The sequence below is a fragment of the Suncus etruscus genome, chromosome 12 (genome assembly GCF_024139225.1).
Source record: "Suncus etruscus isolate mSunEtr1 chromosome 12, mSunEtr1.pri.cur, whole genome shotgun sequence".
NCBI classification, from domain to species: Eukaryota; Metazoa; Chordata; class Mammalia; order Eulipotyphla; family Soricidae; genus Suncus; species Suncus etruscus.
In genome coordinates this window covers 69,956,763-70,100,941 of record NC_064859.1, presented here as the reverse complement: position 1 = coordinate 70,100,941, position 144,179 = coordinate 69,956,763, and the positions used below count along the sequence as shown (strand labels likewise).

The 144,179-nt window shown below is 33.9% G+C and overlaps 1 pseudogene; it reads right to left on the bottom strand.

Annotated features, from left to right (window-relative positions):
* Positions 1-51,712: 51,712 nt before the first annotated feature.
* Positions 51,713-134,796, bottom strand: LOC126024255 (40S ribosomal protein S7-like; annotated as a pseudogene).
* Positions 134,797-144,179: the final 9,383 nt, after the last annotated feature.

Here is a 144,179-nt window from a genome sequence, read left to right as displayed (position 1 = left end):
TGATCATTGTCTGAAGTGTAATGAGGAGACAGGTTTCTGGTCTATTTTCTTCTCCAAAAAGAGAACTTTGTCAGTCTCAGTGGCCTTTGCTGCAAAATGAGGGCTTGGGGCTGAGAGATAGTACTGGTGCTAGGGTGCTTGCTATGCATGTATATGGTTTGGGGTTAATTCCCTGCATTCCATAGGGTCCCCGAATCTATCAGTGTGATCCTTGAGCACAGAATCAAGAATAAGTCCTGAGTATTAACAGCAGTGACCTTCCTTTTACCACAACAAAATAATGAAGTCTGGATGGTCTATGAAGCTATTAGCCGTCATTCAGCCCCTGAAACCATGTGCATATCCCAAGGGAAATTTTGAGATCAGGAGCAACCCAATACCTTCGATAGCCTTTGCACTGCTGTAGTGGTAAAGAGATGCTGGAAATCTTTAGTTCCATGCTAGAGATAGAATCCTTGTGACTCAAAACGAATGCGTAGGATTGCCTAACACGATGCCTTAATAAGATTATGCTTATTTAAATGTTAACCAACTATTTCACAAATGCAGGCACCATGTCTCCCCAGGGCAAAGACCCTGCCCTGCTGAATCCACACTAGTTGTACCCAATGGCCCAGCTTCACCAAGCATCCACCGCTCTCTGCAAAGACACCAATCTGACCAAAACTTCAGGTACTTGAGTATCTGGGCTAACACCAGGAGAATATTTTTGAAGTGCACACATCCCTAACTTTCTCATTCATACAGAAGCCCTGATAGCTGAAAACTCTCCCCACAAAAACCACCATATAGTAGGAGTGATTGGATTTCCTTGACTATGTAGCTGAATATTTTAAAATACTGTCATTCCAGTAGAAACACACAAATTTAGACACTAATTTGTATCTGAAACCACCTAATTCTCAGAAACAAAATAAACAACTAATAGCAAGAGATTAATAAACTTTTTGACAAGAACTTAATGACATCATTGCTGGATGTAATAATTTTCACAAATTTTCTTCTTACTATACTCTTTACTTTTCCCTTTTATATTTATTAATTTATTTTATGTTTTTTCCCCCTTTGGTTAAAATTTTGTTTCCTTGTACCTGGAAATAATATATTATAATCAACTATCTAACCTATGTGATACATGGTCTTAAAATAAAGTAAAAAAGTTAAACTCATCTAAAATCATCTTTATAAACAGTGTAGATTAAAATTCAATCAAATATCTGTGGATTGAGAAACAGACTGATCATAAAATTATCCATGGTTTTGCTTTAGTTTATATTTAAGTAACAACCTCTGCTCTTCCATTTTCAAAATCTATAAACTCTATTGTTTTTCTAATTCATTTTCTTAACTTGTGAAGTATCATAAAAACAGACCAATTGCTTTACAGATAAAATAGTATTTATATTAATTGCATTCATTCTTTGTTTTATGGTGCCACAACCAGCTGTACTAAGAAATCACTCCTGGGGCCGGTGAGATGGCTCTAGAGGTAAGGTGTCTGCCTTGCAAGCGCTAGCCAAGGAAGGACCACGGTTCGTTCCCCCAGCCTCCCATATGGTCTTCCCAAGCCAGGGGCAATTTCTGAGCCCTTAGCCAGGAGTAACCTCTGAGCATCAAAAGAGTGTGGCCCGAAAAAAAAAAAAGAAATCACTCCTGACATAAGTGATTATAGTTCATTCCTGATCATAGTTTAAAGAACCATAGGAGAGGCTAACAATTAAATTAGATTTGGTCACAGGCAAAGCAAGCCTCTTACAGGTATCTTATCTTTTTAGTTCAAGACTTCTTATTAAAATGCTTATCTCTTGATAAAATGCAAAGTGATTCATAAATTATCATTTTATTCTTTTTTGGAAAGAAAAATATGTAATGAAAGTAAAAATTATAATTTAAATTAGTATATCATAAAATATGTGTTTAAAATGTCAGTAAATCAAATGTTTGATGCCTCAGAGAACCTCATTTTAAACCATCTACTATAGATTTTTGTGGCACATAAATTTAAGAATAAGCTTATTATTTCAACAGATGCTGTTTTTGCAAATAAAAAAGTTGATGTTATTTTTACTTGAAAAGTGTGGTTATTTTTACATGATATCTTGATAGAATCCCTAATAGCACATGGCTGTGACTTGTCTGGAGGTGATATGTTTCTCCAGCTGCATTAGAATAATAACTTATCATAGTGTCCAGCTCATTTCTGTCTTTTAGCCTTTCCCTAATCCAGAAAGCTCTCTTACTTTATTATTCTCTAGGTAATTTGTCATCCAAAAAAAGTAATCATATCCAAGAAACAAAAAGGTGAGTGACCCAATGACAGGTGACTACAAAAACAAATTCAAAAGGTAAAACCTACTTTACCTTTTTATCTATCTCTTTTATGAAAAAGTAATGGGCTACTTTTGAGAAGGTCCTTTTCCAGAAAGTTTTTGCTCATATCTCACTGTAATCATCCCTGAGGTGGTTATATTGCTGCATAACAGGATGCTCCTTCACTGCTGAGTGAGCATGTTGACACTTTTAAGTTTTCAATGGTGCCTTTTCTGCATTTTGAAGTGATACTTATTGTATTTTACTAACTTATAGTTATAGACTCATATAATATACAGGTATAATACAGATACATCAAGATCAATGATAGTTAAAGGACAGTTACAATACCATATTTGATACATTGCCTAAAACCGGGGGTAAAATCAAGGGGAAAAATAAATAAAAGACGTAAGAGTACAGCATTCTGTGGCTTGTATCTGTTCTTTATCCTCTTATATATTTCAGGATAGTTTACTCTATCCAATTCAAGGAGAGGAATCCTTTAAAACTAAACCATATTTGCTGCCTAGTTCTCTCTGACATTATTTTAGAACACATCTTTAATTTTCACCTCCCAACATGCCCATATGTTAGATGTTTCTTTTTTCCTACCATACTGTCTATCTTAGTAGCTCAGGCTGCTATAACAGAATACCACATACTGGGTGACTTAAATAAGAGAAATTTATTTCTCAAAGTTTTCGAGTCTAAAAGTTAATAATCAAAATGCTTACAATTATATGCCTAGAGAGCTCTTTTTTACTGACTTCCACTGGCCATTTTCTCCAGATGTTTTAAGCCTTTTAATATATTGGAAGGAGAAAGGAAGCAAGTTCTCTCCTATTATCATGTATGTTGTTATATAGACTGTGATGCTATCATATAAATACCACTAGAACCAAATTAAAGGCCCAACCTCTAAATATTATCATATGAGTAATTAAAACTTCCACAGATCAATTTGGGTGAATAAGACACAATAATTTAATAAGAAAAAAAGCCTACAAATTTTAGTAAAAGTAAAAGCATACAGGAATATGAATGTTTTATATTTATACTTCCTGTTCCCATGAAACAAAGCTTAGTAACATAAAAAAAACTCAAATTGGAGGCTGGAGAGGTGATGCAATAGGACAGTTCGTGATTCGATCCCAGAATCTTATATTGTCCCCCAAGCCAGGAGTGATTTCTGAGCTTATAGCCAGGAGTAACCTCTGAGCGTCACTGGGTGTGTTTCAAAAACCAAAAATACAAAAAAAGTTGTCATAGCATCTAGATTTATATTTAATCAATTTTGCCTTGTATATTTCCAACCGATCACCATGTTAACTTCTACATAAGAATTTCAGCTAACACTTGAGTGTTTATAATAATCCAGCCATTTACTATGTATTTATATGTACTGTACCTTATTCTTTCTATAAAATTTAATGCAGTAATTCAAAACTGCTTTTCCTTAGCATTATAACTCTTATAAAAACTAAAATAAGAACTCAATTTCTACTCTTTATGTAAAAATAGTTAACATTATCTAAGGGCAGTGCCCTTTAAGTTTTCTCCATAATACTTAGTAATGTAATGCCATTTGCAGAGGACTATTTTAAAAGGTCATCTGTTGTTTAAAAAAACTTGAAATATCATATAGTGTACTGATAAAATCTAAGTTTGTATAATAGGTCCAAGGTTGCTAACTTCATTTGGAAGTTATTAAATAAAAAATTAAAATCACGGTCTGGAGCGATAGCTGTAGGGCTGTAGGGCGTTTGCTTTGCATGTGGCTGATTTAGAACGGACCTGGATTCGATCCTCCATGTCCCATATTTTCCCCTGAGCCAGGAGTGATTTCTGAGCACATAGCCAGGAGTAAACTCTGAGTGTCACCAAGTGTGGTCCTCAAACCAAATCAAAACAAATTTAAAATCATATTATGATGTTCTATATATAAGATTTTGAAAACATTAAACATTTGTTTAAATTTGCTAAAATGATGATACACATAAGACACTTTATATTATGAAGAACTGGTGATGTTAGTAAAATCAGTATTGAAAAATGAAAAGCTTTTCCCTAATATTAGGCATAAGATAAGGGTATTTATCAACACCATTATTATACATTATAGTAATAACAGTACTAGTTAAATCAACTAGGCAGGAAAAATAAACAATAATGACATAATATAATAAACAAAAATCCTTTATAAAACTATAAATATTGAACATGTCAATGCAGTAAAGAATAAGACCATAAAATAAATATAAAAATTGTGTTGCATTGTTGTACACAAGCAATGGACTAGAGAATCGGGGAATTGTGAAAATATTGTACTTACAATCATGTAATAATTATTCTTATAAATTAAATTTAAGAAAGGAGGTAATAAGCATGTTTATAAAACTGTAAGTCATTATATAAACAGTAGAAGAAATTAGGTTAGAGATGACAGGTAATGCATACACCTAGACAGGATAAATTAATATTTTTACATGACCATCCTAACTAAAACAAACAAGTCAACATTCTTTTTTGGTTAGTTGGATGGTTGGTTTTGGGCACATCAGGTGGTGCCCGGGGTTTCTCTTGACTCTGAGCTTAGAAATCTCTCCTGACAGGCTTTGGGACCATATGGCATGCCAGGAATTGAACCTGTTCAGCCTCATGTAAGGCAAATGCCCTACCCTCTGCTCTATCTCTCCAGCTCCCAGATGGTAAGACTTGCAATCTGCCATGAACTTTTGGTTGCTACTGGATTTGATTTTTGAGAGATCGTTGACTTGAAGACATTTCCTGATCTGTGACTTCTGCTTGACTTTTTTCAAACTTCACAAGATCATGCCACTGGCTGAAGTTGTGCTCCAGATTTTACTTCACTCCCAAAATTATTTTAAAAGATTTTTAGGGGATATGTATATTTTTCTATATTTCCATAGGTGTATTTCCTCACTAGATAAAATTTTTTATTGTGTAAACTTAAAATGGACCTGTTATACTGGCAGTCCAGGGCGCAAAGCATGGTGGTATAGTATGCTCTCTGGGAACATTGGTGGAAGGAGATTGACACTGGTGGTGGGGTTGACCCTGATTCATTGTATGTCTCAAATCCAACTATAAAGGATTTTGTAATTTACAATTGTTTCTATCAATTTAAGTTAAATAAATAAAAACATATAGGTTTTATATATGTTTATGGTTTAACCAGAAAGCTTGCTTTGCACAAGGATACCTGTGTTCTTTGTCCAGAAGGATAGGTGGTCCCCAAAATCCTAACATAAATCATGTATTCTTAAAACAGAGCTTGGTATAAGCTTTGAGTCCAGTGCTATATGACACCAAGTCCCCTTTCCCCTCCAAAAGTAAACTAAACCCCTTAGTTACAGCCACTATTTTAGAATTTAGTGACATGTGAAAATTTCTCCTATAGTAAAAAGTTCAAAGTAAACAATTATTTTCTACTGAAAATTTAACCATTTTGACTTCTATTTCTTATTGAGTATGCAACCAAATTTTTATAATGTTATATTTAACAGAGCTAAACAATCAATTTTAAAAAGCTAGTCCACTTGTAGGTACTTACCCTAGGAACAACAACAACAACAACAAAACCCACAAGACAAAAATGCCCTCTGCACTGCTATGTTTATCACAGTAGCACTATTTACAATAGTCAGAATCTGGAAACAACCCCAATAGATGATTGGCTAAAGAAAATGTGGTATATCTACACAATGTAATACTCTGTAGCCATATGAAGTCACAAAATTTGCTTATACATGGATGGATATGGAGATTATTATACTGAGTGAAATGAGCCAGAGGGATATATAATAATCTCACTCATTTGTGATATATAAGAAAAACAAAAGGCAGTATGTTAATAATATCCAGAGACAATAGAGATGAGGGCCAGGAGGATCAGTCCATGGAGGACCAGTCCAAACTCACCACAAAGAGTTGTGAGTCCTGGGGCTGGAGTTGTGGCGCAAAGGGGGTAAGGAATCTGCCTTGCCTGCGCTAGCCTAGGACTGACCACGGTTCCATCCCCCGGTGTCCCAAATGATCCCCCCAAGCCAGGAGCGATTTATGAGTGCATAGCCAGGAGTTACCCCTGAGCATCACCTAATGTGCTCCCCCTCCAAAAAAAAAAAAGAGTTATGAGTGTAGTTAGAGTAGAGAATGACAATAATGGAACAATCACTCTGGACATGAAGTGGGTGCTAAAAGGAGATCAATGACATGCGTGGCATCATTTCATTAATAATAGTGCAAACCACATTGTTAAAAAGGGGAGAAAGAGAGAGAGAGAAAGAACGAGAGAGAAAGAGAAAAATGCTTTCCCCAGAGAAAGGCAGGTAGTGGTAGAGTTGTGGGAGAGAAATGGGGAACATTGGTGATGAGAAAAGTGTACTGGTGAAGAGTGGTTTACATTCTATGACGGAAACACAACTACAAACAAGTTTGTAATTACAATGCTTTTATAAGGCAATAAAAAAAGCTAATCAGTTGGGGTTTAGAGAAACAATATGTACAAGAAGGTACTTGCCATTGTACGCTTTTGATAAACTTCCATCACATATTTTTCTCCCAGTTCACTGGAGTTATTTCCAAGAGCATAGACATAGAGGGAAATATATTCTAAGCACTGATGGGTGTTTCCCCTACACTCAACAAATGAATACATAATTAATTATTTTAAAAACCTCAGCATTTTAATTTAACATATTCATAACTCATCAACCAAGAAGAGTTGCAGATGTTCCAGTGTTTGAATGTGCTTTTCTGTTGTAAACTAGTGGAAATTCACAATCACCCAAATGTGCTGTTTTGGAAAAAATAAGCTACTAAGGAACTTCATAGTGATAACTGTTGATCAACCTTTAGCTGGTTCAAGAGCAGAAAAATATAGTACAATGGTTACAAAGAGGGACAGTGAACAATAATGGCACTGGAACACTTAAAGCCAAAGTGAATACCTTACAGTCAACTAGACCTAAAACATTTCCAAATCGTGACAGTAAAGCATTCTTTTGATTTACAGGCTTGCCCTTTTTCATTGATCTGTAATCTAAATGATCTTTAATCCAATATCTAGGAGTGAAGACAATTGGTTTTTGCGTAAAAAAACATTGTTTTTCTGTCTTATCAGTTAAATGGCAGTGGAAGAAGGCAGCAATGATATTTAAAAGTAATAAACAGCCTATGCAGAGAAAATGACTTAGTTCCCTGTGGAGTACTCAGTGAATTATATAGTAAACTTTCATTTTCAGAAAACATAATATCTTTTACACCAAATGCTGATATCACAAGCAGTAGTTATAAGACATTATTTTATATGGTTTCACTTTGTCATCTCTTGGTTCAACTTAGAGGGTTAGTTTATCAGTAGCATATCTAGAGAAATTAATAGGCACAGATAAAACCTTCCATAAATATTCATTACATCTCATTATTGCAAATTAATGAGATATTTAAAAATAAGCTTAGGCACATTTCTTGCTGAAGATCTGATTTTAATATATGATGCCCGAGATAAACTATGGTCATGAAAATAAGTAAGCTTATTGGAAGGCATTTTTACATAGAATATTTTAGTAGTCAATTTTATATAAGACTGAAAATCACTATACCTGATTGAAGAAATGATGAGAAATATTTTACACTTTTATAATAAGTAATATTTAAATGAATATTTCACTGGTCTCATATAACCTCATATAATATACCAAAGCAGATATTTTTATATATGAATGAATAATTCCCTTTTACAATTCAGAAAATTTGTCTCAACTTAGAATGACATGCTGTAATAAATTAGCTTTTAAAACTTAATATGATATATTTTTTCTACAGAAAGTCTCAATTTGATTCATTTATATTACAGACCTGAGAAAATATTTGGGAATGTCTTCAAGGAAATAAATGCATATGCTTTGGATAAATTCTATAAAACCTGTTATCACTTGCTTTACCTTTGTTGTGGATTGCACTGTTATGCAAATAACCATTGTTAGCACATATATATCTCTAGTGCATGGAGTTTGACTTCAGCAGGCTCAGACAGGTGCTGTCATAATCTGCTCAAATATGTGTATACATTACAGATTCCACTGGAATGAGATCATTTTATGCATTTTCACTTTCACACTCCTCATGAAGGTTAAAACCATAACTTCATTATTTTTATTGTTCCAGAGGTTATGACACCCACCCTTATTTTCTGGATTTTTTAGTTCAAGATAAAGCATAGGTCTTTTATCAGGTCTTTAGATGCACTTTGACATTACTTTCTAAGTAGGCACAGAATGGACACAAGATCTTCACATGGGAATAGGAGGAACCAGTTTAAGTTAGCTGATAAAGAAATAAAATTCTGGGGCCGGAGAGGTGGCACTAGAGGTAATGTGTCTGCCTTGCAAGCGCTAGCCAAGGAAGGACCGAGGTTCGATTCCCCGGCATCCCATATGGTCCCTCCAAGCCAGGGGCAATTTCTGAGCGCTTAGCCAGGAGTAACCCCTGAGCATCAAACAGATGTGACCCCCCAAACCAAAAAAGAAATAAAATTCTTTACTAATTTCTGAGGAAGATCCTTGTTTCTGTCAGAATGATTGTTTAGTTCACCTCTATTCCACTAAAATCACTAAGTCTAAGTGGACAAAAGTTCAGGGTAAAATAAAGGTTCAAATGTAAGCGATTTTTAATTTGAAATATTGCTATCCTCTGTCCTTTTCATCTATTGAATAAAGGAAGTAATAAGTAACTTAAGTATAGAATCCAAGTATGAATATATCAACACCAAATTTACAGAATGAGGCAGATTGAACAGTGTGACTCCTCAATAGCTCAATACTAAGGTTAGATTTGATTTTGTTGCCTGTTTTACTTTGATTTGAAAGTACAAGGAGGAGGATGGTTTCTATGAGTGCCCATTAAACTGTGGCCTTTAGGCTTAATTGTATATTCCCTCATATAATTTTAATAAAATTTTGTTGAAAAATGGGTAAATAAATAAATATAAGCAATTTTTCTTCATTTTATTTTCTTCTACACTACCTGAAAATCAGAAATACTTTATAAGATAACATACAAGTTATATTTTAGCTATATATTTTAAGGATACAACCATATTAATATATATAGAAAATTATTTTTCAGGTATTATTAAGTGTTTAAATAAGAGACAAAATAATAGTACAGTGGACAGAAATCTGCCTTTTATCCTGCAGACCCAGGGTCAATCCATGGCATCCCAAATGATTTCTTGGAAACTGAAAGGAATGATTGCTGAATGCAGAATTAGAAATAACCCTTGAGTACTGCAGCTGGATCCAGAAAACAAATATATATGTATTTTTATGTAATATGTTTTAGAATAAAATAATATTCATTATTGGAAATTAAGTAACTATAACCCTTAGGTCTTCAATTTCTGAGTTTTTGAAGTTTTCATGGTAGTGGTCTTCTACCTCTCTTGTTAGGTTGATTCTAGGTACTTGATATTTTTGAAACTATTTTAAATGGGATACACTCTTTGATCCCTTTCTCCTCTAAGTTATTATTTGTATAATGCAGCTGTCTTTTGTGTGTTGACTTTGTAGCCCACCATTTTGCTATATTGGTTTACTGTTTCTAGGAGCTTATTTGTAGACTCTTTAGGTTCTTAGATGTATATTGTCTTCCTTCTGCAAAATAGAGATAGTTTGGCTTCCTCTTTTTCAAATTGTATTTCTTTAATTTCCTTCTCTTGATTGATTTCTATGCCAGGACATCTAATACTATGTTCAATAAGAATGGAGACAGTAAACATCCATGTCTAGTGCCTGACCTTAGTGTAAATACTTTAAGTTTTCACCTTAAGAATAATGCTAGCTGTGGGCTTTATATAGATCACTGTTACTATCATGAGGAACATTCCTCCCACACCTATTTTTCTGAGAGTTTTGATCATTAAAGGGTATTGGATTTTGTTGATAATTTCAATGCATTGATTGATATGATCATGTGGCTTTTATCCTTCCTTCTATTGATGCGGTGTATGATGTTGTGTGATTTGTGTATATAGAATCATCTTTGCATCCCAGGGATGAAACCGACTTGATCATGATGTATGATCTTTTTTTCATGTTTTGTTAGATTCGGTTTGCTAAGGTTTTGTTAAAGATTTTTGCAACAATGTTTATCACAGTGAAATTAGTTCGGAGTTTTCTTTCTTTGTAGTATCTCTGTTAACTTTGGGAATAGTGTGCTGTTAGCTTTCTGGAAGGTATTAGGGAGAATTACTCTCTTTTGGATATTTTGGAAAAGTCTAAGGATCAATGATAGTAACTCTTTTTGAATGTTTGTAAACTCATGAGTAAACCTGCCTGATCATTTTCTTATATCCTTGTGGGGATTCTGCCTTACAGTTTCTATTTTCTTATTTGTGATTGGCCTATTTAGACTTTCTACTTTCTTCTTATTCAGTTTTGGGAGGACATAAGCTTTCAGAAATCTGTCCATTTCTTTTCGGTCTCTAACTTAAAAGAGTACAGTTATTCATAATAAGATCTCATGATGTCTTTGATTTCTTAGAGTTCTGTTATAATCTCTCTCATTTCATTTCTGATTTGATATATTTAAGCATTTCTTCCCTTTTTTATTTTTATTCTTGACAATGGTTTGTCTATCATGTTTATTCTTTCAAAAAACAGCTCCTGTTTCATCAATTTTGTATTCTTTTACATTGCTGATTTCTGCTATTTCTTATTTTCCATTTATCTGTTCATTTCTTATTCATATATTTGAAGATATATTTCATATACTTTTAACATTATTTTCTAAGAATTATTTTCTTAACATATAATTCATATAAAACCAGCTATTTTGGGTTATAAAATGCAATGAAATGGTAGACAATAGAAGAATCAATTTAAGAATCTTTAAAGTTTAATTTGGAAAATACCATCTATTAGTAACACCATCTTACTAAACTTTTGTAGTCTAGAATTAACTGTGCAGAGCCATGAATACAAGTATGCTTCTTATCTAGAAATACCTTATACTTTTAAAGGTTTTCCAATCATTTTTGATAGTTTTTCTTCACGAAAATTAAGTGATTAAATTTGTTTTTAAATATATTTTTATAATTTGTGTATTCAAATTAATTTTATTCAATACAATTTATTTGTAGGCAGGATTTATATTAAAATCCACAGATGAATTTAAAATGTTTGCAAAATTCACTGTGGATCAAAATTGTCTGCTGTTTTGTAAAATGTCTCTTGCTTGCAGCACTGGAAATGCTTTTCAGAGACTTAGAGTCTACCACTTTTATCTGAGTTGAAATATTTTTTATCCTAAGAAAAATAATAATGGAAAAAATTTCAAAATTAGAAGAAAGAATGACTGACAGGGGAATAAAGAATCAGATAATATTTGTCCAAGCATTCTTGTTTGGTATAATAAAACAATTTATCAGATTGATGGTAAGGAGCATCCATGATGAATAGTTGTAAAATGTAGAATATGTCACAATCCATACATAATTTTAAAAGTAGCTGTTCAAATCCTTCTCAGTTTCAACTTGGCTAAATAAATTTGTATCTGGTATAAATCGATTTGCTAATGTCAACTTTTATATAGTTGAAACTATTTGTATTAATATATGAATATAAAATATAAAGTTTTTATGGCATATATATTGCTTCTTGTGTACTATTCCATTGAAGTTTAAATTATAATATACATGACTTATACCTAAGTCATCAATTTCAGAATTTGGTATGTCTGCGAAAATATATAACATTCTTATCTTATTCTTTTTTTTGGGGGGGTGTCACACTGGCAGCAGTCAGGGTTACTCCTGGCTCTCCATTCAGAAATTGCTCCTGGCATACTCAGGGAACCACATGGGATGCCGGGATTCGAACCACCATTCTTCTGCATGAAAGGTAAATGCCCTCACCTCCATGCCATCTCTCGGGCCCCTTATCTTATTCTTAAAGGCAGTAAAAAATAATTAAAAATAAAAACAGTAGGGGCAGAGTGGTGACACAAGCAGTAGAGCATTTGCCTTGCATGCGTTAACCTAGGACGGAGTGCGGTTCATCCCCCAGCTTCCCATATGTTCCTCCAAGCCAGGAGCAATTTCTGAGTGCACAGCCAGGAGTAACCCCTGAGCATCACAGCCAGGAGTAACCCTTGAGGGTCACTGGGTGTGGCCCCAAAACCAAAAACTAAAAAATATAATAATGATAATAAATAAAAACAGTAATAACATAAAATAAAAAACACTATTATAAGCATTTACTACCAAACAATGTTTAATACTTTAAATATGAACCAATTCAAAACACCAAATTTCCTTGATACTTTTTTAGTTAAGAAATCAGAAGTTTTTCAAAATGATTGAAGGATTTTGTCAAACCAAGAAATACTTAAAAGCTATTTTCAGCACTTTCTAAATAGTTACTTTTCCTTGATTCAGTGATAATAAACTCTAACATTATTTTGACAACCCTTTTTTTGTGAAGAAAGAAACTAGAAAGCAAGCAAAAAAAGGGGGGCAAGAGTAAGGAATAAATAATTCAAATTTAAAATAGACCTTTGATATATTTTATAAAAACAAATCATTAAATTTTATTTCATTTATTAAAACTGGCTATCAAAGCTCCAATGAACTGCTCAGTAAAAAATTACCTTGAAACTATACCTTATTCTCTTCATGATTTCTGCCTAATCATGGCACTTAATTTCCAATCTCATTGTCATGTCCTGATCTAATGTAGTTAAACTAGCAGCACACATCATTTTTGTCATAGTTAATCAGCATTCTCTGAGATAAAATTTAAATAGTACATTCTGATTGTGAAGATTTGGAAAACTAAAAGGAATAAAACCATACCATAGCTATTTCATTTCTCCTGATACATATGTTTTTAAAAAATTTGAGGAAATGAAATAAAACTTAGACATTTAAAATGATACAAGACATTTTTGGAAATGGCTCCAAAATATTTGATTTTATTAATGTATGATTTTATAAAGCAATTCATTATCTTATTTTCAATGTGCTATCTTTGCCTTAGGCTCTGCAGCAGCTCAGAGCATTAAGATGTTTTGTTTCTGGCATGTTGTTATGTATACTATTATTTACTTTGAATTCCAGGCATGGTAAGTTGTAGGAGAAATCTTTTTGGACATCTTGTGGAATGTATGTTTATTGATCATAAAGCATGATTGATATTTTTTTTTTTTTTGGTTTTTGGGCCACACCCAGTAACGCTCAGGGGTTACTCCTGGCTATGTGCTCAGAAGTTGCTCCTGGCTTGGGGGACCATATGGGACACCGGGGGATCGAACCGCGGTCCGTCCAAGGTTAGCGCAGGCAAGGCAGGCACCTTACCTTTAGCGCCACCGCCCGGCCCCACATGATTGATATTTTCAACAAGTCTTCAAAAGATATGCTTATGTATTATTTTAAGCTGGAATTTTAATTTAACTTCTTTCTATGTTTTGTTTGCTTGTGGACACTCATAAGTGCTCAAATCTTATTCTTGAATCTGTATTCAGGGATCTCTTGAAGAGATACATAGGGGAATAATTTCTTTTATTTCCATTATGATTCAGTTGTTATCTACTAGCATTTTGCTTAGTTTCCAAGTACTGGAACTTTTATTAATCTATTTATGGTTATTTCATAATGCTAAAGATTTATATGAAACCAACATTACACTAATACTTGAAACTGACAGAAAGACTGCTAAAAGATCATTTAAGATCAATTTCAGATGAACATTGAGGCAAAAAATCCTCAACAGAATCTTCAACAAATGTTAATAGGAAAATTAATGACTCACATGAAAAAAGAAACAACTCAAACCTTTCTAATACACAAAATTTAAAAAATAAATTAAAATTAATATCAAATAATTTTTTAAAAACATACTTAGATTACTTAATAAAATTGGATACATAGGTAACATCAATGATTCATTGCCATTTCCACAGAAATGGAACAAAGATAAATTTGACTACATCAAATTAAGAAGCTTCTGCACTACAAAAGAAACAATACCAGAAATAAAATAGGGGTTGGAGCAGTGGCACAAGCCTTGCACTCACTAGCCTAGGATGGAGAGCAATTCGATCCCCAGGCATTCTATATGGTCCCCCAAGCCAGGAACGATTTCTGAGGGCATAACCAAGTAACCCCTGAGTGTCACAGGATGTGGCCCAAAAACCAGAAAAAGAAAAAAAGAAACTACATAGACTAAAAAATTATTTCCCATCATTCATCTGAATAATGGTTATTATATATATTCTCCTTATATAGGGGCTATGCCAGTTGTGGCCCAAAATAAAATATATTTTCATATATAAATATTAAAACAACAACTTCATAAACGATGTTCTGCATCATGTGTAATCAGGACAATGTATACATCTAATCAGTGAGCTATTATGTCAAAGCAAGACTGATACATATCAAATAAACAAGAACTGCAAGCATTGTCATGGTTGTAGGAGAAAAGGGACCCTCATTCTCTGCCATTGAGCATATTTACTATTACAACCATTCTAGAAAACAGTATGCACACTTCTCATAAAAACAGGAAATGAGTGTCTATATGACATAACATTTCTGTTTCTTGGAATATACATCCCAAGGACCCATAAACTCTAGTCAGAGAAAACATATGCACTTATATATTGTTGCAACTATTCATAATAGTCCAAACCTGAAAATAACCCAAATGCCAAATAATAGAAGAGTCGATTATGTAAAGGCCACATATACCCAATGGGGTACGATTTGGCTATAAAATAGGAGGAAAAATGCATTTTGCTCCTATATGGATGGTTCTGGAGTATATCATGCTGAGTGATGTTAATCAAAAGAAAATATACAGAATTATCTCCTTAATTTAAGATATAAAGAAATATAATAGGGAAATAACAGATGTCTAAAAGAACAGAAACTGAGAACTGGTATTTAGTAGATGCATACCACAGGTAAGATGACACCAGGGGGTGTTAAGCATTGGGAGTGGGGAGAGTTGTGTGTGAGCATTTGGACAATGTTAGTATGAAGAGGACACACTAATAGAGAAGTCTTTCTGGAAGATTTCTTTATAAATGTATGAGAGTAGCAATTTTGTAAACCACAGTCTACACAAAGCCCCTCCTATTTGTTCTCATTTAGCCCAGAAGAAATATTTACATCTTAATAATCTGTCTACACAGTCTACAATAGCATTTCAATCTGGAATCAAAACCATAGATTCATAAAATTGATAACTATGTAATATATGCCACAGATGATGTGTTTTATGATGTCTTTTATGAATATTCTGGAAAAGTGATATATTTTATTAAAACATAATTGATATATAGTATTATAGTATATAGTGATTAAAATAAAATTAAAAAAGTTATTCTATATGAAGACCATTGTATATAAAAAGGACAAAGGTGTTTTGACTTAGACACATACTCTTCCATTTAAAAATATAAATGAAAATGGGAAGGAAATATACAAACATTACTTATCTATAGGACTTTTAAAACCAGCAGTGTGAGATTTACCATCTCTTTAATGATGACTTTGCATATTTGGTTTGGGAGTCCAAATGTCTTTTTGCACTATGTAACATTTTTAACATATTAACAGCATTCGTGATTCTGCTAGTATATTTATTTAAAAAGTCGGTCTGAACTTAATACTGATATTCTATTGACATAAAAATTTGACCTTCATTGGATAAATTCCTTTATCTGGAACTTCCTGTAAAAATATTGTATGACTTACAGTTCTTGTTGCAGAAATAGCCAAGGCACATTGAAAAGATAATGGAGATGAGAAACAGTTTTACATTATATATGAAAATTAGGATTATTTCATGATAAACAGTGCCGTCTTTTGCTTATTTTTTTTCTTTTGGCATTGTGTTATAGGCAACAATGTGAAGTTATGAAGACCTGTTTAAATTGTTTCTGTATATCATCTAAATATTATGAAGTTCATATTATTTATTTCCTATATTTCATAAAAACACATGTGACAGTGTTGCTGTAATTCACACATATAGAATAATCTACCTCTTAATAATCAATAAATACAAGTTTTTCTTTTTTTTCTTTTTTCATTTTTTTTGGTTTTTGGGCCACACCGGGGATGCTCAGGGGTTACTCTGGCTGTCTGTTCAGAAATGGCTCCTGGCAGGCACGGGGGACCATATGGGACACCGGGATTCGAACCACCACCTTTGGTCCTTCCTGGATCAGCTGCTTGCAAGGCAAACGCCGCTGTGCTATCTCTCCGGGTCCAAGTTTTTCTTTTTTTTAAACCATGGACAATTGCCTTGTTCTAAACTTGTATGAATAATGTCAGTGCTCTAGCAGTCTACACAAAACCCCTCCTATTTGTTCTTATTTAGCCCAAAAGAAATAGTTACATCTTAATAATCTGTCTACACTGTCTACAGCAGCATTCCAATCTGGAATTAAAACCATAGATTCATAAAATTGTTAACTCTATGTAATATATGCTACAGATGATGTGTTTTATGATGTCTTTTATGACTATTCTGGAAAAGTGATATATTTTATTAAAACATAATTGACATATAGTATTATATTTATTTTGGATGTATGATAATGATTTAGCATTTATAGATTGCTAAATCATCACAATAAAGCTAATTCACATATGCTATTGCATATCATATTTCTTATTATGAAATATTAACTATCCAGTTAACAAAATTCCAACATGAACATATTATTAATTATAATGACAAAGATGTGCATTGTATTCTCATGATATATATTTCATATCTGAAATATTTTGCTTTTTGGGGCCGGGCGGTGGCGCTAAAGGTAAGGTGCCTGCCTTGCCTGCGCTAACCTTGGACGGACCGCGGTTCAATCCCCCGGTGTCCCATATGGTCCCCCAAGCCAGGAGCAACTTCTGAGCACATAGCCAGGAGTAACCCCTGAGCGTTACTGGGTGTGGCCCAAAAACCAAAAAAAAAAAAAAAAAAAAAAAGAAATATTTTGCTTTTTATTTACTTCAACATGTGATCCTCCCCTTACCTCCCATACCTCAGGCTTCTCTATATCTATGCATCAGCCTTTTAATTACTGTATTTTTTTCGGCATATAAGATGCCTGGGCGTATAAAACGACCCCCTACTTTTCCTGTTAAAATATAGGGTTTAGGCTATAGTCATCGTATAAGACTACCTCTCCTTTTTTTTTTTTTTTTGAGGGGGGCCTCACCCTGTGATGCTCAGGGGTTACTCCTGGCTATGAGCTCAAGAAATCCTGGCTTGGGGGACCATATTGAACGCAAGGGGATCTAACTGCGGTCTGTCCTAGGCTAACCCTGGCAAGGCAGACGCCTTACCACTTCGAGCCACTGCTCTGGTCCCTGACTACCTCTCTTTTAATGCACACCAAATAGAAATTAAAAACGTAAAGAGAAAATGAGTAGAACCCACAAAGGTTAACAGTATATTTTTAATAAAGCTAGACTTTGGAGTGCCAACAATCATTTCACATTTGTCATTTGTAGCGAGTGGCTGTGATTTTTTTTTTAACTGTAATCTATATTGAGTGAGGAGAGGGGAGGCTCCTCCAAGAGCAGCTGGCTGGGGTGCAGTGATTAATAGGATAGGACTAATTAATAGGAGACAGAGCTCCTCCTCTGTGTCTCATAAAAGCTGAACAGAGGACTGAGCACCAGGGTGCTGAATGAGATGAGGCGCTAGGTAACTCAGCTCCTCCTTGTGCCCTGAAAGATGAATCAGGACAAGGAAAATCCTGAGTGATGATGCCTGGAAGCTGGATGGGATGCTGTGCTAAGAGGGGGGCGGATCACTTATCCCTGAAGTCAGAGTAAATTTCAGCATGCCTAATACTGGCGTTTAAGATGAACCCCTTGACTTTAAAGAAGTTTTTCATGGGTTAAAAAATCGTCTTATCAACGAGGAAATGGGAACAACTTGATCTAAGAACAAGTTGTCCTACCTCACCATCTAACGATCAGACAAAATCAGAAGACTTGTCACCCTTGGATCTGTGAGAAAGCCAAGATCGCTATCTACAGATGACTGACTGTGACAACCATGACTGAGCAACAAAAAAGCCCTACTCTAGGTTTTGATCTACGATCGATACAACATCCAAGATCTCTAAATTCAAAGGTCTGACTGAGACAATTGCAAGAGAACGGGTCTTCTGGAAACATAACGAAAGACTATCCCAGGCTCCATACTGGATCAGCACAATGACCAAGACCACCAATTAAAGAAGACGGATTAAAACGACAGTGAAGGAACAGGACTTCTAGAATGACAAATAAAGTCTTCATCATAAGCTCCGTTCCTGGACCCGTGCAGATACCAAGATATCTAGATATAGAGGTCTGATTTTATCACTTATGACAGCTGAAGCCTTCCATACACCACAAAGGCCCCAAGGGGAGAGAGTAAATGAACATGCAAGGAGTCTATAGCTATTCCCATGACAGTATACTTCAAAGGTGGAGAAACCCTGTAGCTTTTAGGCCAAATGAATTCCCTCTCTAATGTCCCCACTATTTAATATGTCTATGCAGGAAAAAAAAAAAGCACAAAATAATCTTTTGTTATTTTTCTATTTATTTTGATTTTGATTTCTTTGTTTGGGTTTGGATATTGAAGTTGTTGTCTCCATTTTTTTTCCTTTTTCCTTTTTGTGCTCTGTTATGTGTTTATTTCAGGACCATGGTTATTATGTGGTGCTTGTCTTTAATGCTGTAGTGCTCACTGGATTTTTTTTTTATGTGAGATCTCCTTTTGTATGGTTGTGGTGTTTCACTTCCTTTTACCCTTTTCTCTCTCAAATTGAGGTTGAGAGCCTCTAAAAGCACTCGCCCATTTTCAGCTTATTTGATTTTTACCCCATTTTATTGTTCTTCTTTTCTTCAATCAAAACCACATAACTTGAACTATCTAGTCTTGCCTCTCAAATAGAAGGGGAAAGAGTGGAGGTATCAAGACCAAACAGTTGTATGATCACTAAGTAGTAAGCTAGACACAGAGGGGACCACTTACACTAGCAGCCCGGGGGTGAGGGTGGGGGATATGGGATGTAAGATGGGAATGGGGGTTGAGGGAGGACAACTTTGGTGATGGGAATTCCTCTGACACATTGTTAATATGTACCTAAAATATTACTGTGAAAGATATGTAAGCCACTTTGGTCAAAATAAAAATTATATAAAAAAGTCATCTTATATGCAGGAAAATACCATATTTTGTCTTCTGTGCATTGGCCTTTTATTTATTTTGAGATATTAGTGAGTTAATATAATACATGCATTTTCCTAGTATTTTCCTTATAAAAATGCCTTGTACATACATCGCTTATGCAAAGGCAATGTTTCATTCCTTTTCTGTTTTGTTTTTGGTATTGGGCTACACCAAGTCGTGATCAGGACTTACTCTGGCTTAGATATCGGAGATGTCTTCTGGCTATCAAGGGAACTGTGTGTGGTGTCTAAGATAAAACCCTGGTTGATTACATGTAAGATAAGCATACTATATATAAGCTGTACTATTACTGTAGGCTGTAAAAAATTCATTTTATATACATGATATTGCATTATATATATTATAAAGATATGTGCTAAAATCATTTACATATGTATTTATATTAAATAAAAATAAACTATGTAAGCATCAGAGATGCATGAATAGGCTATGAATAATTTGGGATGTTTATATTATTATGTAAATTGCCTGTGAAATAATTTGTATTTTCAAGAATATAGAAATGTTTTTATAACCTGAATTATCTTCATAGAAAAAATAAATATTGTTTTGTCACTTACATAAGAACATAGTAGAAGGAAGATGTTTGCTTTTTTCTATACCTCTACCTTAAACAAGTAAAGGATGATACAAATAGTCTTCAGCTTTGAATTATAATTGTGCTTTTAGCTAAATATATCCTTTAAGACCTCAAAATACTACTTGAAGCTTTATTTGGGGCTCACAGACTAATTATATGTGAATTGCACAGGATGTGAAACACTAATTAAAATAATTTGTTTATTTCCTCTTTTTTACTAACTTGTGTATAGCATCTAAACAGTATTAGGTAATTTTACCAAAAGTAGAACATCTAAATAGAGAGAACATTATTTATAAATTCTCATTTTTGTTGTCTTCCATTATTTCTTTCTTTCTTTTATTTTATTTTATTTTATTTTTGGTTTTTGGGCCACACCCGGCAATGCTCAGGGGTTACTCCTGGCTGTCTGCTCAGAAATAGCTCCTGACAGGCATGGGGGACCATATGGGACACCGAGATTCAAACCAACCACCTTTGGTCCTGGATCGGCTGCTTGCAAGGCAAACACCACTGTGCTATCTCTCCAGGCCCCTCTTCTTCCATTATTTCTTAAAAGTTTATACTGTTGTCATTTTTATTAAGCAAAAATACATTATGTAATTGATTATCTCTTAATAATATGATGAAATAATATATAAAGAGGTAAGACAAGATTCAAATTTTAAATATTATAAAAATATTAAAAACATTTTCAAGTACTTTAAATTTTATGTTTCATGCATATATCAAAATGTGCCTTTCATAACATAGAAATATATGAAGTGGAAAATTGTAGGCCTCGCATGTGTGGGAACTTGGCTTTGAACCTTAAGAATCACAATGTTACTCCAGAACTACTATGCTCTGAAACACTACATATGACAGTAACAATTTGTATTACAAAAAAAGGCAAACACTTGTGTGGAATTATTCCCCTCAAAAATGAACACAACTTCACATCTGTAGTATTACATTTGGCTTTGGGTTATGGAAATCGCATTAATATATTTCAAAGTCATAAAAATTATTAGCTTCCAACTTTATTCACTCTCTTTTTTTTGGTTATACATGTTTAATTAAACATTATGTTTTTGATAGTTTACTTTCAGGACTACTCTTTCATGTTTGTCTATCTTCTTAAATTTTTTTCATGAATTTGAGTGACAGTTTTGAAAAACAGGAGACTAGCCTTGCATACTGCCATCCTAAGCTCAGTCTCCAGCATCCCATATAGATCCTAGAGTCATTTCATGAGATATATCTAAACACAGAGCCATGAGTATTCGTTGAACACTGCAAAATATAGCCTAAAGTCCTAAAAAAATTATAAAATATTTCTGTTGCTTAAAATGTATACTTATATACCTAATTATACACTGTATGTTAGCTGTTTTCTAATCACAAAAGTCTGCAAATAAAATAAACAGTAAGTAGCACATTATTTATACTTTATTTTACATACATAATACATATAAAGTAAAAATTTTAATGAAGAATAGTAGAAACTAAATTAAGACAAGTAAGAAGTAGACTTTAGATTAATCTGAAGTCAATTTTAACTCATATATTTTATTTTTAGCCTAGAGATCAATTTGTCCAACTGTTCTGATTTCACAAACATCATGATAATGTGAATTAGTTTACTAAGAGGACTTGATCTCACAGGCACACTATGTCATCTATATACAAATTAGTATTGTATGAAATCAATCAGAAAGATGAAACTTTGAATGGGACTATCAGATAGATTTAAATGAATCTGAGTAACTTTAATATCTATACAATTACCTACTGTATGCCAATAAAAATGCACCTTTATTGTCTCCCAAGATACTTACTTTTTTAAACAGAGACTTTAAAATGACCTAAAATGGAAGAGGTAAGTAAAGGATTGCAAATTCACTTTTTACAATAATATTTTTCTCCTTCTTTGTTAGAGTGTAAGTATAATGAGATTTCAGTATGACCTAAGGCAAAATGACATATCACCCAATAAAGTAGAAAGATAACAAATATCATTGAATTGTCTAACCTGAAAAAAGGACACACACTATTATGTGTACATGTATGAGTAATTATGTGTGTGAGTGTATGTTGCTTCACAAATACAGAAACTTGGTCAGCATTGCACATACATTATAAATATTCTAAATCAGTAAAGACAGAGAATACTTTAAAAGTTATTGTATTATATTTTTAAACTATCTTTAAACATTATGGTTTACAAGTTGTTCATAATACATTTTTCCAGTTACAAAATTGTTCATGATAAAATTTTTGTCCTACAATGTACATAACCTTACACTCATGTAGTTTTTCTTCCACTAATGTCCCCACTTTCCCCCTCACCCTTTCCTGCCTCCCTCAGGGAAAGACATTTCTTTTACTCACTCGTTCTCTTTCTCTCTTCCTTTTCTTTCTCTCTCTCTTCCTTTTCTTTCTCTCCCTTCCTTCCTTTCTTCCTTCCTTCCTTCCTTCCTTCCTTCCTTTCTTTTCTTTCTTTCTTTCTTTCTTTCTTTCTTTCTTTCTTTCTTTCTTTCTTTCTTTCTTTCTTTCTTTCTTTCTTTCTTTCTTTCTTTCTTTCTTTCTTTCTTTCTTTCTTTCTTTCTTTCTTTCTTTCTTTCTTTCTTTCTTTCTTTCTTTCTTTCTCTCTTTCTTTCTCTTTTTTTAGAAACTGTAGCTTGTGATATTGTTACTAAAGGAGTATCATGCAGATCACTTTATCTCTTTTCAACACTCAATTCCTGTTCAAAGTGATCACTACAACTATTAATGTCATAGTGATCTCTTCTTTGCCCTAATTGCACTACCACACGATTTCTGGCAAACTTTCTACCATGGACTGGTTCTTCTGGCCCTCATCATTGGATAGTATTACCATACTATCTTAATTTTTAATATCCCACAATGAGTGAGCTCATTCTATTTCCATCCCTCTCCCTCTGACTTATTTCCCTCAGCATAATACTCTTTATATTCATGCAGGTATAAGCAAATTTTATTTAATAACCTAATTTTTTCCTAACAGATGTATACTGTATAGCTTGTTCCACAGTTTCTTTACTGACTTTTCTGTTCTTGAGCACTGAGTTAATTCAGATCTGGCTATTGTGAAGAGTGCTGCAATGAACATAGGAATGCAGAGGGGTTTTATATATTGTTTTGGGACTCCTATGGTATATTCCTTAGAGTGGTATTACTGGGTTATAGGGAAATTCAGTTTCTAGTTTTATGAGGAATACCCCTATTGTTTTCCAAAAGGACTGGGACAGTCAGCAATTTAATAATTATTTTACTAAATATTAAAGGTTCAGTGTTTTATGCTCAGGTCTCTTATCTTGCTCTGTATACAGTAGTAGATCTTGGAAAGCGTGGGTGATGGGCTATATATGGAACCAGAGATGGAGCCCAGGTAAGATATAGTTTCAATATATGGACTAAATATTTATCTTAGTTGTTGCAACATGCCACTTGAATATCAACTTTCTTTGTTCTTAGTTGCTGGATGAAACCTACAGTAGGACGAAAATAACATGTTTTAAGGTTAAGTGCCAGATATTATTACTTTGTAGTAGGATAATGACACTGAGCATCTAGGGAAAGCTAGTATTAACCTAATCATCCAGTAACATTAATCTTAAGAAAATACCATTATTTTTATGATAAGGAGAAAAAGTACTTATTGATGAATGGGGAATCACTTTTCTGAGATGTACAATAGCGTTTGTTCCCTATAGATTAAAGAGAAAGTGACAATATTTTCATAGGAAACTCTCCCTGATTTCAAGATGACAATAATCAGAAATCTTGGGGGTGACAGGATGAAATTCTTTTATGATATCCTTTAAAAATGATAAAACCATTATTTAAGGAGTTATTTGATAGTTAAGTTGTAGACATAATGTTTTATTACCAACCCAACAAGAGTTCAACTTCCTCTATAAGGGTTCTCAACTTCCCTACCAATTCCCACCTGCCATATTGACAGGGACAATTTAAAATCTGGTTGTACTTTGTCTCTGATATTTTCAGTGTTGTTAACTGCACTTTGTATATAAACTTATAACAAGTCACTCTATTACTGATGGGCCTTAATACTTGATTCCCAACCTCATCAAAATTAATGGGATGTCTGATCTCATCAAAATTAATGAAATGTTCATTACAATGCATCACCTAAATACATATGGTCATTTGATGTTCAAATTCATTTGAATCAAGTTAATCTAGTTGGTAGCCAATTAGATTTAAAGACAGAAATGAAAAATCAGAACTTTTTGTGTAACCATACTTTGCGAATTTTCAGTGATTTAGGGCTATCATGTTCTTTATAACAAGAGATCACCAATATATCTATTTGCATAGTAATTCATAATAGATCTTCAGGTTTTTAGTATTTCTACCTCTACCTCATGCCACTAGTCCCGCCACTACTGACTAACCCCAGAATCCCATAACCCTACCCCTATTTTAAATATTTAAAGATACATATTTAAATTTAATTGCTATAATTTAAGTCTCATGCTTATAATAATGTGGTCCCAGTGGCTTAAGTACATATAGATACTTAGTTTGTCAAACACAGAAGGCCCCAAGGACATTGCCTCTTGCCTCAATGCCCAAATATAAATAAGCAAAATAAAATAAAGGCTAATATTTAGGGTGGAATTAATATAGATTTAATGAGTTAAGGAAGCACAATGTAACATAAGATACTAAGACCTTTTTTAAAATTATCTAGAAAACCGAGATCTTAGGAGGTATAAACTTGTTTAATCTTATATTAAGAAATATGTGACAGAGAAGCTTAGTTACTTTTAATAGCAATGATAAATGAAAATGGTATTTGAAGTATATAATCACCACACAGGATATAGTAACAATTATTTAATGTACATTTATAAGCTAAACTGATGGCAGCCATCATTGAGAATGGGTGGCTTTAATAGAATCTGGGATTTTGGTGACATGAAGTGTTTAAAATGTGGTCAGAAGAGGGTTATGAGACACTCCCTATTTCTAGCACAAGGGTTTTCCAATTTCTCTTCCTGAGCATTTGTGCCCACTTTACTTCTATGGAGAGTCAGTCTTCTCAGAAATCATGATAAAACTAATTAGAAATTCAAATAATTATTCTTGCAGGATTTAAATTATTTTTTTAGCTAAATAAAGAACGGATTCAGTGTAATGTAACCACGGAGTAAGCACCATTTGATAAAGAAAAAGGAGTTTATTTGGCAAGAATATCAGGTTCATAAAATTACTGAGTTTGTCTATTACTCTGTGGAGAGAAATTACATGGAATGAAAAAGAAAAGAAGCTACCAGCACTTAGATAATGGTTGTTCAGTTTAGGTTCCACTGGTACTGCTAACAGTGTGGAAAGTTCCCCAAGTGTCATCTAGTTATGACAGTGTGTTTCCTACAGGAACTAGTTGGAGAGTTGCAGAGTAAGTCCACGCAGATAAGACGGCTTGGGGAATTAATGAGTTTAATAACATATTTGCTCTATATCTATTTCCAAGAAAATCAGTAAAGTTTTAACTTTTAATGAGATATGTTCCTATTTGACAGTGTACACATAAAATTCCTTAATATACATTAATACTGTTACTCTGGCAGTGATGTTTCCAATTTACATTTATTCAAGCTTATGATTATAGTTACATCAAAAATTCATATTTTTGTGCCAAGGATTGGTCCTCCAGTATAAATGGAGTTTAGGCATATTAGAGTTCATTTATCTGTCTTCTTACATTTTTTCTTTATGACTGGTAGAATCAACATGGGAAAATAATAGAAGAAAAAAGAACTATAATTTCTATGACAACTGAACTTTCAGATACAAGGATTGATGATGTGTTTATTACCAAAAAAGCATCCCATGCTTAAATTGATTTATAATTTTATGTGAGAAAATACATGTGGATTTATTTTCAAACATTCCAGCACACATATCATTATATAAAATGTAGTATCATGTTTCATACTCAATTCATTTATTTCATACTCAATAAAATGTGTTCTTATTCAAAACACACTCAGCTCTCTGGAAAAAACTGTAGATTAAAATAAAGTATATTTACACTTTATTTTACATAAAACAAAGATCATCCCTTGTTTCTTTCTATCTGTTTATTTACAACTTGATTTCACACAAAATAAAATTTGTTTTTATGCAAGCCTGAGCAGGACAGGCTCAGAATAGCCTGAGCTATTTGCCCTTACTATGTCTTTACTACCCCACAATGGGGTGGTCTCTACACTGAATAAAACTAATTCTGGCAGGCAACTTGTTGGATATATGAGGTAGAAGATTTACATGTGTTTCACTTTCAGCCTGGTTTGAATTATTTCATGCATGACCCTGATTCAGACTCATTCACCTGAGGTTGGAGATAGGACACGTGGGATGATTTTACATTCTTTTTTATAAATCATTATTAAATAGAAACTATATATGTTCAGTGATGGCTAGTGAGGGAAAATAGGATTTGGAAATCTTGATATTTCTCCCATCTTTCTTTTTTTGTCTCTTTTATCTTTTATTATCTCTCTTTCACTTAGATATCTATTTAAATTTAATGAAGTTTATAATACTATTGAAGCATAAATTCTTCATTTTTGACTTTTTTATAATTCTATACTTTCTTTTGTGTATTTATTAAAAACTTTAGGCCTTTGGATATAGTACTAGTACTGATATTCTACAAGTCATTTATACTTACATTTTGTTTTTGATAATTTTTATTTTCAGCCACATTTGTTATTTTTAGGTTGGCTTATTTAACATATTTTCCAGTTAACCAATTCTTTCTTCAATGATGTCTATCAGGAATTTAAAATGAATAATACTGAGATTAAAACTTTAAAATAAATGTATAAAAGGCAAAAATTGCTTCCAATTTTGTCTCAGATACAATCTAAAAATTCAAGACTTAATTTATAGCAACTGTCATATTTGTGCACATTGATATCACAGTATCTTTTATTTCTATATTTTGTTCAATTGATTAATTTTTCTTTCAAATAAGGTTTATTATTTTACTGAAATATTTGTTGTGTTGTTTTGCAAAGTATAATTTTTTAAATACTCTTTATTAACCCACACATTTAGATTTTTTATTTTGTTTTGTTTTTTTGTTTGTTTTGACCACACCCTGTGATGCTTAGGAGTTATTCCTGGTTACTCCTATGTGCTCAGAAATCGCTCTTGACTTGGGGGAACCATACGGGATGTTCAGAGATCTAACCACGCGGTCTGTCCTAAGCTAGCTCTGGCAAGGCAGATGCCTTACCGCTCTGTGCCACCGCTCCAGCCCCACATTTACTTTTTTTTTTTTTTACTAATTTATTAAAACAATATGTTAGAAAATATTTTCCACAATAATATCTGGAAAGTAGTTAAACAAAATAATTTTGGCACAATATTTATCTAGAGAGCATTACTGGTATGGAAACTGATTTTTCCATTTCATCCACCAGTGGTCCTCAAACTATGGCCCGCGGGCCACATATTGTATTTGTATCTGTTTTGTTTCTTCATTGCAAAATAAGATATATGCAGTGTGCATAAGAATTCGTTCATATGTTTTGTTTTTACTATAGTCAGACCCTCCAATGGTCTGAGGGACAGTGAACTGGCCCCCTGTTTAAAAAGTTTGAGGACCCCTGAAACAGTCAGTTTACTCATTTATCTCTAATGGTTAGTACTTTGGGGAATATTGCAAATATTCTTTTTCTTAACATGATGATAAAATCTTAACAAATAAAAAGAAGTAGACTACTTTTAGATGTATAATCAGGCAAATTATATCCATCTTCAAGTTATTTTGAATAAAGGTCAGTCTTATCATAGGGAAGAAATAGATTTTATACTGGGTATTTTATCCAGAATAAAAATAACAAATATATACATATTTATTATTAAAAATAATAAGTAAATATTTATTCATCCTGCATATACTTTACATACATATTGAGATCTGATTGTTTAAATGTGAGAATAATATTCTCCCGCATAAGTATGTTGACAGAAATCTGCATTTTGGTGGGGTTCCTCTGAAGTTGGGAATCAGAAAGGAAGTGCACTACACGGATCCAAGGTGTTGACTGGCATTCCTCAATATTTTACATTTTATTGTATTATTTAATAAAAAGGATTGATTACTTTGACGTTATTATATTTTAAAATTAAGTTTAAGCTACTATAAATTTATCTTAATAATTTCAGTTTTGTTCGTAATTCCCTCCTCGTGTCCATTCAACATGTGTATTTCTGGTAGTGTTAGTTTATTTTATTTATATAGATGGAACTATAGAATAAGCATCTTTGAGAATCCTATACAGTATATACAGAATATATATGAATATATAATATATATAGAATAATTTCTTTACATATCTGTTTTCTGATAAATGGGATTTTTCAGAGAATTTATATTTTCCAGACTTGTTTATTTAATTATATAGCATTAATGAGGCAATACAACTTGGGTTTCTAATTTCATTTATTATTATACAAAAATTCCCTCCAGGAAGAATGCTGAGTTAATTATTGGAACCATATTCATAATTTTCCTGTCAGTTATTGTTATGTTTATAAGTATCATATTTTAGTTATTAGTTTTTATTTTCTTGTTTATCTGATATGGTCATCATTTCCCTAATATATTAAATATGAATACACTACTGCATAATTTACACTTAGCTTTCAGATGTTTAGCTAAAATTAATTTTCAGTGACATTCCTAAAATCCTAATATACTTTGTTAGATATTGGAATTTGTCTTTGCCCTTCTCCAAACTAATTTAAACCTTCACCTTTTTTAAAGATAAAAATAAAAGCAACCTAACTGGCCATAACTATATTCATAACAAGTTTTGTTCAGATACAATGATTCAAACCACTGTCATTACCAAAATTATTTAGTATATTTTTAATTTAATTGATACTGGGTTTAATAGATGAATTGCTATAGAAAACCACTGTAGGAGTTTAAATCCTTGCTTCTCAAAGTGTTGTCAGCACACCAGCAGCAATAACATCGGCTAAGAATTTGTGAGGAATGTAAACTCTCATGCCACATGCCAGTACTACTGAATTAGAATATTCATTTTAACAAGAACCCCAGGTGTTCTGCATGCACATTAAACTCCAAGAATCCCTGCTGCACAGTCCTTGTGAATTTTCCCAATCTGTCTCAACTGACAGGCATATACCTATATTCTGCATTAATAATGACACCGGGCATAGAACAATCTGCTTCATGCAGATGTGTGTACATTCTTTGGTTAGCTCTGTGTTACTATACTTTACTGTAGAATCCAGAAGGACTCCTCTGTTTTAGGCCTGTCTGTTCTAATTAAAAACTCTAATGGAAAGGCCTGTACCTTTATTGCTTTAAATTTTATAAGTCAGCTACTGGATATATTTATCAATTTTATTTAAAATTAGCATAATTAATATCATTTGATAGTGCATTTAAAATATTCAACAATATCTGCCATCTAACAGAGGAAATTGTATAATTCAAATATTTATTTTTCTCTACTCTTAGCTTGTAAAAGCAGACTTTATTTGGAGAGGTCATTCTTTGTGTAAATTGTCATAAATATTAAAAAAAAAAGAGGCAAAACTATGTAGAAAAAAAAGGAATTTTATTGTCAAGTTTATTCTTTTGCATCTTTTTATGACTAACTCCTGGGTACATAGTCCTTTTCTGTTTTTGGTACCATAGCAATGCCTCTTAAATAAAGACTGTGGAACATTTTATGCTTATGTGCAGATATTTGGTATAGAGAAAAAACACAATATGGGAAGAAATGATCACAGGTTATGTTAACTCAGTGTTTGATCTAATTTTTCAGAGTTTCTAATTCACAATTTACATCTTTCTCTTAAGTAATTAGCTACGTGGTCTGCATTTATGCACAAAACATTAAAGGAAGTTAAGAAACAAAGAGCATACAGAAAACTTTTGATATACTAACAACAGGTCTGCTTTGTAGCATTGAAAGTTTGTCTATACTAAATATAGTAGTTTGTTTAATAGCAAAGAGAAAAGAATAAATATCATATAAATAGTAATTTTGAATTTAGACATAATTATATTCTGAGAATTTTATATTCAATTTTATACAATCCAGATTTGTTTTTAATTATATATAACAATAATGAATAAAGAGGATTCAAATAAGAAGTTAGCAAACAGCAGTGAGTGCATTAGAATACAGACAGGTCCAATATACAATGATAGCTGGAACTCTGGACAAGAACTGGTGCTGAAAAGGAAAAAAGTGAGTAAATTATCCCCTTCACTAACAAAAGAAGAGAGAGAGAGAGAGAGAGAGAGAGAGAGAGAGAGAGAGAGAGAGAGAGAGAGAGAATGTCATCACAAGGCAGGTAGGGGCAGGAGTGGGAGAAAAATAGAGATATTGGTGTCAGAAAAAGTTCACTGGTGAAAGGTAGTTTAAACTCTATGACAGAAATTTAATCAAAACAATTTTGGGCCGGAGAGATAGCATGGAGGTAAGGCGTTTGCCTTTCATGCAGGAGGTCATCGGTTCAAATCCCGGCACCCCATATGGTCCCCTGTGCCTGCCAGGAGCAATTTCCGAGCCTGGAGCCAGAAATAACCCCTGAGCACTGCCGGGTGTGACCCAAAAAACCACAAAAAAAAAAAAAAAAAAACAATTTTGTAACCATGGTGGTTAAATAAAGTAATTATATATAAGTAAATTGGCAAATATCTGATAATTTTTATCTCTTTTCATTTTGATTTATATGATTAACTTATGCCTACTATGTTTTTATATTTTCTTTATATTTTATAAATATATACCATATATTTATACAAATAAATATATTAAAATACATTTTATATTTTTATTTTATTAATTAGTTTAATCTTAACTTATATTTTATTGAACTTTATTGATTACACCCTGACAAAATTACATTGAAGAATAAGAAACATACATCTTCAAGGCATATACGGTATATAATTTTTCCAGTAGTCACTCTGGTGGATGAATAAATACTACATTACTTAAAAACTGTTCATGGGGGCAGGAACGGTGGCACAGCAGTAGGGCGTTTGCCTTGCATGTGCTAACCCAGGACGGCATCCCGTATGTCCCCCAAGCCAGGAGCGATTTCTGAGTGCATAGCTAGGAGTAACCCCTGAGCATCACTGGGTGTGGCCCCCAAAACCAAAAACAAACAAGCAAGCAAACAACACACACAAAAAAACCTGTTCTTGGTTTTGAAGAATTAATTTGTAATGTGGAGAGAATTCCATGAAACAAAGAAAAATTATAAGAAAAATTACTACATGCACCAAACCCAAGGAGATGGGGATATATCAAATGTTAGAAATAAATATGTAAGCCTTATGAACAAAGTTCATAGGCAATTATAAAGGATGGTTTATAGAGAAGAATAAGGGGGGCTCAATTCTCAAACTCATAAAAAATTCATAGGTTACAATCTGAATAGAGAGTATAATGTCTTTGGTCTTACAGCCAGTTAGAGACATTTACTTTTGCTTTGAGGAGTGCAAGAAAGACAACAAGCTTTCTTCTAGCCCACTGATCAGGTACCATACCTGGTTGTCCTCTGCAGGTCATAAAAAGTGTTGGGATAGAACCTGAGTCAACCCTCAGCAAAGTAAATACCCTATCCATTGTGCAATTTCTCTAAATAGACCTTATATTAAAAGAGGCTTCTTACAGAGTTAGTCAAGTAAAAGAAACATCTAAATAATGAGCCCTATTACAAAATACTAATTGTTATACAAACTAATGATTATATAAAAAGAAGAAATTTGCATCCATATCCATAAGTGTGACAAGTCCATGAAGAAAACTCTAAAACCAGAATGTTATTTTAATTTAACATAGTCTTCAGAACTGTAAGAAAATAAGAACCTATTGTTTTAATTTCTTGTTTGGTGGTAATCTGCAATGACAGCCAAGAAAACTATTACCCATATAATTTTTATATGTAAGTTTATTTCACAGAATAATTTTTATAAACTAAAATTCATAGTTTAAGAGAATATAAAATAAAAATTCAGAAGACTTAATGAATGAAGTTTCTAAATGAAAACTTTTCATTTTCCAAATGAAACCTGAAATGAAAATTTCACATGAAATTAGGATGAACATCATTAGTCATCAGAAAATAAAAAAGAAATAATTTGTGTGCACCATGTGACTATAAAAAAAGACAGATAAATCCACAAATTAACAAAAAGAAACTGCAATCCTCAAAAATATCTCATGGAATATAAATAAAAAGCATGTATCAAGAAGTATTAGAAATATAACAAGAAAATTATATAAATTCAATGCATTTTATGGAAAATATGCATCAATATGCTTCTGGTGTCCATACTTAAACTTAAATTGTTAAAGTATTAGAAACTCTCAAATGTATATCAATTAGTAAAAGAATAAATAAAATGAATAAATAGAATACATGCACTCATACAATGGATATATTCACATTTTAAAGAAATGAATTACTGATATACTAAATTATTATGAATAACAAAAAACCATGGGGCCAGAGCGGTGGCACAAGCAGTGAGGCATCTGCCTTGCCTGCACTTGCTCTAGGGCAGACCTCAGTTCGATCCCCTGGCATCCCATATGGCCCCAAAGCCAGCAGAGAATTCTGAGAGTATAAGCCAGGAGTAACCTTTCAGTGTCACCAGGTTTGGCCCCAAAACAGAAAACAAAACAACAAAAAAACAAGAAACCAAACTAGATAATCATAAACTATAGAATCTCATTGCTATAAAATACCTCAATTAAAAAAAAATTAAGTTACATTCAGAAAATTAAAGTGATTTAAAAAATTTAATTAAAAGTTATGAAAATTATTCCACTGTAATCTTACCTTGTCCTCTTTATTTGCATCTTTGTTCTCATAAATAAAATTTAAAAAATGAAAAATGAAAAATATGAAAATTGTATTATGAACAACCTTGTAACTACAGAGTTTAAATTAAAAAATAAGTAAAGAAAACTCACTGCAAAAAATCATGAAAAATAAGTTGATTGGAAAGAATGTCTATAGGTTAAGTATAAAATGGCTTGGAGACATAAAAGTACAAAGATGTTTTTCTCCTTTAAAAGAAGTATGGCATTGGCATAATATCTGATAATAAAGATGAGAGTAGAACTAAGCTGTTTGAAGTGGAAAGATTAGAGGAAAATGCAAGTTCGTGCAATGTGGTAGAAAATATCATCTCATAGAAGTAAAGAGTCTTCCTACTTCAAAATCTGATCTCTGAAATGGGATTTGAATGAACTCAACATGAAAAAAATATGTTTGATTGGTGAAGATTTATGCACCTCTGATTATGTCTTTGTGTCATGTCATTAGACTTTGTGTCATGGCTTCCCATTCTTTTGTTTGTTTGTTTGTAGGTTTGCCTTCAGATGGTCATCCCCTTGCTTTACCTGTTATGTATGTGTTCTCGGGGCTTGTGGCTATCCTATTTATACACTCCAAGGTTCATTTTAAATATAGACTCTTGTTCTACTGATGGCTCATACCAACAGTTCTGATTTTGGTTCATTATATCTTTGAATAATTCTCACTTATTTAGAGAATGGAGGAAACAACCTTGGTCTGTTTGGTCAATAGAGCAGGCTCTATTGACAACTTTATTCTCATAATCAAACATTTATCAAGCTTCACTATTGGTAAGAGATATAAGATTTTAATTGACACAATGATATTACATATCATTATATATTATAAACATCATATATTATATATTATAAACATCATATATGTTTATATCAGAGCAGCTGACATTTTAGAGTTGTGTGTTCCTCAGAATAGCTTTACAATAATCTCTACCAATAAATATGGGAAAGGACAACACGCAATCATCAAGTTTTTTTCAAAAAAGACTGTCATTAATAATATGGAAGTATACTTAAATTAATGACCCGATAAATATGCAGCCAGTGTTTATGTGTTATAGCTATCTGCTACACAATTATATTACCATATGATCATAGTCTGATGCAACATGACAGTAAACTACTTTAGTAATGAGGTTTTCACTTTGTGTTTTTATTTATTGAAGCAGATATATGGCCAAATTGACTGTGCTTATAAAGTAAATAAAGATGGAAAACTATTTCTTTGTATTATTCTATTCCAGTTTATTTTATATGCATTAAATCTCTTAGTAAATATTATTTCAATGACAAGAATTATTTTAGGTTCTCGAGTGTTAATAAGGCACATACAATGCATGCAGTGACCCAAACTTAATCCTTCGCATCAGACATGGCTTCCTAAGTGCCTCCAAACAACCCCTGAGCACAGAGAAAGGATCGATCCTTAGGCACTGCATTGCTGTGTCCCTCAAACAAACAAACAAAAAACATATTTTATCAGTGCAAGAGAGAAAATACATGGTTTAAGATGCATGTGTTGTAGATCAATCCTAGTAAGATAACTGCTAACATATAGTCTCTTAAGTATTATCTTATATCATCACTGGGGTGATCATGGTAATTCCCAACACTGAAGGGTCCAAATGGATCTGCCTCCTAGTAAGTAGCAATTAACCACTACCAATTAATTGAATATTTATGACTGTGACCCTCTGGATGCTTCAGCGCCACTTGGAACTCTTTGCCCAAAATATACATTAGATCTAATAATAAAAGGCAAATGTTTAATCAAATCTGAATACAGATTCTATAGCATAGTACAGATATTTGATTTAAAAATAAGCAAAAAAAAGCAACTTATTAATAAATAAACAAATGTCTCTGGCTGTAAGACTAGGTGACCAAAGACATTATACTCTCTATTCAGATTGTAACCTTTGAATATTTTTTTATGATTTTGAGAATTGTTCTTCCCTCATTCTTCTCTAGAAACCACCCTTTCTAATTGTTTATGAACTCTAGTTATAATGCTGACAAATTTGTTTCTAAAATTTGACTTATCCTACCTTCTTGGATTTGGTGCATGTGGTAATTTTTTCTTTATTATATTTTAAATGGTAAATGTATTCTAATAGTTATGTGATTTGTTGTTCATGAAAAGTGATTGACTAGGAGATTCTATTTATGAGTGATTTTTATACCAGGACCCATTCTAAGAGCTGTATTCTTGGTGCTAAACAAACAGAGCTCAGCTTTGTAGCTGGTATCAGGTTTAGAAATAAAATTCCTTTTCTATAGATAGAGATGGTAAGTTTAAACTTTACTCTCAGAATTTTTGAAAGTAATAGTTCTAGGTCTCATGTCTATGAGGTTAGTGTCTCCCTTCTAGAGTACAAGTTCAACAGGAGGATGAAAAAGTTAAATTCACAGTGAAAAGTTGACAAACTTCAGCCAGTATTCAAGGTACCCAGCAATAGGGTTAAGTCATAGGTAGAGAAAACACCTGGATCTGTTGTAATGAAGATGGCATAACATCTTTGTGGGTTTCCTCACTCCAAAAGTCATAATCACAGTCCAAACAAGTAAATTTTTACAGGACATTCTACAAAAGGCTCAACTAAAAATTTTAATTATGAGCATTCTATAAAAGGTTGAAATGAATCAAAAACATCAAGGTCATGGGGCTCGAGCGGTGGTTCAAGCCGTAAGGCATTTGCCTTGCACACTCTAACCTAGGACAGATCTCGGTTCTATCTCCTGGTGTCCCGTATGATCCCCCAAGCCAGGAGCGATTTCTAAGTGTATAGCTAGGAGTAACCCTTGTGTGGTCAAAAACAAAAGCAAAACAAACAAACAAATAATAAAAAAAAGAAGTCAAGGTCAACAAAATCAGGAATGCCTGAGAAGCAGACTTAGGAATTTAATGAGACATGGCAAATGCAATGTGACATTGTAAAACAGGTAAGGGACATTAGGTCAAAACAAGGGAAATGTGAATTAAAAAAATGGGCTTTATTAATATAGTGCTAATATTGACTTATTGTTGCAATAAATATTCCTAAAATACTAATTTAAGGAGTTCATTATAGCCAAATAGGGGAAATCTCTGTACTATCTCCATTTTTTTCCTAGGAATCTAAAGTGTGATAAGACAAGGTTGACTCAGCAATTCTTTGGCAAAAATAACAGGATAGTGTGTTAAATCTTTCCACTGTTGTCTTCTCGGTGACTGGCACAAAAACTGGCATCTCACAGATGATTAAAAAGATAAAAATAATGGATGAAACATTAATAAACACCAATTCAACTGAGTGATTAAAATGAAATGAAGCAACAACAATGTGAGAATAATAAAAACCAATGAAACGAATCAAACAAAGGAAAAATTATCAATCTAGTGAAAAGAAATCAATGTTGTTTAACATAATGTTAAGAAAAACACCAAGCAGATTTATTATTTCCCGCAGTTCCATATTTGGACAATTTGTTGGTATGGAATATTATTCTCTAAAGCTCTAACACTCATTTCCTTAATGATCTCTGATACAATAATGCATTTATATTTACAATGCAAATGTGTTTATCCTTTCAGGACTAGTATAAAGTAAATTTCCTTTCAAAATAGACTGAAATAGCAGAAACTTTTCCTTTGGAATAGTATAGAATAAAAAGATAAAAAAAATGCCTTTTGAAATAAAGAGGATACCTAGAGAAGATTAAATGGCTTGAGATATGAACACTATTTACAGGTAAGTGGACAGAAAAGCACTCTTGTTATGCAATTCTCTTTTGGTACATTTTTCTTCTGCTCAGAGTTGGTTGTCTATTACATATAAGAAAACAAAAGTGTCTACAATATGCCAGAGCTATTTCCTGCTGAACAAAAGAGTGTTCATTTCTTATAGAAATGTTGGACTTCATTTTAATGCTCTTAAATTATAGGGTACTGCAAAATTGCACACCAAGATATTTTTTGTGTGTAAAGAAGACCTAGAAAAGCGCACAAAGCCATAAAGCAATAAACACCAAATCTTCAATAATTCAGTGACTTGCACAGATTTTGAATAAAAATTATGGACACTAATAGGGAAATAAAATATCATTGATAGTTTGAAACAAATAATAGAATAAAGCTATGTTCTTTGACATGTTATTTTATAAAGAATTTGCAATTTTCTTTTATTTAAAATACAGACATATCTAAGCATATAGTTTATAAAATTTTCTTCCTGATCTCTGAATCAAATTTGATCCTCTGACTCATATTTGTGAAGGTGGTTCTCCACCAGTCAGATAAGATAAAGGAAAATAAAAACATTTGTTTCTTTTAAACTCAATTTTCACTCTGTGCAGACAAGGCAGAATATTCATTGTATTGAGTTCTCATATCACAAACCAGCTTCAAATATTTAAAAAGGTTTTAATTATTTTTAATAAATCATCAAAATAAATACATTCTAAATTTCTGCCAATGTGTACATATCATAATAAGGAATGAGTCTCTTTTTTATATTATGTTCTATGCTTTTTGGGAGCATACCCAGTAGTGCTTAGAACTTATTCCTGACTATATACTCAGAGGTCACCCCCTGACAGTGCATGAGGGATGAGAAGTTATGCCAGGATTAAAATGGGGTCCAGTATATACGAGACAGGTGCCACAACCATTGTAGTATATCCATAACCCCTATATACAACACTTAACAATATTGTTGTTGAATTATAAATTAATGAATTAATAGTATAACTATATTTATGAACATTCTACATTCCTACATAAATGTCAGATTGCATTATTTATTTCCTATGACTTTCATAAACAACATAACACTATCTGGATAACTTAAAAGAATAAACACATTTTATTAGAAGTTCTAATTGAAGGTATCAGATGAACCACACCTTTTCCAGAGACTGATAAAATGTCTGTTATTGACTCTTTTTTATCTACCTCTTCGTTGAATTCTCTCTATTTATCTATCTATTAACCTATATTTCTATCATACTATCTATCTATTGTGAGTTCATCACTAATTCTTTCCCTTACTACACATGAAAATTTTCTTTTACAAACATATTAGTCACTGGATTTAGGTTCTACCCTAATGCCACTATAGTAAAAATAATGCCAATATAACCTAAAAACAAAAATATTTAATAAGTGGCAACTATAAGGACTCTATTTTTACAAACAAAATTACATTCAGATTCAGTGAGTTAGAATATCGCCTTGTATTGGAGGACCATTAATTATAATGCCAGATATATGTATATACATAGAGATATATTTATGTAATTTGAATATTTAGGTAGTGACTAAATGAAACCTTCAAGTTAAGGTATATTTTAAGAATACAATAATATATCTTCAAACTTCCTTTTTGGGGGTGAGAACACACAGCAGCATACAAGGGCTACTCCTGGATCTGTGCTCAAAAATCACTTCTGGCTTGGGGACTTATATGGGATGCCAGGGATCCAACCAGTGTCCATCTGGGTCAGCCACCTGCAAGGCAAATTCCCTACCACTGTTCTACCACTCTGGCCCCTGAAAACTCTTGTGGTGATATAAGAAAATCAGATATATATCATCTCTCTATCACCTAGGATAAAAGACAGGCTGTGGTACAAGAAGTATTAAAGATAGGTACTTTGTGTTGCTTGACAAGTGTAGTGGATCCTTCAGTACATAGAACTGTGATAAGAGGGGCTATTCCTGGATCTGAGCTCAGAAGTCACTCTTGGCAGCTCAGGGGACCATATGAGATGCCAATAATCGAACAGGACTCTGTCTTGGTCCTCCACGTGCAAAGCAAATTTCCTACTGCTATGTTATATCTCTGGCCCAGGAAAGAAGAGTTACTCTGCATAGGCAATATATTGACAATTTTTTGACTCTAATTTTTTATGAATAGGTTATTTTACAAATACATTTTATACATTTGGGATGGTGTTGGGCCACACTCAGTGATGCTCAGGGATTACTCCTGGCTATGTACTCAGAAATCGTTCCTGGCTTGAGGGACCATATGGAACTCCAGGGATGAAACTGAGGTCTACCCTGGATCAGTTTCATAATAGATAAATGCCCTGTTGCTGTACTATAGCTCCAGCCTCATTTTATATATTTCTTTTTTATATTGTATATCTTTTTGTTTATTAATAATATTGTTGACCAAAGTAGATTACAAATCTTTCACAATAATATTTTAGTGACCTTGAATCAGGGGCATTCCCACCACCAATGTTGTCCACTCTCCACCCCTATTCCCAGGATGCATCCCATATCCCTTTCTTGCCCCTCCAGGTTGCTAGTATAAATGGTCCCCTCTATGTCTAGCTTGTTGTAGATTAGGTATCTATTCTGTTGCTGTTGGCCTTGAATTTGGTGTTTAAGTTTGATCATTTTTTATTTCCACTCAGTATTCATATGACTGTTTGGCCTTGGTAACTTCCAATATTTCCCCCTCAATATGTGAGGCAGGACAAAATGGTTCAAGTTATGTGGTTCTGTATGAAGTAAAGAAAAAAAGAAAAAAGGGAGGGCAAAAAATTAAAACAAGCAAAAATGGGAGGAGTCCTTCTAGAGGCTATAAATATAAATTTAAGAAAAGAAAGGGAACAAGGAAGAAAAACATAACAATACAAAAAATCAAACAAAAAACCCAAAAGAGCATCACAGCAATAAAGACAACAACCAAACCATAACCAAGGAACCAAAATAAAAACAAAACAAAGCAAACCCCCCCAAAACCAAACCAAAACAAGAAAACAAGCAACAACAATAATAACAACAACAAAATTTGTGCTACTTCTTTTTTTATTTTGCATAGGTACATTAAATATTGGGGAGATTAGAAAGGGAATTATTTTGGCCAAAGAGATGCAGGGCTTCTCTGCCCTTAAAGTATGCTGTCATAGGTATAACTATAGGCTCTGTACATGCTCTTTTACTTTCCCCTAGGTTCTTTTGTGCTGTCTGGAAACTTTCTGCTCAGTCGTGGATGATAAAATCAGGCCTCTGTAACTAGAGATTTGTTTTTGCACAGGTCATTGGATGGAGCCTAGGATGGAGTCTTTCTTTACAATTCTAGAAATTCTGTTCCATCACTGTTTGTTTGTTTGTTTGTTTGTTTTGGTTTTTGCGCCATACCCAGCGGTGCTCAGGGGTTACTCCTGGCTGTCTGCTCAGAAATAGCTCCTGGCAGGTACGGGAGACCATATGGGACACCGGGATTTGAACCAACCACCTTTGGTCCTGGATCAGCTGCTTGCAAGACAAATGCCGCTGTGCTATCTCTCCAGGCCCCTCCATCACTGTTTTGATGCTCGGGTTACTCCTGGCTAAGCACTCAGAAATTGACCCCTGGCTTGGTGGAACCATATGAGACACCGGGGGATCAAACTGTGGTCCTTCCTTGGCTATCGCTTGCAAGGCAGACACCTTACCTCTAGCGCCACCTCACCGGCCCCTCCATCACTGTTTTAATGAGTCTTCTGTATTGGTGGTCTTGGCTTTTGCACCAATTCTAGGATGAAGCCTGGGATAGAGTCTTTCATTATGTTTCCAGAAGTTCTGTTCAGTTGCAGTTGTCTCATTCAGACCTCTGGATTGCTGTACAGATTGTAGGCCAAAGCCTAGACTAGAGTTTTTTTAATTGGTCCCAGGATAAGTTCTGCCCAGTCATGGTTGTCACAGTCAATCTTCTATACACAGATCAAAAGATGACATGTCTTCTGATTTTATCTTATCATTGGGTGATGAGTAAAGACAACCTGTTCTTAGACCAAGTTGTTGCCATTTCCTCATTGTCATACATTTCTTATGTAGAAACAAGAATTTAGTTATTTCAAGTCAACTAACAGTGTTTTTCATTGGTTTTCAATAAATTACTTTTAAGTTAAATTACATTTAATTTTTTAACTTTAGTTATTGATTAATTATTGTTGGGTCACACCCAGCGGTGTTCAAGGGTTATTTTTGACTCTGTACTCAGATATTGCCCCTGGCAGGCTGGAAGATTATATGGGATGCCGGGAATAGAACTCCTGGGTCAGCTGCATACAAGACAAACACCCTAACGCTGTGCTATCTCTCCAGCCCCCAAAGAATTTAATTTTTTTTGTTTTGTTTTGTTTTGTTTTGTTTTTTCTTTTGGTCACACCAGGCTTTACTCAGGGTTACTCCTGGCTCTATGCTCAAAAATCACTCCTGGAGGATCCGGGGACTATATGGGATGCCGAGATTTGAACCACTCACTGTCCTTCTGCATGCAAGGCAAAGCCTTGCCTCCATGCTAACTCTCTGACCCCTTAATTTTTAATTTGAGTTTTGCTAAGAGACATTTAAGCTATTTTTATGTTTCCACTTAAAAAAACTTCATGCATATTATTATTAATACAAATGAATAGTTAACAAAAATAAATTATAAGATTTCAACTTCAAGGTAAAACATGAATAAATATGTTATAATTAACTTACTTAACATATTATATATATGAAACAACTATATATAAAACCATTTCAAAATGACTTTTCCAAATTGTTTAAAGATAAACACCCAATTTTAGTTTCAGAAACTACTTTCTCTGATCTATGAATGACTCAGTGGTAGAGTGCCCACACTGCTCTCAACCAGGATGTAATGGCAGCATAAGATTGTGATTTTCAATGTTGCAACAAAGCATAGAATCTTTGTGAGCTCAACTAAAATTGTGTGAGCACATCAACCAATATGTGAACACTACAATTTGTGTTTAACTCTAATTACAGAAATACAAGAGAATTAAAAATTGAATGATGGGTAAAATAACATATTTGACAGAAGTAGTAAGTATTCTTTTCTCTCTTATACATCATCTGGCCACTAATTTAACAGATGTTATAACAAATTTAGTTTCTGAAAAATCACTTCATATTATGAAACTTAACTTATATGAGGATTTTAGAGCTTAGGTTCACCCTTGTACTGGATCAATGCTAAACTTTTCTGAATCTCTCTATTTTTAGTAAATGTGCTAATGAAGAGAGCACATAAAGCTTAGGTGCAGAAGCAAGCCTTATATGTGGCCATGGTTAGTCATTTTTGTCCTGCTAAACTTCCATATCATTTAAACATAGTTCTAGGAAGTATAAAATCTGCTCCATCTGACCAGAAAATTGGAAAAAATATATTATGTGTAGAATAATGTAAAATTATACTCTATAATCAAACTCTCTACTCTTAAAATTTATGACATCAGTGTATTTAATTTTTTTCTTAATAAAATCTGGAATAAAATCTTTAAATGACTTAAGATAATTGATAATTGCATGTGGAAAAAATATTTATATCTGAGCAAAAAATTCTATACTTAAAATAAGTTAATTTTTACAGAATATGGTTTTATTTAAATATTATGCATTATATATGGCATATTACATATATTAAAATAGAAATATTACATGTTTCTTATTATCAGGAGTGAAATTTTCCATTTCAACAAAGTAATGTACTTAGAAGAGAACTTTTGAATTATAGTTACCATATCTGCAAAATGGGTTAATCAAAATTATATGTATCTCAAGTCAACATGACTATTATCATACTTGAATGCTTCATTAGAAACACACATATATGGCTGAGTAGATAGTAGACAAAGTTAAGTTTTTGCTTTGCAGAAGGCTGACCCAGGTTTGATCTCCCGCATTCCTTATGGTCTCTCAGCACTGTGAGAAATAATTGCTGAGTGTAGATCCAGATGTAAGGCCTGAGCACCAACAGATTAGGACTAAGAAAAGAAAAGGAAAGAAAAGAAAAGAAACACAAGTATAATTTAGAAGTATTTTCCTTTCCCAGTCTTAAACAAACCAGCAATTGAATTTGAATGTCATAGCAGTTAGACAGAAGGAAGATGTCAAGTGAAGATTCTACTAGAATCTGAAGTTCAAAGGACTACAGATAATCACATCATTTAGTTCATTTTTTATGTTTATATTGGGGTCTAGAATTGTATTCATCCAGTTATTATTTCATATAAGTTCATAATGTTCAGGTTATGGTTTGGTAATTAGTGAGGATAGCTCATTTTCTCAAAAGGCTCAAGTATGAAACATCAGAATAGGAAAGTATTATTTCCCCTTAGCTTCTGTTATTCTGCTGCTTTAGTATTCCATTGAGCTTACAATTTCACTTACCAAACATTTTAGTTCTGACTATAGTTTTCTCATTTCCATTTTCATACTTGTGCTTTATTTGCACAAGATACTCATTTGAGCTCAATTAAACATCTCAATTGGTGTACTTAAAGTCATTTTCTGTGGAAGGTTGGCCTTTAATCCAGGACCTGGGATATGGGTAGTATCTCAAAAAAGCAAGGTAGGACAGAATAAAGCTATGCATTTGAAAATATTTACACAGAGGCCCTGATACAGTCTTGAAAAAGGTCTAACTAGAAGAGTAGACTTCCCCATAGTCTCAAGGCCATTGATTATCCATAACTTTACTAACAACAGCAGTAACAGTATTTCTTTGCTCTTCCTTTAATTTCCTTACTCAATTCTTTAGTATGAAGTGAGAAGAGAGATGAGGAAAAAATGGAGATATATCCAATGAAAAGGCTAAGTAGTCCTTTGTTAAGTGCTATGGAAGCTAGCTTGCTGTCTGAATACTTGATTCTTTACAATAACTCTGGGACAGAATCTAAGGTGCCAAAAGATTAGCTTTTGGAGTGGTAAATTTCCGCAATTTTATGAGATTATAGAATTGGTTTGTACTGGTTGAGCAAAGTAAATGGGTCTATAACTGACCAGTGTATCAGTTGTTTCCCACCTATTTTCCCCCATAAGAGAGTTCTCTTAGTGATTCAGATAAATGTTCTTCGTCTTCTTTCCTGGACCTATCCCAGTACATTTTTGCTCACTTTGATTTGTTGTTCTGAATTGCTGGTATAGATTAGGGTTCTACTTTATATTTCACTGACCCTGCTTCTCCTTTTTTATAATTGAAGCTTTACAATTTTTTTACTATCATCATAATTTTGCAAAGATTTTTGCTGTAGGATAGTTGATGGAACTACAATATAGTTAAAAATATCATGAATGCCATCACCCTAGCCTTATTAAAAGGCCTAGGTGTTATTGGTGTAAGCACAAATATTTATTCATTGGTTCATACTCTAGAATCTGCTAATGCCTTATAACTGTTGCTAAAAATGTTTACAAACTTAAAGAAGTTTACACTGTTGATTTCCTAGCAAAGAGTGCAGAATAACCGTCGTGGTTCAAAATTAACATTTTTTTTGAGGGAGGGGGGAATTTGTGTCATCTTTAGAGTAAAATGTTGCTTTTTAAAATAAATTCGGCTTAGCTAGAGATAGCATTCAACACATAGAGGATAATTTAGTAAATAGACAAAAAGATATAGAGCAGAGTGAGAGCTGGTACAAAAATTGGTTTTCTACCACTCCATGGATAACAACAGTGCTCCCAGCCTTTTTGGGGCCCTTCATTGGCTTTATGTTGCTAGTTTCCTTTGGTCCTTGGGCTTTTCGCAAACTCACCACCTTCGTAAAGAATCAAGTGGATGAAGCAACCAGAAAGGACTCAAAGGTTCTGTACCAACAACTATGCACCTCAGAAGACCAGCTGACACCTGACATCTCCCCTCCTGCCAACTCTCCGCCACTTAAGTTTGAAGTTATCGAGGATCTGGCGCATAGACCTCAATCTGTGTGCTCGAGCCTTGTCAAGCTTTGGAAACGATTGACTCAAGGGTAGCAGATGCGGTGACTGGAAGCCCCACACCTCTTCACCCAGTGTGGCCAGTCCACCGAGGCACGTCTGTCCCTTCCATATTGTATACTAAACAGGGGGAGATGTGGGAGACCAGGCACCCCACATATCAAAGGAACTCTGAATGAATTTTTCACCGCCTGCCTGATTCAAGCCACAAAAGTTTGCATAGCCCCGAACCAACAGAAAACTCTGCAAATAAATTTAGCTCAGCACAAAGAATCTGGCTTAACCAGATTCCTTAACCTTTCCATGGAACCTGTTTTTGTAACTGCTCTCAAGCATGTAGTTATAGATATGTTTTTGTAAAGTTTAAATTATGATCCTTATTGCTTGCACAAAAGATAGATCTAAATGGAAAATAGGCTAAACAAATAATTGTATTTGCGTAAATATCAATTAGCTATTTGTTTAAGAATTTGCTTTTCCTCCCCCCATCCTGCCAGGTTCCTCTTTATCCTTCCCGCCATCAAAATGTGTTTATGCTCCCATTGGTTAAAATTGTTGTACTTGTATAAATAATGTTTTATTGAAAAAAAATAAATAAAGAGAGAACAAAATGCAAAAAAAAAATCATGAATATTGAGGGTGCAGCCAGAGTTATCTATCTCTAACTCTGTAAGTTTATTGCAGGTGGTATAAATATGATCTAGGTGTGGTGTGAAGCAAATAACCATGACAAAACAATAGCCATCTAATTTTGGCGTTTCTATGAAACTATTTGTCATCTTGCCAATACACACATGTAGGTTCTCTATTACCCAGAATCTGAGGGCCCAACTATGGCGAGATGCAGTGAAATGGAGCAGGACTCAGTGTGCGAAGGTGCTAAAATGTGTGGGGTTGAGGAACTTCTATAATGCAGACAAAGATGCATGACTCAGAAATTTTATGTCTTCCTGTAGGGATACAATTTTCTAGACAGTGATCAAATTTTGTTAATAATAAAAGTACCAGGGAAGTGTGATCTTTCAAATTCCCCAAGCACACTTTTCGTACCCACCTCCTTTTCTTTCACATGTGCTTCATCCTTTCCCACAGGTTACTTTGGAACTAATACTGATTGACAAAAACAGCACATTTCAACACAACTCAACTTTTAGTGGTGTTCATATTCTACACAAACCATATCCATGACGCTTACAAAATTGCTAATGTGAAAGAGATAGCTAATGGAGGTCCTATTGCTTTTAGGATCTGAGAAATACACTCTCCCAACTTTTCTGATTTCTTTATCAATTGTCACTTTTTATGATTAAATAGGGGCTACTCAGTACAAATCTTTACTTGAGGTTTTATTTTTGAACTATTGTCTTACTGTGATGTAGCCACAGTTACTAACAACTGTTCTGAATTGATCGTATCGTGATAGTAGAAGAGGCAAATACAAGATATGAATAAATCAGAGGTAAAAAAAAAAAGATCAGTTTTCCACAGAAACATGTTTCTCAATTAATTAGAACCTCATTTAACTGCTTATAAATTATTTGGCATGCTTTATTGTACAAAGAATACAAAAGGCACATTTTGAAATGAGAAACAATCTATTGGTTTAGTAAGTTCTGGGATATTTTTGGCAATGACCTAGAGGAAAAACTGCCCATTTGAAATATTATCACATCTGGGGCCGGGCGGTGGCGCTGGAGGTAAGGTGCCTGCCTTACCTGCGCTAGCCTAGGAGACGGACCGTGGTTCGATCCCCCGGCGTCCCATATGGTCCCCCAAGCCAGGAGCGACTTCTGAGCGCATAGCCAGGAGTAACCCCTGAGCATTACCGGGTGTGGCCCAAAAACCAAAAAAAAAAAAAAAAAAGAAATATTATCACATCTATTATAAAGTCTAAAGAGTAAGTCCTCCTTCTGTAAAATGAAATAAATTCACTTGGTGTAGGAAATTTGTTCTCATTAAGTCTCTGTAAAGACTATCGGTCTATATCATGTCTCTGATTACTATTAGGGACATGGTTCCAAGTACTATGTGGAATTAACAATGGTTTTGTTTTAAGTGTCAGAAAGCAAAGTAAAAGATGAGGATTTTAAGACATGAAATTGGGTAACATTTTAAATATTTAGATGCTGGTAAGATTTATAGTCTTTGTAACGTGTGCTATGCTGGATATCATGCTCAGTCTCTTACATGCAAGGCATGTACTCTATACAAAGTCAGTTCCAACTATACTCTTATTTTTCTTTTTTATTAATTTTTTAATATTTAATTATGAGAACAAAGATGCAAAGAAAGAGGACAAGGTAAAGTTACACTAGAAGGACAATAACCCATAAACAGAATTCTCAGAAGTCCCCTTGCTGATATCTTAACTTTGAACTTTCGGCCAAAGAACATTAAGAAAAATAAAACAGAACCCATGTACAATTACTTTGTCCCTCAAGTCCCCAGATTGTAATACATAATATTTCTTAGCAGCACACCAAGCAATCTAAAGCCATAAAACTTATGTAACTTCTTAAACATTGAAGGCATAGTATTTTTTTTACACTTTCATGCACATGCATATTAGTTTAAGTTGACCTCAAAAGTGGGTTTTTCTTTTTAAGAATAAGAGTCAAAGGAGCACAGTAAAAACGGTGTTAGAGTGGCAATAATTGTTTGCATAGGCCCACCAAAATATGGGGGACATGGAAAGGAAAAGTCTTGGCCTAAATACAAGGAGACCCTACCCCTGAAGTTTCCTGGCATAAGACCAACTCTAGGCTCCAGGCAAACTAGTTTGCCCAATCCAAGTCATTGTCTGTAGTGCCAACACACTTTTATTTTTCACACAGTCTTTGTTGTTGGTATCATGTTTATGTATTAAAGATCCTGGAATCTGCATATCCTACATTGAAGTCAGGATGTGGAGTGTCCTCTAGTTTCACCTCACAATTAAAGGGCAATTCAGAAAGCCCTGTCCAGTATGCAGGTCGTTGAAGTTCTTAAGTCTTCTCAGTGTTAAGGGAAGTCTCTTTTGAGTAGATAGATGTCAGAGCAGCAGTAGGGTCTTCCCTGGTAGAGGATTGCTTCCAGATGTTGTTATAAAAAAACCTTGGATGTTTCATAGATAGTAGATAGCTTCCCTGGTTTGGGGGTGAATGAAGAATGCCCATTCTTAGGAGGCCTGTGCCAGGTCATTATGTCAATGTTCAGGGTGTAAGGTCCCATTGCACTACAAGATTTGTGTGTTCCAATCTCTATTAGATAAGAACTTATTTATGTGTATAGTATTTTCCCATTTTAATGTGCCTATGCAACCAAGGAACAATGCCACATGGCGTTATAGGCCCATATGGGGGCTGCAAGAACAAGTCCAAAACTCCCCATGACAAGGTTAAACATCAGCATTAAACTGAGGAATTCTTTCACCGAATATTTCTTATTGAACAGCTCACAGAGAGAAGAAAAGATAAAAAGTGGGGAAAATCTTCACTGTATAAGAGAATATTTAGTAAGAGTTAGCTGTCAAAGAAAATAGATATAAAATATTCAAAGCCATACCTGTCCATTTTATGTCTTTTGAAATAGTTGGGGGTTGTTAAATCCAGTGCACCATTTTGGTGTGTGATTAGGACTGTGCAGTACTGAAGTTAAAAAGGGTAAATGGGGGGTACTGATGGTTGGGGGTAATAGAGTTAAAAAGTGAAAATGAACTTAACAGGGGTGTGCGAAAGAGCAGAATACCAGATGGACATTCTACATACACAAAACATAACTTAGGGATAGGATATAATATTAATATATATTGTGCTAGCCCCCGCGCGGTTTTGAACATGTAGACTGGTAAGAAATTGCTATCATCATTACTCCTCATTTACCCTTTCTAACTTAAGTACTGTAGAGTCCTAAGTCACAGACCAAAGTGGTGCCCTGGAGTTAACACCCACCCAACTATTTTAAAAGGCATAAAAAGGACACTTATGTCTTTTCAACATTTTATGGGTGTTTTCTTTGACGGCTATAACTTTTGCTGAATATTTTCTTATACAGTGACGATCCCCCCCCCTATGTTTTTTATCTTCTCTTTGTGATCTGCTCAATATGGAATTTGGTGTGAAAGAATCCCTCAGTTTAATGCTTATGTTTGAACCAAGTCATGGGTATTGTTGGAAATGTTATTATGCCCCCATATATCTGATAGCACCACCTGGCTTTATTTCTTGTTTGCTTAGGCACACTAAAATGGGAAAATACTATACATACCAATAAGTTCTTATCTAATAGAGATGGGAACACACAAATCTTGTAGTACAATGAGACCTTACACCCTGAACATTGACATAAAGACCTGGCACAGGCCTCAGAAGAATGGGCATTCTCCATTCACCCCTGATCTAGAGAAGACATCTACTAAACATCCAAGGTTGTATATAACATCACCTGGAGGCATTCCTCTACCAGGGAAGACCCTACAGCTGCTCTGACATTGATCTACTCAAAAGAGACTTCCCTTAACACTGAGAAGACTTAACAAGAACAATGACCTGCTTACTGGACAGGGCTTCCTGCATTGCCCTTTCATGGTGAGGTGAAAGGAGAAGAAACTCCACATCATGAATTTAATGTAGGATATGCAGATTCCAGAATCTTTAATACAGAAACATGATACCAACAACAGAGACTGTGTGAAAAGTGTGTTGGCACTACGGACAATGTCGTGGATCAGACGATAACTTGCCTGAAGCCTAGAGTTGGTCTTATGCCAAGAAACTTCAGGGGTAGGATCTCTTTGTATTTAGGCCAAGGTTATTCCTTTCCATGCCTCTCATAATTTGGTGGGCCTACGCAAACAACAATTGCCACTCTAACACCGTTTTTACTGTGCTCCTTTGACTCTAATCCTTAAAATGCACCCACTTAAAATTTGAGGTTAACTTAAGCTAATATGCATGTACATGGAAATGTAAAAAATACTATGCCTCTAAAGTTTAAGGAGTTACGTAAGTTTTATGGCTTTAGATTGCCTTGTGTGCTGTTAAGAAATATTATAATGTGTTACAATCTGGGGACTTGAGGGACAAAGTAATTGTACATGGATTCTGTTTTATTTATCTTAACTTTCTTTGGCTGAAAGTTCAAAGTTAAGATATCAGCAAGGGGACTTCTTCTGAGAATTATGATATGGGTGATTGTCCTTCCACTGTAACTTTACCTTGTCCTCTTTCTTTGCATCTTTTGTTCTCATAATTCAAAATAAAAAAAATTTAAAAAAAAAGGAATTGCCAGAGACTGTCTTGGTAAAAATGAGCAGCTCTCAGCACACACAAATATGGACCCACCATTTTGGGCTGCCTGGGCTGGGTTCCAGGGAAGACCTGGAGGCCGGGGGGCAGGAGAGTGGACCGCTGAGGGTTTTCCAAGGCTCCCAGCATGCCCAAGCTAGGGAGAAAGCCTTCGACATTGTGGTCTCCCCAGACCCCATGCTGGCTAGAGCTAGCCTCCAGCTCAAGAAAAGATTCAGAGAACCGGAAGCCAGGATCTACCTGCTCTCCCACCCCTCTCTTCACTGGGGGAAGGGCGGGGAAAGCTTGGGATCCCCTCCAGGAGGTACCACCCGATGACATCCTGGGCTGCCACCCCAGGAAGGCCTGGAGGCCGGGGGGAAGGAGAGGGGACGGCTGAGGGCCTACCAAGGCTCCCAGCACGCCCAAGCTAGGGAGAAAGCCTTTGACATTGGGGTCTCCCAAGACCCCATGCCGGCTAGAGCTAGCCTCCAGCTCAAGAAAGGATTTGGTAGAGCTATATTCTTATTTTTCTACATGTTTGATTGACTAGAAAGTTCTCTTGGTTAGATGGCCAGAAAGTTCTCAAAAATTGAATACATTTTCTGGGTTTATGGACATGAACCTCTCTGGAATAGTTCATGTCTGTTACTGAACTTGTAAATTATTCATCTTATGATTTATACACTAATTATGGATTTGCTGTTTAAAGTATAAATATCCTTCATTGCCTAAGTAATTAGAATAAGTAATTACTTAAGCATTATAATTCTGATGTTAAATAATTATTACTAGAGCAAATGGAAGGAGATACAAAAATATGCTTGATATCATTTCAAAACTGTTGAACTAAATGACAATATTTTATGTTGTTTATATAAATATGTACATATGTTTGGAAGACTCAAATATTTGTTTCCTTTAATATAAGTCATCATAGTGTTAGTGAAATCAGTGTTGATTTCACTGACAATCAATTACTACAAAAGTAGTAATTTTATTATCCTTAAGTCTTTAAAATATATATAATATTCTAAATGTAAGTTTCTATTTTGAAATTATTTTAATTATTAATAAAAATTATTAGTGAAATATCATTGGATTAGTGAAAATTGAGTGTAAATTTCTAGTGATGTCAAGTTGAATAAAGTTTAGTGATCTGTTGCATTTTAAATGATTATGAGTATAATCAAAATGACTAGAATACATACTCTTGTATGAACTATTGACAGTTTCCATCTCACTTTATATTATATAATTTTATTTGTCTTAAAAATAGTTTATACCCTTTAGTAATGGGACCACTGCTTTTAAAATTATTTCATTTATGATTACCCATCACTGTGAATATGGGTTACTTTTGACTCAGTGCTTGTAGGTCACTTTAAACATTGTTCAGTGGAGCATTTGGTGTCAGAATTTTAGTTTTTAGGAGGAGAGAAGGCATACCTGCTGATGGCTGTGAATTTAGTAATTAACACTTGGTGAGGATCCAAAGAATACATTGCATACATGAGAACTGGTCTGTCTTGTGCAAGCCATACCTTCTGTATGGCTCTACCTATCATCAGACTCTTAATTTTCTTCATTATTAATTTTTTTACTATGAGTTATATTTCATTTAGTCTTTTTGTTTACAACTGAAACTCTGGATATGCAAAATTAACATGCTTTCCTGTGAAAGGACTTTCCTATAGTCACAGAAAAGGTTTCAACTTTATACTCCACATTTTTCAGCTGTGTATCCAAATGAACATTTATGAGCAGGCTACTGTCCAATTTCAGGCAGTTTCCCTTGCCCACAATTTCACTAGAAAAGAGCAAGCCCTCCAGGATTACATTGATGTATGGCTGTCAGGACAGTTTTGCTTATTCTTTTTAATGATTTTTTGTGTTGGCTTTGGCAAAATTCTCTGAGCATTAAAGACTACATGCTTTCCACTGAAATTTTTCTCCAGTTCAATATTAGCCAGACTTGGATTTTCTGCAAAGATTTTAGTTGAGGAACGGGCATGAAGATTATAATAGCATTTCGACCACCTCCAACTTCAATTTCCTTGGCTGCTATGATATTCAGTTCCCTCGGCTGCACCTTCAGTTTTGAATTCATCGCCAAAATAGGAAGAGTCTGGGAAATGCTCTACTGGAATGTTTCTGATTTCTCTCCATTGAGCTTCACGAATCTTCTCACTCTCACTGGACATGGCTCTCTCCTTAGTGAAAGCTGGACTAGGAAGAGCTCCCTAATTTTTACTTACATAGTTACAAAGGAAAATTTCAAAAGCTTTTACTCAGTATTTATTTATTTATTTATTTATTTATTTATTTATTTATTTATTTATTTATTTATTTATTTTGGTTCTTGAGTCACACCCGGCAGTGCTCAGGGGTTACTCCTGCTCCAGGCTCAGAAATCACTCCTGGCAGGCTTGGGGGACCATATGGGATGCCAGAATTCGAACCAATGACCTGCATGAAAAGCATATGCCTTACCTCCATGCTATCCGGCCCCTTATTCAGTATTTTCAACTAATGGATCTTAATAGCTTAAGGTCTTCCTAATTTATTTATCTAGTCACCAATATGTTATAAATATTTAATTATAGGCTAAATAAATGTTAGCACTTAGCAAGACTTAGTATTGGTATAAAAGGAATGAATATTAGTTCATAAGTAGAGGTTATGCTTAGCTTTGGTTTAAGGTTTCTCTTGTCTAAAATGCATACAGTTCCTAAAGATCTGACTGCATGTCTATATATTTTTGAGTTCTGACTATATTTTTTGAGTTCTTACTGAAAGTTTGATCATATAACTTTTAATTCACAATTTTTTGTCAGAGTCTCCAATACAATTGTGCATTTATTTGTATGCTGTTTAATTAAATATAATTTATATGATCTGTTAATACTATGACTTAGGTATTCCTTAATGTATGCCAATACACTGACAGAAAAATAAGCTGATGAATGTTATTCTTCCATATTATACAACTTAATCCTACCAAGAATCTCAAGCACCAAATAATAGTTGACTCTGAATGAAAGTATAAATCTTGGGGCCAGACTAGTGGGACAGTGGAAGGGCATTTGCCTTGCACACAGCTGACCTATGATGGACCCCCAAACCAGGAGAGATTTCTGAACACATAGCCAGGAGTAACCCTGAGCATCACTGGGTGTAGCCCCAAAACCAATATATATATAATATATACATATATGTATATATATACATATATATATATAAATCTTGACGGCAAATAAGCCATTCATAAAAAGTTTTGTATATTGTGTATACAGTTCAAGAATTTCAGTTAATATTTTCTTCTTATAAATACTAGGTCACCTGCAGGTCTCATAAGTGGAGACATAGTAGGTATTAACGAACACAGCTTATTAGTGAATTATGCCAATTTATTTATTCTAAAATAACATGGTTTGATTTCTTAAATTATTATTTATCTTTTACTTATTGATGGTTTGAGGAGATCACATTAGCAGTGCTCAGGGCAGGGCTTACTTCTGAGTTTCTGCTCAGAAATTACTATGAGTGGTGTTGAGGGACCAATGTGATGCTGGGGATTTATATTTTAATATTATGTATTTCAGTATTTTTTGAAAAATAAAAACATTATCCTGACAATAGTTATGGCAAATTGAAATTTTAACTAATGAAAATCTTATTAATTTTGCTGCATTTTCAAAAAATTTAAAACTAGAAATGTTTTGCCAAGATGAATGAATTATATAAAAATGTTAAATTCTGTTTTTCTTTAGAGATTGTAATACTGTATGACGTGCAATGTGCATTCAACTATTAATCATTATTAAATGCTTCATTAAAAATGACTACATTTTATGTGTTTATTCTCAGTATCTATGCAGTCATACAATTTTGCCTTCTTATCACATCACCAGCTGGGGAGAAAGTGTTATGTGAGTCAAAAACTTATTATTGAATGTCTACTGTGTATTCAATATAGATTTGTAAACAAGTAAACATCAATAAATGGTGATAAATGTGGCACACACACAAACACATTTATGAGGTAGTAAAGTAACACAGGTGGTGTGGTTTTTTTTATATTTTGGAAAAGAGTTGAGAAATTCTTCCTGAATAATGAAACTAAGTTTGGTTTTAAACAGTCTGAGCAAAATTATGAGTATGGGAAAACATTAACAGTAAAGTAAATCACATCTCAATCAATACAAATTAAAATAATAAAGAGAGTGAGTGGTCATAGGAAATGTGTTGAATGCATTCCAGATACTGGAAAAGATATGCATGTATATTTGTAGTTATATATTGCTTGTCTTTCATTATGTTAATAAACAATGGTAGATATTTTTAAAAATAAAATATTAGGGGCCTATCTTATCGCAAGTTCTGGGGAGATGACACTATGAACCCAATATTTTATTTATCCTAATCCATTTTATGTTTCTGAAATACTGTGTTTATTTTCTCTACAAATAACTGACTCTTACAAGAAATACAGAAAAACTTCCATGAACGCACACTCCTCTTTAAGCTGGATAACTTGATTTGATAATAAACTGTTCTGTTAGCAGTTTTCTTTTGTCCTTTATGTAATTGTAATGATACTTTGGTTTAGGGACACTGTCTAGCAAGCTTTCATTTAAAAATAAAATTTTAATTACTAGATTGATGGCGACCAATTTGGTTAGAAGATATAGTTTTAAGCAAAAATAAGGTGCTCAAAATCAGTAAGATATATGCCTATTTTCTCTTGTTAGAAAATGAAATCAGGGGGCCCGGAGAGATAGCATAGCGGTGTTTGCCTTGCAAGCAGCCAATCCAGGACCAAAGGTGGTTGGTTCGAATTCCGGTGTCCCATATGGTCCCTCGTGCCTGCCAGGAGCTATTTCTGAGCAGACAGCCAGGAGTAACCCCTGAGCACCGCCGGGTGTGGCCCAAAATCCAAAAAAAAAAAAAAAAAAAAAAAAAAAGAAAGAAATCAGGGACCAGAGAGATAGCATGGCAGTAAGACATTTGCCTTGCAGGTGCAAGGATGGTGGTTCGAATCCCGGCATCCCATATTGTCCCCCGAGCCTGCCAGGAGCGATTTCTGAGCCTAGAGCCAGGAATAATCCCTGAGCGCTGCCGGGTGTGACCCCCCCAAAAAAAAATACAAACAAAAAAAGAAAATAAAATCAAACAACTACAAAGTAATTTAAAACAAAAAAGTAATTAACGGAGATGATATGTAGAAAATGGAGCACTTCTATACTGTTAATAGAATTTAAATTGTTGCAGCCAGTAGGAAAAAGCAGTTTGCAATTACTTTAAAAATAAAAATTAGGAATTTAATTCAATATAGTTGTTACTTGTATTTGAAAATAATAGAAAGATAACATTAATTTTAAATCATGTGTGTATCTCTATATTTACTGTAACTTTATTTACAATAGTCATGAATTGTAACAACTTATATGTACATTAATAGATGAATAAATAAAAAATACGTCTTAACTGCCAATTTTATACTACTGGCTATAAAATCAGAAGTAAATCCACAGTTTGTAACAATGTGACTGAAATAAACTGTATGTTCTTTGTAAAAAAAAATTTAATTAAAGAATAAAATGTTTCTATTTTACTTATGGTATGTATTTTAAAAATACATATGAGTTGAATAAAACTAAAATAATTGGATTATGCAATTATACTTGTAGTTACTTAGAAGGAAAAAAGAGGGATGATAAATAGATTAGGTGGTCAATTTTTGGAACAAGGTAAAATTAGACATTAAGTGGTGAATTTCATGTAATATATGTGCTTGTTTTTAATGATCTGCACAAAGGTCTTCATGTGATATAATAAAATGCTTCTAAATTAAAAATATTCTTACAATTTTTAATAATAAAGTTCTCAATAGTGTTCAGTACAGGGGGCTTGTCGGCTAGCTTTCCCACTCAGTGACCTCTACATACCAGTTGTAAAACTGATATAGTTCCCTGCAACAGCACCAGGAACCAAACTCCTCTGGGAAATTTCTAACGCCACTCTGGCACCAACTTGTGCCAGTTCTAATATGACATCCCAACAACAAGGAAATGACAACTTGATCTAAGAGCAAGTTGTCCTATCACATCACCTAACTGTAAGAGGAAATCAGGAAGACCTTTGATCTGTGCAAAAACCAAAAGCGCTAACTACAGAAGACTGACTTTGACAACCATGACTGGGCAAAACTTATCCTGGGACCATAAGAAAAGGCCTACCCTAGACTGTAGCCGAGGACTTGTACAAATATCAAGATCTTTAATTACAGAGGCTTTATTTTGACAATGGAGACTGAGCAGAACTTTTGGAACCATAATGAAGACTATATCCTAGGCTTTGGCCTAGGATTTGAGCAAAAACCAAGACCACATATTACAGAAGACTGATTACAACAACAATGATGGAACAGAACTTCTAGAACCATAAAGAAAAACTGTATCCCAGACTTAGTCCTATGACCTGTACAAATACCAACATCTCTAGCTACAAAGGCCTTATTTTGTCATCTACAACTGAGTGGAAAGTTTCCTGGCACTATACAAAAGACCTTGGGGTATGGTAATGAGCATGTATAGAGCCAGTAGTTGTTCCCATGAAAGTATGCTTCAAGGGTGGAGAAACCCTGAATCTCTTTAAAGGATTACTTATTTCCCCAATACTTACTGTGCCTATGCAAAAAAAGGGGGTGGGAGCTAAAAACCTTGCCACACCCGCACTCCTTTTATTTTCACTTCTTTATTTTTCTTCACTTTTCCTCTTTTTTCTTTCTTTTCTTTCTTTTTCACTCTTGTGGTTATTATTTGGTGATTTTTTTTTTTTTTTTTTTTTTTTTGCTGCTGGGTGCTTTTTATTTTTTTGGTAGTTGCTATCTTTCTTATCGTTTTTTGTAAAAACTGTTGGGTTTTTTTTTGTTGTTGTTGCTATGTTTTTCTTCATTTTTTTTCTTTGTCTTCTTCCAGAAGAATCACACAACTTGAATAATCTTTTAATGCCTCATGAATTGAAGGGGAAAATAAAAATGAACATTACCAGGACCAAACAGCCATATGAACATTGAGTGGAATTAAAAAATGATCCGACTTAAACATCAAACCTAAAGTTAACAACAGAATCAATACCCTATCTACAACAAGCTATAAACAGAGGGGAACAGTTTCACTAGCACTCGGGGGACAAAAGGGAGATATGGACACATGCTGGGAAAAAAGGTGGAGGAAAGATAACCCTGGTGTTGGAATGGTTTTGATTCACTGTCACTATGAATACTACTGTGAAAGATTTGTTATTCACTCTTTGGTCACAATAAATATCATTATAAATAGAAAAAAAATCTCAAAAACTGAATACAACCAACTACTGAATCATGATATTCCAAAGTTTTAGTGTTGATTGGCACCTCTTGCATTAATAACTAAAAACAATTATCTAAGAATTACTACTATTTTATTTGTTCCAGATTATAAGCAGTCATTTTTATTTTAATTCTTATAATATCTGAAGTACGTGTCATTTTACTTATCTTAATGAGGACCATAAGGATCATGGAGATTGCTTAATTTTCAAAATGTAAAACAACTGTGATTAAAATCAGCTTATTTCAAAGATGACAGACAGGTTTTGCTCTCTGACCATACTCACACTGAGTGGATATTCTGTCTACACCAGTTTAAAACACAAATGAACATCTTTACTGGCTCAATTCATTGACCTTTCTTATTGTTACAGGTTGTTATTTAATGTCTGGTGTCACCTCACTACACTACATTGAAATTCAATTTTCCTGTTTAAAAAAGGATACTAATTATTCTTGCACTGGTCTTGCTTGTTGAAGTTTGACTTGTAGAAGTCAAAATAAAATTTCTTCTTTCTTCTGTGATATTTCTCTTATGTGAAGAGATGTGTTGCTTGTATTTGTTGTTGACATTCTCTCTTATATTGCTGTGGTGCCTATGATTATTGAGGGCATCATATAAGGTGTTGGCTAGATGAAGACAAATCTAGAGCAACTTGTGACAGGTGCTCATAAATTGAATAAATAGCTCATAGAAAGTGCTCAGTGCTTTAGAGTGTGATATATCAAAAAGATCATACCCAAAAGAATTTATTCCTATCTTCAATTCCCCTTAATATTGCCTTAGTTATAATAGATTTAAGGTACAGTACTAATGAATGTTGTTGGCCAGAAGCTGTTTTGGGGCATTATAGTTAACAGAAAGATTCTCCTGATTTATAAAATACACAAAGATAACAAGAGTTATATCTACTATTTAAGTAAAAAAAAAAAACTAAATGTAATTTTGCCATAAATTGTTGACTTTATTTTTTTTTTGCTTCTGCCAGTTTGTGGAAATATGGTTTTCAAAACCTTTTTAAAAATGTGGCTGAGGTCTATAATGCTTTTATTTCAGAACCAATTTTATTATGTGGTGCTTGTCTTTATTGCTGTAATGCTAACTGGATTCTTTATTTGATATCTCCTTTTGTACTGTTGTGATGTTTCACTTCCTTTTTTTCTTCCCTCCCTCAAACTGAGGTTGAGGACCTCTAGAAGGACTCCACCCATTTTCGACTTATTTGATTTTTTTTGGGGGGGGGCCACACCCGGCGGTGCACAGGGGTTACTCCTGGCTGTCTGCTCAGAAATAGCTCCTGGCAGGCAAGGGGGACCATATGGGACACCGGGATTCGAACCAACCACCTTTGGTCCTGGATCAGCTGCTTGCAAGGCAAACACCGCTGTGCTATCTCTCCGGGCCCCGAATTATTTGATTTTTACCCCATTTAATTGCTTCTCTTTTCTTCAAACAAAACCACATAACTTGAACTATCTAGTTCCGCCTCTCAAATAGAGGGGGAAATAGTGGAAGGTACCAAGACCAAACAGTTGCATGATCACTAAGTAGTAAGCTAGACACAGAGGGGACCACTTATACTAGCAGTCCAGGGTGAGGGTGGGGGATATGGGATGCAAGATGGGAACAGGGGTGAAGAGAGGACAACTTTGGTAATGGGAATTCCCCTGATTCATTGTTAATATGTACCTAATATATTACTATGAAAGATATATAAGCCACTTTGGTCACAATAAAAATTATAAAAAATACTAAGATATGCAAAAAATGAGGCTGAGGGCCGAAGTGATAGTACAGTGGTAGGGCATTTGCCTTTCACACAGCTGACCCAGAACTAAGGGTAGTTCGAATCCCGGCATCCCATATGATCCCCCAAGCCTGCCAGAAGCAAATTCTGAGTGCAGAGTCAAGAGTAATCCCTGAGAGCCACTGGCTGTGACCCCTCCAAAAATGAGTCTGAATTGTAGAGAATTGCTGAGTTATTGGACAAAGGAGAGATCTTTCAAATGTTACCTTTATTCCCCTCATAAATTACTGCAATGTTGTTTCTTGTGCAATATCAGTGTTGAAGTTTTAATATTCAACACTTGAAATAAAAAATGTGCAATATCTTTAGTCCACTAAGCTTCCCAAGGTTGACAAACAGGTCTTAGTAGAGTAAGGGTCAGAAATTGGTCTCCATAACAATCCAATATGCACTGACCTCCAGCTGTTACTCATTTTGAGGCTGAGCAGGTTTGTAGCAGTTATCTATCTACCCCTGAGAGAAAGATATCAGGAAAGGAGATAACAGAGTTGATTTTGTCAGAGTAAAAGCTTTCTAAAGTAAACACACTAAGGCATTGTATATATGCAGCTATTTTTCTTTAAACTAAGATTGAAAACAAGCAAACATTTATTTAAGAACCTGATTGTAAAAGTGTGCTCTATTGAGTAGAGATTTTTCATATTGCCATGAGAATGCTAGAGTATGAAGATTTATGTATCCTTATGTATCCTTTCTGTCCCTTCTGTTCCTGTAGCTCTTATAATAAGTGCAAAATGTAAGGGTTTTTATTTTATATGGGGCCATTTATTTATTTTTACTAAAAAAAATGTATGTACTGCCTTATATCCTTCCTTTACAATTTTACCAAAGGCAGTATCTTTGCAGAAGTAGGAACAAAAGCTTTATTTTATATAAAATGGACTTGGATTGGATTCCAGCTGTGTCTCTGACCCACATATTCACAAAGACTCATCCTTGATTTTGTGAAGCAAAGAAGCAAATGGTATGGAAATAGATCTGCATTTAAATCCTAAGGCCTCTTCATGAGAAGCTCAACTTTGGCTCCCTTGCAAATAAAATTTTATCAAGAGCACAGTACACAGAATAAATATTAAATTAAATTAATAAATTAAATTCTTCTCATTTAATATAAGCTTCAGCACATGTCATATCTACTTTATCTTTGAGTTAAATTGATTTAGTCATCTAGAGACAAAATGTAAACATATCCTTTAGTTATGGATTGGAAAGCTTAATATTAAATTTTCTTTCTCAACCAGTTCTTATAGGTCCCATAAATTTTCCATAAAATATTCAGAAAGGTGAACCAAATACTGCCAAAATGTATAAGGCAGTATATGGCTTTTGAGAGAAAAAAAATGGTGACTTTTCTCACCTTAATTGTAAGTTATACCACAAAATTGTAATAATCAAATGTAATTCTGCAATAAAAATAATAAAATCATTTTTCCAACAGTAATTCACTGAAACTTAGATGGAGAAACCATGGAAAGTAAAGTAGAGGAGCTGGAGCTATAGCACAGCAATACGGCTTTTGCTTTCACTCAGCCAACACAGAATTGACACCGGTTTGAATCCCAGTATCCTATGTGGTCTCCCGAACCTCCCAGGAGCGACTCTGAGTGCAGAGCCAGAAATAACCCCTTTGCACCACCAGGTGTGACCTCCTCAATAAAAGTGGAGTAGAGGTGAGAGTATGAATAAATATAATCTGGAGATTCAGCACTTCTGTAAACATGGGACCATTTTACAATAAATTTTAAAAAGTAATATTTGCGGGGCAGGAGAGAGAGAGATATCACAGCGGCGTTTGCCTTGCAATCAGCCGATCCAGGACCTAAAGTGGTTGGTTCAAATCCCGACGTCCCATATGGTCCCCCGTGCCTGCCAGGAGCTATTTCTGAGCAGATAGCCAGGAGTAACCCCTGAGCACTGCTGGGTGTGGCCCCAAACCCCCCCCCCCCAAAAGTAATATTTGGGCAGATAAATGGTGCTGTGGCTAAGTTGGTTGCCTTGCATGGTGTCCCCGTTGATTCTCTCCTCAGCAATAATGTGATCCCCTAAGCACCATAGAGAGTGATCCATGAACGTTGAGCCAGGGGTATGAACTGAACACAGCCAGGTGTAGCCCAAAATTAAACAAATAAATGTACCTATTAAGGAGGAAGACTGAAAGTATGAAGAAAACTGGGATATTATTGGAGGCATACTAATAAAGTTCGGGAGATCGAGTTTGAATCCTGTATACCTGAAATTATTCTATTATTCCCAATATTTAAAACCATGGAGCTAAAATAAAAGAAAATTTTAAAAAGAAAAAATAGAACAGCACAATTTTTTATTACCATATTAAAGACAGAACTTCAGGCCAGTGAACTAAAAATCAGAAATAAACTTCTAGAAATATGAAAAGCCAATTTTTGACAAAGGAGCTAGGCACATTGAAAAAAAAAGAGAACCTCTTCAACAAATGGTGTTGAAAAACTGGTTATCCACATGCACATTTTAAAAAATTTATATATTAAAGCAAACATATAAATAACTAAAGTTGATTAAAGTTTTCAATATTTGACAAGAAACCATAAAATATGCTGAAGGAAATATATGTACAACTTTCTTTTTTTAATATAATTTTTATTTTAATCATAGTGGCCTACATATCATTGACAATAATATCTTAGGTACATATTAACATAAAATTAGGGAAATTCCTATCACCTAATTGTCCTCCCTCCACCTCCGTTCCTGTCCTATTTCCCATATCCTCCTCCCTCACCCCCGGGGCTGCCAGAATAAGTGGTCCCCTCTGTGCCTAGCTAACTACTTAGTGGTCCTACACCTGTTTGGTCTCGGTACCGCCCTTATTTCCCGCTCGAGTTGGGAGGTGGGACTAGATAGTTCAAGTTATGTGGTTTTGTTTGAAGAAGAGAAAAGTAATAAACTGGGGAAAAATCAAATACGCCGAAAATGGGCGGAGTCCTTCTGGAAGCTCTCATCCTAGTTTTGAGAGACGAAGGGAAAAAAGGAGGTGGAACATCACAACAGTACAAAAAGAAGTGTCAAATAAAACATCCAGTGAACACTCCAACAGTAAAACTTCCTACAATAATGCCAGAAGCATCTTTAATTATTTAATGCCATTAGATAAAGAAAGCATAAGTTAAACTAAACAAATAGGATTACATCAAACTAATAGGCTCCTATGCATCAAAGAAGAGAATAACTGGAAAAAATAGACATACCATTAAGTAGAAAAAAATAATCAGCACATGTCTGTCAAATAGCTAATATATAAGTATCACAAACTATTTACTAACCTTAACAACAAAAAGCAAAATGTATGGATAAATATGAGTATGAAATTCTTCATATGAATATGAAAAGATTAACAACTAATTCATTTATTTAAAAGTTCTTTTCCTCACTTATCAGAAAAATTTAAATCAAAACAATGTGATATCACCTCACTAGAATGAGAATGACAAACACAAAAATATAAATATATATAAACGTATAAGATAGTATGTAACTTACGCCAGTAGGGATGCAATAAAAAAGGAACAGTCATCCATTATTGTGGGAATATCTATTTTAGTCTGTATGAAAAACAGTATAAAGACTATTAAGACATTTAAGAATTATATTCATATATGACTCAAATATTCAAATACTTGACATATGACAAAAAGTACAACAGATTTTTTTAAAGGTATTTAAAACACCTGTGCTCAATGTTGCCAGGATCTGGAAACAATACTAGTACCTAGCAACAAACTAGTGTCTAAAAATGCTGTGGCATATATAAACAACAGAATAATGCAGTATGAGGAATTACAAATAAGCTCTTTCATATGCAATTTATATAAATATATATAATAAAGGAATAAGTAATTGTTCAAAGTAACATTCCCTGAGCATTGGATTGGGGGAATTGTGTAGACAGTATAGGATAAACTAAACAGGGGAAATTTGATAGACAGTGATGGAGGGAAGCTGCCCCTCAGGTAATAGTTGTGGTTAGAAATATGGCAAACAAAAAATATTACAATCATTGTAAGTTACCATGCCTAAATTAAAAGGATTGTTTTATAAGACAATGTGCAACGAAAACGAGTAAAATAATCAGGGAACATATTCAGGGAACTTAGGAAGTGTCAGTAAAAATTTTTCCTGTCTTGGTATAACACAATTATGTGTCTTTGTCTTTTGACTATTTTTCTGGACCCCCAATATGACAATTTTAAGTCTTTGAAATATTACAGCTCAAATAGTTATGGAATATATTGCTTATTTCATTTTCCTTTTTCAAGACCAATAGTTAAACTTGTATTTATGTGAGTAAAATTATTAATGCTAACACATTGTTCACACAAGAGATAACATCAAAAGATATTTTAATAAATTTGCCCTTTCTCTTGAGCTGTATGTAGTTAAGCCAAATGAATTAATTCTCCAAATTTCATACTAAATGAAAATGTAGCTACAGACTCTGAACCTTTTCTATTTTAATATTTAGCCAAAGCTAATTTTCCAGTTCTTTCAACTAAAGGAGACATGAATAAATGTCTGATTTATATATTTAATATTTTTATAAATTCTTAACTCATATAGGTTCATTTCTAAAAAAATTATTCTACATCTATACTAATTATGGGACATGACCAATACGTAAAGAGATTTCTAGAAATATGTTCTACAGCACAAGAATTACAGATGAGTAGACAATAATATTTTTGTTATTAACATCATTATATATTATAAGTAGCATAATTAACTGACATTAGCTTTTGTTTTTTAGTGGTTCTTGAGAGTCATACATTTAATTTTCTTTGTGCTTTCTAAATATAATTGGAGGAGGTATGAATCTAAATCACCACTAACTAGATGTCTCAAGGCAAAGTATACTGACTTATAATAATAGGAAATAAAGAATAAATGTAATGAAAGTCATCGAAGGCCAACTTTCTATAAATTATATCAGAATAAAAGTCAAAGTGTAATTTTGTTTTATTTTGGAAAATAAATGGCAAAAGATTGTTATAATAGTTACATATAACTTAATCCTCAATTGATTTATATAAAAGTGGTTTTGGCTTCATGAGATAATTTATATATAGTTTCAAGATTTTTTTATTGGATAAAAATGAGATAGAGTGATATATTGAAATAAGGATGGGGGCCGGGCGGTGGCGCTAAAGGTAAGGTGCCTGCCTTACCTGCGCTACCCTAGGACGGACCACGGTTCGATCCCCCGGCGTCCCATATGGTCCCCCAAGCCAGGAGCGACTTCTGAGCGCATAGCCAGGGGTAACCCCTGAGCGTCACCGGGTGTGGCCCAAAAACCAAAAAAAAAAAAAAAAAAAAAAAAGAAACAAGGATGGAAAAGTTTAAAATATTTATCTTCAAATGAACCAAAATTTGCTTTGAAGTATGAAGTAAACTTGCTATCTGAACACTTTGCAAATCAGACTTTATTTTTAGTCTTTATCAGACTTTATTTTAATTGTTTCAGGCACCTATTTTTCAACAACAATATTCAGAAGATGAAGCATCACTTATATTGAGAAACTGGAGTGTTATTATGCCAGTGTCATGAAAGGTACTGAGATAAAAATTTAATATTAGTATGAACTTTTTGTTAGTAAAATAATATGAACTTTCACTTCTACTAAAGAGTGTGCATTCAAAAAGAGAAAATTCCTTCTGCCTTGTATTTCTGATGGAATCAGCCAGTTAACTTTCTCCTGCTGTTTTAAACATCAAGGTCACTTTGATATTTCAGCAAGACAATTCAGTTAGGAGCAATGTTAGAATGAAGAGGAAAGGACTGGGGCTGTTAACAATTCTGAAAATTAGATACTCATCTATTCCTTCTTTCCTTCCTTTCCTTCCTCCCTTCTTTCCTTTCTTCCTTCCTTCTTTGTTTCCTTCCTTCCTTGTTGACTTCTTTCTCCCCTTCTTTCCTTCCTTGTTCCTTCCTTCCTTGTTTCCTTCCTTCCTTGTTTTCCTCCTTCCTTGTTGACTTCCTTCTCTCCTTCCTTCCTTGTTGTCTTCTCTCCTTCCTTCCTTGTTGACTTCTTTCTCTCCTTCCTTCTTGCTTTTCTTCCTTCCTTCCTTCCTTCCTTATTTCCTTCATTCCTTGTTTTTTTTCCTCCTTCCTTCCTTATATCCTTCATTCCTTGTTTCCTTCCCTCCTTTTTTTCTTCTTTCCCTCTTTCTTTACTTCCTTTTCTCCTTTCCACCAGAATGCTGGTAGTTAGAAACACATTCTTACATCACCATAGTCACTCACTGTAACTATTTTTGAAAGATGTTCCTCTGTGTAAATAACTGTGTGACATTGCTTATTCAAAGCCCACCAGAAAACGAACAAAGAAAGAGACAGGTTACTTGCAACGCCTATAAAGCAATTACAGGAAAATCAATTTTAAGTAAAGCATAATAAATAATTCTATGACTAACTCTTCAGAAAAAACTTCCAGATTTTTTTTAAAAGTAACCAACAGGGGCTAAAAAGATAATATAGTGGGTAGGGCACTTACCTTGCATGCTTTCAACCTTGATTCTGTTCCTGGAAATCAAGTCTAACCAGGATTATCTCTGAGAACAGAGTGGAGAGTAATCCATGAACACTGCTGGGTGTCTAACCTCACTCATACCCAAAAAGCTAGCAAATATCAAAGGTTTAGGATCTGATCCTAGATACAACTAGCAAATGAGGAAGTGTTCATTCAACTAAATCTATAAATAATCCAGTAAGAGGAAAAATATTCACTATATGATCATGAGTTTCTTCTTTCCCATTTTAGTTATAAATCAGAGGTATTCTACTCCAGATTAGCATGGCCAAGCACAAAATGACAGCTGCCTATCTTCCCAAAACAGATAGAAACCTTTCTGCCTTTGAGGATAAAAACGTGATTTTTTTTTCATTCTGCACTCAAATATTTTTGTAGTGCATTTAATTGGCAGAGATTACCTTCCTTTGCTCGGCCCTTATTTTTAAGTCAGTGGATCCACCTTGGCTGTGGCAATTTGAGAATAGAAGAGCCTTAATAGTCTCTTTTCTCATTCCTGAAGTGGATGTGTATGGGCTTATGTTTGTAGGAAAAGTTTGAAAACAATGACACCATTTATCTTCCTCTCGCCACATTTTCAGCATTTATAGCAGAATGTTACTAGAGAGATTATTTCTTATTTTTCTATTTTGACCTTTAAAACACTTTGTGAAAGGTGCTTTATAGAGAAAAGTAAATATGGAATATAAATTAGTTCACCAATAAAGAAACTGTGGTACATTTACACAATGAAATACTATGCAGTAGTTAGGAAAAATGAAGTCATAAACTTTGTCTATACTTTGATGATCATGGAGAGTATTATACTAGGTGAAATTAGCCAGAGAAAGAGGGATAGACATAGAATAATCTCAATCATTTACGGGATATAAAAAAAAAGTAAAATAGTATGGCAATAATATCTACAGACAATAAAGCTGAATGCCGAGAGCTCAACACATTAAGCTTGCCACAGGAGTGGTAATTGCAGCTAGAGACTAAACACAATGACAACTACCATAACAATGTTAGTGAAGGAGAGAGGCAGAGAGATAGTCAGGGAAATGGGTGAGGAGATATGTGTGTGTGGGGGGACATTAATGGTGGGAAGATAGCACTGGTGAAGGTTCGTGTAAAAAATTATATATATGCAACAGAAAAGGCAAGCATTTTCTATATAGACTACAGTCTAATCAATTGGTGAGAATTGGCTGATACTTGGACTCTTCTAACCAATATTATGAGTCTCAGTTAGACAAAGGATGTCATTAAAAAGTTCAATAATAACAGAATTCTAATAAGCAGCAAAAGTTGTTCATCTTTTAATTTGAAGTTTAGGAAACAAATCCTAATTTTTGTATGAGAATATGTTTTAACTTTTTGGTCCATACACAAAAGTATTCTGGGCTTCCTTCTGGCTCTGTACTCAAAATCATTCATGCCAAGCTGGAGGGCCATATGGAATGCCAGAGTTTAAACCAGGATTGACTGCATGCAAGGCAAATTACTAACTTGCTAAACTATTGCTGTGGCCCTGATAATTTTAAATATGGCTCAAAGGCTCTCAAATAAATTACTGAAATATGTTCATTTAAAATTCTTTGGAGGAGTGTTCTTCGCTAAAGTTTAAATTCAAAATTTTTCAGGTGATTCAGGTATGCCCTTGAGATATTAGATAGAAAATAAGCATCTAGAAAGTTTAGCCAATGTGTGCACCTGGAACTGAGGTAACTGAGGCTCTGTTCAAGCAGAAATATTATTGCTAAATCCATCCGGGTCCTATGTATTACTTAATTTCTTTCTTCTGATTCAGATTATGCCTCAATCTAATTATGTTATTTCTGAATATACTTTATTAGTAATGTCATCTCAACCACAATTTTCTTTTCTTTTCTTTTTTTTTTGTTTTGGGGGCCACACCCATTTGATGCTCAGGGGTTACTCCTGGCTAAGCATTCAGAAATTGTGCCTTGCTTGGGGGGACCATATGGGATGCCAGGGGATCGAACCACTGTCCTTCCTTGGCTAGCGCTTGCAAGGCAGACACCTTACCTCTAGCGCCACCTCGCCGGCCCCTCAACCACAATTTTCTTAAGTAAAATTTTTTACCTACTAAATCCAGGTGGTCTCCTTTCCATAAAGCCTGAATGCATCATACGGCAGGCCTTTTTCTGATCACTTACCCTTGTATATGTCATTTTTTTAATAATAGCTGTTCTCTAGGTGCCTTTCAGATGAATGTGATGAGAAGATATACAGAAAGGTATTTATTCAATACCATCTTTGTGAACAGTCACATAAAATGAATGGGGATTCATTCTAGATGACTATTTTCTAAACCCCTAAGGTCTGAGATCTAATAATCTTTAACAAAATGAATACATTAACCTTAAAGTAGAACTATTTTTCCTTTGTGTCCCTTAACATCAGTTATCCAACCACAAAGACACACAAAGAGAAATGCATTGATTCATTATCAGATAGCTTTTACATATATTCGCAGCTGAATTCCTTTGATTCTTCAGTTTCAACACATGAAATGGTAGATGAGACATATTCTACAGTTTCAGTCTTTCTCGTTTTTGAAACTAATGTTTTAAAACATTTTAATAATATTCATAATACATATAAAATTAAATCAAACATATAAATAAATAATAGATAATGGTGTTTTTGGTGATGTGTATGAAAATGTCAAAATGAAGAAGCAAAATAAAACAAAAATTTTGAACTGTTAATATATGCTAAATGCCATTTATTATTAACATTTATAATTAACTTTAAATACTTTGGTTAAGAGTACCATAGGGATAGTAAAGCAGGTATGGCACTTGTGTTTTGAGTGGTTGACTGATATTCAATCTCCAGAACACCAGATGACCTCCTGAGCCCCACCAAATAGCATTTGTGACCTAATAGCCTAAATATAAAACACTGAAGGATGTGTTTCTTTTTTTATACCCACCTACATATTTTACATATATATTTTTTTCTTATTCTTTAAAATCCTTAATTCTCAAGGGAAACAAAGTCAAGCAAGATTTTATAAGTGGATATACTTTAAAATGATTGTTCCATGTTCCAACATCAAGTCATTGCTGGAGTACAATCAAACCTGCCATAGTCAATGACAGTCCTCTTGAGGCTGTAAAGAAAACTTAGTTATGAAGGAACTGCAGATACAGGGATTTTATTGCATTATTTTCAACCAAACTTTAGTTTTATAAAATTTTTTATCAGTATGCAACTGAGATAGTTGTAATAGTTTCATAATATATTTCTTTTTTTTAAATTATCTTTATTTAAACACCGTGATTACAAATATAACTGTAGTTGTATGATTACAGTCATGTAAAGAACATCCCCCTTCACCAGTTCTTAAGGTTTTTTTTTTTTTAACAATCCAGGGGTCCTCAAACTTTTTAAACAGGGGGCCAGTTCACAGTCCCTCAGACCATTGGAGGGTCTGACTATAGTAAAAACAAAACTGATGAACAAATTCTTATGCACACTGCATATATCTTATTTTGCAATGAAGAAACAAAACAGATACAAATATAATATGTGGCCTGTGGGCCATAGTTTGAGGACCACTGATTTAGACAAAGCAAGGCAAAGTTTCAGTTTATTCATTTCAAAGATCAAATCTCCTTGCCTTTCCCAACATTTGGTTTTAGAATTTTCATCCCATGTAAAAATTATCTATTTTAATTTGATATAGAATTTTCTCAATTAAATATTTTTATTTTAAATATTTTTGTTTGTTTTTGTTTCTGAGCCAAATCTGATGTGGCTTAGAAGTTACTCCTGGTAGGCTTGGAGAACCATGTGGAATGTCTGGATCAAACCCATGTCAGCCTCATGTAAGGCAAATGCCTTGCCTGCTGTACTATATGGGTCTGACTCCAACCTTTATTTTATATCTTTCCATACAGATATACATATATATTTTCTTTTAAATTCAGTTATTCTTATTTCAATTAATTTTAATGACATAAACTTTTAGGTTGTTCATCATGAAAACCTGAATTTCCTGACATTAAAATAAAGCTATTGAAAAATAAAATAAAGGGGCTGGGAAGGTGGCGCTAGAGGTAAGGTGTCTGCCTTGCAAGCGCTAGCGTAGGATGGACCACGGTTCGATTCCCCGGCGTCCATTATGGTCCCCCCACAAGCCAGGGGTGATTTCTGAGGGCATAGCCAGGAGTAACTCCTGAGCGTCAAATGGATGTGCCCCCCCCAAACAAAAACCCAAAAAAATAAAATAAAAGTCATCAGCATTTTTTAAGATAACAAGGACTGCAATTGTTTTATAATTTTCTGAATATTTGTTTAGATATAGTAAAATTTTCTAGAAGTGATAGATACTGTTACCCTACAGATCTAAAAATGCCACTTTTTCCACTAGACAATAAGCATTAATTTCTCACCAATACAAACAGTATAATCAGAGCATCACTACAAAATATATTACCTTAAGAGCAAGGATATTTTCAATCTAATCATTAAATTTTAAACTTTGTTTCATTTGTCCTCTTATGAGTGAGAATATTAAATAGTTAAATCTATTAGGTACTAAACTGCATTAATTATAATTATACCATCTGGAAGTCAAATTTTTTTAGATTAAAGGGAAGAGATAGACAAAATAAACTAAGCTGCCTTACTTCAGAATAAAACAATAATAAGAGAAACAACAGAAACACATATCTATGCATAAGTGATAATTTCTATTATCACAGTGATTTTGGCCCCAAATATTTTTTGAACTAATTTAACAATTTAACAATAGCTTTTCTGTCAGTTGATGAAAATAGAGTGCTTTCCTTATCTTTTCTATCTTCTAGAAGCTCATTACAGGTATATCATATGTAAGCACTTCACTTTTGAATGAGATCATCAGTTAATAAATATACTAATTATTGTAACATACAATAGTCTGCAACTAAACCTATCACGGATTCTCAGTTCTATTCCTATATGAACTGCTTTTTTTGTGAACAGACAGCTAAAATGATTTTTAATATGTGAGTCTACTGTTTTCCCACCTACTTCATTGCTAACAAACGTCATCTACCTATTATCTCCTGTCTCAATTGATCAGAACCTAGAACAGTAGTGAAATTAGACCTTCTCATTATAATTTGGTGAACCAAGCAGGAGTGTAATTTTTCTGAGGCCTATGAGTTTGAGAAAGAAAATTATTTGGTAGGTCTTGAGATGGTAACCTCCAGTACTGTATGAACTCTGAGGACCAACCCTGTCTCTTTCCTTTTCTAATGCCAGATACTTCCAACACCACTTCCAATGGTCAGAGAACAGTTTCTATTTGAGTGGCTATGTTAGGTGTGTCTACTATGTCTGTGAGTAAGGAAGGTTGCTCTGGGTCAAATCTTGAGTATACCTTTAATGGCTGCAATTTTCTATTAGTACATGGAACAATTTACCTATAGAAAATGTTTGGAGTGTGAAAAGTAGTAGAATTAGAGGAAGGGGAGTGTGGCTTGAAATTTTGGTCACATCCAGCCTAACTCAATGCTTACTCCTGCCTTTGTTCTTGAGGACCATTCTTGGTAGTGTTCAGGTGCTGGGAATAGAACTGGGGATTGGTTGAATAGAACAAGATAACAGATCAATGAGCAGAGCAAGTATCTTAACCTCTACACTATAACTTCTGTTTTGAAATATAAATTTATGTACATAAATATATAGATATAAGTGTATATTTTTATTTATATATCTGTCTTTGATCTTTCACTCTCCTTTGTTTTTTATTTTAGGCACTATGATACAATTTTTAATATTGATAATGGTAGGGTTTCATGCATAAAAGAGTCCAGTACCACATGTTCCATCAGAGTGTGAGTTTTTGTCCTCCATTGTCCCAGTGACCTTCTATTCCATGCCCTTCCCCCATCAGTGGTAATCGTCCTACTAAAAACTGGAATTTAGTTTTGTTGCCTTTGAGAATTATTTCCTTACTATTTTTATTATATCTTAAATATGAGGAAGATCAAACTTTATCTACCCCTTTCATAACTTTGATCAGGATGCTGCTTTTCAAATCCAGCTATGTCATGCCCACTTACATGATTTCGTCTTTACTTATAGCCAGGTAATATTTTATTATATATAATTAAATATATAATCATTATTTATCCCAAATCTAGAGATTGGTTCATCCAACTAGATAGGGAGAGATTAATATAAAAATTTAAATATAAAATATGTAAAACATTATAGCTAACATCAAGTGATATTTAGAAGTTAAAAATAGTTTTGTAAAGGAATATGTAGACCAAAAATATCTTTCAGGTTTCAATAATAGCTAGAGATTTTTCAGTTTTAAAAAGTCTCAGATTAAAGGGGGGAAATGTATAGTGAGTTGATTAGATATTACAAACAACATAAAATAAGATAAAACATTTCAGTTCTTGTTCTATATTTTCTACACTGTCATCACTTATTTTACACTTGTACTTAGTAAAATACTCGTGAAGTACTATTATTTGCTAAAAATTATATAAAATTAAATATAAAAATATTTCATGGTTATAATTTGGACCTTTGAAAATATTCTACTAATTAAAATAATTCTGTGCTCAGTGATATAAAATTGCTTCTCTAATGTGATATATATTAACATTCCTGAAAAATAACTTTTAAATAACTCTTTCATTGATTCATTAAATGACTAGATTAGGTGCTAAAACCCTGTGGAATGAGAATCACAGTGTTTTCTTTTTTAGAGATATGGATGACAATTATTGCCTTAGACTTTCCATGGAACATATAGCAAAGTCAATGGTGATTCAGGATTTATATTCTACATTCTTTGATTCTGAAACATAGACTCAGGTAAACCACTAATTACATATGAGTGAGATAATGAAACTGGTTACCATCTGTGATTCCTAAAATCTTGAAAAGGCCGGCTAATTTTTCATGGTGAACTATATAATTTGAATCTCATCAACCTTTTAGTGTATTTATCTTCCCTACTTATTTTATACCTTATTCTATTGATTTTATTAGAGATTAAAAAATCTGCCAAAAATTCAATAGTAAACTATTTAGAAATATATATTGTGGAAAGTATTTTTCTACTGTCTCAAGTATGTCAAGAATCTGACTTTGGTGGAGTTTTTGGATATAAGAAAGGAAATATTAAGGACCTTTAGTATGAGGATAAATTCCAAATATATCATTTTCACTATAAAATATTTTTGAGAGATGTGGTATCTAGATTTTTCTTAAATATCTTTACAAGATAAAAGATACATTTTCTAGGAAAATAAAGGCAAGTTGAGGTAAATGTTAAAATATAATATGCTTAGAGGGTAGAGTGGCTGATATGTATGACAATGAGAAATTGTGAATTTTTTTAAATAAAATAAATTTATCTCCTTAATGTTATATTTTAAATATATTTATATGCTGAAATAAAGAGCACATGCCTAGCATGTTTGATGCCTGATTTCCTAGTAACATGGTTTCCTAGTTACAATAATCTAAAGTAACATGGTTTGAATAATCTCAAAATAATAATTTTGATAAAAAATATTGCTAAGTGATTGAAACTATTATTATGACTATAAAGATAGTACTGTAGAGATTATATGGTTGGCCATTTCTTTGTACATAAACTCATAGACTATGTGTGTTTCCTGTACCCCATATGATCACAAGCCCTATAAGGCATGATACCTATGCACAGAGTCAAGGTTAAACTCTGAACACAAGCTGAGTGTGGCCCCCAAACCAAATAAAAAGCAAAGAAAATTATTGAAAAATTGGGCATTATGAGCTATTAGAGAGAAAAATGACATCAGTGTGAGTAGCATTAGAGATAATAATGCTAATAACAAGCTGGAAAATGAGACAATTTGCAGAGCTTGAGTTACATTTTTAAATTGTGAGCAAAATTATTTTTGTATATATAAATTAAATTGCTATATGAAATAAATGGTTAGAGTTAAGAGAGGCAGAGATGGGCAACTTGGGAATCTTAGCTATTAAATGATAGAGAAAGTATGCCACATATATTAATTGAATAATATTTCTATTTAATGCATAACTGGTTATCTTCCAAGTAACATATTGTCTTTCTACTGGCTGATTATTCAGTCATCAGTATGTATAGCTTATATTGATATCCATTAATCATGAGATGATAATAAAAACAAACAAAATAAATGAGAACAGACTGCTAGGTAGAATATAATCATGACAATAAACAACTAACGTTTCTCAGCATTATATAGTGAAAGTACACTGGATACTTGTTATAAAACAGGAATGAAGAGAGTGGAAGACTAAGAACTTCACAGAAAGAATGTTAAAGGGAAAACTAAACTTGATAACAGAAGCAAGAAAGCTATGTGGATAAAGAATAAATAATCTTATTATCTTGATTGTTATATATAGTTTTGCTGAATAGATAGAAAATAATGCCAATCATATATTATTCCATAATTTTTGAAGCAAACACATCAGACCTGCTGTGGTCTTTGTGTTGAGTAGCCTGAGTAGAGCACCACTTAAACATTCTAGTAATTTTCATTTAAAATATGCCCCTAAGAATTCCCTTTCTTACTTCCCCAATACTTGCTGTGCCTATGCAAAAAAAAAAGAAAGAAAGAAAGAAAGAAAGAAAGAAAGAAAGAAAGAAAGAAAGAAAGAAAGAAAGAAAGAAAGAAAGAAAGAAAGAAAGAAAGAAAGAAAGAAAGAAAGAAAGAAAGAAAGAAAGAAAGAAAGAAAGAAAGAAAGAAAGAAAAAGAAAGAAAGAAAGAAAGAAAGAAAGAAAGAAAGAAAGAAAGAAAGAAAGAAAGAAAGAAAGAAAGAAAGAAAGAAAGAAAGAAAGAAAGAAAGAAAGGGCACAAAACTGCCACACCAGCACTCCATTTTTTCTCTTCTTTTTCTTTTTTACTTCCCTTTTTTCTTCCATTTCTTTCTTTCTTTTCCTTCTTTTTCACTCTTGTGGTTATAATTTGCTGATTTTTTTTGCTGTTGAGTGCTTTTTATATTTTTGGTAGCCACTATCCTTTTCTTTCTCTTTTCTTTGTCTTCTTCCAGCAGAACCACACAATGTGAATCATCTTGTTCTGCCTAATGAATTGAGGGGGAAAATAAAAATAAACGATACCATGACCAAACAGCCACATGAACATTGAGTGGAATTAATAAATGATCCGACTTAAACATCAAACTCAAAGTCAACAACAGAATCGATGCCCTATCGACAACAAGTTATACACAGACGGGTGCAGTTTCACTAGCACTCCAGGGGACACAGTGAAGATATGGGACACAAGTTGGGAAAAGGGGTGGAAGGAAGAAAACCCTGGTGGTGGGAATGACCCTGATTCATTGTCACTATGTAACTTAAATAATACTGAAAGTTTTGTTATTCAAAAAAGTATGTCCCTAAATATGCTCCACAAACTTGCATATTGGTGCATATATACAAAATTAATTATAAGCCATAATAATAAAACTACTAAAGGAACTAGAAGATAAAATGGGGTTAGGGGATGGAGAGATAGTACAGCAAGTAGGGCATTTGTCTTGCAAGTGGCCCAAATATCTGGAATTTGGTTGGTTTGACTTCTCTACAGAAATCTGTAGTTGAGTGTGACTTGGGCCACTAACCAGGCTGTAAATTTGAGAGTGTGGCCTCAGCAGGGTGGAGGCTTTGTCTTTCTCCTCCCATGATTGTCAGATTTCACCTGTGCTGCAGACGTACGTGTAATTTTTATGGCTTGATTTACATATCTTCCCTATCTTTCTTCTAATACAGACTGTGTTTCTGTAGTAGATACTTTCAAATACACCTCCTTATGTATAGAGTGTCAGTATAACAAAAAAAATAACTGTTTTCTTTCTGTAATATTTGTATTTGGTCTACATATTTTATATTTCAAGTTACTAAAATGAGATTTTTTAAACTCCATTTGCCAAATATGAAATTAATATATATTCCTAAATATTTTATATATTTAAAGTGCATGTGTAAATAACAATATAATTTATCTATAATTAATCATGTAGTCACTGCTTTAGAGTGGATGATGTATCAATAATAGGAATAATATCATAGGTAACATTTATCCTTATAAAGTTATAAAGTTCTTTGTTTATACTATATAGAGTCCTGTGAATATCAGTGCCAATTATTTGATTATAACTTCCATTGATAATTTGTATTGGTCTTGTAAGAGAAACTTCTTTTAAATAAATTTCAGGTATTAAATTTAATTTGGGTTTAGAAATAGAAACACTCACAAAAGGAATAAGAAGGAAATGAAAACAGAAAGCTATCATACTGCATACAAGTGCTACATCTTTCAAAATTTATAAACATTATCAGGTCTGTGAAGTTTATTGCTATATTGTAAGGAGCTGTGCTGTCATTTAATTTTATTATTACTCATACAATTATGTTAACTAATAGCTTTATTAATTGCCTGCTTTTAAAATTCATAGTACGATAGAAAAAAATTTAAAAATTTTCACAATTTGGGTGATAGGCTGGAGCTCATGAGTTTTTATGAGGAAATTTTAGGTTATATTCTCACCACTGCATAATTCCCCAGCCTCTGGGTATGACCTCTTAAAGAATCTGGGCAAATTTGTACCTAAAATATTTTGTAATCATAGTAGCACCTTTTCAGGAAGGCATATTCAAATGTGATGCTCAACTAAATCTTGAGATATAGAGCTACACCATTTCCCTTGCAGTCCTTCAATAATTAAGTAAAACTTCCTAGATCCTGATAGAAACATCAAGATAATTCTCTTAAGGAAACTAAGAAGATGGGGGATCAAAGAGATAATATAAAAAGTAGGGCATTTACTTTCCATACAGTTGACCTTTTCATATGGTCCATGGCCAAGAGTTATCATCCCTGAGTGCAGAGCTTAAATAAATCCTAACCACTGCTAGGTGTTACACCTCACTTACACCACATACAAACAAAAAAAAGAATAGAAGAGAGAGATAGAAGATTGTTCAGGAGACAATGTACTTATGCAAGATCATTTTTGTGTGTTTGTTCATTTTTGTATTTTTCATTTTGTATTTGTTCATTTTCATATTGTATATGTGGTACAAATACATACTCTAAAGTGCTCAGGTACTGCATGCCCTGGTAATCTCTCTGAGGGTGACCCCAAAGCTTTCTGAACACTGCTTAGGAGTACTCCCACTGGAAAACAAGTAGAAAAGAAGAAAGATATCTTTTTCAGTTTGACTTGATATGTCAGGTATCCCTGGCTTGAATGCTATTTGGTCCCTTCATTGATTTTTCCATTATCTCTACTATCTCTGGGACCTGCATAGCTATCACAGCATATTCATTCAATGTTGCTTCTCACAGCCACTAATTTGAACATCCAGTGGGTTCTGATTTTACTTCCTGAAGCATTTCTTAAATAATAAATTAACAGAACCTTTTATTATTTAATTTACTTATTACAATATGTACCATAGTAAGGTTTGTTTGCAGAGATGAATTTCTCTTAGCCATGACAGTTATGGAGAAGATAATTATCCTAAAATTAGGTAAAAAAAATTATCCTAAAATTAGGTAAAGAAAAGAGTATTTTTAGAGAGCTAATGCTAGGAAATTTCTATTGGACAATACAATTTGTTTAATTTATTTCCTGGAAATTCAGGGTTAGAGAGTGGTGTTTTTAACCAACCTGGCTGCGCTCAGTGGCAATTTCTAGCTCAGAGTTCAGAGGTTAATCCTATAATATTATCTTTTCTTTGTTTTGGGGGATCATAATATGTGATGGTCAGGACTTGCTTCGGATCTTCACTCAGGAATCACTCTTGGTGGTGCTTATGGATGCCGAAGTTGGATCCTGGGTGATTATTGTATTTGTAATTTTTTGGTAGTGAGTGTGGGCTTCCTTTCTTCTTGTACTTTCAGAGGCCTACTAGCCAAAAATCACACCCCACAAAAGCAGCAGTAATAGATACAGTGCTTGGAGTTCCTTAATAGGCAGTTGCATAAAAACACCAACGTTTTTTTTTTTTTGGTTTTTGGGTCACACCTGGCAGCTCTCAGGGGTTACTCCTGGCTCTATGCTCAGAAATCGCCCCCTGGCAGACACGGGGGACCATATGGGATGCCGGGATTTGAAACACCATCTTTCTGCATGAAAGGCAAACGCCTTACCTCCATGCTATCTCTCCGGTCCCAAAAACACCAACATTTTTAATAAGTGGTCTTATCACATCAACTAACACTAAGTGGAAATCAGAAGATGTATCGTCTTTGAACTGTGAAAAATAAGAGCACTAACTACAGAAAACTAACTTTGACAACCGTGACTGGGCAAAGCTTACTTTGGGACCAATAAGGAAAACCCTACCCTAGGCTGTAGCCCAGAACTCTTACAAAAATCAAGATTTCCTAGTACAGAGGCCCAACTTTGATAACAGAGACTGAGCAGAACCTTTGGAACCATAATATTCCTAGGGACTGAGCAAAAACAGGGAGCACAGGATACAGAAGACTGAAAACACAATCAGGGGTCTCAAACTCGCGGCCCGCGGGCTGTTTGCGGCCTTCCATACAACATTTTGTGGCCCTGCCCTAGAGGAATCTTTTTTTGTTTTGTTTTGTTTTGTTTTAGTTGTTTGGATCACACCCTGCCAATGTTCAAGGCTTAATACTGACTTTGCACTCAAGAATCACCCCGACTTTGCCTCTGTGGCCCCAGGTAAATTGAGTTTGAGACCCCTGATTGGAACAGAACCTCTATAAACGTAAAAACTCTATCCTAGAACTTGTCCTATGATCTGCGCAATTACTAAGATAGCTAGCTAAAGTGGCCTGATTTTCTCATCCACAACTGAGAGGAAAGTTTCCTGGCACCAGAAAAAAAAAAAAAAAGAAAACAAAAACAAAAACCTTAGGATATGGTAATGAGTATATATGGAGCCAGTGGTTGTTCCTATGAAAGTATGCTTCAAGGGGGTAGAAACCCTGACTCTTAGGCCACGGGAATTCTCTTTATTCCCCAATACTTACTGTGCCTGTGCGAAAAAAAAAAAGTGGGGGTAACACCAAATCCTGCCACTCCAGCACTCCTTTTTCTTGTTTTGTTTGTTTTTAATATCATTTTCCTTCTCTTTTTTCTTCCACTTTTTCTTTCTTTTTCACTCGTGTGGATATTATTTGGTGGTTTGCTGGGTGCATTTTTCTTTTCCTTCATTTTTTCTTTTCTCTCTCTCTCTCTTTTTTTTTTTTTTTTTGGTAGTTGCTACCAATTTTTTCTTCTCTTTTCCTTATCCTTTTTATCTCAAACAGAATCACATAACTTGAATCATTCAGCCTCATAAATAGAGGGGGAAAATGATACCAGGACCAGTCATATGAACATGCAGTGAAAATAAAAAAATGATCACACTTGAACACCAAACCCAAAGTCAATGACAACAGAATAGATACCCATTCTACAGCAAGCTGTAAAGTGGAGACCAGTTACACTAGTATTCTGGGGGGCAGGGAGGCAAAGGAGGGAAATATGGGATACATGCTGGGAACAGGGGTGGAGGGAGGACAATACTGGTGGTGGAAATGCCCTTCATTCATTATCACTATGTACCGTAAATAATTTTGTGAAAGACTTGTATTACACTTGGATCACAATAAAAATTTATTTAAAAATGGTAAAAAGAAAGCAAATTTAGTATCTATCACAAAGTATGATCTATAGTATAGATCTATAGTAGATCATAGTATGATCTAATTAATAAATGTTCCATATGATTTAGGATTTATTCCTTTATTTCTAAATTCCTGTTCTAAATCCCAAATATGTTTACATGTTCTTAAGCTTTGGCTTTACATATTAAAAATAAAATAAATGAAAGAGATCATCTGCCATGTTCTCATATTCAATGTTCCTTTTTTAAAACAACTTTCCAGGAAACATTTAAGAGCCTAAAAGCAATAAAGCTATAATATGAATTTCACATTGACACATTTTCTTTGGAAAACATGCACATGCATTTATATCTCTGCAGCTTTCTCTTCCATTTTCAAGGGAAATTAATTCATATTATAATCAATTGTGTCTAGCCTCCTTCCTTGTTTTTAGGAAAATACATAGGGAAATAGTGGGGGGGTCAATGAACTCTTTGTTTCCTTCTAACTCCCTGACATTCTAATATATTTTCAAAAGGCTTCTGAAATAAGAAGAAAATGCTTAAAAGCAACCATTGGGAATTGTCTAAGAGATATATAAATGGCTGTATTCAAAGGTCTCTTTCAGCATAACCTCTAGTGTATTTATGAAAAGAATGTGTAAGGGAGTATGATAGAAATGCAGAAAATGTTTAGCCTCTGCATTTATCATTCTCCTGACACAAATCCCTCCTGATCTATATGTCAACAATAAAAATACTAACTGCAAAAATCACATTAATCACAGGATACAAACTGCTCCTCTGTTATCTGCCTTACAGATTATATGTTAACTCTTACTAAATTCAACAAAGAACAATTTTGTGCATTTTCCCCCTACTAGATCATTTTTTAAAAACTCTGAATTGCTAGTGTTCAAGGGGAGCTGCTGACTTAGAAGATAAGCTGGACTCAAGGGCTAATTAGCTCACTCAGTTGGTCATCCAGTATAAGATAAGACACTGGCTCAAGGACTCAGGCTGCCAATTGATATTCATGGTTTTCATGTGACTTTACCAGATAAGTCCTGTCCTTCCATGGCTTTCATTGAGTCCTTAGTATTCTGGTCAAGTACACATTGCTTTAGGCTTTCAGTTTCTCATACCTAGAGACATTTAAATCTCAGGTGGTATAAAAATATTCGCTCAAGATTAACTAGAAAGAATATGGGTAGATAGATATAAAGCATATTATTGTCATTACAGAGTTCAGATACTTAGCTTTTGATGTAACAAATTAAGTTTAACTACAATAATTGATCTTCCTGCATATACTCTTCGGTATTGGAAATAAAGAAATACATAAGCTTTGTCCTAAAGAACTCACAGATATCTAAATATTTCTTGAAGGGAAACTGAGAAACAGCATGAGTTTGTTTGAAGAGACAATTAGGAAATATCTGGTAGAAAATAAAGGAGACAATAACAAGCAAAAGCCAGAGCAAAGCTATAATGATAGGAAAGCCCCATAAAAGTATGAGGAAAACACTGAACATCTATATATAAAGAAGAGAGAGTGTGTCATGAAGTATTTTGATATGATATGATAAGGTATTTTGCAATGATTTTTAAAGTTAGAAAGATATGCAAAATCATCATATATAAGTCCCTTCATCCTCATAAGAATATTTTATTTTAATGTATAAAGTTACTTTTATGACTGAATATGAGTACCAATAAATTGGCTTTCAGGGACCACATGTATTTTCTATTTTATACTTACTATCCTACAAAACTTTCTGTCTCAAAGTGTGTAATATGTCTGTTACTAAACTATCATCTTAACATAAATTACAACACTGTTAAAATATCACTTTTTCATGTAAATACAGTAGATAATAAAAAATTAGGTTATTTACAAAAGTACCAAGGTAAATAACAACTAAAATAAAATTTTTAATATTCTTTGATATGCCACTTATGGAGTTGTCATTCTACCTTATGAGGAGTATATTAAAAGTTAAAGCATTTTTATTTACTAGAAGAAAATACTGGAAAAAGAGAATAGTGGACTAATTCTCCACAAAAATAATAAATATCAATTATATATTTAAAGGAGTATCAAGGCTCAGAAAATAAATAGAAATTAATTTAAAATATCATTTTCAATGTATATTAATCAAACAAATGTGTAGAGATAAATATGTAAAATATGAATAATTTGATATTTATGTATGAATTTAGTAAGAATAAAGAAAGTATATGTTACTTATATGTAGAGTTGGAAATTGGATGTAGTTAATGTTAATATGTCATTTATTATATTATGCTACAAAATGCCAGAAATAGCACTGTATTTAGGTTTCTACTGTGCTGTCTGTTAATATATACACATTTGGTAATTCTTTATTTTTTTATTTTTATTTTGACCATATTGGCTTACATATCTTTCACAGTAGTATTTTAGGTTCATATTAACATCGAATTAGGGGAATTCCCCTCACCAAATTTGTCCTCCCTCCACCCCCGTTCCCTTCCTGCAACCCATATCCCCACCCTCACCCCCTGGGTTGCTAGAATAAGTGGTCCTCTCTATCACATTTGGTCATTCTTATGCATTGATTGAGTCACCTGAAACACTGGCAAACATGCTTATTATTTCAAGAAGTAATTCTGGATTCAATAATCATTGGGATGTTTAATGCCAGAAACAATTTTTCCTTCCATAGGGCATTTCATTTATTTATTTTGCCACATTTGTCTGTTGTATTGTGTTGTTAAAAAATGTTTTAGGCGGGGCCAGAGAGATGGCACAGCAGTAGAGCTTTTGTCTTGCACGTGGATGACCCAGGACTACTGGTAGTTTGAACCCCCCACCACATATCCCATATGGTCCCTCAAGAAAGGGGCGATTTCTGACCAAATAGCCAGGAGTAACCCCTGAGCCAGGAGTAACCCCTGAGAATCAGTAGGTGTGGCCCAAAATTTAAAAAAAGTTTTAGGGGAGACTAAAATCAAGTTACATGACTATTTTATACAATTTAGAATACAATTAGGAAATCCATGTATTTAGAAAGCCAAGTGCAGTCCTTAATATTAGAAAAAAAAAACTTAGCTCTTCATCATATTGGTGCCATAGAGTTTGGATGTATTAAGCATCTTTATTGCAGAAATGAGTAGTAAGGGTCTGACTTTGAATTTAAAGAACTTCATAAGAATCCTTTGCTCTCTAACCCTGATCTGTTATTTCTCTCTATTTAACCCTTTTTACCCTCAGTTCTTAACTCCTCAGGAACTAGAATGTTCCTTCTACCCCATCCTTCTGCTAGCCATATTCCAAGCTAAAGGAGACCTTCCTGCCCCTTTTTGCCTCGGTCTGGGAAGAATCTACCACCACTGCTGCTGCTGACTAGCTCTCAGCAAACCCTTTATTCCAACCTCACTTTGCTGTAGACTGTTGCACGCTACTGGATTTGGTTTTGAGAGACCCTCAGCTCAAGCACATTTCCTGATCCATGACTGCTGCGAAACATTTATCAGACTCCACAAGACTGAAACCTGACTGTGACAATCATGATTGAGGGGAACTTTTCCTTGGACCATGAAGAAAAACTTTTGGGTCAGACAACTTTGTTTTCCAGGAGCCTGTAGTTGATCTGATGGCAAGATGTTTCATGGATAGGGACATCATTTTTTAGGCCAAATTTTTTTTATCTTTTTTTCCCAACTTTTGCTTTGCCTATGCAAAATACTGCCAACCCTTTTTTTATCCTTTAGATGGGGCTTTGGCATTATTCATAAAATTTTGGGAAACAAATTGCTTTGTTTTACCTCATATTTCTGCATTTTTCTATAAAATTAAGAAGGGGGAAAATAAGAATGCATGGAAGCCAGGGGTGAATTGGTCTCAGGTGCATTGATGGAGATAAAAAGGGACAGAACTAAATATTTAAGCTAAAGTCAACAACACTAGTATCAAAAGACCCAAACTATAACAATCTAAACTTAAAATGAACCTGTTAAAGTGGCAGGCCAGGGTGCAAAGAGTGGTGGAATAAGATGCACCCTGGGAACGTTGGTGGTGAGAGGTCAGTACTGGTGATGGGATGGACCCTGATTCATTCATTGTATGTCTGAAATCATACTATAATGGACATTGTAAATCACAATGGCTTTGATAAAAATAATCAGATAAGCTATTCAGGATATACAAAAGTAGATAAATAAGAAAATTTTATTCAAATTCAAGTCTCTACTGAGAAAATCAGAAAACTAACTGAAGAACCATCTTGGAGTAAAAAATCCACAGTACAAGAAAATAACAATGTATAGTCGGAATATGTAATTGGCTTGCTCTTGGTTCAAAAAAGAATTTATAACAAAAATATGAAGCATACTTAATATGCAAATTATATAGCAGAAATTAGTTTAAACATCAAAGAGAGATTATTACATCAAAAATTGCCATGTCCTAGAGTTGATTTCAATGAATTCTGGTGTTCAAGGATGGCCATTATTACTCTTCCAAGATTCTTTATTTCCCCTGAAAACTTTATACAAATATAAAATTCAAAGCTGATAGCAGCATTTATATTCTTTATAGTGAGTAGCCATAGCTCCAGAAGATTTATTTGTCAGTATTTTTAGCAAAAATCAGTGGGAAGTGTTACTGGTATCTCTCTGCTCTATATCCATCACTGAGCTGGTGCCCATGACTGTGAAGCAATCATTCATCATACTTGAAATAAAAACTTACCATATGAGCACTTATTGGTTAGAAGCCGAGGGCTGACAATTGATTATAGGTGATTCCTGGCTGTTCAAATTTTCTGAAAGGGAAAAGTTTTCTTAGAAAAGGGACAGTGGATTTTGAAGCCAAAAGAGGAGTAGCTAGGTAGGACAAGACAGGGGCACACCAACATAATCAAATGTGAACAAAGATAAAATATTTTTAAATTTGGAAAGTTGATGCCAAGTAGTAGAATTAAAGAGTCACATAGAAACTTCATTCTTTTTGGATGGATCTACATTCTCTTTCCATATACTCTGAAACAAGTAGCATTCTTACCAAAGGTGAATGAGGCATCCTCTGTCACCACATTCCTAAAATATTGACTGTTTCTTGTATTTTTGATAAATGCTATTCTCACTGGTGTAAGATGAATGTTCATTTACATAAGATTTACATTTACATAAGATTTCCATGATAATAAGTGGTAATAGAAATCTTTTCAAGATGTATTGGCAATTAATAAGCCCTCTTCATGGAAATGTCAGTTTATTTACTCTTCCAATTCTTTTGCTTGATTTATTGTTTTTGTTGCTGTTGAGCTTTATATATCCTTGATATTAGCACCTTATCAGATGTACTGTATACGAATATTTCCTCCCACTTACTAGGGTGTCAGTTAACTTTACCTTGTCTTTTTTTTTCTTTTCTTTTCTTTTCTCCTAAAATTTTTCATTTGACATATTCCCATTTGTTTATTCAAAGGATAAACTGCCGCCTGGAACTTTGTTTCCAAGTACATAATGCCAATCATCTAGCACTAGGTTTTAAAACGTGAAACAGTATCAGCAGTGTAGGCATGCATCTCGACTTCTCTGATGTCACAGACTCTGAATCTCCAAAGCTTAACTCCTGCTTTTGCTGACAATGGTAAGAGGCTCCTGCCCACCTGTTCTGCATTATAGGGATGTATTTATTTATCCTCCCTAGTTTTGAGTACTACATTGCAGCAGGTACTCTGTGAAAGGTAATGGGACATTGTTTTGCTTCTTCAGTCAAAGTCTATTTTGTGTTTTAGAACAGGAGAGATAGTGACTGAAGCAATAGCACAGTGGGTATGGTGTTTGCCTTGCATATGGCCAACACAGGGTTCAATCCACAGCATCCCATACAGTCTCTAAGCCTACCAGGATATGAGCTATGAGTAACACGAATGCTGGTGGTTTGACCACCCCCAAAAAGAAAAACCAAGAGAGGTATGCCAAATATACTGAGATAGAAAAGAAAAAGACTGTAGAGAAAGTAACAAAAATAGTTTTTACTCTATACTAGGATAACACTGCCTCTTATTAATGTTTTGGATATAGATTTTGTGCAGGGAAACTAAGTAATAAATTTTCACAATTATCCAGAATAATTTAATGCCTACATTTTTGTCCTGTTTTAATCTGATACAAAGGTAATATTAGGCTGTTAAATAGCTCTTTGATCTTTCTGTAAATAACAAGCAAATAATAAATTAATTGTTTATAAGCTAATTATACTCATTTTATTGACTGGATTTATGACTATCACAGAACTCTGTGACAATGTGGAAAACATTGGATGTAAAGACATCTTTTTAAATGAGAACACCCTGGATTTAGATGCAAGCCGCACAATATTAAATTACTTATATTTGCAATAAAGTTAGCATCTATATATTTTTCCCAAGAAATTACCATGTTGCAAGTGCTCCAGATAAAATTCATTACTTGCAAAAAAAATTTTACACCATAGCTGATGTTCTTAAAGAAGAAAAGCTATATTTGACAGTGATCTGGTGAACATAAGTATTCTTTTGAAAGTGATACAGAATTTGAGAAAATAGATGATAGTATGGAATAAAATATTTCAAAAGCTGCTTCAAAATTGATAATGTCAGCTAAATTTATCAACACTCCCCTGAAGTAACCATCTTCATTCTTCAACTAAGTTTAGCAGGAAAAACAACACAGGTTTTTAATGATTATCAGCTTTTCTGAGGATAATATTCAGTCTCTCCCAGAAAATACCAATTACAAGCCCACATAGGCTTGTTGCTAAACACATAAAGGCATTTTCTATTATCATCTATTGAACATCACTGAAAACACTGAAGTTATTACATAGGTAGTGTAGCTCTGAACACTGAACATCTACACTCAGAATGAAAAAAAAAATCATGATCCTCACAAAGGGAAATATAAGAAGGAGAAAAAAAGCAGGGACAACATTTTATTGTGTCCTAAATTAAGAATACAATTAAGTGTGTGTCCTTAATTGTGATTGGCCATTAAGTGACTGGCTAAGACTAAAAACTCTAGATAGGATTCAGGGACTTCAATCAACCTAAGTCTAGCAAAGCAATAATGATAGCAAAGAGACACATTCATTGAGTTGAAAACAGTGGAAACAAAGATTAGAATAAAGAAACTGGAGTGGTGGTCACAGATACTAGAGAACTTAATACACCCAGGACAAAAATAGCGGCTTTATTTTTCAGGTGAGTGAAAACCAGAGCTGAGCTCCCCTTCTTCAAGCTGCTGGAAATCAGATAAGGAAATGTTTACAGTTTACTTTGCTACCATTTCACTTTTTATTTTCCCCTCCAAATATGTGTTAGAAGTGAGAGCCTTAGAAGAGCAAAACTTTAATCTCACAACCCATAAAGCAGCCAACCAGATGGAAAACAGGTAGGAATCTATGCTGCCCTTTTCACCATATGTTCTCATGCAAGTCAATGATGGTGGTTCATCTTTGTAAATAATAATTCCAAAGCCATAAGTCTCTCACACATTTTATTATAGATAATAAATGTTTATATGTTCAATATATAGTATATCTTCCTATGCTTTAGTATAGATAGCATACACAAATATGTAGATATTTTTATTTCTAAGGAAACTCATGAAAAAGGAACATTAATATATTTGTTAAAGCCAAGGGCATTCAGAAATTTGCCACTATTCCAGACCCACTTGTGAATTCCTGATTTCCCTCCTACTCCATGTACTGTCCCCTTGGGTATTTGTTTTTATGGAAAATTAATTTGTATTTTCTTCACTGTGTTATTATCTTAGTGTCTTGATACTAGCCAGCATGCTTCTTGCTCCAAAAGAGATTCTCTCAAAGAAAATATATTTGAAATAAAATAAAATTCTGAACATATTAATTTCTTTTATTCAGATTTTGAGTAGTTCTAAGATAGTATTCATTGACCTTGAATCTCTAAACTTCAAAATAAAAATTGCACTTATAAATGCATTACCAGCTCAAGAGTAAAAATGGCAGTAGGATGATCTAGGGAGAAATCAGAAATGTTTAAATTTTCTTTTTCCATGAAACACTTTGAATATATTTTACACAAAATTGTGAAAAATAATTAAGAATTTCTTTCCCAAAAGCTCAGCTCTCCTATGACTAAAGAGGAAGTAGAAGTCACAGTCTAATGAATAACTGATCGAGAGCTTGTGTACTTGTTCAGCATCTAAAATCACCCTGATGCTAATATCGCAAGTAAAGTTAATGAACCATAACTTTAGGATAGACCAGGATTTGATTTTAATACAAAGGTCCTATAAGTAATACTTACTCTGGGCCTGCTCTATATTTCATAAATATGTATTTAATTGCCTTGCTATGATATTTATGAGTCACTTTAAAATGCCTGGGATGTTTGCAAAGGACTTTTTTTATTATCCATAATTTCACTCTGATCAACCATGTCTTATTAGCCTGGGGAAGAATAAGAAGGATTGAATACAGCACAATGGTATTGGCAATTTAGCTGATGCTATGATAATAGTTTTAGCTTCGTGCCTTTTTATTTTATTTTAAATAATCATCTTTGGGCCAGAATGCTAGTATAGAAAATAGGACACTCACCTTGTATATAAGGAGATTTGATCTTTGGCACCCAAAATGGTTGCCCTAATCCCTCCCAGGAGTGAGTCCTGGGCATAGAACCAAGTAAGCCCTGATAACTGCTGAGTATGGCCCCCAAAGCAAAAGAATGGGCTGGAGCAGTAGCAAAACAAGTAGAGCATTTGCCTTGCATCAGTGAATCAGGATTTGATCACTAGCATCCCATATTGTCTCTCAAGTCTGCCAGAATAATTTTTGAGTGCAGAGTCAAGAGTAGGACCTGAGCGTTACTGGGTGTGGCCCCCCCAAACAAAAACAATAAAAAAATTTAAAAATACTAATACGAATAATCCGTAAGATACATCAAACTTGTAAGTTGTACTGTAGCTGAGTCAAAAATGTGCCCATATCTATTTGTTTTCTATTTTGTATTTTTTTTGTTTCATTCCATATCTTTTACTAATAATGGTTGACTTACCCCTATTATCCACTATAATATGCGTTTATGTTATTTTTACTGGAAAGGAATATATAAAATCACTTATATCTAAGCTTAAATTAGGCATAACTGTTTTTGTGTAGATAAAATAATCTCTGAGAATTAATATATACTGCATTGTGTTACCAAAGAGGACTCACTTTGAATTTATATGGTGTACAAAATATTCTATTATTGGGTCTTTATCTTAAATGTTTTGACTCTCAAAGATTATACAGACTTAAATATACAGGTGATATAGAAAAATATAGAAATAGAAATAATAAAATTGATATACATATATAATCTGCATATGCATATAAATGTATACATATGTTTATACATATATTTATATATCTTACCTATTCTTTCTGATAAAGTTAATCATACAGTAACTTTTATTATTTTATTCTTTTATTATTGTGACTATTTTAGTTTCTGAGTCATGCCTAGATATACTTAGAGGTTACTCCTAGCTGCACATTCAGCATTTTCTCCTAGTAGTGTTTAGAGAACAATATGAAATGTCATGAATTGAACCTGGATGGCTTCATACACTTAAGCACCCTATCTGCCATATGATCTCCCCATTTCCACTTACCTTATAGCTTTTTTAAATTTTATTTTATTTTATTTTTAATTTAATTTTTTTTTTTTTTTTTAGTTTTTGGACCACACCTGGTGACACTCAGGGGTTACTCTTGGATCTGCACTCAGAAATCGCTCCTGGATAGGTGACCATATGAAATGATGGACATGAACCAAGTCCATCCTTGATTGGCAGTGCGCAAGGCAAATGCCCTACCCATGTGCTATTGCTCTGGCCCCAATTACCTTATAGCTTTTAAAACCCCAGGCTCCATTCACAAAGAGACTTTAACATCAGAATTTACAGAATGACAACCTAAATATTTGTCATTTACTGTTGGTCATTTGTTTCCATATTCTGGCAGTTAAACTTTCTAAACTTTTTATCTTACATTCACAGTATAGGCTCAGTTTCAGAAAAGTATACAATTTATAAAACAAAGTTTGCTGTAGAAATAAATAAGTAATAAATATATAATAATCATTGTTCCTAAATTATAATAATTAGTGCATATTGGCTACTAATTATGTATTGTGATTGATATAGACTATTATTTTTCTAGCATAGAAAAATCTGCTTACATTTTCCAGACATAGAACTCTAAATTAGATAAATTGGGTTAACAATATTCAAATTTGCTTTCAAACATTAAAGTGGAACTACAGAGTGGCATATGCCTCATTTTTTATTTTATTGTACATGCTGACTTCATATTTCAAGTGTTTTAATTTTAAAATAACATAAATGTTGGTGGTAAGAAATGTACATTGATGTAGGATGCTTTACTAGTGTACTTTCTATGACAGAAACAAAATCATGAACAGTTCTTTTTTTCTTTCCTTTTAATGATTTTAGTCATGTAATTTCAGTCATGTAAAGAACACATCCCTTCACCGGTGCAACGTTCCCACCACCAATGTCCCAAATCTCCCTCCTCCCACCCTACTCCCACCTGTGCTCCAGACAGGCTTTCCACTTTCCTCATTCATTCACATGGTTATGATAGTTATCAGTATAGTTATTTCTCTAACTGCACTCACCACTCTTTGTAGTGAGCTTCATGTTGTGAGCTGGACTTTCCAGCCCTCTTCTCTTTGTCTGAGGATTATTGCAAAATGTCTTTTATTTTCCTTAAAACCCATAGATGAGTGAGACTACTCTGTGTCTATCTCTCTCCCTCTGACTTATTTCATTCAGCATAATGGATTCCATGTACATCCACGTATAGGAAAGTTTCATGACTTCATCTCTCCTGATGGCTGCATAATATTCCATTGTGTATATGTACCACAGTTTCTTTAGCCATTCATCTGTTGAAGGGCATCTTGGTTGTTTCGAGTCTGGCTATTGTAAATAGTGTGGCAATGAATATAGGTGTGACGAAGGAATATTTGTATTGCATTTTTGTATTCTAGGGTATACCCTAGGAGTGGTATAGCTGGATTGTATGGAAGCTCAATTTCCAGGTTTTGGAGAAATCTCCATATCACGTTCCATAAAGGTGCTAGGAGAGCAATTATGCTGGGTTCTTCTCGGCCCACTCAGGAAAGGTTCGGGACACAAACAGTAAAGAAACATGCCATGAAAAGTTTTTTAACCACTGTGCAATTATATATAAAAATAAATAAAGCAGTAATAAATAAATAAATAAATAAATAAATAAAGCAAAAATAAAAAGCAATTATATAAAATATAACATGGATATTATAAAGTATCTATGTCTAATAGAAAATACTAATAGGATACAGGATAACTGAATATATTAAGTTATGTATTATTCAATATGTCATATCCAAACTGATGGAATATACAACTATTTTATACGACTATTTTGTACAAAGATGTCAAATTATCATTGTGTCTACCTAAAATCAACCCAAAAGTCTTATTAATAAAATATGAAATAAGTAATTGGAGACACATATCTGGGTAACTAATATTTCAAATAAACAAATATTGCCTAATGTAAAGATATGCTTAAATAATTTAAATAAAACAATAATATCTGGGAAAAATAAGGTAATAATGTGAAATATATTTAGCTATGTCATTAAGTTAGGTGAAACATGAAAGATAATTTTTTGGGGAGAGGCATACTTAAATATTTACAAATATATGAATTTTGTTTTGAAAATCAAACAATAATATAAAAGATAAAGAACTGAACAGGATATATAATTGGTAAGGATTGAATATAGATTAATATTGAATATAGATTAAACTACACTTTGGAGTTAATTGAAATATTTCTATAAAGTTTCTGAACATATTTTTAAAAGTGGCAGAAAGTATAATACCAGAAACATGATACTAAGGAGACATTTGTAAGACTTATATGAGTTTAAATATTAAGAACTGCACGGGCATTTGAATTAACATGGCATGCTTGGTAGCCAACAGTTTTTCAATGTTACTGGAGATTCCATTAAAAGTACATGTGATGGCAAGAGAAAAAAAGTCAAATTATTCATGAACAGACAAGCAGTGTTATAGAATGAAAAGGATACAATAGTTGAAGGCAGAATTGTAGTTAGGCACCTTTAGGTGCATCTCCTTGGAAAATTGCTTTAACATCTCAAAGTCCTTAATTTATCATTTTGAAATTGGAGCAAAGCAAAAACTATCTCTCTATATAATCAATGGAAATAATGTGTAACAAATATGTTTCTAACTCCAGAATAACATGAAAAGCTGGCTTTGGTCACTATCATTTCCAGTTATATTTAGTAATATACAAACCTAAACTTACAAATCCCAATAAAATGATTCTTAACAGTGGCTGTTATATTAGTTCATGTCAGTCTACAATTCTTGATATTGTTGAATCAGTGATATCACTCTGAATGAACTTTGATGAGTTACAGAAAGAAATTTGGAGTGACCAAATAATATACTCTTTCCTCTCACCAAATATCAAATAGTCTGAGATTTTGAAAGCAATTTACTAGAAATAAAAATTTGCCATTGTTTTCTGAAATAATCTACTCAATATAATGAAATTTATTTTGTAAATACTTGTAGTAAATACATAAAATTGTTAACAATATCTTCATGATACACATAATTTTTTTGTTGGTTTGTTTGTTTTTACTACCCAGTGGCACTCAGGAGTTATTCCTGGCTGTTTTCAGAAATCACTCAGCAGGCTTGGGGGATCATATGGGATGCTGGGAATCAAACCTGGGTTGGCCACATGCCAGGCAAAATACCCTACTCCTTATGTTACCACTTTATCCTCTACACATATTCTATGATAAAGAGTTGTAAGAGACATGTAAAGCAAATAGAGGCCAGAATTACTCAAAGGCTGAAGTCATTTACTTGCAGGAGCATCAGGTTGAGTACCTGATAAATGGTTCCTGGAACACCACTGCTAATGGACTCCAAAAATCACAATCTGTAACTCCCAACTAAAGGAAACTGAAAACAATTAGTGGCTCAGAACTTACTCCTTTTTTACTCAGGGATCATGCCTGGTAGGCTCAGGGGACTCTGGGATGCCAGTGATAACCCAGGTAAGACCTCATACAAGACAAGCAATCTACTTGTGAGACTATTTCTCTGGTCCTCACTTATATTATTTTTATCTTCTTGGATCAAACAAATAACTTTTATATACTTCTCAGGTGTTTGGTATTGTAGAGTCAAAAATTTTGTTTCTCCAGCTAAACTTTTGACAATTTTCTCCTTTAGAATACTTGATTTTTAAAAAATTTATTTAGTATCCTCGCTAAGGCTATCTCAACAAGGACTAGAATAGGCAAAATTTTTATATGATATCTTTACTAGAAAATGACTATGAGCACCCTGGAGTCAAAGTAAAATACAAAATAATCCATAACACACTCTTTGTCCTTGATTTCACAGCAGGGATTTTATTTACCAAGTTTTGAAATAATGCTATCTTGTGGAGTTTTGTATCAGAAGCAATCTATGTGAGTTTCTTCTGCAAGGATATTCATGCCTTAAAATGCAGTAAGAATTTTCTGAGACTTAGCTACAAGAAAAATGGGGTAAGATCAATACTAACCTCTCTGTACCTTTACCAATTTCTCATATATTTCTAAGAGCCTTCCTTTATATTCAAAACCTAATGATGTCGCATAAATATCTGGGGTTCTAAAAATTCTACCACATACAATTTTAGTCTTTGAAATGTCACATTATTATACTATCTACTGACTAAGAGGACTTCAAAGTTGTGATAAGTTTCTGATAAGATCATTATAAAATAATTAAACATCTTGCAAGTTCATACAAGTTCAAGTTGTTCTTGTTTTTTACTTTTGCAGCTGTTAAATTTTTTCGGATATGCCTGGAAAGTTTAAGTAGAATGTCAAATATATCTTCAAGAATAGGGGCCAGAGTGATAACACAGTGGTAGGGCGTTTGCCTTGCACGCAGCTGATCCCCTGCATCCCATATGATCCCCAAAGCCAGGAGCGATTTCTGAGCACACAGCCAAGAGTAACCCCTGAGTGTTACTGGGTGTGGCTCCCCTAAAAAATAAACTAGTGTAATAGCACAAAAGTGAACACAAATTAATATAAACTATGGAAACATTATTTCTTCTTCCACAACTAAGTTTTCAAAACTGTGTTCAAAAATAATTATAATAATTAATATCCCACTGTAAAATATGTCAAATATCAAATAGCTTTCTGAGATATTAGAATTTTTAAAATCCACATATATCATAAAAAGGCAATATTAAAAGGCATGTTTCCAAGATTTTTCTATATCTATTGATTTCTAAATAATGCAGGTGCACATCATATAAGGAAAATGTTTGAAGTTTATATAGAGAGCTGAGATTCAAGTGTTAATGTTTTTTATGTTTTCTATGTATCCATATTTTGTTTTTCTATTTATTTATTTTTAATTTTTATTGTGGTCAAAGTGAATTACAAATCTTTCACAGTAATATTTAAGGCACATAGTGTCAATAAATGAGGGGCATTTCCACCACCAGTGTTGTCCTCCTTCCACCCCTGTTCCCAGTGTGCATCCCATATCACTCTTCTTTACCCCCTGTAATATTAGTGTAACTGTTCCCCACTTGTACAGCTTGTAGATTGGTCCATTTTTAAATGAAACACTATGGAGAAGCTCAAGAGATAAATGGGAACTGGGTGGTTCCAGGTTATTCAACTGAGTGGATTCCCTAAAATTACATATGATCCCCTAAATCTCACAAAATGTGATCCATTAACAGAGAAACTATAGTAGATTTTAGCTTTATATGGTTCTTAGATAGATATACATACAAAAATATGCATAAGTCTATATATAGCTATCTATGTACACACATATATTAATAGACTGTTTTCTTCTGAATATTTCTTATTCCCATCCTCAGTAGTAAGAACACAATGAAATTCAGATATAGTCATTGTCATTTATTCAATGATTTAATAGTTGTTATCTACTGAGTAACAATATTGAGTACTAAACTAATGCACCGATTCAAGAGACCATAGAGAGCAATAATATAGAGTCATCCATTAGGCTATGGAGTATATATATAGAACATAAAACATAAGAATAAATTTAAAAAATGAATAATGTATTAAGAAGTCATACATGTTTTGGAAAATATTAGGGAATAAGGATTATAGGTGATAGTCAGGATGGTCACAGAAAAGCAAGTTCTACTCAAGATTTGAGGATGCAATTCTATAAGATCTTGGATACAGGAAGAGTTTTCTATATAGGAGACTCCAAAGTCATTGATGATAAAGCATATCAAATGCTATAAATATATTTTATAAATATAAAATATTTTCTAATTCATTTTATGTTGAAGATTTACTCACTGCCTCTTTTGATTATCTTTCTACCAGCTGATGACTAAGTTCTACAAGTTGTCACAGGGCAGCTAGATGTATAAATACTGAGAATAAAAAATGATAATATAACTGAAAATTGGAAAGTAAAAGAGAGATAATAAAAGTAGCACTCCAACATCAAAAGATGTATAGGATTGAGAAATTAATAAACATTTTATACACAAAAAAAACAGAAGGTAATTCCCTTTGACACCAAAACTGTAACACTTCCAATATATTTTCAGCAACAATCAAAAGCTTCCACTCATCACTCACTGTTTTTTAGTTTGATGGGTTAATCGGGTTGGAGGTTAAAATTGTGTTAATAAAACCATAAACTGCCCAAAAAAATAAAATAAAATACAGGTGGTTTAAGAAGTTTAAGTAGAGCCAATATGTAGAATTCCCTTTGAATAATCACTCAGTGTCATAAACTAAATGGGTGCATGTATCTATGTGTTTTCCAAATTAATATGGCAATATTTTCCTTCTATACTATCATTATAATATTAGAATATGGAAACAATAGAAAGCAACTAGAATTATATCAGGTCATGAGAATGGATTCCTCAGGATGGTGCCAGTGTTTGCAGAAAAAGTACCTTTGTTGGTGGTGGTGTTTTGCAGTAACTTTGTATGTAAATATTAGTAACTTAAATACTACTTTAATAATATTATCTAAAATAACAATATCTTTTTAACGAGTCAAAATAGAGCATGTTTCATCTCTTTATACTTCACAGAAAGCAAAAAGAGGCATCCACCATTGCACCCCAAAATAGATTTCTCAGAACTTGTCTCTATACAGGCTGCTTTCAGATAGGCAGTCTCTAGAAATGTAAGAAATAGCATCACTATTTATAATAAATTTGGCCTATGTCCATCTTGCTGTAAGAAATTATTTGACTTAGGGAAGTAATATTTCCTTTTATTAACATGGATGTAGAATAAGGATGACTTGGTAAATTTGTGGACCTGCTTTTAACTGCTTTTGTGATTTCAGCAGTTATTTAGCAATTTTGAGTCTATGTAAATAATGGTAAGAAGACCTAGTAAATAAGTCTTAGAATAAAATGACTGTGGAAAATATGAAATAATTTATTCTATAATTAATAAATTATCAACTATTATTTGAGCAGCAGTAAAAGAAAGAAGTAAAATGACATGAGAGTTGTCTGCTGGAATCCATCATTTATTTTTCTCATCAGATATTCACTATTTATAGTAATTTAAGAACACTGAGTAACTAGGATAATTGTTACCATTAAATGGAAAATAAGGATGCTTCAATGAGTTTCATTGGGGTCATTCAAAGGTAACAAGATGTAGAATCAGATATAAAGTATCCCCAACTCTGCCATTTTCTTTTGCAAACAGGATCTTGTCATCCGTTTACAATCAGTATTGTCTCTAAATTTTAATGCAAACCACATTCAGATTTCTTGTATCAAAACATTATGTAATATTTTTAAGAATTAAACTTAATTTCACTCTAATCAGCCTGGAGTGAAAATATTGTTCCCAGATAAACCGCATAAATTTCAATAGCACCATCAGGTAGAGGAAAAGCATGTTTTAGGAGGACCCAATGCCTAATCAGTTATAAATAACAAACATATGAAGTGAAAAATAAATACTAGATTACATTAGACAGCCTTAATATCCCTCCTTCCTTTATTCTTCCACTCAATCAAAATAAGTTGATATTTAATTTACTATAAAATATATTTAAATGATATTGCATATAATCCTAGATATAATATTTATCTATGGAAATAGAAGAATAAATGATCACAAAATCATGAGAAAAATCTTGTGTCAGTACATAATACTATTATACATACCGTAAAATACTAACCAGTACCCTTGACTTGAAATGCCCAAGTTTTTCTTTTAGTTACTTATTTGTCTGTTTATTTTCTGGTTGATGGATGCAAAGAAGCATTTGTGTTAAACTCTTTTATTCTAAGTTTAACATAAAGTGATTAAGAAAGGAAGAACTCCAGATAAAAGAGAAACCTGATTTCTCTAATAAAACACTGATTTGCTGAATATAGTGAGATGAAAAAAAAAAAGATTAATGAATACCAGCAGAACCAGAGAATAGATGAACAGATAATAAATGAGTTTTGTAGATGAGATGATCAAACAACCTCAACCGTGTGTTTCTGAAAAGTAATTTTTCTAAAATCTTTATCTCTGTTTCTGACTTATGCCCTTCCAGTTCTTTCTCATTTGCATGGCACTTTTCTTCTTGAAACTGTTGAAGTTGCTGATCAGCAGCAATCTGGGTCTACAGATTGGTTGTAAATGTTGTAAATGCATCTATCAGAATTGTTGTAAATGTAAAGGCAGATCTAACTAGTTTTCCAAGAGCTAACTAATCCATGCACATCTGTTCCTCAGTCTTTTTGTGGCCCTACTTTAGCTAAGTTCTATTTTAAATGGATAATTTGTATCCTACTTCGTTTCTTATTTTCCTTTTAGATTTGACTATTTTTCATATCACTGTGACAAAAGACTTTAAACTATGATGTCTAATATTTTTATTTTACTCTTTGCATAAGTGTTTATAAAATATTATATGATAAGATCTACTATCTCAACTTAAAAATATACAATATCTTATATACCTGTTCTACCACCATTAATAAACCATTAATAACATTGTTGTATACCAAATGAAATTCGTAGGGCAGGAGGGCAGATAAGAATGAGAATGCAGTTTGTCATTTGATCTTATTTGGTTAAAGATATCTGTGATAAACTTTATTATATTACAAGAGTCTTAGTACATTTACACTTTTAAAATTAATAAAATAAACTTATTAATTATGTGCTTTCCTTGTAAAAATAGTGAGGAATAATAAACCTCCCATTTCTGGTTCTGAAAATATGTAAATTAGAAAATTTGGGTTTATAATTTATTTAACATAATTAAGAGTTCTTCCTACCATTAGAAACTTTTGTTGGTCCAGCTGCCTCAGAAGAAATGACAAGTGCTTATGTCTAATTAAGGAATTTATATAAAAATAAAGAACAGTGGTATGTTTTAAAATGATTTTCAAAGGTGATGAAACATGATGTATGTGTGTGTGTTTGATACACACTTGGTTGTACTCAAAGTTTTCTCCTGGCTCCTGCATTCAAAGATCACTCCCAAAGGCTTTGAGGAACTTATAGAATGTCAGGGGTTTTTGAGCAGGATCAGCTGCATGCAAAGCAAGCACCCTACCTGCTTGTACTATCTTTCCTGACCCTAAGACATCATTTTAAATGTGGATAGACATATCAAAAATGTCTTTATACAAAATTACACAATGGCACATTTGTGTGTGAATATATTTTCCTTGGAGTATGAGTAACTTTAAGGCAATAGTGTCTACATTAATTAGTTGTTGTAGTGTACAAAATTTTTGCCTCACAACACAACCAACCTTTCAGAGTCTCTACCTTTTCCTGTTATCACTTCAATAGAATACCTGTCAACCATAAACCCAAAACTACCTAGTTTATTTTTTACTATTTTTAGAAAGACATGTATATTATTTATTTAAAATAATTGATATGAATTACTAGTATATTTAATTTAAAGACTTTACAATGTTATTTCATATTGTTAATAACTTATTAAGATACGTTTTATGAGTTTGGAGGTGATAAATAACCACAAGTTATTATTTTTAAAAAAGTATATTTGATCCTGTTACATTGCTAATGAAGGCACTGGCATCCCATATGCAACTAACGTTTAAATTATTGGGGACAGAGTGATAGCACAGTGGTGGGGCATTTGCCTCGCACACGGCCGATCCAGGATGGACCTTGGTTTGATACCAGTGTCCCATATGGTCCTCTGAGCCAGGATTTCTGAGTAACCCCTGAGTGCTTAAAAAGCAAAACAATAATTAAATAATTATTTCACTATATGATAAACTTTTGTGAAAGTAAACGTTCAGGTGGGATGAGTTTGGCTGATTTTAGGAGTACTGTGGATACTTGGTGAAAAAAAGTCCCCAAGTTATACATTCAGATTCCCATTTTTGTTCCATTAGAAATCAGGAATTATTGTAAAAATTGTAAACTAATCTTCTCTAGTCAGATAACTGAGATTTATAAACAAATCTAATCTCCATTTAGTAGGTGGCTAAACATGTAAACAAATGCAACGGGGCATTAAAACAGAGAGAATTTTGGGGAATGGGACATTGGGCCCTACCTAGCAGTGCTTAAGGCTTATTACTGGATCTGTTCAGAGTTCATACATACTTTGAGTTGTTCAGGGCTTATTCCTTACAGTGCATATGGTTCATGCAGGGATAAAACCTGGGTCTGCCACATGTGAGGCCAGCACCTTAACTTCAAACCTATCTCTCTGGATTTGTATTAATCTGCTCTCTGGAGCAGACTTCTGTATGGCCAATAAAACTGAGTGCCTAACTTTTAACTGATTTATTCAAAAGGAAGAAAAATTATGCTTCTGTGACAACATTTATGATATGTGGAAGCATTTTTCTAAGTGAAATAAGTGAGAATGTGTAAGGCAAGTACTTTATGATTTCAAATATATTTGAAATTTGAACTCACAGAATAAAATGCAAGTTGCCTGGAACTAGGAATTGAGCAAAATGTGAAAATATTTGTCAAATGCTGCAGTCTTCCAGTTATAAAAGGAATACTTTTTGGGGAATTGAATATACAATTTAGTGACTATAGTTAAAATGTATTCTATGTATGACAATATGTTAAAATATATACGACATTTGGAATTTTTAAAGAGAATGCATCTCAAATGATCAAATTATATCACTATAACATTAACAAATGGATTCTAACTATAAGAGTTGGAGTATATGCACTAAATATGGTATCTTTCTGCTATACATTAGTTTTAACATTAATTATATTATACATTTTCATTTCTTATAATGCATCTGTTGGATACTTTTAAAAAACTGGGATAAAAGTTTGTCCCTTAATATTCACCCACTTATTAACTTTAAGCCTATTAAGTATTTGAAATTAAATGACACAGATTTTAAAAGATTTCACTTTATTTTTAAATAGCTATAATTATGTTGATAATTTCATACATTCACTAATCTAGGATTAATATTTCAAAACTGCTATCCTAACTGTATATTCAAATATAGATTTCAACATGTCACAGTTTTGAAAAAAAGATGTCATTGAAAAAAGTAAAGCAAGTTCTAACATAATTAAAATTAACATGCTTCATGGTACTTACATAGAATTTTTATAGAATGTTAGTGCATACTATTTTCTTAAAATCTATTGTGATGCCCTACACTATCATGTTCTAGATAGCATTGGCACACAGTTTGAAAAATGCAGCTTCATACCTATATATAATCAGAAGCCAAAATTACATCCAGTGAAAAATAAACAAAGTAGTACATACAGATATTACATACAGATTACACATATACATACATAATACATATAATGATGTAATACATAGTACCAAAATAACACAGATTTTTCACAACTTATACTCACATACTTGTGGAATATGAATGGAATGAATATCAAGGGAACTAAGCTAATGGAGGTAGAGTGGAAAAGAAAAAGTAAAAGGTGTTTTAATCTTATCAAGAACAGTTACTCATATTCTTTTTTGAGTACTATACAAACCCTCAAATTATACGGAAAGGTTATGCATTAATTTCTGGAAGTTGATTCTGTGAATTCTACTTTCCTTAAATATATCAAATGACTGCAGCTTAAGGTAGTAGTAATTTTTCCTCAATTTGAACTGTTACTATGATGTCTGAATTTTTGGAGTAGAACTCAAATTGGCTTTCTTTCTATATAAATGAGTACAGGAATATCTTCTGTGTCCTTACCCATATGCCTTCTTGTCATATTAAAAAATACTGGCAGTCATTTGTATATCTCATCAATCTCCCCCATTAATTCACTCAGAGCTAGTGCTAGACAGCAGATGGGCAAAAATGTGCTTTCCCCAGCCAGCTTCTCCCCAAAGACAGTGACTGTTATCCTCTCAAGCCCAAGAGCTATTAATTACCTGTACTGATAGAAGTCTAAGCTCTTCTTAGAAGGATAATTTTTAGCATCTTAATTTTCAGAAGTTTGAGAAGACAATTTACCTTGTCTAAGTCACAGTTTCTTTCCATTTCTGTTGCTGTCTCTAACCTTAGTACTGCTTTTTGTCTTGATTGTCCTAATGAGAATGCTCAATAAGATAGGTATTTTTCAGGTCTCATCAACACGTAGTAATCAGGTGATAGTGGCAATTAATATTACAACTCAGAGAATTGCTTCTGGAATTAAATAAAAGATGTGTGCTTAGGATAGTCTCTCCTGGTGCACCTGACTTGGGCATCAAACTGTTACAGAAAATAGTGGAACAGACACACACAACGTTTACTATCATCAACACAACATAAACTTTTCAAGCTTCCTGTAAAAGGACATCATTTTGGGGAAAGTAGATGGGAGATAGCCTTATGTTACATTCTTTTTCAACCAAATCTAAAGATATTTTCTAAAATAAATCTTGAATTACTTATATAAAATTGCCCCAAATATAGATGGTCTCAAACTTGAATATGTTGTAATTTTTATAGACCTAGCAGTAAAATGCTCTTCTAATCTTTTTCTAAAAGTCAGTGAATGACAAAGTTATTTAATGTACTAGGTAACCTACCAAGCATCCTAAATATAAGTATGGATACTATAATGAATGCAATCAACTTCTAAGTTGTATGTCTTGGGATATGTAGTTGTAATTGAAAACTGAGCAAGGAAACCAGAATTACACACTGGACATTTCATGATAAATTTAGAAAAAAATTCAAAGTATGTGCTGTTTAAACTGAGTTTTGAAAAGTATAAATGTTTTACCAGTAAATTACAAATAGTTTCATTAAAGATGTGTATATAAAAAGAATTCAACACTTGTGGTGGGAATGCCCCTGATTCATTGTCATTATGTACCTTAAATATTACTGTGAAAGATTCTTAATTCACTTTGGCCACAGAAAATTTATTTAAAAAAATAGAATTCAACAGTGTTATATATCAAATTACTCTTGAATGACATGACTCTAGAGTGCAAATAAGAGAGAAATAAGGAGATGAAATTAGAAATATCATTGGTGCTGACAGGATAAAATAATTCAATGTTTCATCATGTATGTATGTTGTGTGTGCATGCACATAAAGGCACACAATATTAAACAATGGAAATAATGGCATAGATTTACTTTAATAGAATTTTTTGGAAAATATCCCCACCCACATCCTGGTAAAATTGTGCAATAGTAACAAGACAATAACAAATCAAATGAAAAATCAGTGTTTTGTTTTGAGGTTTTGTGAAGAGATCATATGGGTGTTTTCTCACATAAAAAACAGCCTCTGGAGTGAATGACACCATTAGGCTAACTTCATTCTCATTTAGATAATTTTCTATTATGTTAAAATTACTACCTAAGAAATAAAAAGTCCAGGTGGTATATTGCAGGTATTATACAACTGATATTTTATTTTAAGTTACATAAATGTCTAAATAATAACTAGAGCATCTGAACAAAAACATTAAGTTCTATGTCAAGTGACTTTAAAAATCATCAGTGTTTATATTTTTCCCCAATTCTATTGAGAAGAAAGAAATGATGATTATAATATATATTTGTATTGTAAATAAATGATAAAGTACATATAATGCTAAATAATATAAAAACTGCTTTATTAGTCTTTATATTACTCAGAAATTGCCAGGTGCAATATACAGAAAGATAATATTGTCAATTGCTATTTCTAGTCTGCTTTTGGAATATCAATGTTATTTTGCAGTGTTCAGTAAATTTTATAATAACCTCCTCACAGATGAATTCTAGCTATTAGCTTGTGGGAAATGATATACATCTTCTACAACCTCACTAAGTAGAAAATGGCAAGAATTGGCATCCAAAGGAGGCATTTTGAATACTTACAATTTATCCTTGGTTCTATACTAATTGTTAATAAGCCTATAGTAAGAAAGAATAAAACAGGTATTCTAACCTTTTGGGATATGTATATTCATGCCAAGAAAATTAAATAGGTTAAATATAAAAATATTATATGTTTGCAATTTTATTCCATTTTTCAGCTCATTCTTTATCTCCACTATCTTTTTTTTTCTTCATTTAAACATCTTGATTACATATATGATTGTGATTAGGTTTCAGTCATGTAAAGAACATCCCCTTCACCAGTGTAACATTTCCACCACCAATGTCCCAAATCTCCCTCCATCCCACCCCACCCCCACCTGTACTCCAGATAGGCTTTCCAGTTCCCTCATTCACATGATTATGATAGTTCTCTGTGTAGTTATTTCTATAACTGCACTCACCACTCTTTGTGGTGAGCTTCATGAAGTGAGCTGGGTGTTCCAGCCCTCCTCTCATTGTCTCTGAGGATTGTTGCAAAAATGAGTTTTATTTTTCTTAAAACCCATAGATGAGTGAGACTATTCTGCATCTCTCTCCCCCTCTGACTTATTTCACTCAGCATGATAGATTCCATGTACATCCAGGTATAGGAAAATTTCATGACTTCATCTCTCCTGATGGCTGCATAATATTCCATTGTGTATATGTACCACAGATCCTTTAGCCATTTGTCTGTTGAAGGGCATCTTGGTTGTTTCCAGAGCCTGGCTATTGTAATTAGTGCTGCAATAAATATAGGTATGAGGAAGGGTTTTTGTATTGTATTCTTGTGTTCTTAGGATATATCTCTAGGAGTGGAATAGCTGGGTCAAGTGGGAGTTCAATGTCCAGATTTTGGAGGAATCTCCATATCGCTTTCCATAGAGGTTGGACTAGATGGTATTCCCACCAGCAGTGGATAAGAATGCCTTTCTCTCCACATCCCCGCCAGCACTGATTGTTCTCATTCTTTGTGATGTATGCTTATCTCTGTGGTGTGAGATGGTATATCTCATCGTTGTTTTGATTTGCATCTCCCTGATGATTAGTGAGGAGGAGCATTTTTTCATGTGCCTTTTGGCAATTTGTATTTCTTTTTTATCAAACACCCTTGAATAGCTAAAGCACTCATAGGGAAAAGGAAAATGGGAGGCATTACTTTCCCAACTTCATACTGTATTAAAAAGCAATAGTTATCAAAAAAAACAGCATGGTATTGGAATAAAGACAGACCCTCAGATCAGTGGAATAGGCTTGAGTTCTCAGACAATGTTCCCCAGACATACAATTACCTACTTTTTGACAAAGGAGCAAGAAATCCTAAGTGGAGCAGGGAAAACCTCTTCAACAAGTGGTGCTGGCAGAACTGGTTAGCCACTTGCAAAAAAGCGAACATAGACCCCCAGTTAACATCATGTACAAAGGTAAAATCCAAATGGATTAAAGACCTTGATATCAGACCAGATACCATAAGGTATATAGAACAACACATCGGTAAAATACTCCATGACATTGAGACAAAAGGCATCTTCAAGGAGGAAACTTCACTTTCCAAACAAGTGGAAGCAGAGATCAACAGATGGGAATACATTAAGCTGAGAAGCTTCTGCACCTCAAAAGAAATAGTGCCCAGGATACAAGAGCCACCCACCGAGTGGAAGAAACTATTCACCCAACACCCATCAGATAAGGGGCTAATATCCAAAATATACAGGGCACTGACAGAACTTTACAAGAAAAAAAAACATCTAATTCCATCAAAGAATGGGGAGAAGAAATGAACAGACACTTTGATATCTTTTTTTTTCTTACCATATTTCTTTCTGGGTCAGGGAATTTTAAAAGTCTTGTCAGTTTTGTACTAGATTGCTTTTCAAATTAGTTTCACATGTTTCCTTATATTAACATTAATTCATCAAAGGGTAAATCAGTGAGAAGGAGAAGCATAGTAAAGTTTAAATAATATTATATAATATTAACAAGTCTGATATTTAAAATCATAAATTGATATAACACAAACTAAGTTTATTATGAAACAGTGTAGTAGAGGAGTCTTCTTTGTGACTCAGAAGAGGCAATTATACAGCCGGGCTGTGTACCCTGAGAGAAAGAGAAACAACAGGACAAGAAGAAGGATCTTCCAGCCATCCCAGCTAGGCTTCAACTCACCACACATTTCCACCCACCCCCACCTAATCTGAAGCAAACAGAGAAAAGCACAGCTGCTGAACATTTTTTCCAGTCAATGAGCCACACTGCAACACATAAAAAAACCAACACTACTTTGCAAAGATCCCAATGAGAAACCAATACAACCCAACCCGGCTCAGTGAACAAAGATAGTAGTTAAGACTCAATCTGTATAAACCGTATACATAGACTCTTGATAAGAATTTTAGAGATCAACAATTGAAGGTGTTCAGGAAAACTCAAATAAACCATAGAATTACACCTAGTGAGACTCATGAGGATATTAGAACAGAAATGAGAAAACTTCAAATAGAAATCACAGAATTGAAACACTAGGAAGGCAAAATGAAAAACTTAATAGCCTGACCGGGGAAAGTCATTGCTTTGAGGACCAAATCAGCAAGCTCAAAGATGAGTTGAATAACACACCTTGGCAACAGAAAATTAAAAAAAATAGTCTGAAATAAATGAACAGCTGACATGAATGAATAAATTAATGAATTAATAAATTAAAAAGGAATATCTTAAGAACCATTGGTATCACATGGGTCATGAAGGCAACCCCATGAAAACCAATGTTCAAAGATATCATTGCTGAGAAATTTCCAGAGTTATAGAATGCTTGTACACATATTCTGGACGTCTAAATGGTACCAGCTAAAGGAGATCAAATTAAAATATTCCAAGAAGCATCTTAATTAGAAGGATGAAAACTTATGATTTAGCTATAATGCTAAAACACCATGATCAAAGAAGAAAACACATACAAAGGTGCGTCTATCTGTCATAGACTTACAGAAGTTTTAATTAAGGCACCCTCCAGCTAGAATATAGTGGTCAGACAGAATAAAAACATTAAAAACAATGAATACCACATGAAGAATACTTTATACAGATACCCCATATTAAGATTTCAAGAGTTAATACAGAACTTCTAATGTAAATAACAGCTCAAGAACTTAAAATTTCTAAACCAAATTTAAAATAAAATCTTCAGGATTTAAAAGGTTATGAGTGCCATTTATTAATAATAAAGGTATATCAGGAAGAACAAACACTTCTAAAATATGCAGCAATGAGGGGCCAGCAAAATACAAAAAATACCAGAAAAAAAAACAGCTGCTATTATACTTGAAGAAACACATCAACACCAACACAATAGTAGTGGGAGACTTCAACACTGATTTGACATCATTTTATAGATCAACCAAGCTAAAATTTACAAGAATATACTGGCTTTAAAGAAAGGAATGTAAAAGAAAGGAAAAGAACATACATACATATATGTTGTATATACATATATGAGTATATAGGGCATTTCCCCCTGAAAAAGCTGAATACATATTCTTTTCTAATACACATGGAACATTCTCCAAGAAAGATCACATGCTTTTTTATAAAACATACCACCATATAATCAAGAGAAGAAAAATCATATCAGCTAACTTCACAAATCATAATGCACTGAATGAATTACAAAGAAAAATGTAAAAATAAGGCTAACAACTGGTAAACAGCTCACTATTAAACAACCAGGGAATCAGAAATAAAATCAAAGATAAAATTAACATATTTCTGAGAATAAATGGGAATGAGGTCAAGAGCGTTCAGAATTTGTGGGAGAAGCAAAAGCAAATTAAGAAGATAGTTTATAGCTTTGCAAGTATTTATAAAGAAGGAAGAAAAGACCCACATAAATAACTTGACTGCACAGCTTAAAAATTGGAAAATGACCAACAAAATTAGTTTACAACAAACAATCAAAAGATCAGAGTATGAGCTTTTTCTTTGAAAAAAGTAATATCAATAAACCATTTATAATACACAAAGAAATAAAAGAGCACTCTAATAAAAAATCATAAATTAAAGGGTTAATGTCAAAATGGGCATCACAAAAATTCAAATGGTAATTACATATTATTTTGAGATTCTTTTGCCACTAATTATCAGAACCCAAAGAAATGGCTAAATTCTTGGACTCCTATATTCTCTCAGGGTAAATATGATGATTTTGAATACCAGAATAGACCTATCACTATAAAGGAAATTGAAATGATAATCAAAAGGCTTTTCAGAAACAAAACCATAGGCCCAGATCAATTCATTAGTGAATTCATTTAAATCTTTAAAAAAGTACCCCATGCCAGAGGCCTTTTCCCTAGCTTGGGGGGGGGGTGGCTGGGAGGCTTGGCAGGCCCCCAGCCGTTCCCTTATTTCTCCCTTGGACTCTAGTCCTTCCCTGGGTGCCAACTCAGGTGGCTGAAGTGAGTTTCAGGTGGACTCTTTTAGGAGTCCTCAGGCTCCCCCTCCCCTACTCTACGGGGGGGGGGGAGCATGGGCAGGAGGCCAAACAGATATCTTGATCCCCGTTCCTTCTGATCCTGGAGGCCAGCTCTTCCCAGGTATGGGGTTAGGGGACACCCCATGCCAGAAGCTTTACCTTAGCTTGGGGGGTGCTAGGAGGCTTGGCAGGCCCCCAGCCATTCCCCTATTTCTCTCCTGGACTCCAGGCCTTTCCTGAGTACTGGCTCATGTGGACTTTATAGTGGTCCTCAGGCTTTCCCCCTTTCTCTCCATACACTAATGGGGGACACATGGGGCGGAGGGTGGGCCGATGCAGCACTGGTGTATGTCGGGTCATTCACTGGTAAATTTTTTTTCTCATTGCTCTCCATTTTAAAAAACCACGCAGGGGTGAACCATATATATTCAAAATAAAAATGAGAGGATGGACTCTCAGGCTTGGAAGAGACCAGTACTCTTTTCCTACTTGTTTACTCTCAGCGGTCTCTTTTTTTTTTTTTAATTTTTATTTTTAATTATGAGAACAAGGGTGCAAAGAAAGAGGACAAGGTAAAGTTACAGTGGAAGGACAATCAACCATAACATAATTCTCAGAAGTCCCCTTGCTGATATCTTAACTTTGAAATTTCAGCCAAAGAACATTAAGATAAATAAGACAGCGGTCTCTTGGCCTCTTCCTTCTTTCATTGTGTAACTGTGGTTGCTCCCATACTAGGTTTCTGATTAGTTCCCACTCTTTATCTTTTCTTCTCTTTGTTAACTGTTTAATAAGGAATTTTGGTGAAAGAGTCCCTCAGTTTAATGCTTATGTTTGTACCAAGTCATGGTGATTGTTGGACTTGTTCTTGCGGCTCCCATATGTGCTGATAACACCACGTGGCATTATTCCTTCTTTGCATAGGCACATTAAAATGGAAAATACTATACATACAAATAAGTTTTTATCTAATAGAGATAGGAAAGCACAAATCTTGTAGTGCAATGGGACCTTACACTCTGAACATTGACATAATGACCTGGCACAGACCTCAGAAGAATGGGCATTCGCCATTCACCCCTGAATCAGGGAAGCCATCTATAAAACATACAAAGTTGTCTATAACATCACCTGGAAGCAATCCTCTACCAGGGAAGACCCTACTGTTGCTCTGACATCGATCTACTCAAAAGAGTCTTCCCTTAATACTGAGAAGACTACAACAACAACAATGACCTGCTTACTTGATAAGGCTTTCTGCATTGCCTTTAATTGTGAGTTGAAGTAAGAGGACGCTCCGCATCATCCTGACTTCAATGTAGGATATACAGATTCCAGGATCTTCAATACAGAAAATTAATTGCCCTACCTTCTTGGACCCCCGCAAAGGTTTATAGGCCAAAACCCTTCCCAAAAAGGGGTGCCAGATATTTCTGTTCTGTTTTATTCACATACTATAGTATTTACTAATAAGTGTTCTTTTATTTAATTTCCTATATCTGATGCCATCTTTGTTCCAATCTAAATATACCATTGCTGTGCAAAGCCCCCCAAAAAAATCTTTAAAAGAGTATTTACTGCCTGTACTTTCTGGACTCTTCAAGAAAATTGAAGAAGTAGAAATACTCTAAACAGTTTGTATGAAGCTAGCATCACCCTGATAACAAAGCTTACATAGATACCACAAAAAAGAGAATTACAGGTATATATTACTTGATAAACATAGATGTAGATATTCTCAACAAAATACTAGCAAATATATTCTAACAGCTTAGTAAGAAGGTCTTGCACCATGACCAAGAAGAATTATTTCAGAAAGTATGGTTTAATATACACAAGCCACAAAATATAATGCATCAACAAGATGCAAAGATCTAACAAAATACTAGCAAATGGAATACAAATTTAATTAAAAATATATAATGTGATAAGATGGATCCAATTGATTTAGGGATTTTAACATATGCAAGTCACTCAATCACTCAACATAATACACCATATAAATAAAAGAAAAATAAAATTATATGGGCATACAATAGATTATAATAAAGCATTCAACAAGATTCAATACACATTAATGATATAATCTCTCAGTGAAATCACATTTGAATGCCTTTCCTCAATAAAGTTAGAGGTATTTTACAGAAGCCCACAGCAAATAGGATATTCAGTGGGTAAACAAAAGCATGCCAACTCTTATCACTTATATTTCATATTGTACTGGAAGTATTTGCCATTCTAATAAAGCAAGAAAAAGATTTCAAAAGCATCCAGATAGGGAAGGAAGAAGTTAAGTTGTCACTATGATTATACTATATTCAAAACTAAAAAACTCTAATAAAGCTTCTAGAATATACTAATAAAGTAAAGTGGGAAGCTACAAAATTAATAAGCAAAAACTCATGGACTTTTATATATAAATAAATAAAGGAAAGAGAAATTTTAAAAATTACTTTCACAATTGTTCTGTAGAAAATCAAGTATATGAGAATCTATTTAACTGAAGAGGTAAAAGATCTATACAAAACAAATTACAAAACACTGATTAAGAACTTAAAAGAGATAAAGTGTTATGCATTATACTTATTTATTAACAATATTGCAGACCTGAATGTCTAAGAAAAAAAAAACAAGGATGAAACAGAGAGAAGAAAACATATCTGTCCTAAAAGCTGAGAGTGCAAACGGTGGATAATGATGGATGGGTAAGTGAGGATATTATTGATTGGTGCTAGATATTGTATGACCAAAATTCAATCATGAATGAGTTTGTAATTGTATATCTCGTCATAATTCAATTAAATAATTAATTTTATTTAAAAACAAAGAAATAAAAGAGGGCTCAAGAACATAGAAATGCATACCCTGCTCATGGATTGGGAGGGATAACAACATTAAAATGGCAATACTTCCCAAAGCTTTTTACAGATTAAATGCAATCTCTATAAGTATACCCATACATTTTTTTCTTTTTTTTGGGGGGTGGGGTTAGTGTCACAGCCGACAGTGCTTAGGGGTTACTCCTGGCTCTGCATTCAGAAATCGCTCCTGGCAGGCTCGGGTTACTTATATTGGATGTTGGGAATTGAACCGGGTCTGTCCTGTGTTGGCCATGTGCAAGGCAAACTCATCCTACTGCTGTGCTATCGCTTGAGCACCCCTCCCACATGACATTTTTCAAATACACAGATCAAACTTCTGAAATATATATGAAACAAACAAAATATATGAAAAAATAAAGCAATTCTCAGGAAAAGTATGATAAAATGTATCATTTCCCCAAACTTCAAACTGAACTATAAAATAGGAATAATTAAAACACACTGATATTGGAATACAGACAGACCTTCAGAGATTCAGATCAATGGAATAGACTTGGGCTGATCTTAAACAGATCCTCACATATATAATCAATCTTTGTTAAGGGGGAAGAAATATAAAGTGGAATAAGAAAAGTCTTTCAACAAGTGGTGTTGGGAAAACAGCTCAGCTACATGCAAAAATATTTACTCAGACCTCTCTTTAATGTCAAATTAAAATGGTGTAAAAAGGGGCTGGAGAGATAGCATGGAGGTAAGGCATTTGCCTTGCATGCAGAAGGACGGTGGTTCAAATCCCAGCATCCCATACAGTTCCCCAAGCCTGCCAGGAGCTATTTCTAAGCAGAGAGCCGGGAGTAACCACTGAGTGCTGCCAGGTGTGACCCAAAAACCAAAAAAAAAAAAAAATTAATAAATTAATGGTGTAAAGACCTTATTATCACTCCGGATACCATAAGCTACATAGAGGAAAATATAGGCAAAAATCTCAATGACATTGAAGCTAAAAGTTTTATGGATAAAACACCATGCACAAGCAAATAGAAGCAAAGATAAACAAATGGACTACATTAAACCAAGAAGCTTCTTCAACTCAAAGGAAACAATGACCAGGATAGAAAGACTGCTCAGAAATGGGAGAGATTTTTCACCAAAAACCCATCTTTTAAGGGTTTATATATCATCCAAGGTATATAAGATACTAGTAGAGCTTAACAAGGAAAACAAAAAAACTAAGCCCATCAAAAAATGGGGAGAAAAGTTGAACACACACTTCTGCAAAGAAATACAGATGGATAAAAGGCACATGTCCAATGTCATTAATTATTAGGAATATGCAAATCATAACAACAATGAGATATCATTTTATACCACAGAGATAAGCAAACATCAAATAGAACAAGAACAACTAGTGATGGTGCAGTTGCAGAAAAAAAGGATATTTCACTCACTGATGGTGGAACTGTGGACTGAACCAGCCATTTTTGAAAACTATGGATATTTCTGAAAAAAAAAAAATTGAGCTCCTATATGACCCCAGCAATATCACTCCTGAAAATATACCCTTAGTCTTGTTTTTATATTGAGTATATAATATGAATTCATTATTTTAAAAATTACTACCAGCAGCAATTCTATAAAATTAATATCCTGGCATAAATTTTAGTTATTTGAATTTTGTTAATAACAATTTTACTATTTAGAATATATTTTATTACTTATATTTTCTGTAGAAATTATGTTTCTTTCATATGTTTTGGTTCACATGTAGCAGTGCTTGGGTTTAGTCCTGACTATTCTTTTTTTTTTGGTTTTTGGGTCACAACCAGCAGTGCTCAGGGGTTACTCCTGGCTCCATGCTCAGAAATTGCTCCTGGCAGGCACGGGGGACCAATGAGATGCCGGGATTCGAACTGATGACCTTCTGTATGAAAGGCAAACGCCTTACCTCCATGCTATCTCTCCGGCCCCTAGTCCTGACTATTCTTAGGTATCACTTTTTGGCCGTGGTTAGGGGAACAAATATGGAAATTTAATCTGCTTTGAGTGTAATCAAAGAGAGTCATTGCCTGTTATACTTTTCCTCATTCCAACTCTATAAATTCTAAGAACAAGTCATAATTTCTACATGTCAATGCTTGTTTATTTTAAAAACTTTAAGATGGCATAAATGTGTAAATATTTCTATGTAGACATGTATTTATAAAATTAGAATATTATGAACTAATACTTTATATTTTAATTGTGCTTGATTTGATTAATTTAATTTTAGCAAATTCCAAGTTATTTTTAAATTATTCAATGAGAATAATGATTGAATCCTGCAACTAAGGAATCATGTAGGTCTTTCTAAATGGAAACCCACATTCTCTAAGTTCAATATCATATTGTGACTTCTTCTCAAATCTTTATAATTAGGAATAGTAATATCTTGCTTGATATTTGCAATATTTAGTTAGACATGGGAAGTGGCCAATTCAGGAAGATGACGAGATTGGTGTCATTGCCTCAATGAGCTTAGTTTTCACTAGGGAAAGTAAAAGGAGTCCCTACTTTAGCTTTTCTCAGATCACATTACGTAAACAGAATTTGACTACCTTCTTCCATAGGAGCATCTGCTCCACTGATGTTCCCTCGTGTATGCATTTTGTTTTGTCCAAATAGTGATCTTGAGTAATGGATTGGGCTGTGTCTGATAAAGTATGATGTAATTGTCAGAGGGATTTAATTATCAGCATGTTACGTGTGGGATTATTGTGCAGTGCAGTCTCTAATTCATTCTTGGGCAATTTAGAATCAGCATGTAAAACTGGAGGTAGAGTTCACCAAAAAGTGAGTAGATATGTGTGTGCTCGTCTTATACATCTCTGAGAACCTTCAACATTATGCCTTGCATAATTTCCCAGTTTAATGCCAAATCTATAATGATTACAATTCCTAATGTACAATTTTACCACTACATAGAAACTACTACATATAAATCATTCACCTATTAAGAGAGCCCTTTATTTTTATCATAATATTAGTGTTAGAAAACATTTACTTATTGAATGCCAACCACACAACTATATAGTTCATGAAATATATAATTACCATGAATACATTATTTTTTCTAGACACTAGCCATTCTTATAATGTACTGTATTTTAAAGATAAATAATAAAATTGGCATACAGAAAATAGATCATATAGTTTACCATAAAACAAAAATAATTACAATGATCAACTCTCAATTTTAATACATATCCATTTATGTAATAAGCACAATAAAAACTAAACATTATATTTGAAATTTTTATTTATCAAGTCTTATTCACTAAATTAAAAATATGTGTCGAGCATGTGATTATGTACATCAAGAAAACTAAATCCAACATATGCATGTTAAAGAACATGTCAACGGTGTTTGATAATATATCCAGGATAAGGAAAAAAAAAGAATAAATGACAGAGATGTGAAGACTAAGGTCATAAAAGGTTATAAGATCATAAAGCCTTAAAGCTCTGATTCATGTTATGTATCTTATTGTACATTGAATTTTATTTTTAAACCAGATTACCCTAGGGCAAAAATTTCTCCTTCAAGAATTAGAATAGTCATTTTCATAGTCCTTCAAGAATTAGAATAGTCATTTTCATACCACGTTTGATTCTTATCTGGTTCCCTTGAACACAGTCTGTTTCTTTGACCCCAGCACCTCCCATTCTAACTTCCTGGGTCTGTTTCTGAGAGTGGAATATACTGCCCCCTGGGGGGCTGCTGAAATAATCTAAATAGCAGCAGTAACCTTTGGTACAATTGGAGGTCACTTGCTGTTTGTTAGATTAAAAGAGAATTCCTGCCTGGAGTGGAATGGAAGTAGTGAACTGAATAAACTCTAAAAAACTATCATCCGCCCATCCAATTTTGTTAAGATCTTTTCTCACTTACTCATTCTTTCTTATAATAAAAAGTAAATCAAGGATAGAGGGAAAAAAACTATTAAAACAAAATAAAATTGTTGATAGATATAAACTTTTGTCATTTATACCATTAAAATTAGTTTAGTTTGATAGTTGTGTAAGAGAGCATAGTACTTTGTTCAATGGGAGAAACATACATAAAATTTATTTTATAGGATTCTATGTTTTAAACTTTGTGGTCTCTGTCTACGAACTCAGCATCTTGCAAATAGTATTGAGTGTGTGATTTAATCATTTTAGGTTTATAATATCAAATAAGGTTTCTTTTCTTTTTTTTTTTTTTTGGTTATTAGGTCACACACCCGGCAATGGTCAGCTAAGGGGTTACTCCTGACTCTGTGCTCAGAAATCATCCTGGCAGGCTTAGGGGACCATATGGGAGCTGGGATTCAAACCACTCCATCCTGTGTTGGTTGCATACCAGGCAAATGCCTTACAGCTCACTATTGCTTGGGCCCCAAGGTTTCTTATTGATAGTAAAAAATTCTATTCTGTGTGTTCTTTAGAAATCAAATTTATACAAAGTTAATCAATTCTATTGATCAGATTAAGTGTTAATTCTATTCAATTTGTAAATTTATTAATTTTAATATACTTTTACATACCATTCCCTGCAATATTAAATTCTAATTAATATTTCTTTGAGAATCAATGACTTAATGCTGGATCAATACCTAGTCTTTTGTATGTAAGTCATTTAACTTACTTGCAATGCAATCTTGAATAGGTCACTTTCTCTGAATATAAATATCACCTGAGATAAAAAAGTTATAGGGCATGTCTTACCCAAACTTAAAAGATAATGATATTATTTAATAACGATATTTATAGACTCATACCATAATCTGAAACAGAAATAAAAGCAGTGTTTATCTCTACTAATAAATAGTTTTCTCTTTTGAATACTTAAAATCATTAATTGAATGATTTATGTTGCTCAATTTGCATTATCTAACAATTACATTAATTTATCAATAAAATTAAATGTTTTTGTTTTTGTTTTGGGGCCACTCCCATTGACACTCAGGGGTTACTCTTTGTTATGCATTCAGAAATCACTCCTGGCTTGGCGACCATATGGGACACCAGGGGATCTAACCGTGGTCCTTCCCTAGGCTAGCACTTGCAAAGCAGACGCCTTACCTCTAGTGTCACTGCTTCAGCCCCAATTAAATTAAATTTTAATCTTTCATATTGTATACATTTTTTACTACATGATTATAATACCTTCCTATAAATTCAAGACATCTGCCACTTTATAAGCCTGTCCCAGTTTCTTAATAAGGCAATATATATTCAGTAATTTAAATAAATCCAAGAAATAAATATTGTTGAGGTAGAGGTGGTTGATAGTATTCTATCATATCCCTATTTTTTGTGATAGTTATTCTCACCTTAAATATCACTCATTAACAGAAATAAATATAATATAAAAGAATATTGATGAACAAAAAGTATTTTTACAATACCTAATTGCTCTCTCCTCTTGAAGACATCTTCCAAAGTCACATTCTGATAGTCTATAATAATTGAAATGGGTATCCTGAACAGACAACGGGCCTATTTTATCATTAAGTAGCTGTGAGACCAATGGTAATTTAATTAGCTTTCCTGGATTTTGATTGACTTATTAATCAAACTTGAAGACTAAATTGGCAAATCAAAAGTCTCTTCTAATATCCCAAATTTGCAATTCTATGAATATTTAAAGGATAAAACAAGAATGAAGGATGTTACAGTACACCAGAGATACTGAGTCCCAAAATAGCTTCCTGATACAAGCCAAATTACAACTATGTCCTTGAATATTTCTATATAAATATCAGTGTGACTTGTCACCATTTTCTAGTCAGACAAAGAAATAGGTTTGGATGAGGTGATAATTCTATTTTAGGATTTATCTAGTTATATTAAAATAATTTTGTACAAGAAAAATAGTGTTGCATATTGTCTGGAATTAATGTTTTGCATATCAGAGGTCTGAGTTTGATCCCAGGCTCTGCCTGATCCTCTGAGCACTGCAGGAGCAACCTCAAAGATACAAGCCAAGAGCAGTCTTAGCTCTTTTGGATGAGGCTTAAAAGCAGCCCCTCCCCAAAAAGTATTTTGATCAAGAACTTTTTAGCTTCTGTTTTAAAATTAATTAATAGTGCTATTTATATATATATAATATCATTTCAATTTTATATGAATTTTATATTATATTATGGTTTGGAAATCCTTTTAAAAGAAAAGAATTTTAGAAATCCCATAAAATTTCCCACATTTGATCTTGCACCACTGGACCCTTCACTTCCTTTTCTGAATAGATAATTAAATTCTTCCTAAATATTTCAGAGAAAGACATCTAAATAAAAATAATAATAGACCCAATTTAACATATTAACTACTAAAAAAAGTGAGAATGAAAAAAGTGACTCGTTTTCCACAAATTGCTATGCAAATGTTCTACTCTGCAATACTAAGTGCAAAATCAAAACAACTATTTGATATTTACCTTGTTAGTTCAAGGAACCTTTAAGGAGAATTGGCTACATAATAGACAGAGTGATGGGCATACATCTGTACTCATCATCTTAGTGTCTCACTTCATAATCTCTTTTTGTTTTCGACTCACACTCAGAGGAGCTCTGGGCTTACTCCTGACTCTAGATTCACAGAACAATAAGGTACTGACAGTATCAAACCCAAGGTGGCTAAGTGCAAGGCAAGCACCCTTCCCACTGTATGCTTTCTTTTTTCTTTTCTAAATATCTTATTTAAACAACTTGACTACAAATATGATTGTTGTTGCATTTTAGTCATGTAAAGAACACCCCCTTCACCAGTGCAACATTCCCATCACCAATGTCCCAAATCTCCCTCCTCCTCCCAATCCTCACCTGTACTCTAGACAGGCTTTCTACTTCCTTCATTCATTCACATTGCTATGATAGTTCTCAGTGTAGTTATTTCTCTAACTGCACTCACCACTCTTTGTGGTGAGCTTCATATCGTGAGCTGGACCTTCCAGCCCTTCTCTCTTTGTCTTTGAAACTTATTGCAGAAATGCTTTTATTTTTCTTAAAACCCATAGATGAGGGAGACTATTCTGCGTGTATCTCTCTCCCTCTGACTTATTTCACTCAGCATAATGGATTCCATGTACATCCATGTATAGAAAAATTTCATGACTTCATCTTGGCGCACATCACAAAGAATGACAATAAGCAGTGCTGGTGGGAATGTGGAGAGAAAGGTACTCTTCTTCACTGTTAGTGGGAATGCCGTCTAGTCAAATCTTTATGGAAAGTGATATGGAGATTCCTCCAAAAACTGGAAATTGAGCTCCCAACGATCCAGCTATACCACCACTAGGGATATATCCTAGGAACACAAAAATACAATACAAAATTCCCTTCCTCACATCTATATTCATTGCCGTGCCATTTACAATAGTCAGACTCTGGAAACAACCAAGATGTCCTTCAACAGATGAATGGCTAAAGAAACTGTGGTACATATACACAATGTTTTATAAGACCCTATATCCATCATCTTAAGTTTTCAAATCTTATGCAGACCATTTTATAACAATACTGTGGAAGACTTCTTTATAAATTAAATTAATCTTTCTGGATTGATACAAATAAGAAGTAAAAAGTAAAAAATATATATCTAAACATTATGTTAAAAGTTAATATGATAAAAAAATTAGAAATACATGATTTTATGCAGTTGTTGTGCTGCATTGACCACTCAGTGTGTACCAAACATCCTTCAGCTTCAGCATAACTTTTTTCTCTTTCTATAATTCTGTACCTCATTCTGTAATTTTAACAATGAAATCAAGAATTCTAGTTTGGGCCGGAGAGATACTGGGAAGGTAGTAAGGAAGAGAGTAATTTATTATTCTTGTATTATGGATCAACAATGATAAAAGTCTAATTTCACATAAAGTTATAATAGTTTATTAAATTCTAGATAATATATGGAAATAACTCATATACTACTGTTTGCTTAAAAGGTAATAAGCACAAATGTAAATGTGATATTATAGAACAAGATATGGAGTGGCCTACTAAATAGTGACACAATTCTATTAAAGTAAAGCTGTCTTAAGCATATTTTATATCACTAATTTAATATCTTTATTTAAGCACCATGATTACAAACATGATTGTAGTTGGATTTCAGTCATAAAAAGAGAACCTCTCTTCACCAGTGCAACATTCCCACCACCAATGCCCTCCATCTTCCTCCTCCCAATCCCCTGCCTGAATTCAAGACAGGCATTCCACCTCTCTCACTCATTAACATTGTCATGATTGTTGTTAACTGAAGTCACCACTCTCTATGATAAGCTTCATATCATGGGCTGGGCCTTCCAGCACTTATCTCCATGGTCTCTGTGTATTATTACAATAACATCTTTTACTTTTCTTAAAACCTATAGAGTGAGATTATTCTGTGTGTCTCTCTCTCCCTCTGACTTATTTTATTCAACATAACAGTTTCCATTTCCATCCATGTATAGAAAAATTTTATGACTCCATATCTCCTGATGGCAGCATAATATTTTTTGTGTATATCACTATTTAATAAATATTGACACCAAAGGTGAATAAATAACTTAGTTTGATAGTTGTAAGTAAAGATATGGTAACTTGAACTAAAAGCTTACCTCCAATCACCACCTTGGCCTTTTCTCTACTCATCCTTTCATCAATCACTGTGGCCCCACCTCCCCATTCTAACCAGGCAACTTGACCTTACCTGCTAGAACCCTCCCATTTCCTAGGAGGGGTCTTGGAAAGGTTATATAAGGCCTTTGACCCAGGGGATTAAGGGCTTTTTGGTCTTATGCCAGGATGGAGGTTGGAGGTGATATGGATGAAAGAAGTTAAGATGCAGGGCTAGCTAAGAATAGCATGCATAAATGGTTAGCAGCCAGGGCAATAAAGATGTTATCTCTCTGGAAGCTTGCCTGAGAGTGAGTTCAATACCCATCGCTTTCCTGGACCCGCTGGTTAATGGGGGAATGGAGCCACGTGGCTTGGGATGGCAGAGAAAGGCCCCTCCATCCATCCACCATCCAGCTCCATTCTAAGAACTGTTTTGCAACAAATCACTACCTTTAATCATTTAACTATGATTGATGTTCTGTATCATTTCACTTGAAGTTTCTTCTTTGGTCTGAACACTATCTTCTCTTTGCTTTCTCATCTTTCAGTATCCTTGGAATTGTTCATTTAATTATTTTGGTATCTTCTTAAATGAGAAGCAACGGGTATTCAAGCCTATTCTATTTTAATGGCACTATGATGGGTGGCTAATGTAAGTATTAAAATAGCCTTAGAAATGTATACAATAATAAAATGGTTAAAGCACTGTCTTAGGAAAGAAGACAAAGTACTGTACTGCAGTGACTTGGTATTTGGTATAGGGATAAGATTCTCAAGGGCATTTGGCTCTAGTTAATCAGGTGTTAATAAGAAGATAAAGCATGGACTGAATTAAGGAAATTAATAAATTCTACTGTGGTGTTTTTACTGTTCTTTAAATATGCAAAGGCTTCTATTGATCTCCAAATTAACTTTCAAGATGGTGACATACCTCATTGTGTACTCTGACACTCACCCTTAGAAAAGACTTGAATGTAGTTTCTTAATATCTTTCTGGGACAAGAACCTTATAATCACTTTAAACTCAGTTTTGAACTCACTTTTGAAATCACTTTTGAACGTTGAAATCAAATGTCAGTTCTATCTCATTCTTAGGATGACCTTAATGCTCATTAAGGTTAATGTTAAACAATCTTTTGCATAAATTTGAAAATACTGAGATTTCTCAATATACTTATATAAAAAATAGAGTTCAAATTTTATTTTCAAGCATTTTTGTTTATTTTATTTTCTCTCCTTGACCATATCTCAGTAGCAAAGATCCTGAGTATGAGTTCTTTAAGGATAAAATCATAATAAAATTAAAGATAGTAAATCTCTTTTCTTTTAAGATCAGATATTGGATTAGATTAATAGTTTAGCAGTGACTAGTCAAATAGTCAGTTAGATTGCAGTCACTGCAATTGTTTAAAATGAATAGAGCAGATAGAATGTTATTTTCTTTGAGAATAGCCTAATGTCATTGAACATAACATATTGCTCACTACCAGACATTATATTAAATTTATATTTTCATTCCTATTTTTGTCTATAATATCATTTGTATAGTTTATTCCTCCAAATAAATAATAATTTGATAAAGTTGAACAATTATTGATGAGAAGATGAGAAGAAAAAATGCCAAGAAAGAGGAGGAAAAAAAGGAGGAAAGACATGAAAAAAGCAAACAGGGAGAAAAGGAAAAGAAGGAGAAAGTGGAGGAGGAAGAGAAGCTCATGGTAAAAAAACTACAGAGCATTAGATATTGAGCAATATCCTACACAGTCTTTGAAATATATGGAATTTTGCAAATGTGCAAAATATGTTCACCATATTTTAATTTTTGTTTGTTTTTATTGTGTTTAAAATGTAAAGATTCTAATAACTGCAAAAATGAGTATTCCCTTAAGAAATAGTTTCCTTTCTTAAAATTTTTTGCAACATACCCACATATTTATTTTTCTTTTTATAAATTTCCATATATTTGTATTATACTAAACAGAGTTAAAATGAACCAGGTTTTGGAAGCATATGGGAAAGTGTATAAATATCTACCTTGTATGAGTTATATGCAATTTAGTAATATGTTTAACTTTCTAATCTGTGGTTGGAAATTTATATAACTGGCAGATACTCCAAAAGATTTTTGTAAAGTTTAAATGGTATTGTGACGTGTTGCCAAATGCTGCATGCACAGTAAATTTAAATTACTATTCATAAAGGAATGCACATGATTTCAGTATTGTCACTGAATATATCGATAAAATACTGACCCTGTTTTTCAGAACACACATAAGCAAGTAATATAGGAGTTTAAAATTTCCATAACAATAGTATCAGTGTTGCTGAAGCTATTAGAAACTTATCATAGTCTTTATTTAGAAATCTTAGCTAAGTGGAATAGCTTCATAAATGAAGACTAATTTGAAGGTTAGATGTACCGTGACCTTGTGAAGGATACTGGGTCACAGAGCCAGGATTTTCTGGTAGTCTAGGCAGACTTCCCTCTATTCCTTAACCAATGTAATTTTCTCTCATGGAGATGGACTAAAGTTCACAGACTTGATCTTTTGCAGGTGCTCAAAATGTCCCTCTCATTACTGTAATATGCTGTTTCAGTTGCTTCAGTGATTATGTATATCAGCCTAATTGAGTGCTAACTGATGCAATACAGCAGTAGCTGCAGCTAGAAGCTTAATTTGTTCTCTAAACACTTCCCTTGAGTTTCAATCTTTTGCTATAGTTTTAGCATTAGAAAGTTTAGAATAGGCACACTTCTCATATCCAATTATGCCACTGTCATCCTTTTAAAGTAATTTGTTTCTTTTATATACCTTGACTTCACCATTATGTTAGGTCTAGGTATTTCTCTTTAAAAAGTTGTGAGAATGTGGGGCCAGAGAGATAGCAGAGCAATAGGGCATTTGCCTTGCATGGGGCTGACCTAGGACTGACTTTGGTTTGATCCTCAGCATCCCATATGGTCCCCCAAACCCAGGGGAGATTTCTGAGCATATAGCCAGGAGTAACCCCTGAGCCTCAGCCCTCCCCCAAAAAGAAGTTTTTTTTTATGTAATTCATGTGACATAAATAAGTGGATGACTTTATAAACAGTCATATTAAAAATAAGTTTATAGAGCAGTTTAATACACAAGTAAAAAGCATATTTTATTTATTCTGGATCCTAAATTGCATTTTCCCATATATACATCTAATATATTTAATATGTTTTGGCTTTTTTTGGGGGGATTGGGCCACACTCGGTTAACTCCTGACTATGTGCTCAGAAATCAATCCTGGCTTGAGGGAGGGACCATATGGGACTCCGGGGGATCAAACCACTCTCCATCCTAGGCTAGCGCTGGCAAAGCAGACGCCTTACTGCTGTGTCACCACTCTGGCCCCTAATATATTTAATATTTGAATTATAAAATCAAAGAATAGTTTAAAATGAGAAAAATCAGGGGGCAGAGAAATAGTATAGAGGGTATGGCACTTGTGATGCATGCAGCTGATCTGGAATTGATTCCCACAATACATTTGATCTCCTGAATTCTGCTCAATTTAACCTTGATTAGAGTCAGAAGTAAGAGCCTGTGCATGCCCAGGTGGAACTAAAACCAAGCAAATAAATATAATTATAAATTTAGAAATAAAGGTACTAAATAAATTTAAGAATAATATTAAATTTGGGGCCAGAGCTGTGGTGTAGAGGATAGGGCATTTGCCTTGCATGCTGATGACCTAGAACGAACTGGGGTTCGATCCCTGGCATCCCAGATGGTCCCCCAAGCCAGAAGCGATTTCTGAGCTCATAGCCAGGAGTGTCACCAGGTGTGGCCCTAAAAAACAAAAACAAAAAAAAGGAATAATATTAAATTTAGGAATTTAAGATAATAGTTTAAAGGACTGGATTTCACCATATATGTGATACCCTAAATTTGATTTTCAAAGTCTCATAGCTAACATGAATACACTCTATTGTAGCTTCAACAGCCTCTAGCATCAGTGCATCAAAGAAGCAATGAGTGCCTGATCATATATTGGAACTGAACCACAGAAAGTGGCCCATAGGCCCTGAGCATTGCTTGGAATCATCCTTTTCCCCAAAAAGAAATTCAGGAAGTAATTAGTAATAAAAGAACCTTAGACATATATATGTATATCCATATGAATATATGTATAAATAGTTTAATAGTTTTATTGTATAGAATTATCTCATTTCAGAAATGTTCAGAAAATGTTAGTCATCCTATATTAGTATATATCTATCATTCAAATAATCATTACTGCAATAGATCTACTCCTAAATTTGCTTATTAATTAATCAAATAATTGTTTCTACATCAACACATTTTTCCTGGACAGAGAAGTACTTAAATTTTTTATAGTTTTCATTTAATATAGTTATTGGAATTCTACCCTTAGTAGATAATTGGCCACAAACTTTGAATGAATAGAAAAAAGTGCAGTTGGTTCATACCATATAATATGAACTGATTTTCTAAATCCTGGACCCAAATTTTTTTCTTATTGAGTAGTTGCAATTTTTCATTAAAATTTCCAATGTCTAATTATGTTTTCTCATATTGCTCCCATTAAAATCCTCATTCATTCAAACAATACATATTATTGATTATTCTTGTCTACCAGAAACTGTGTTAGGATTCCTCTTTTCTGTTGGAAAAATAAAGAAAAAAGCCTTGTTTGAATGATTCAGAAAATAATGTGTTCTCTACCAGTAAATAAATGTTGATTAAGTCTTAGAAAAAGAGAAAAAGCTATGTGTTTTCTTCCTATCATGTCATAAATTTGGATTTCACAAACTAGGACTGTAAGTCATAATTAGGAATCTCAGATCATATAAATAGGTGAATTTTTTGTCATCTTTATATAACTCTGTTCAAGGCCTTAAGTAGTATTTTCATATAAACAATGAAATTTTGTTGTTAGATTCATTAAAAAAAATCTGTTTATTTCTCATCTAAGACTAACATTAAATCAGCTGCTTTAAAAACTATCAGTAGGAACAGAAAACTCAAATTTCTGCTCTTTGGGTTTAATTTTCTTAGCTTTTTCTCCTCCAACTGATCATAAGTCTTTGTTCAGAGCGGGAAACAAACAAAATGATGATTAAAAATCTGAAGTCCAGGTTTACTTTCATTTATTTCCTAATTTATTGGAGTGGGGAGTTGAGCCACCTTTCCATGCCTAGAGATTGCTCCCAATTCTGTTCTAATAGGTCACTGAATTAGGGCATCTCACATTCAAAGCATGTGCTCAACCTGTTGAATAATCTCTCTGTCTACTTTTAGAACATATTTTTCAGCTGAAGTTAAAAGACAGTGAGTCTAAAATCAGCTATCATTGCTCACTTTTGGTGACACTTTTAAACTTAGATCATCATCAAGGATCTAGTCCATTCAACTTTTCCATGGAGTGTTAGGTAAGCATACAAATTAATAGGGTTATTTCAGTACCTCCCACTTAAGCCTGTTGTGCGATGAGATCCTTCACTTGTATACCACATGTGACATGTGGTAAGTTAGCTGTTCTTGCTGCTAATGATATCATCTCAAGACAGAAGAAGGATGGCCACCTCAGAGGGTTCTATCTTGGAATTGACATCTTTTGAAACTAAAGATTGATGATTTGCCAGGCTAACAGGTTACAACATTTTCCCCTGAAAGTACTCTGCATATTCCCTCTGACTCCCTAGGGTGGGGTTTGCCATGGTAGCAAATCCCACCCTGGGATGTGGAGAGGAGGGCAAGCAGCTGCATCTCTTGGCACAGTCCAAAATCAGCTTGTCTCTGGGGAGGAACATCTGCTGCTTTCCGTGAAGGAAGACTGATAATTGTTTACTTTTCATGTATGTTATTTTTATTTTTCCATCAATAAAGCTCCCAACTCTCATAAGAAGAAGTAGGGGCAGGACATGATGAAGAGCTACGTGTGCTTGTCTTGAGTCTGGGTGCTCAGACTTCTGTCTTACTTCAGAGATTTTCTAGAGAGAAAACTTGAAGAGGTTATTTGTATGTGGCAGGTCCAGGGTTGCTGGCCTCAAGGGATTCAGGTCTTCCTGGTTCCTGGCGCCAGCAAGACTAGCTACCTGGTATCATGAATTTCCCCAGCTGCAGCTGCAGGTGGAAGGAAAGAAAGACAAGACATTTGGTTCCCAAGAGACAGAATGCTTTCCAGGAAAGCAATCTGAAGAAATAAAATTGATTTTGTTATCTTCTTTTCTCCAGAAATCAGCAAAAGGTCAGAATCAGAATTATTGTTAACATGTGATAAAAAATACAGGATATCTAATATGAGGTTAGTTTGGATGAGACAAAATTGCACTCACCTTATTCAACTATAAACCAAATGCCAGCCAGTCACTTCAGCTGTAAACCAAGAACTAGCTATTTTGGTGCAACTAAAGGTCAAGTACCAATCACCCATTCCAATTCTGGGCTGGCTGGCTATTTTCTATTAGTGGTTCTCCACAGATATCAAGACCTGGATAATGTATTTGTGGCAATTTTCTATGGTTTCTGCCTAGCAATTTTCAGTATCATCTACCAGTTGTGATAGTGAAAAGTCTCAAGATGTTATTAAATTTTCTTGGTACATGAGGGGAAAATAACATTGCTGTATAATTACTGCTTTTACTGCCATATTTCTTCATATAAACATCAAGGGAATTAATGAATGGTAGTGGTGGTAACAATAGTGATGATAATAGGGTGGTTATAGTAGTTATAGTTTAGTAATAGTAGTAAGAGTAATGAGAATGGTGCTAATATTAATAACAATAGTAGTAATAGCAATTGATGGTAGTAATGTGTAATAAGTTGAAAGTACTTCAACACATGACAAATATATTGGTGTGAGAAGTGAGAAGATTGGCAGAGTGGCCAAACGTGTGTTCTCAGTTTGAAATTCAAACTAAAACTGGTTTTTTCTAGACAGAAATTCTGAAGGACATTAGAATTTCCCAAAATTATTTCAAGAATCTTTTTCTTATGTCCGATATATTGTGACAATATATAATTATTTGAGCATTTTTTGTTTGTTTTTTTGTTTTATGGTCCACACCCTGCAGTACTCAGGAGTTACTCTTGGCTTTGTACCCAGAAATCAATCCTGACAGGCTTGGGGGAGCATATGGAATGCATGGAATGGAACCTAGGTTGGTCCCAGGTTGGCCACATGCAAGGCAAATGCCCTACCATTGAGCTATCACTCCATCCCCAAAATATAATCATTTGTTTATTTAACTATTACCTCAATTACGTTTAATGCTCCTCCCTAGAGAAGGAGGAAAACAGGCAACTCAGGGTCAATGAAATCTCATATTCCCCAGTCATCTGTTCTATCCTCAAGGCAGAGAGAGTGATGCCAGAATCTCAGTTAAGAAGCAAGGGGTCTCCAAGGTTCAGAAGCATGCTTCTATCAACACAGAACAAGAGTAGACAATCCATTTGATTCCAGACCAGGCACATTCTTTCAAGTGATGCTCTCTCTGAAGGAAAAAAAAATCTTTTTTTGTGAGTACAACAAGAGTAGAAGGCACTATGTCTTATTTTGAACCAACTTTCATCAGCTGTTCTTTCTTTTTACTTTCTGTTCCTCATTACTCTTGTTTCACAGAAATATGTATGATCACAGAATTAACTCTATCAGAATGTTCCAGACATCTACTTTTATGCATGCCATTTCATATATAGCTTATACTCCAGCTCTTTCATGAAGTTGTCTCATTGATAAGAGAAGTTGGCTGAACTTCACAGTGCAGAATTTGCATAATCGTTTTTTAGAGATCTCTTAGTCATCGAGTCCCTAGAAAATTAGAAAACTTTTTAGATGTTCATCTTCAGGGAATATGACAAACTGCTTAGACTGCTTTGCAGCAAATTTCTATTTTTCTTTTATGGTTGCACCTCACCTCCTCCACATTTGTTGTGTTTTTGACATATATATATATATATATATATATATATATATATATATATATGTATGTATGTATGTATGTATTAAAACCATATACAAATTTAGGTTGTATCTACTTATAAAGCATTCTGATTTATTATTTTTTATTTTGGGGTCAACATGATGATACTCAGGAGTTGCTCCTGGCTATGCACTCAGAAATTACCCCTGGCTTGGGGGACCATCTGAGATGCCAGGGGATCAAACCATGATTTGTCATGCATCAGCTGTGTGCAAGGCAAATGCCCTGCCACTGCACCATTGCTCAGGCCCCATACTTGTTAAGCATTCTTGCAAGGCATTTCATTAGTGTGTAAGACATTCCAAATTACTATCTTTTTCTTTACAGACAAGAAATTAGCAAGATTTTTTCCTCTGCCTTTTTCTTTTGAAAAGTCTTTAACAGTAAGTACCATTTATGTGAGGAAAGCTAATAATTAAAATCATAAATAATATTTTACCTCTTAGAGATATGTGTTGAGTTTCACAGAAAGCTGCGTATATCTTATACAATATTATAAATTTTCCTTAGTCTTTTAGCCCTTCATAAACCAGGCATAGTTTTACGGGGGTATGTGTGTGTGTAACTACCTATATGGTCAGTCCAACATTATTGAAGTTCCTGTGTCACTTATGAAGATGACAGATGTCATAGACCTGTCATTCTCTCTACACCTTAAAATGGACTAGGTAGTGTATTGTTTTAATTGTTAACACATTGACAATGCAATGATTGATCTAAGACAGGCAAAGGAACAAAAACAGTCAGTAAAACCTTGCCACAATGTGAAATTTGACCTGAATCCTGACGAGTAAGAGATCATAAAGCTTGAAACAATAGAAAGTATTTTATCAGAAGATGGAATGTTCACTAATTGTGTCCTTCTGTGTGTTTAGGATATGTGAGGAGTAAATTAAGTACATCCGCAGTAGAAGAAACTTGAGAATGAGAACAGCCTGTAAAGTATGCTGAGTGGACTTCTGAGGGCTTGTCTATCATGTTTCCTAAACACCTGCAAGTGACCAAGCAAAATGTCCCTTTGAGGAGATATGCCTTGCACTCTAAGGCGTATGACTGCATTAATTCCAAGTGACAAAGTTAATACAATGTAAAAAAAATCAAGTAAAGAATGAGCAGGAAGTTCTTTGTATGATTTTGATCACAAAAGGTCTATGAAGACTTAAAGTAATGTTCTAGTAGAGGATTATGGAATTCCAGGGTTATTTATTTTAATTTGGCCATCAAGATGACAAACGTATTTAGTTATTTTACATATAAGACAGTAGAAGTGTCATTGCACATATAAACTCAGTTATAATTTCCGAAAATGTAAAATAATTTGAGTGCATCATTATGTAGCAGTGGTCCTCAAACTATGGCCCACGAGCCACATATTGTATTTGTATCTGTTTTGTTTCTTCATTGTAAAATAAGATATATGCAGTGTGCATAAGAATTCATTCATAAGTTTTATTTTTACTATAGTCAGACCCTCCAATGATCTGAGGGACAGTGAACTGGCCCCCTGTTTAAAAAGTTTGAGGACCCCTGATACAGGATTCTGCCATGTTATCCAAAGGAGCAGAGATACTATCTCACTATATATATGCGCAAACTAGAGTTGAGAAATTAGACATTCATTCAACCATCCAACTGCCAGCAAATTTCAAATTGAAAAAAGTTGGGTATAAATATGAATCAAGAACTCTCATGGTCAAAATGGGCACCTGTGCCTAGAGAGTGACTTTCAGGGAACATTGAAGTTTTGTCAGCACTTTTCTGGTTCCATTATAGAACTCTTTCATTGTTCCTAATTTTTAAAAACCAATAATATTCCGACTCATACCCAAATATCTGTGGAGATGCAGACAAAATCACTACCAGCTGTTATTCAAAAGTTACAATCTGAATCTAAATAGATTGAGTAGATCTATGGAACAAATATGAGCCCAGTGGCTGTACTCACATAGGCTTCTGGAAAAATCCAGGGAGAGATCACTGGAGGAGTTAGATATAAATTCCTTTTCTCTCCAGGCCCCAGAAAATGCATGTTTTCCTAGCACATGGGAAGACTAGGATGATTGTTCATTTTAAAGTAATCAAAGCAGAACAAATTGCAGTAAGCAAAAAGCCCTTCTCTCTCATTGGATTCAGTTTTAATTGTCATTGAGAAAATCAAGAGAACAAAATAGAAAGTAGGAAGACTCAGGGGAAAAGCAAACTGAGAGAAAACAGGCACTGATTCTTTCATAATTGGTAGTAAGTGAGAAGAATAGGATACCAGTTATTTACTGAGTTATTCATGGATGCCAGAAGCATGCTTAAATTTTGCTATGCTCATATTCTAAATCCATTGCACTCTGATAAGGTAGTTTTTAGAATAGGTTTCTTGTTTTAATTGTGGAGTAATAATTTGTATCTGTCAGAAAAATGCCATTTTTAATTTAAAATGTCTTTTAATTTTTACTTAGGATTATAATTTTTTAAACTTTATAATGTTTTAAATATCTTTTAACTATATAGATGATGACCACATCATATATCTTTCTAAAGAAATTATTCCAGTAATCTTGTCTATATCCAATGGGAAGTAGATTAAAAACATAAAATACACCAGGACACCTATCTGCATTGAAAAGGCATTAGCTTTTCACTTGAACATATTTAGGAAACAGAAAAGTTAGTAAAATATTTCCCCCCCACCTGCCTACATTTTAATAGGGGAGATAATTTTTTGGATTAAGATGTATTGGAGTTGATGCAAACAGTCCTGTAGAAATGCAAATAGTTACTCAGAACAAGATACTGCATTAATCAATACATTATCACCAAGTTATTAATGAGGTAAACCAATTAGGACACTCATTTGCTTAACATTTATTGTAGTATTTCCATAAGCCAATCACTTGCTAAGTTCTGGAGATACAGAAGGAAAATTGATATGAACTCCTATGTAAGAAAGGAGTTTATTAAGAAAAACATGTATTTATAAACTACAATTGCAACATCACACCTCTTTATTACAAAACCATTTTTCCTCCAAGTTCTGTAGTCAATATTTAAGTAGGTGGGTCCTATTTTGGTATTCCTCAGTTCTACAGATGACCTAACTCAAAGCATCTTAAATTAAATTTTATTTGGGTATCTATAAGCAAAAAAATTAATAAACTCTAGATAACTTTGTTCTTAATAACTGTTGGAAAACAATGTCCGACAGGTTTTTATATATTTTACCCCAGTTATTTATTTAATTTCCATATTTCTCAAAGTCACCTGGTCACTAGAATATAGTAGTCGTTTTTGAAACATTATTATCTTCCTAAAACTAATTAGAAAATTAAAGTTAAAATCAAGAATTATGTATTCTAATATGTAATTAATATATTTGTGGAAAAATAAATTTGAAAATAATTGTAAAACTGACTGCAAACCTACAACAACTTAATTCTACACTTGCTTGGCATCCTCTACCAATACTTAATACAGATACTCCTTGCTTAACAACCTACATGTTTAGCGACCACTCACATTTAAGACCATCTCTTCACCATTATGTTATTTTATTTTAGATATCCTTTTCCCACCTTGTACACTTATACAGTACAGTTCTATGGTTTCTGGTGCTTTAATGTACCTACTTTACTAACTTTATGTTCTGTAATACATTGCAGTACTGTGTGTAAATTATGCAACCTATACAAATTTTAAAAAGTGGAAGTTCTCAGTTTGATCTTTCTCGTTATTTTACTTATTCAGAATACTGTATTGTCAAGTACTATGCATGTACTGTACATGCAGTTCCTCACTTAGCGACCAATTCGCTTAACGACCAAGTCTTTGAAATGGCCTTGGTCATTAGTGAGGAGTATCTGTAACAATTTCTTCTTGGAGCTCACCCTAGAATAAATATGAGGGTTCAAAATTCACATTTTGTGAGTGAGAAATATTATAAAATGATAGCCTTGCATGTGACCAATTCTGGTTCCATTTCCAGTACCACATATAGTCTCCACCTCTTCCAGAACTAACCCTGAACACAGAATCAAAAATAAGTCCAGAACAGTACTATGTGTGACCCAACATCACACACACACACACACACACACACACACACACACACACACACTCCAAATAAATTCATCGTATCTAGTTTATTTTCCCTCTCATGTTCTCATTTCCTCCAAACTGGTATGACAATTTTATATATTTCTGTCATAGTATCTTATTTTACTATGAGAATCTATGCAATTTCAAAACATACTATAGTGAGAATTCTAGAAGTCTATTTTGTGCTGGAGACAACTCCTACAGGTCTATGATGTCTGTATTTTCTTCTCCATTTTAAGCCAAATTGATGGCTATAATTCAGCAAGAGTGAGAGTATTTACACCACGTAACATGGCAGAGGCTATAGGTCATAGTTCTCTTATTAGGTTTTCTAGTAGTTAACCAGTAAAAATTGACATCAGTCACATTCCCAAAGGACAAGAGAAAAGAGTAGTTTATAGCAAGTTAGAGTAGCTTGAAATGTCAGCAAAATAGGAGTGAGGGAGAAAAAAATTCTAGATACAGCAGGAAACATGCTAGTGTATGAAAAAAATGATGATTTAAATCATGAATATGTTTTTTTTATTTACATAAAGTTAAAAAATTTAACTGAGGCTATGGACACTTCCCACTGCATTCAAAACTACTTATGCTATCAGATGTGGTGTTTTTTTTTTTAAATAGGTTATCTGATTTTCTTTTCTTTTTTTTTCTTTTTTTTTTTTTTGTTATTGTTGTTTTTGGACCACACATGGTAGCACTCAGGTTTGCTCCTGAATCTGTGCTCAGAAATCACTCCTGGCAGGATCAGGGGACCATATGGAATGCCAGAGATCAAACCCTTGTGGGCAACAATGCAAGGCAAATGCCCTATCTGCTATGCTATTGCTCTAACCCAGATTATCTTATTATTAAGTTTCTTATTCTGACATGTTCTCAGATCCTGTGTGATTACCATTATTAAAATTTAAGCTCTTTGTACCAATAGATTTTACTAATATTGCTACTTAGAAAATATATATTGACTATACTTAGAGGCTATTATAATTTATTATAAAACTATAGAAGATAAATTTATTTAAAAACTAACTGCCTTATAACAAATACTAAAATTATAAGACCTATTTTTGAGTAATTACAAATACATTCATTAAATTATCAGCACAAAAATGCTCTTGCAAAAAAAGAAATAAGCAATGAAGTGTACCTAACAGAGACAAAAGTAGGAAATTTTTCTTGAAAATTAAATTTTGTATTTCAACTTGTTGCTATTACATATCTGTCATTTGCAAATTATCTGGTCAAATATCAATGAATATTCACTTTAAATTAATGTGTTCTCTTTAATAGTAATCTGATTGCATAGTAAAAACATATAGAAAAATAAATAAGAAAATAAAATACTTTTTGTTTTGTATATAAAAATAGTCTGGGAAATTAACTGAGATCAACAGAGTTTATTTTAGCGATGGAGCAAATGGAAGACATTGGTTACATGGTAATGGTTAAGGACATGATCAGGGAGTCTAGGGGTTTCCTGTATTCAAAAGGCAAATGGACATTTTTTTTTTTGCAGAAAGCTCTTCATGGTAGAAATTCCTAGTGAAGTTATGTTATAAAGATGACTTTGTTGATTTAATACTAGATAAAATATGTCACAACAGTTACAAGAAACCTTTAATCCTATAGACACATGATTTACTCTAATGGCTAAAGGGAAACTTACTATAATGGCCAAAAGGAAAACAGAACATGAAATAACTTAGTGACATATGCATGCAATTTCACCCACAATCATTAGTCAGTATGTTTAGAGATTGCAAATGCATCAGTATTTTGGTGTATGTTCACATGTAAGCAAGCATAGTTGTACATATGTATATGACATTTATATAAGTATATGATATTAATGACATTGTTTGAACCTGAGAATAGGCTATAGTTGTATGTTACTTTTATTTCTTAATAACTAAATTACTCTTTGATTAACAATATACACAAACAAGAATTTTTTTAAATATTTTTTTATTTAAACACTTTGGTTACAAACATGATTGTGGTTGAGTTTCAGTCATATAAGATGACACTCCCCATCACCAGTGTAACATTCCCATCACCAATGTCCCAAATATCCCTCCTCCCCTCCCTCTTCCCACGTGTACTCTAGACAGGCTTTCTATTTCCCTCATATTTCTCATTGTTAGGATAGTTTGCAATGTAGTTATTTCTCTAACTAAACTCATCACTCTTTGTGGTAAGGTTCATGAGGTGGGCTGTAACATCCAGCCCTCTCCTCTTTTGTCTCTGAAAATTGAGAAATGTCTTTAATTTTTTCTAAAAACCCATAGATGAGTGAGACCATTCTCTGTCTCTCTCTCTCTCTCTCTCTCTCTCTCTCTCTCTCTCTCTCTCTCTCTCTCTCTCTTTCTCTGACTTATTTCACTCAGCATAATAGATTCCATGTACATCTATGTATAGGAAAATTTCATGACTTTATCTCTCCTGATGGCTGCATAATATTTCATTGTGTATATGTTCCACAGTTTCTTTAGCCATTCATCTGTTGAAGGGCATCTTGGTTGTTTCCGGAGTCTTGCTATAGTAAATAGTGCTGCAGTAAATATAAGTGTAAGGAAGGGGTTTTTGTATTGTATTTTTGTGTTCCTAGGAGTGGTATAGCTGGATCATGTGGGAGCTCAATTTCCAGTCTTTGGAGGAATCTCCATATCACTTTCCAGTAAGATTGAACTAGGCATTCCCATCAGCAGTGGTTAAGAGTTCCCCGCCAACACTGCTTGTTCTCATTCTTTGTGGTGTGTGCCAATCTCTGTGGTGTAAGGTGGTACCTAATAGTTATTTTGATTTGCATCTCCCTGATAATTAGTGATGTGGAACATTTTTTCATGTGCCTTTTGGCCATTTATATTTCTTCTTTATCAAAGTGTCTGTCCATTTCTTCTCCCCATTTTTTGATGGGATTAGATGTTTTTTTTTTCTTGTAGAGCTCTGTCAGTGCCCTGTATATTTTGGATAATAGCACCTTATCTGATGGGTATTGGGTGACTAGACAAACAAGGATTTTTATCAGAGAGCAAATATAACATTTATTCTGTTATAGACCTTTAGCTTCTTATTACTGATAAAATTGTAAATCATTTTATTATTTAGAGACCATAAGAAGAATTGACTGACTTATATTTTTTCATATAGTGTATTCCATTGAGATTATTTATTTAAATAGTGGGTATAGAGGCATACACACCCATGCATGCAACATCATATACATATTCATACTTTCTTTGCTTCAGTTTTTTCTTCTCCTTAAACAAAGGAGAGTTGGAGGGACCCAAGTCACTGTGCTAGTAAGCCTCACTGCCAAACAAATAACCTTTAAGAGTAAGTTCATAATGGATATTTGAAGTTGCTCATAATCTATTTGATTTTAAGTACATTTACAATTGAATGCATAAATAAATTTTATGGATGTTAGAAGAAATAAAGACTCTTTCAAATACAATAGTTTGTATTGGATAGATATTTATACCAATTGACAAAATAGTCAATTTAATCCATATAAGCATTAAAAAATGTTCCAGTAGTGTCATAAATTAAAATATGCGGAAGCTTCAGCAGGCGACATGGGGAATGGCATGGCTCCATGCTGTAGGCTTTTTGGCCAAGCTTAGGGGAAAATGTGACCTCCGGCTGCCCCCCCCCCCACAGCCTTCTCTCTCCTTTCTCTCTGACCCCAGGGTTATCCCTGGCTGGATGCCTGCCCATGATGCCAGCAAGGTGGGTAACCGTAAAGGAGCTTAAAGGGGACCCCAGGCCTCTCCCATCCTGCACCAGAGGGGTGGATTGGGGGAGGGGACTAGTGAACTTACAGCTTCCAGCATAATTAAGGATCCAAACTCCTCTCTGGGAGTCTGAAGCTTCAGCAGAAGACATGAGGAATGGCATGGCTTCATGCTGTAGGCTTTTAGCCAAGCTTAGGGGGAAATGTGGCCTCCAGCTTCTCCCCAAGCCTTCTCTCTCCTTCCCAAACCCCAGGGTTACCCCTGGCCACCTGCCCAGGGTGCCAGCAAGGTGGGTACTGGAGAGGAGCTTAAAGGGGACCCCAGGGCTCCCCCACCCTGCACCAGAGGGGTGGACTGGGGGAGGGGACTTATGAACTTCCAGCTTCCCACTAAGCCCCATTCTCAAACATCGTGGAAGCTATTGCCCCAGATGTAAAATTCATATAGATTAATAGGGTATCATATCATAATCCATTTTGCATTATACAGTATAGATAGTTAAATAGATTATCATAGGGGTTCATTTATGTTTACAGTAAACAAAATGTCTATGTTGTATTATTCCTTTCCACCATTGGCTGATCACCTAAAAGGCTCATTTCTAGTCCTTTACTCTCACCCCCAGTCTATTACCCCACATGTAACCATTTTTACCCTCAGCTCTTCGCTCCTTATGAAGCAGATTATTATCCTCACTCAAGTTAACTGCCAGCCAGCTCCCAAAATGAAAAAAAAATAGACTCTCAGTCTGTGAAGAAACCAAAATTCTGTTCCTAGCAATCTATTATCAATAAACTCCTATCCTCCATTCCCCTTCACTGAGTACCTCTGCTTGCTACCATAATCAGTTTCTGAGAAGCCCCCACTCAAAGACATTTACTAATACGGGACTGCTGGGAGTTGTTTACAGACTTCAGATGGCCAAATAACAGACCAAAGTGGTGTCCTGGAATCAACACCATCCTCCCTGACTATTTCTAAAACATAAAAGGGAGATGTGTATCTCCTATGTATATCTTAGATGTATTACCTATAACATAGGTGTTTTGTGTTTGTATTTGTTTGTTTGTTTGCTTTTCCCCCTTGGAATCTTTTCAATAAACAATGCTGGTAGAAGAGTATCTCTGTTTAGAATTCATGTTAGAACCAAGTCACGGGGAATGTTGTCCCTTGGCCCCCAGATGCACCAACAATACCTTGTGACATTGTTTCTATTTTGCATAGGCACATTAAAATGGGAAAACATTACATATGCAAAGAAGTTCTTATCTAATAGAGATGGGAACACAAACTTTGTAATGCAGTTAGGCCTATATCCTGAACATTGGCATAATGATTTGGCTTAGGCCTCAGAAGAACTAGCGTTGCCCATACACCCCTGAACAAAAGATACCATCTATGGAAACAACCACAATTGTCTATAACATAACCAGGACGTAAACCTCTACCAGGGAAGACCCTACCACTGCTCTGGCATTGACTAACTTCAAAGAGTGTTCTCAACACCCAGATGACTTAGCAATAACCTGCTTGCAGGGCAGATCTCTCCACATCTAATGGTGAGGTGAAACTAGACTATGCTCCACATCAGACTGACTTCGATGAAGGAAATGCACAGTATCCAGAATATTTAAATACAGGAACCTGACCCCAACAACAGCTAAAGTGTGCAAAATTTTCACTGGGACCATGGAGAATGACTCAGGGGTTGGGCAGACTGGTATGACTGGAGCCCAGAGTTGGTCGTATACCAATAAACTTCAGAGGTGAAGCCTTCTTGTAATCAGACCAAGGATTTTTTTCCATTTGCCCCATATTTTGCTGGACCTATGCAAACAACGAAGATTGTCACTTTCACACCTTTACTACTGTATTTTTTAACACTTATCCTTTAAGAAAGAAAGAAAAAAAACAGCTTACTGAACTTAAAAAATATAAAATAACTGTAGTAGAATATCTGTCTTAAATACAGGAAGGGGATGGGAAGGAGGGAGGGGGGGCGTTGAGGGTGGGAACGTTGCACTAGTGAAAGGGGGTGTTCTGTTTATGACTGAAACCCAACTACAATCATGTTTGTAATCATGGTGCTTAAATAAAGAATTAAAACATAAAAGTAATTATCTCATAGCTGGAGCTCAGGACATTTGCTTTGCATGTTGCCAACCTGGGTTTGATTCTCAGGACTTATATGGTTCCTCAAGTCCACCAGTAGTAATTCCTGTGTTCAGAGTCAGGAGTAAACCCTGAACACACACACAAAAAAAAAAAACCCTCAATTTTTTTTTTAATTATCTAAACTTTCTTGGAAAGGATAATCTACCATTTCATTTAGAGTTATAGCTTAAGTTCTGCTTCTGTTTTAAATATTACAATAAGAATGAATGGAATCATTCACACATGATTGTGAAAACCTTGAAGTTTAAATCTTATTGAAAGCTCTAATGACTGAATATAGCACCTTAAATCTAGTTTTAACAGAGAACAAGTATCCATAGTAAAGTAAATGTGAACTTGGCTAATAAATTTATTTACTAGCAGCTTTCATCTTTATGACTAAACTGTTCTTATTAAAATTGCTTAATGTGAGGCTACATTCCTGTCAGACAACAGCTTATGACACAGGCCTCATTTTCAGTATCTGTTATTATGAGATTGGTGCACATAACTTACTTTTTTTGTATATAAAATGAATGAAAATTATAGTAATTATTTATCTGGTTGTATAATTAATATATAGTGCTCAGTTTTTACTTTCATATTAAGTATTACTTTCACATTAAGAAGTTTAAATATAGTTTAGATATTATCAAGATAAAAAACACTTTTTTTTGGCTTTTGGGTCACACCCTGTGGCACTCAGAGTTACTCTTGCATCTGTGCTCAGAAATCACTCCTGGCAGGCTCAGGGGACATAGGGGATGCTGGGAGTCGGACCACCACCCATCTTGGATTGACTGCTTGCAAGGGAAATGCCCTGTTGCTGTGCTATCTCTCCAGTCTCAAAACACATGGTTTTTTTTGACAATTTAGTGTTAATAACTATTTTGAGAAGTGACTGTTTATATATATCTATAGTAATCAAAGATAGTTTAGGAAAACTAAATAGAACATTGGATTAATTTAACAGTCTGAGACACATACTACAAATAACCATTTGAGGTTCTGTGTATGGTTCATACAAACTTTACATCCAAAATAACATAGTATGTATAGCTTTGGGGAGTTGTTAATAAATACACAAACTTGGAAGAAAAAACCCAAATACAGTAAGTTTATTCAAAACTAATCTGACTATGAGAAATAATAATTAAAGTAAGACTAGCATCAAAAAATGACAAGTACGTTTTAGAGATCCTCTAAGGAATTGTTATTTAATGTATCTAAAAGTTGTATATATTTAAATATATATATCTTAAATATATATATCTTAAATATATATATCTTAAATATATCCGAAGCTGAAAGATAAATTTCACATGGAGTACATTGAACAGAGTTAGAAAAACAGGAATCAGCATAGTATCTAAGGAGACAAAGTAGAGTAACAGTCTGTTCTTGAAGAAATCATTCTAATCCTGGTATCTCTCATTGTTCTTGTGCCAGCTTGCTCCCTATAATTAGCATTCCATCCAAAATCCTCAAGTAGAAAAATAAAAAAAACTCAGAATAAGCTTGTCAATTTATCAAATCAGTTCAGGGATTAGTTTGTTTTGAAATAAATAACATTTATTTCTACTATAAGTATTCTACAAAGAAAAATATTTCACAAGTGGACAAAAAAAGAAAAGCAATCACAATACAAACAATAATACAGATAAAGCACAGAGGTAAAGAAATGAGGCACATAGTTAGGGAATAATGAGAAACTCTGTCTAGAAAAGAAAGCACTGGATCTTAGAAAATGATACTAAAATAGCAGATACTTTTCTAATGTATTAGATATTATGTGACAAGCATTGTGCTCTATGTGTTTAACACTTTTCAGTAGTATTAGGTCAGTACTATAGCCACAATTTAAAATATAGAAATTAAACTTTGGCAAGTAATGTTTCATACTCATGTATTTACAAATGATGTGATATATTCAGACATTAACAGGGTCATCTAAATAAAAATAGTCCTTTATTATTCTCCTGATCACAAAGATGCAGGTGTATTGGAAATGCTATTATATCAAAGACAAGTTGTTCTCCAGCATATGCTTCTATTCCTAGGCCTTAAAATAGAAAAATACATTATTCAATGTGTGAATTCTTAATAGAAACTTATAACCATATGCCCTCAACTTATTCCACTCACTTTGACTTGCCTCCATATACATTAGCAAATGCTTAAAGCTCCACCCAATAGTATGACTGCTATTTAGTTTAGGTAGACTTACTATCTAAATTCAATTCTCACTTTTCCACAGGTGCTAACTTCTAAATCCCTGATCAAACACAACTGATAATTAAGAATACTCAATATAATTCTCGCCTCCATCATGTGTTAACTCCAGACTCTGTGATCAAACTGAATTCTGGTATATTCCACCCCAATATCTGTTTACCTTCTAAAATTACAATTTCTCACAGCGAGGTGAATAAGTACTATATTTTCTCTATCTTGGAGTAATTGTATTTGTTGTTGTGAAATTTACCATAGCAGTCTACATATAGATCAATTTTATGGAAAACATAATAATCCTAAAGCCACGAGTAATAGATTTAAGCAAAACATACAGCTAGATGAGATTTTATTGTTCCCTCAATTGCTCTTCTAATATTTTTGATAGCATGTCTAAAATGATAGCCAGGGAAATTTACCAGAATTGAATTTGAGAATATTAGAAAAAATAAGTATATAACTATGTGTGTCATGTGTTTATTTTTGTTTTCAAAGTTCAAATAACTTGACAAGAAAATCATGACCATAAAATAACTTTACAAAAAACATGAATTTGATTAAACGAAGTAGGAAAAACATTAAACATTAGCTATGCTTATGTTTCCATTCTTTCTTTTGGGGGAGGAGAGCCATACCAGGCAGTATCCAAGTTGTATTCCTAGCTCTTCATTTATAAGTTTCTCCTGGAGGTACTCATGGGACCATATGAATGCCATGGATCAAACCTCGGTTGGTCACATTCAAAGACAAGTGCCATTCTTATTATCCTATGTCTCTAGTCCATGTTTGTTTCAGCTCTTTGATATGAGCTCATGTTCTATTATTATTTCTTTTATATAGAGACACAAGTAATGAAACTGCTGGCCCACTTTATCTATATTCTTTATCAATGTAAGTCTTCAAAGCTATAACTCTGTCAGGAATTATAAGCCTATAATATACTCAGAGAGAAACTATATAGAAGACTTAAACAGGTTGGCTTTGTTTGTTTGTGTGTCTTTTCTGAATCCCTCAAGCTCTCCTCAGAGGGCTCAAAAGGGCACCAAAAAAAACAACAACAACAACAAAAAAAAAAAAACAAAGAAAAAAAAACAAAAAAAAAATCTGCATCTTGAAACTGCTGAGGCCGAGAAACCAAGAAACATCAGTGAGTAAGGACTGCTGTGGGGGTCGCCAGGCAGAGAGCTGATTCCTCTATATGTGCAGGTCCTTCCCTGTGGTGCCCTTGATGACTGTGATAACTTGAAGAGACTTGTTAGCTTTGTTTGCTTGTGTGTCTTTTCTGAATTCCTCAAGCTCTCCTCAGAGGGCTCCAAAGGACACCCAAAAAAAACTGTCCATAGAGGCCACAGAAGAGCACGTTCGCTTTGCAGCCATGCACTCTAATCAATGAACCCCACCACAACACACAGAAAAAAATTACACTACAAGTGTGACAGTGAGAAAACCTCACAGGCAAACACCATGAACAGAGATAAAGATGATAGCTCTGATGACCCCAAAAATTCCAACCATTTGATTAACCTCGCAGATAAGGAGTTTAGAATAGGAATATGAAGGATGTTTGTAGAACTCAAAAAAGCGTAGATCTATCTGAACAGACTGCAAAGACAGAAGACAGAAAACTCCAAACTGAAATAACAAACCTGAAAAAATCAGTAGCTCAACTGAAAAATTCAGGGGATGGCCTCTCCAGCAGGGTAACAGCAACTGGAGGACAAAAACAGCTTGCTGGAAGATGAGATGCAGAACAACGCAATACAGCAGAAGAAACTGGAAAAAACCCTTAAGACAAATGATCAGACAATGAAAAAGTACTCAAAGACATCATCAAAGAGATACTCCCAGTTTTAAAGACTGCATACAATCAAATCCTGCATGCCCAAAGAGTACCAGCTAAAAGAGACCCAAAGAAAAACACCCCAAGACACATCCTAGTAACAATGACAAATCCCACAGATAGAGATAGAATACTGAAAACAGCAAGATCAAAAAAGGAAATTACATTCAAAGGAGCATCCCTAAGACTTACAACAGACATGTCACAAGAAACTCTCAAGGCCAGAAGACAGTGGTGGGATATTGTGACAAGACTGAATGAAATGAATGCCTCACCAAGAATACTGCACCCAGCCTAACTCATGTTCAGAATTGAAGGAAGGATACATAGCTTCATGAATAAGCACCAGCTCAGAAACTTTACAGGTGCAAAACCAGCTTTAAAGGAAAAACTGAAAGTTCTACTTTAAGAGAAGAGAGACCAATACACACAGCAAACTTATCTACAAAGATGATATTAAATCCTATGCCAATCATCACTCTCAATGGCAATGGACTAAATTCACCAATTAAAAGACACAGAGTGGCAAAATGGGTCAAAAAGATGAACCTAACCTTCTGCTGCTACAAGTAACACACCTGAATAGTCAGAACAAACATAGACTCAAAATCAAAGACTGGAGGAAAATCATCCAATCAAACAACACCCTTAAAAAAGCTGGGGTGGCCATATTAATATCTGATAACACCTTATACTCAGAAAAGCTGTAAGGGACAAAGATGTACACTTTGTACTAATCAAGGGATATGTGCACCAGGAAAAAAACAGACTATTAAACATATATGTACCCAATAAAAAACCAGCAAATTATCTAATACAATTATTGACAAATCAAAAGAAGACATCAATAATAAAACAATAACTGTGGGAGACCTCAACACTTGATAGGTCAACCAGACTGAAACTCAACAAAAATAGACTAGCCCTGAAAAGAGAAATGGAAGAGGACTAGTAAATATATAGGACACTCTACTCCCAAAAACCTGGATACACATTCTTCTTCAATGTACATGGATCATTCTCCAGGATAGACCACATGCTGGCACATAAAACATTCCTCCATAAAATCAAGAGGATAGAAATCTTGCAGGCTCTTTTGCTGATCACAAGGCTCTGAAATTAGATGTGAACTACAAAGGGACACAGAAGAAAAACTTTAACAATTGGAAATTAAATGCCCTGCTACTGAACAAAAAGTGGGTCCGAGTAGAAATCAAAGAGGAAATAAAAACTTTCCTGAAAACAAATGATAATGAAGACACAAACTACCAGAATCTATGGAATACAGCAAAAGCAGTCCTGAGAGGAAAATTTATAGCTTTGCAAGCACACATCAGGAAGGAAGAGGGATTATACCTGAATAACTTAATGATGCAGCTTATAAAATTAGAAAATGACCAACAAAAGGAACCAGAAATAGGGAGACAGAAGGAAATAGCAAAGCTGAAAGCAAAAATCAATGAAGTGGAAACCCAAAAAACAATCCAAAAGATCAACGAAAACAGAGGTTGGTTTTTTGAAAAAATAAACAAGATTGACCAACCATTGACAAAATTCACAAAGAAAGAGAAAGTAATCAGAGATTACTTTAAGAAACATTATGCTACTAAACATGAGAACCTAGAAGAAATAGATAAATTCTTGGACACTTATAAACTTCCACGGATAAGTAAGTAGGATGTAAAATATCTAAACACCCCCATCACTATTGAGAAAATTAAAACTGTAATCAAACATCTCTGTAAAAAGAAAAGACCAGGCCCAGATGGATTTACTAATGAATTCTTTAAAACCTTTCAAGAGGAACTACTACCAATTCTAGCCAGGCTCTTCCATGAAATTGAAAAAATGGAACACTACTAAAAAGCTTTTATGAATCCAACATCACCTTGATGATGACAGAGATGCTTCCAAAAAAGAAAATTACAGACCAATATCCCTGATGAATCCAGATGCAAAGATCTTCAACAAAATCCTGGCAAATAGTATCCAAGGCATCGTCAAGAAGATCATACACTATGACCAAGTAGGTTTCATCCCAGGAATGCAAGGCTGGTTTAACATCCGTAAATATCAACATAATATAAAATACCAATAACAACAAAAATAAAAATCACATGATCATATCAATAAATGCATTTGATAAGGTCCAACACCCACTCTTCATCAAAACTCTCAACAAGATGGGAATGAAAGGAATGTTTCTCAATATAGTTAAGGACATCTACCAGAAGCCAATTGCAAATATTGTCCTCAATGGAGAAAAACTAAAAGCCTTTCATCTAAATTCTGGTACAAGACAAGTCTGTCCACTCTCACCACTCCTCTTCAACATAGTACTGGAAGTACTTGCTATAGCAATCAGGCAAGAAAAAAATATCAAGGAAATTCAGATAGGAAAGGAAGAAGTCAAGCTCTCACTGTTTGCAGATGACATGATACTCTACTTATAAAACCCTAAAGTCTCTACAAAAAGCTTCTAGAAAAATAGATTCATATAGCAAGGTGGCCGGCTACAAAATTAACACACAGAAATCAATGCCTTTTTATACACCAATAATGACAGGAAAGAGATGAATATTAAAAGACAATCCCATTCATGTTAGTGCCACACAAGTTCAAATATCTTGGAGTCATCTTGGAAAGATGTAAAGGACCTATACAAAGAAATCTATAAAGCCCTGCTCCAAGAAATAAGAGAGGACACACAGAAATGGAAACACATACCCTGCTCATGGATTCACAGGATTAACATCATTATAATTACAATAATTCCCAAATTTAATGTGATTTAATGCGATCCCTCTAAAGACACCCATGACATTCTTCAAAGTAGTGGATCAAACACTTATGAAGTTTATTTGGAACAATAAATACCCTCGAATAGCTAAAGCACACCTAGGGAAAAGAAATATGGGAGGCATTACTTTCCCCAACTTTAAACTGAACTGCAAAGCAATAGTTATCAATACAGCATGATATTGGAATAAAGACAGACTTTTAGATCAGTGGAATAGGCTTGAGTACTCAGATAATGTTCCCCAGACATACAGCACCTAATTTTGACAAAGGAGCAAGAAATCCTAAGTGGAACAGGAAAAACTTCTTCAACAAGAGGTGCTGGCAGAACTGGTTAGCCACTTGCAAAAAAGCGAACATAGACCTCCAGTTAACATCATGTACGAAGGTAAAATCCAAATGGATTGAAGACATTGATATCAGACTTGATACCATAGGTATATAGAACAACACGTAGATAAAAACACTTCATGACATTGAGACTAAAGGCATCTTCAAGGAGAAAACTGCACTTTCCAAAC